General features: G+C 38.3%; 2 protein-coding genes across 5 annotated transcripts; one reads left to right on the top strand and one right to left on the bottom strand.

The window, feature by feature from the left end:
* Positions 1 to 8242: 8242 nt before the first annotated feature.
* On the top strand, positions 8243 to 11281 carry CCN2 (cellular communication network factor 2). Its single transcript, XM_082855404.1, has 5 exons — positions 8243 to 8358; positions 8467 to 8689; positions 8948 to 9199; positions 9331 to 9542; positions 9940 to 11281. The coding sequence occupies exons 1-5, from the start codon at positions 8293 to 8295 to the stop codon at positions 10234 to 10236; spliced, it is 1050 nt and encodes a 349-aa protein (XP_082711530.1). The 5' UTR covers positions 8243 to 8292; the 3' UTR covers positions 10237 to 11281.
* A 39450-nt stretch (positions 11282 to 50731) lies between these two features.
* ENPP1 (ectonucleotide pyrophosphatase/phosphodiesterase 1) lies at positions 50732 to 121622 on the bottom strand (the record flags this gene model as incomplete). Of its 4 annotated transcripts, none has more annotated exons than XM_082855896.1 (25): positions 50732 to 56373; positions 57963 to 58125; positions 59724 to 59856; positions 60692 to 60772; positions 61845 to 61974; positions 63518 to 63672; positions 65039 to 65090; positions 65922 to 66091; positions 67565 to 67652; positions 68532 to 68601; positions 69856 to 69983; positions 70739 to 70770; positions 72889 to 73020; positions 74000 to 74108; positions 75260 to 75332; positions 75640 to 75705; positions 77079 to 77188; positions 78738 to 78857; positions 79758 to 79837; positions 81913 to 82010; positions 83970 to 84030; positions 84935 to 85060; positions 85793 to 85909; positions 88137 to 88209; positions 121425 to 121622. In XM_082855896.1, the coding sequence occupies 25 exons, from the start codon at positions 121527 to 121529 to the stop codon at positions 56203 to 56205; spliced, it is 2643 nt and encodes an 880-aa protein (XP_082712022.1). In that variant the 3' UTR covers positions 50732 to 56202. The 4 variants fall into 4 exon arrangements, with proteins under 4 accessions (XP_082712022.1, XP_082712021.1, XP_082712023.1 ...); XM_082855895.1 differs by lacking the exon at positions 121425 to 121622 and adding an exon at positions 120905 to 121144; XM_082855897.1 differs by lacking the exons at positions 88137 to 88209; positions 121425 to 121622 and having other exon boundaries at positions 85719 to 85823.
* Between the last annotated feature and the right edge of the window lie 274 nt (positions 121623 to 121896).

A 121896-nucleotide genomic window follows, 5' to 3' on the forward strand; every position in this document is an offset into this window, starting at 1 on the left:
CCAGGAAGAAATAGAAAATATGAACAGACCAATCACAAACACTGAAATTGAAACTGTAATTTAAAATCTTGCAACAAACAAAAGCCCAGGACCAGATGGCTTCACAGGCGAATTCTATCAAACATTTAGAGAAGAGCTAACACCTATCCTTCTAAAACTCTTTCAAAATATAGCAGAGAGAGGAACACTCCCAAACTCATTCTACAAGGCCACCATCACCCTGATACCAAAACCGGACAAAGATTTCACAAAGAAAGAAAACTACAGGCCAATAACACTGATGAACATAGATGCAAAAATCCTCAACAAAATACAGCAAACAGAATCCAACAGCACATTAAAAGGATCATACACCATGATCAAGTGGGGTTTATTCCAGGAATGCAAGGATTCTTCAATATATTCAAATCAATCAATGTGATACACCATATAAACAGATTGAAGGAGAAAAACCATATGATCATCTCAATAGATGCAGAGAAAGCTTTTGACAAAATTCAACACCAATTTATGATAAAAACTCTGCAGAAAGTAGGCACAGAGGGAACTTTCCTCAATATAATAAAGGCCATATATGACAAACCCACAGCCAACATCATCCTCAATGGTGAAAAACTGAAACCATTTCCTCTAAGATCAGGAACAAGACAAGGTTTCCCACTCTCACCACTCTTATTCAACATAGATTTGGAAGTTCTAGCCACAGCAATCAGAGAAGAAAAAGAAATGAAAGGAATCCAAATCGGAAAAGAAGAAGTAAAGCTCTCACTGTTTGCAGATGACATGATACTATACATAGAGAATCCTAAACATGCTACCAGAAAACTACTAGAGCTAATCAATGAATTTGGTAGAGTAGCAGGATACAAAATTAATGCACAGAAATCTCTGGCATTCTTATATACATTAATGATGAAAAATCTGGAAGTGAAATTAAGAAAACACTCCCATTTACCACTGCAACAAAAAAAATAAAATATCTAGGAATAAACCTACCTAAGGAGACAAAAGACCTATATGCAGAAAATTATAAGACACTGATGAAAGAAATTAAAGATGATACAAATAGGTGGAGAGATAAACTATGTTCTTGGATTGGAAGAATCAACATTGTGAAAATGACTCTACTACCCAAAGCAATCTACAGATTCAATGCAATCCCTATCAAACTACCACTGGCATTTTTTACAGAACTAGAACAAAAGATTTCACAATTTATATGGAAACATAAAAGACCCTGAATAGCCAAAGCAATCTTGAGAACGAGAAATGGAGCTGGAGGAATCAGGCTCCCTGACTTCAATCTATACTACAAAGCTACAGTAATCAAGACAGTATGGTACTGGCACAAAAACAGAAATAAAGATCAAAGGAACAGGATAGAAAGCCCAGAGATAAACCCACGCACATATGGTCACCTTATCTTTGATAAAGGAGGCAAGAATATACAGTGGAGAAAAGACAGTCTCTTCAATAAGTGGTGCTGGGAAAACTAGACAGGTACATGTAAAAGTATGAACTTAGAACACTCCCTAACACCATACACAAAAATAAACTCAAAATGGATTAAAGACCTAAATTAAGGCCAGACACTATCAAACTCTTAGAGGAAAACATAGACAGAACACTCTATTACATAAATCACAGCAAGATCCTTTTTGACCCACCTCCTAGAGAAATGGAAATAAAAACAAAAATAAACAAATGGGACCTAATGAAACTTAAAAGCTTTTGCACAGCAAAGGAAACCATAAACAAGACCAAAAGACAACCCTCAGAATGGGAGAAAATATTTGCAAAGGAAGCAACTGACAAAGGATTAATTTCCAAAATTTACAAGCAGCTCATGCAGCTCAATAACAAAAAAACAAACAACCCAATCCAAAAATGGGCAGAAGACCTAAATAGACATTTCTCCAAAGAAGATATACAGATTGCCAACAAACACATGAAACGATGCTCAATATCACTAATCATTAGAGAAATGCAAATCAAAACTACAATGAGATATTATCTCACACCGGTCAGAATGGCCATCATCAAAAAGTCTAGAAACAATAAATGCTGGAGAGGGTGTGGAGAAAAGGGAACCCTCTTGCACTGTTGGTGGGAATGCAAATTGATACAGCCACTATGGAGAACAGTATGGAGGTTCCTTAAAAAACTACAAATAGGGCTTCCCTGGTGGCGCAGTGGTTGAGAGTCCGCCTGCCGATGCAGGAGACGCGGGTTCGTGCCCCGGTCCGGGAAGATCCCACATGCCGTGGAGCGGCTAGGCCCGTGAGCCATGGCCGCTGAGCCTGCGCTTCCGGAGCCTGTGCTTCGCAACGGGAGAGGCCACAACAGTGAGAGGCCCGTGTACCGCCAAAAAAAAACAAAAACTGCAAATAGAACTACCATACGACCCAGCAATCCCACTACTGGGCATATACCCTGAGAAAACCAGAATTCAAAAAGAGTCATGTACCACAATGTTCAGTGCAGCTCTATTTACAATAGCCAGAACGTGGAAGCAACCTAATTGTCCATCAACAGATGAATGGATAAAGAAGATGCGGCACATATATATAATGGAATATTACTCAGCCATAAAAAGAAACGAAATTGAGTTATTTGTAATGAGGTGGATAGATCTAGAGTCTGTCATACAGAGTGAAGTAAGCCAGAAAGAGAAAAACAAATACCGTATGCTAACACATACATATGGAATCTAAGAAGAAAAAAAAAAGGTCATGAAGAACCTAGGGGTAAGATGGGAATAAAGACACAGACCTACTAGAGCCTGGACTTGAGGATATGGGGAGTGGGAAGGGTAGGCTGTAACGAGGTGGGAGAGTGGCATGGACATATATACACTACGAAATGTAAAATAGATAGCTAGTGGGAAGCAGCCGCGTAGCACAGGGAGATTATCTCCGTGCTTTGTGACCACCTAGAGGGGTGGGATAGGGCTGGTGGGAGGGAGGGAGACGCAGGAGGGAAGAGATATGGGAACATGTGTATATGTATAACTGATTCACTGTGTTATAAAGCAGAAACTAACACACCATTGTAAAGCAATTATACTCCAATAAAGATGTCAAAAAAAAATCCTCATACATTATCTAAAAGTACTTTCATAAACATGGTCTCCTTGGGCTGGAAAATAACTATGAGCAGGTGGGAAATTGGGGGCTCAGGGAAGATTAGGTCTGACACTGAGCTCCCATGGCAGGTAAATGGCAGGTGTGGAACTCACACCTCCACCCTCCTAGCCGGTTCTCTGGGTCCTACCTAGTGATTTTCAAAAAGTATTCCAGGAAGCCCTGAAGTTGTGAGAAGGGGCTTTCAAAATATTTATCCTTTCATTTACTCCCATTCTTTGAAATAAATTCTCATCTCAATTCTGTCTTCCTCTTAAACCTTTTGATTTGCTTTCCCCAAATCACACATTTGAAAGAATGGTTACCTCCATTCTTTTCATTCCTACTCACTTATCTCCGTAAGTATCACCGAGGGGACTCTACCTGTTTAGGTAGAGAAAACAAGGGGTTGTAAATACTCCTGGTTGCTGTGGTAATACGTTTGAGTTGCTAATCTGTCAGGAAAAGTGTTAGAGAGATGCCTCCACATAGAAGCATCTGTATTCTCCAGCACCATCTCAGACTAATGCAAGCAGACTACAGGCAACACAGGATTCTAACTACACGAACAGGATAAGTGAGACAAGTAGCAAACTGAAGGAAATAGCATATTTTTAAAAATTCTTTTCCTTCCTCACTCGTCTAACCCTCAGTTCCATTTATCAGCAAGTAAATGAACAAGCAAACATGAAACAGACCACATGCAACAGTCTTGACTACCTTCTGACAAATAACTTTGCATCAGAAAATATCCTAAGAAAGTCAGAGAGCTAATTATAAGGAGGGAAAAACATGAAGGAAATGAATGTAATTTAGATAGTAAACACCCGTGCTTCTTTCCCACCTCTGAACTCCCAGGGAGTACGCCCTCTCTTTAACCTTCGTTTTAAGCAAATACAAGGAAATGTAAGCCAAGCCAGGGTCCCTGAAGATTTTAGGATAATATTTATGACTATTTTTCAAAAAGCCTTCTGGCACACCATGTTTTTTGCTGGAATTCATTTACATGATTGGATCTGAGGCATGTCAGAAATATCGGAAGCCCACTCCCAACTGACCATCACGACAAATCGTTCCCCGTCCAGATGTCCTTATACGGCCAGACTTCCTATAAATCTGATGGCTTAGTGTATGCATTGCGTATGGGTCTTGGCTCTGAGTCACATTCCCTGGGAGCTTTGATTTCCGCTTTGAGGGCTGGCACAGACTCCTGCTTGCTCTTATAAGAAAATGTCTACGACTGAAAGCTGAAATGTGCAAGATTCCTTCTTCAAGTACACAAACACTCCAAGTCTGGCCACTTTCCTGTAGTCCTGCCAGGTTTTCTCTCTGTCTGATACCTGATCAAGTAACCTTTTTTTCAGGGAAAAAAAAAAAACAACAAAAAACATAAGAGAAGGAATGTAGTACATCCGCAGCTGAACATCTTACAAGCCTTAAGCAAACGACCTGTACAAATGATGCCTGAGTAGACACACACGTACCTTATATAGCTCTGTAAATAGGACTCAGTGGCCAGCTCAGTGAATTCCTCATTCTACCAGGAAAAAGAGAAAATGCTCTCTAAAAAGCATTTGCTGGATAAACTCTTGCTTACAAGACAAAATTAGTGCATCTTAACCATTTTACACACAAATTCAAAGGCCTTTTTCTCCCAATTCTGACCTGCTGTCAATCAAAAGGGTTGGGGTAAGTCAGAGCTGGAAGAAGTTATAAGAAGCCACGATCTCCACTTTACTGCCCAGGCACACACAAACATTTGCTGAGTCATTTATAATAGTGCAAGAATTCAAACCCCATGGCATGAGTGAAGGACAGAGTGTCAGCCTTTCCCTTTGAATTTCCTGGCATTTGATGGTCCATATCACAATATAAACATACTTTTGAGTCTATGAATGTCTTGGGTGTATTCATTCTTTCTCTCCCGCCCTCTGTCTGTCACTGTCTTAATAATCTTTCATTTTAAACATTCCAAAAGAGTTTTGATCATAAAGTCCCAATCTAACCTTACATGCATGGCATATTTTTCTATTCTGAGATTCCATGTTCTGTATATTTCAATATGCTTATTTTCTCTTAGCCAATATTAAAACCATCCAACTGGAGCTAACTATGGACTTTTGAGACTTTGAGGGACCACGTGAATTTTATTAAAACCAAATTCTTTTTATAATACTTCCCGATATTTTTAACAACACAGCAGAATAGGAATACACTTGTTATGCTTGTGGAGAAAGAGAAAATCAAGAAAGATCAAAAAGATTAAATTAAATTAAATTTAAAAATAAACTCAAATAAAATAAAGCACCAGTTCTCTGAGAACTGTAGTCTAATTAACTATCATTAAACCATCATTTTATAAACGGAAACTCAGGAATATGACTCCTACTTGTGACTTCCCTAAGATTTGTGAATGGCAGCTCCAAGAATACAACCCAGGTCACCCAGCTGTAACCCAGTCCAGCAATTTAGCCCCTCCATGAATGAGAGTCTCCACTCTGCTGGGCATGAAGTGGTGGCTCTTAGACTCTCCAGAGTATTCAGAAATTCCCAACCAGTTCTCCCATCTACCTCACCCTGCAAGCCACAAGAGCTCATGGCCCAGGCCACATGTCACTTTGGGTGAGGTCCCAGTTTCACATCCCTCCCCTTCTCCATCCACCACACCTTTCCAACCATTAGTGGTAGATATAATTGGGGGTTTAGGTCTTGAAAGATTTCACTGTGGCTTCCCACATATTTTGGACTTTTAAAATCATCCACAGGGGAAGAAAAAGTTGGGGGCCAAGTTGCCTTTAATACACATGTAGCTATTAACATAACTCGGAATGTTCCTTCTTTAAATAGGAACTTTTAAGGCCTCTTCTCTTTGAGGAATGCTTGGAAAGAACATGAAATAACAATGATGAAAATTCTTCCTGAGCTTCAGAGACCCCCATCGTTGGCTGGCTAATCCCACTGTTGACATGCAACTATACTGTACAACATGTGGACTGCTTAACAAGGTAATTGTGCACAGATGATGTGGTCTGTGCTGAAGTTGGAGTAGTTTTTTTTTTCTTGGCTCTTTTTCAACAGAATGAAATGAAACTTGAAAAAATGTGGCCAGTTTAAACAGGCTATTTTCAAATTATAAATCTATAATGCTTCTGAAAGCTTGCCTTTGCATCTGAAACAGATAGGTTAATTTCAGCCTATACAAGGAAGCATCAGCAACTAAAATGAATCTACTCATGGGTAATACCAGCATCAAAGGATGTGGCATTACAATAGGAAAAAATGGCATAGCCCTGGAATCATTCTCTTTACATAAAGTGGAAACTGGAGTTATTAACAACAACAAAAAAAACTAAACTGGGCTTCCCTGGTGGTGCAGTGGTTGAGAGTCCGCCTGCCGATGCAGGGGACACGGGTTCGTGCCCCGGTCTGGGAAGATCCCGCATGCCGCGGAGCGGCTGGGCCCGTGAACCAAGGCCGCTGAGCCTGCGCGTGCGGAGCCTGTGCTCCGCAACGGGAGAGGCCACAAGAGTGAGAGGCCCGCATACCGCAAAAACAAACAAACAAACAAAAAACTAAACTATAGATTCTAGAGGGAAGCACAGTTAATTAACTGACTCCTTATTGAAGCTAAATAGCAATATTAGGAAAGGGACATATGTTTAGACTTTATTGGCCATATTTGACATCTGCACACAAGCAGAGGGAATAAAACCTATTCTTTCCTTGTCCTGATCTCCCTCCATTAGGCTACAGGCTCCTTGGGTAATAAGAAGTAACAATTACTATTCACAGATGTGTGGAGAGTCACTAAAATATATTACTTACTGACACTCTTAGTTTATAACCAAATATAATGGGGGTACAGTGTTCTCGTTATATAATCAGATTTTTTTTAACTGCAAGACAACTAAATCTTCACATTTGAAGATTATAGGTTTTAGCATAAGAAAAATCACTCATTTCTCAAAGACCCACCAATGTGTTTAAAACTCCCCGAGTGAACCCCAAGCTTCTTGCTGCTCCCCTCCCATATGGTTCCCCTGTCTTCCCACCCCTTTTTCCATCCCAACACCCAGGGCTTCTACCTACCCAACATTATTGCTCTGACATAACAATAGATGGATTTTTCTGGAAGTGTTGATGTCCACTCATCCCTTTTCCCTCTCTATAGCCCCAACGATAAAACTGCTACACATATTAAGAGAAAACAAAGCAAGAGTGGTGGAAATCCCTCCCAGAAAACTGCATCCATACTCAGACCCCTAGCTTTATTCTCCTTTTCGTCTGGCATGGGCATCCAAACCGTTATTCCAAGTGACAAATGATCAAGTTCCTGCATCTCCAATGTGGGATTCAGGAATTTGCAGGTATGCTTCTGCTTCTAGGGGATTTCAAGCAGTTAAAAGCAACGAACTCCTTTTCTGCTCTCTGAAGAGTTTCAAAGGCAGACAGCCTCTAAAACTAAAAATCATTACCAAACCAATAAAAAAGGAAACCCTTTCGAATTTTTTAGGAATCCCTGCTATTAGCCTCTTCAGCTACCTACCTCCTACAAAGGATTTATGTCAGTGTGCAGAACAGGCACAGCTATTAGAAACAGAAGTGAGTGGCATAAAAATAATGATAATCACTGCCGATGTGTTTTTTAAATGATATAAATCAGGAGTGATGCGAAGAGGCAAGAGAAAAAAAAATCCTATTTGGTGGCTGGAAATACTGAGCTTTTTTTTTTTTTTTTTTTTTTTTTTGGTGAGCTGGAGTGTGCCAGCTTTTTCAGACGGGAGGAATGCTGAGTGTCAAGGGGTCAGGATCAATCCGGTGTGAGTTGATGAGGCAGGAAGGTGGGGAGGAATGCGAGGAATGTCCCTGTTTGTGTAGGACTCCATTCAGCTCATTGGCGAGCCGGGGCCGCCCTGAGCGTATAAAAGCCTCGGGCCGCCCGTACTGGCCTCACACAACAACTCTTCCCCGCCGAGAGGAGGCAGCCAGTACGACTCCCACCGCCGGCGACCCACTGCCTTCAGCTCGACGGCAGCCGCCCAGGCCGACAGCTCCCGAGACAGCAGCCCGGCGCGTCCCGACCCCGCCTCCGGCCCGAACCCGAGCCGCCAGCCCGGCCCGCCGCGCCACGCCCGCCCCGCCGCCTCCCGCCGCCCATAGCGCCCCGACCATGTCCGCCGCTGGCCTGGGCCCCGTCCGCTGCGCCTTCGTGCTCCTGCTCGCCCTCTACAGCCGGGTAAGCACCGGAGACGCCCCGCGGCGGCCGGGGCCGGGCGGGAGACCGGGAGGGACCCCGGCGGCGCCGAGGGGCGTGCGTCCGGCTGACAGCCGCCTCCCTCCGCAGCCCATCTCCGGCCAGGACTGCGGCGGCCGGTGCCAGTGCGCTGCCGGCCCGGCGCCGCGCTGCCCCGCCGGCGTCAGCCTGGTACTGGACAGCTGCGGCTGCTGCCGCGTGTGCGCCAAGCAGCTGGGCGAACTGTGCACCGAGCGCGACCCCTGCGACCCGCACAAGGGCCTCTTCTGCGACTTCGGCTCCCCGGCCAACCGCAAGATTGGCGTGTGCACCGGTAAGACCTGCAGCCCCCGTCCCCGCCCCGCGCCACCGCCACCGCCACCGGGGCGCCGGGGGACACTCGATGTCCCACCACCTCTTCCCTCACGCTCACCGTCCCTCCGGAAAAGAAAGCCGCTCGAATTGCGTCCTTTCCTCAGGCTGTTTCCCTGGAGCCCTGCTCCCAGCTCGCATCCCCGACGCGCTTCCTGTTCAGGCTCGAGAACCGATGCTTGACCCCTGCACGTCCCCTTTTTCCCTTCCGCTCCTTCAGCCAAAGATGGTGCCCCCTGCGTCTTCGGAGGGTCGGTGTACCGGAGCGGAGAGTCCTTCCAGAGCAGCTGCAAATACCAGTGCACTTGCCTGGACGGAGCGGTGGGCTGCGTGCCCCTGTGCAGCATGGATGTCCGCCTGCCCAGCCCCGACTGCCCCTTCCCACGAAGGGTCAAGCTGCCCGGGAAATGCTGCGAAGAGTGGGTGTGTGACGAGCCCAAGGACCACACCGTGGTCGGCCCTGCCCTCGCTGGTGAGCTGAGTCTTCCTCTAAGCCAGCCTCGTGATTCTCCCCCCCAGGGCTGAGTCCTGACTTTGCCAAGGGCAGGGGGAAATGTCTTAGCCTGGGGTCTTACCTCGTGTTTGTGTTCCCTGCTCTCACAGCTTACCGACTGGAAGACACGTTTGGCCCAGACCCAACCATGATTCGAGCCAACTGCCTGGTCCAGACCACAGAGTGGAGTGCCTGTTCCAAGACCTGCGGGATGGGCATCTCCACCCGGGTTACCAATGACAACGCCTTCTGCAGGCTGGAGAAGCAGAGCCGCCTCTGCATGGTCAGGCCTTGTGAAGCTGACCTGGAAGAGAACATTAAGGTACGTTTTCTCCTCCAATTAACTCATAATCATGGAACAAGAGTGGACAGGACCAAAGTTAGGACAGGACCAAAGTTAGGTCTCTTACCACCCTTGTTATTATAGGCCTGTCATCTCCAAAAATATCCAACCATTGAACTGTTTTGATGGAATGAGATGTTATGTAATAGGAGCCACCAATTTTCCACTCGGAAATCCTCCACAGTGTTAGTTCATTCAAGACATCCCAGAAGAGGCCATGTCTATTTTTGGAAAACTGGCAAATGAGACTCAACCTTCCCATCCTCAAAATATAAACAGAAGTCAGACAGCCCTAAGGCGAGAACACACAGAGGTTGAAGAAAGCCACACCCCTTGCAGAGTCATTGATTTTTCTCTCCTCCCTTGTCTTCCTCAGAAGGGCAAAAAGTGCATCCGGACCCCCAAAATCTCCAAGCCTGTCAAGTTTGAGCTTTCTGGCTGCACCAGCGTAAAGACATTCCGGGCTAAATTCTGCGGCGTGTGCACCGATGGGCGGTGCTGCACCCCACACAGAACCGCAACCCTTCCCGTGGAGTTCAAGTGTCCTGATGGCGAGGTCATGAAGAAAAGCATGATGTTCATCAAGACCTGTGCCTGCCATTACAACTGCCCCGGAGACAATGACATCTTTGAGTCACTGTACTACAGGAAGATGTATGGAGACATGGCCTAAAGCCAGAGAGAGTGTGAGACATGAACTCTTTAGGCTGTCACTTGAACTGATTCACATCTCATTTTTGTGTAAACATGATTTCAGTAGCACAGGTTATTTAAATTTGTTTTTCTAACTGGGGAAAAGAAAAATTCCCACCAAATTCAAAATCTTGTGCCTTATGACATTCAAACAGTCTGTCAACCCCAGACTCTGGTTTGAAGGAAGTAAGACTTGACTGTGGGACTGCATTAGTGCATAGCACCAGCATGTATGCTAGGAGCAGTGGGAGGGGACCAATAGAAAGCCTTGTCATCTTACAGTAGTGATGTCCCTGCTATTTGGAGTGTCACTGGGAAGGAAGACTCACTGACCTGCCTGTAGCTCCAGTGACAGCTAGGATGTGCGTTCATGAGGATGAGTCAAGTTCTTCTCTAGGTCATAACAGCAGATTCAGCTCTGACCTTCTGATTCGGATGACAGTGTTCAGGAATCAGAATCCTGTCTATTAGACTGGACAGCTTGTGGCAAGCTAATTTGCCTGTAACAAGCCAGATTTTTTTTTTATTGATATTGTAAATACTGTGTGTATATATATATAAATATATATATATTTGTACAGTTATCTAAGTTAATTTAAAGTTGTTTGTGCCTTTTTGTTTATGTTTTTAATGCTTTGATATTTCAAATGTTAGCCTCAATTCTGAACACCATAGGTAGGACATAAAGCTTATCTGATAACTCAAAGCATGAAATGGATATTCAAATGGAAATTCTGCTCAGTTAGAGCAGGAGTCCATCAAAACGGGATTTTTGCTGAAGGTGAGGCAGCAATGTCCTTGGAAGTCTGATTTGTAGGTTGGAAATGTGGTAGGCTCACTTTTAATGTACAAATGACCTTTATTAAAAAATGAATGGCTCTGTATAGCTGATTGGTTTTTCCACCTGGAAGCATTTGTTTCTACTTTGACTATGACTGTTTTTTTGGACAGTTTATTTGTTGAGAGTGTGACCAAAAGTTACATGTTTGCACCTTTCTAGTTGAAAATAAAGTATATATTTTTTCTACAAAGGGCTTGGTTATTCATTTATTCTCTAAACATTTCTGAGTTTTCTTGAGTAAAAATGGAAAGCTTTTGTTTGTCTTAAAACAATTCACTTATAATTTTCTAGATATCTTTTATCATCTAATCAATTGGTTAATCCCTTCAATAGAACTTTTACATGAATACACATCACACTGAATCAGGTGTCACAAATTTGCAGGCATATACACTGTATTGAGTACACAGGCATTTTTTTGTTATCTTCACAGTATTTTATAAACACTTCAATTCTCTCTAGATTATTTCAGTCTCCACTAACCCCTGTTGTATTACGCTTGGTCCTGTTTACATTTAATACCTCTTTGGCCATTGTAGGCAACTAATTTCCAACCTGTCATCACACAATAGCCCATGTGCCTTGCACATAGAAAAATTTTTTGAATTTGTATGCTCTACTGTAGATCACACACTAGCCTATGTGCCTTGCACATAGAAAAATTTTAACTATTTTTTGAATTTGTATGCTCTACTGTAGATCTATTTCTGAACTTTAATATCTTACTGTTAAGTCTGGAAAAGTATAAAATCTCCACTAAAGTGGAACAACTTAGTAAGTCTTATTTTGCATAGTTCTGCTTTCAGTTACCAGAAAACAAATCACAAATACATGATGGCATAAGTAGAAAAAGAAGGATAAGCAAATCTTCCATTCATTTGTATCATAGAAATTTGCCTTAAATTAAAAGCAACTCCTCCATCTCCCCAAGCTTTTCACTTTATCAGATCTCAAAATCAATAATTTAGCAAATGGTTTGACAAAATGAAATTGTTCAAGAAGCCCTGTGTAGAAATGATATTGGACCTCACCAGGTCTCCACTGAAAAATCAACTGACATAAGTGGCAAACAAAAGAAACACTCCAGGGACAACTAAAAGCCCATTTTTTTTCTAGATCAGAATAGCTGTGGATTCTAGGGGAAAATAAATAGTTGCAGGCAGAAAAAGCCCTCACAGGGTAATTAGCAATGTTGTAGTGCCAGTGTCATTCTAAGAGACAAAAATACATCCGAAAATAAAGACTAGTTCTACAAACAGTACCCATGCCACAAACCAAAGGGAAAGCTTCCCATGTTCAAAATGTGAAAAGTATTTCTGGTCAAAACATTGGACTTTTAGGATACACCTACATACATATACAGCAATGCCATCAGTAGCTGCACTCCACTTCCCCAAATAAGCCCACATGCAAACACACACACACACAGAGCACACTGTTTGCTTTACATTTCCTTTCTGTCAGTTGACTCCTAGCTGCAAAGATGAAGGGCCATTGTAAATGAGCCTAACTGTTTAAAAAGGAATTTGAGAATTCTGGGAAGATAGTAGTAATAACAGAAGCATAGATTTTAGATTTTCCAAATCTCTACATAAAAACAGAGTAACTAGATTACAAAATCAAAACACCATGAGACATATTTACAACAAAATTAGATGACAAAGCATCCCTTGCCCCAAGATAAGAGAGGGGGAAAATCATCACCCACCACAAGACCCACACTATGTCAGCATAAATGTGAGAAAAAGCAAAGGCATGCAGCAGGGTATCTGCTGCTTCTGAGAAGGGGAGAGCTCCAAAATATCCAACAGTGAAATATAGGAGATCAATCTGAGGATAGCTTATGAAACTGGTAGGAGTTTTGCCCATTCCAACAAAACATAGAAACCAAGGCTCTCTCCCAAGGGACGACTCCACATTCTTGGGAGTAAAATAAAAATTAAGCAAGTCAGAGACAGCAAAAACATTGAGAGAGAGGGTCCAGGTAAAAATGAGAATAGAAACAGATTCAAAATCTCACGAAGCAAATGACCATATTTTTAATGCTGCATGAAAACAACAAAAGAGGGAGCTCTACAAAGTCAGAAAAGCTATTTAAACCAAGCCTCCTTCCTAAATAAAGTCCAGGAAAACTAACTTTACCTAAAAAATAGAAAAACAAAATTATCAAAGCCAAATCCATAATGATAAAAATCCTCCAGGAAGTAGGCATACAGAGCACTTACCTCAATATAATAAAGGCCATATATGACAAACCCACAGCCAACATCATTCTCAAAGGTGAAAAACTGACACCATTTCCTTTAAGATCAGGAACAAGAAAAGATTGCCCACTCTCACCACTATTATTCACCATAGTTTTGCAAGTTTTAGCCACAGCAATCAGAGAAGAAAAAGAAAGAAAAGGAATCCAAATCGGAAAAGAAGAAGTAAAGATGTCACGGTTTGCAGATGACATGATGCTATATATAGAGAATCCTAAAGATGCTACCAGAAAACTACTAGAGCTAATCAATGAATTTGGTAAAGTAGCAGGCTACAAAATTAATGCACAGAAATCTCTTGCATTCCTATACACTAATGATGAAAAATCTGAAAGAGAACTTAAGGAAACACTCCCATTTACCATTGCAACAAAAAAATAACATACCTAGGAATAAACCTACCTAAGGAGACAAAAGACCCGTATGCAGAAAATTACAAGATACTGACAAAAGAAATTAAAAATGACACAAACAGATGGAGAGATATACCATGTTCTCAGATTGGAAGAATCAACATTGTGAAAATGACTATACTACCCAAAGCAATCTACAGATTCAATGCAGTCCCTATCAAACTACCAATGGCATTTTTCACAGAACTAGAACAAAAAATTTCACAATTTGTATGGAAACACAAAAGACCCTGAACAGCAAAAGCAATCTTGAGAAAGAAAAACAGAGCTGGAAGAAACAGGCTCTCAGACTTCAGACTATACTACAAACCTACAGTAATCAAGATGGTATGGTACTGGCACAAAAACAGAAATAAAGATCAATGGAACAGGACAGAAAACCCAGATATAAACCCACGCACATATGGTTACCTTATTTTTGATAAAGGAGGCAAGAATATACAGTGGAGAAAAGACAGCCTCTTCAATAAGTGGTGCTGGGAAAACGGGACAGCTACATGTAAAAGAATGAAATTAGAACACTCCCTAACACCATACACAAAAATAAACTCAAAATGGATTAAAGACCTAAATGTAAGGCCAGACACTATCAGACTCTTAGAGGAAAACATAGGCAGGACACTCTATGACATAAATCACAGCAAGATCCTTTTTGACCCACCTCCTAGAGAAATGGAAATAAAAACAAAAATAAACAAATGGGACCTAATGAAACTTAAGAGCTTTTGCACAGCAAAGGAAACCATAAACAAGATGAAAAGACAAGCCTCAGAATGGGAGAAAATATTTGCAAAGGAAGCAACTGACAAAGGATTAATTTCCAAAATTTACAAGCAGCTCATGCAGCTCAATAACAAAAAAACAAACAACCGAATCCAAAAATGGGCAGAAGACCTAAATAGACATTTCTCCAAAGAAGATATACAGACTGCCAACAAACACATGAAAGAATGCTCAACATCACTAATCATTAGAGAAATGCAAATCAAAACTACAATGAGGTATCACCTCACACCAGTCAGAATGGCCGTCACCAAAAAATCTAGAAACAATAAATGCTGGAGAGGGTGTGGAGAAAAGGGAACCCTCTTGCACTGTTGGTGGAAATGCAAAGTGATACAGCCACTCTGGAGAACAGTATGGAGGTTCCTTAAAAAACTAAAAATAGAACTACCATATGACACAGCAATCCCACTACTGGGCATATACCCTGAGAAAACCATAATTCAAAAAGAGTCATGTAACACAATGTTCATTGCAGCTCTATTTACAATAGCCAGGACATGGAAGCAACCTAAGTGTCCATTGACAGATGAATGGATAAAGAAGATGTGGCACATATATACAATGGAATATTACTCAGCCATAAAAAGAAATGAAATTGAGTTATTTGTAGTGAGGTGGTTGGACCTAGAGTTTGTCATACAGAGTGAAGTGAGTCAGAAAGAGAAAAACAAACACCATATGCTAACACATATATATGGAATCTAAAAAAAAAAAAGGTTCTGAAGAACCTAGGGGTAGGACAGGAATAAAGACACATATGTAGAGAATGGACTTGAGGACACGGGGAGTGGGAAGGGTAAGGTGGGATGAAGTGAGAGAGTGGCATGAACATATATACACTACCAAATGTAAAATAGATAACTAGTGGGAAGCAGCCACATAGCACAGGGAGATCAGCTTGGTGCTTTGTGACCATCTAGAGGGGTGGGATAGGGAGGGTGTGAGGGAGATGCAAGAGGGAGGAGATATGGGAATATATGTGTAGCTAATTCACTTTGTTATACAGCAGAAAGTAACACACCATTGTAAAGCAATTATACTCCAATAAAGATGTTTAAAAAAAAAGCCAAATGCATACAATGCTTTATATGAAAAAAATAATAAAGGACAGAATAACATATCTACAGATAGTAAAAGCATGCCAGAAATACATGCCCAGAAAACATGTCAAAACTATAACCTACTATTTCAAAAGAACATTAAGAAAATAACACTGGACATAAATGATTAAAAGGTAATGACTAATGACATAAAATAACAACATAAATGAGTTAGTAAAACCTGGAAATATGATGATAAAAACTCAAGAAGGAATTAGAAATTAAAGAAATGTTAGAAAAATAGACGGAACACAAGAGTGAACAAAGACAACAGTTAATTCCTTAAGAAGAAGAGATAATGAGGAGAGAAATTTTTTTAAATAAAAAAAGAATTAAATGGTTTCAAGAAAAAGTGGTAAATATTACTGATAGGCAAAGAAGGTCCAACATATGAATAGTAGGAGTTCCTGAAGAAGAACAAACCCCAAAACTATAAATCAAGAAAACTGAAATAAAAAGTGATTTGAAAGTGATACTGAAAAAAAGAAAGAGAGAAAGAAAGAAAGAAAGAAAGAAAGAAAGAAAGAAAGAAAGAAAGAAAGAAAGAAAGAAAGAAAGAAAGTGATACTGAAAAAGCATGCCATATACCTAATAAAATCAGCCAACACTAAGACATATTCTAGTAAAATTGCTTCACTATAAAGAAAAAGGAGAAACTTTTGGGACATCTAGGCAAAAGGAACATGAACATTATAAGTAAAAGAAAATTAATTCATTATTCTGATAATGACAGCAACACTTCAAATCAGAACAATTACAATAACATGTTTAAGATACTGAAGGAAAGAAAATGTGAGCCAAAGAATTTTTACCCTTCAAAACTGATATTCAAGAATAAAGGACACAGACAAATCATCAAAACCATGTAAGACCTCAGGGCATATTGTTCCTATGAACACTTTCTGAGGAGCCTACCTGAGAAGAAGCTCAAAAAACAAAAATGTCTGAGAGATGTTAATGTAAGGACTGGTGGTGAGCATTAAATATAGCTTATCTTTAGAACTAAGACTAAATAAAGGCTAAAGAGGAAAAAGTATAGTATACAGTGGCTATATACTCTGATAGTGTGGAGTGCAACCATAAAATGTTTGCGGAGAGAATGAAAGTAGCATATGCCACACGCACACACATTTAACTCCTTTTATTGGTGGTGGTGATGGTGGTATTGTTATTCTTAGACTGTGGGGTGTGTAAGGTGAGATCAAGCAAATTAGCCATTATCGACATTCTAACACTATCCCAAGTGGTGGTGAGTTCCTAGGATTCTTAGTGAGGAAGTCAGAAAATACAGATGTAATATAAAAGTGATTAAGTTAGATTCTGTAGTCCTGACTTTGAATTAGAAATATCAGTGTAAACTTATGATGTATTTTATCTTTTAAAACACACACATGTATGTACATTTCTTCCTACGTCTGCTCACTGAAAAAGCTTAGCTACAATGACAACTAAAAAGCAATGAGCATCCCTAAGTCCAGATTGTGCTCTTGTTATTTTCCACTAAAAGAACCTAAGGCTTCTTGGAGAATGGCTGACTCCAGGACTGGGGCAGTAAATGTGTAAGATAAATACTTTTATGCAGGGAACACCTTTATATATTGGATAATAATGAAGCTAACAAGGACCATTAAGATCATACTGAAAGGATTCAGGAGGCAAATGGAAGAGACTCCTACTAAAGATGGGGCAATCTGAGCTTCTATGAGAATAAGAATTGCAGTGTATTAAGCCTATCAACTATCCTTAAATTGATTGGCTCATTATGATAGCTAAAGAAAAAGCCTAATTGACCACCTGAGAATATTAGGAAACCTATTCATTATACACTAAATGTAATACTTCCATGATGACTTTGGTTTCATATCTTTGTTCACATCTTTGTTATTCTACACAGCTCATGGTGCTTCAGAAGAGATTGGTTTAATCTGTACCAACTCCAGACATAATCCAGAGATGACTTTTAAGAGAAATAAATATCTTAGTAGTATTCATCTCATGATATTCAATTTAAAGTAATTTTATATTCTTTAAAAATAATTTTCTATAATTTTCCAAAATGAACATGCATTATTTTATAATCAGAAAAAGTTTTAAAAGACAAATCTTTTAACTCCTCATTAAAAAAATAGCAAGAATATGCCCAAAAGTGTTAGAGTTTTTCATGATTTCAGATTTAGATAAACAGCTCACGATACATAAACAGATGGCTAAGCCATTCAAGTCACTATTCCTTAATATGCCAGGTGCCCAGGAGCATGTGCAACACACATATAGCCTCTAGGCTACATGTATTCATGTATATTAAGTGTATTCTCTTACCTCATTTTCCAATTCCATAAATAAATTCATGGAAGATTTTCTTCTGTAAATTTACAATAACTATTCTTTATCTCATGAATCATACTGATTATATTTAGACTGTTGCTATGACTAAGAATAAAGTAAGCAATGTAAAATGTATTCTTAAAATACTGTCACATTCCAAATCTAAATATAGGATCCAAAACAGTAGACATGGAGACCCTCTTCCATATTAGATATTTAAAAGACAAAGAATAGTAATAAATGTAGAATGTCACTGATTAATTCAAATTTATATCTCAAGAATATAAAACATATGTAAGATTTGCATTAGGTCAACAAATTCTAATACAGTTTTTGTCAGCACAGTTAACACAATTGGGTTAATTCAAATTGGGAAACTGAGATCAAAATTTAAATTTATACTTCTACGTTAACTGCTAACAATGTTTATATTCTCCATTTTTCAATCCAATATATATTGATTTATTCTATGTTTGAGATTGAAGTCCTTTAAAATTGAAACCCTTAGCATTAAAAAAAAGACAAACTATTATTATTTTATTCTTTTTTCAAATGTTCTTTTATATCATTCCAGAGGAATTTTTTTTTTAACTAAGCATAGGCTCAACTCTTTATTTTTCTCCCCAATTCTTCCCTTCCTGGATTCTTTCTGATCTGTGGTCAGTATTTGTTGTATCCTCTCTAGTGAGTTATTATGAAATACTGAAAATGACATTAAATCCAAGGGCTTAGGAAATATTTTCTACATGACTTTTTTGTTTGTTTGTTTTTGCATTTTGCTTATTTGCTGGTTTTTAAACTTTACCTATAATTTGGGCTGATGAATCTCAATATGAAAACTATTTCATGTCACTGATAATTTGTAACTCTAGGCAAGTTTCCATGTTTATATTAAGGAGCTCTGAGAAGTCTGAGAAATTCCCAGAACTCCATTTGCATAAACACCTTGAAATAGGGATGTGGTGAGAGACGAGACGTGTGTGGGGCATGAGCCAAACACTAAAATTGCCTAGATTTGAGGAGGGAGTTATGGGATTTATAATGTGACCATTGGGAGATACATTTTAAGGAAGACGGGAGCTTGGCTGGAAGTCTGGGGAAGTCAGTTCATGTGTTCTGCCTTGGTGAACAGCAAAAGAAAGTGGGAAAGACAACTGAAAATGGTGTCCTGTATACAGAATAGTATACATATTCTCAGTTCTCTCATTTCTGGTTTCTGGTGGCTTTCATCCTTTTGGGATTGAGTCTTTGTCAATTTTCTAACTATCTTTTCCAGGTAGTCTTTCTGTTTCTCTGCTCCAAACATGATTGTCTAGTGACCTACACCCAGAGATTGCTCGGCTAATTGGAGTCCATAGAGGACCCCACAATGAGTAAACACCCATCAGTCCTTCAAGCCAGAAGCCCGGCATCTCTGTCTATGCGACTTTCCTACCAGGTATGTAGAGTAACCAATGGAGATATAAAGGACTTTGAAAGAACAGTGTGACATCTTAACTGCCCCTAAAGGGCTTAATAGAGAGCCTATTGAGATATGGGCTTCAGGAGTGATGCTGGAAGTCTAATGCTCCCATTAGTCACTGAGGGAAACCAGAAGACCTTTGAGAAGATGTATGGGATTGAGATCCTTTACAATTAAATCTTTTAGAATTTAATGGGCTTCCAAGAATAAGCTGTAAAACTGTTGGCAATCTCTTGGAGGAAGGAAGGAAGAAAGGAAGGAAGACCTGCTGGGATGTGTTGCTGCTGGTTAGCATCTGTGACCATATGGGTGGCCACTGGAAGCTGCTGCTATGGAAATTCTGGCTGACCACTGTTGGAAGTAGTGGCCAAGAAGTGGTCATTGCCAAGAGCAACAGCCAAGAGGCTCTCCTGGGAGATGTTGACTGGAAGCACCCTTGGGTGTTTTTAATAGAGAGCTGGGTCCAGGGATCATCTGCTTGAAGAGCTTTTTGAGGGAGGATGTTGTTCGTTTTGTGTAAATATGCTTAGGTGAATCATCCTTGATGTTAGGGAAAAAAGAGGAATACTATTGGTCTTATTATGCTCCCCACTAAGAGAACATCATAATTTCTCTCAAAATCAACTTCTCCATGTGACTCTGTGTTTCTATTAATAACACTATTACTCTACTTGTTACCCAGGTGGGAACACTCCATTATCATGGAATCCTCCACTTTCCTTTTACTCATACTCAAATATTTTAACTTCAATTTAGAAATTTATTTATAGAGAAAGTAGTCCCAGACCCAGTCATAAGGGCAGCCCCATGCTTTTGTGAATCTTACCTCCAGGAGCTCTATGAATATCGGAGGAAAATCCCCTCTTGCTTCATGCAGGGGAAAGGGAAAAGTAACCATTTAAAAATACACCAGAGCACTCTGTTCTTCTTAACAAGGCCAGGCCCAAGGAGAAATTATTTTACTAGAGCCTTATCTATTGGGATTTTGTTTGAGTCTAACCTACATGGAGGAAGGAAAATACTTAACTTCAGCTCCCTCTAGCTATGTGATCACACCAAAGACAGGGGGGGCTGAAAGTACTGTTGATGTTTACAGAGGCACAGTCTCACCAAAAGACTGAGGCCCAATCATAGGACTATAAAATGCTTCCCCTCCCCCAACACCTTAGTACTACATTACTAAAGGCCTATTTACTGAAGTTCCTTTCACTCAGTACATCATGTCTACCTTTCAATAAAAAATTACAAAACAGGGCTTCCCTGGTGGTGCAGTGGTTGAGAGTCCACCTGCCGATGCAGGGGACACGGGTTTGTGCCCCGGTCCGGGAAGATCCCACATGCTGCGGAGCGGCTGGGCCCGTGAGCCATGGCCACTGAGCCTGTGTGTCCAGAGCCTGTGCTCTGCAACGGAAGAGACCACAACAGTGAGAGGCCCGCGTAGCGCAAAAAAAAAAAAAAAAAAAAAAAAAAATTACAAAACATACTGAAAGACAAAAAAAAAAAAAAAATAACACAAACAAACAAGGAAAAACAGTTTGAAGAGACTGAACAAACATCAGAACCAGAGTCAGATATGGTAGAAATATTGGAATTATCAGACTAGGAAATGTTTTTAAACTATAATTAATATGCTGAAAAATTTAATGAAAAAAGTAGACAACATGCAAAAACAGATGGACAATGTAAGCAGAGAGATGGATATTCTAATAAAGAATCAAGATTAAATGTTAAAGATCAAAAAACACTGTAACAGAAATGAAGAATGCTCATCAGTAAACTTGACACAGCTGAGGAAAGAGTTTCTGAGCTTGATATGAAATAGATACATCCAAAACTGAAAGGCAAAGAGAAAAGAGACTGGAAAAAAGCCCAGAATATCCAAGGATTGTAGGACAACTACAAAAGATGTAGCATACACATAATGGGAATACCAAAGAGAATAAAGAGAGAAAGGGACAGAATTGATATTTGAAGCAATAATGACTGAGAATTTCCCATAAATTAATGTCAGACATTAAACCAGAGACCCAGGAAGCTCAGAAAATACCAAGCAGGATAAATACCAAAAGCAAGCAAACAAACAAACAAAAACCCAAAAACTATACTTAGGCATATAATCTTCAAACTTCAGACAATAAAAGATAAAGAAAAATTCTTGGGAGAAGCCAGAGGAAAAAAATACCTTACCTATAAAGGAGCAGGGTTAAGAATTACATCTGATTTCTCCCCAGAAACCATGCAAGCAAGAAGAGAGTAGAGTGAAACAATTGATGTGTTTCCAGCAAAAAGCCCACAAACCTAGACTTCTGTACTTTGTGAAGCTATCTATAAGAAAGAGCATCAAAGAAGAAGTAAGTAAAGTACAATTAAAACTTTTGCTTTTCTTTAGTTGATCTAAAAATAATAATTTGTCAACAATATACTTATGTATGCTTATGTTTATGAACTAAATAACATCAATGATACAAGAGACTGGAGGGAGGAGTTAGGATTATTTTATTATAAAGTACTACCCATGAAATAATATGGTGTTATTTGAAAATGCACTTGGATTATTTTAAATGTATAGTGTACTCTAGGGCAATTACGAAAAAAAGTTTAAAAAGAAGTATAACTGATGTGCTAAGAAAGGAGTGAAAATGGAATCATATAGATAATCACGTTAAAAGTCAGTGTTCCAACCTATTAAAAGACATAGATTATTAGAATGAATCAAAAAACAAGACCCAACTATAAGTTGTCTACAATTAACCTACTTTAACTGTAAACATATATGTAACTTAAAAGTAAAGAGGTGGAGAAAGATAAGCCATGCTAACACTAATCAAACAAAAGCAGGAGTAGGTATATTAATTTCAGACAGAGCAGACTTTAGAACTAGGAAAATAAGGAATACAGAGAGGCATTACGTAATGATAAAGAGGTCAGTAGTCCAAGAAGACATAAAAATCTTTAATGTGTATGCACCTAACAACAGAGCATTGATATATGTGAGGCAAAAACTTAATAGAACTATGAAAAGCAATAGATGAATCCACTATTATACTTGGAGACTTTGATACCTCTTTATCAGAAATGGACAGATCCAGCAAGCAGAAGATCAGTAAGGACATAGTTGAACTCCACAGCACCATCAATCAACTGGATATAATTGACATCTATAGGCTACTTCATCTAATGACAGTATATTACACATTCTTCTCAAGCTCACATGGAACATCCACCAGTATAGACCATATTCAGGGCCATAAAATATTCTTTAACAAGTTTAAAAGAATTGAAATCATATCATGTCTGCTCTCAGACTACAATGGAATTAAACTAGAAATCAAGAACAGAAAGATTTTCAATAACACATGGGTCAAAGAAGGACTCTCAAGAGAAATTTTAAAATATTTTGAATTAAATGATTCTCTCAGTAGGGCTTCCTAATGGGGCCCAAGCAGTCACTGGGTAGTTCTACTATTTCTTCCGCTTCTCTAACCTCTCAGATGCTTCAGTGAACAGTGGAAACTACTAAGTCCTCTTTTCCTTCTCTCTGAAATCTTCATAAAACTGTTAATTGGGTTGCAGTTCCCTCCGTCTTATTCCCAGGTGTCAAAATCCCTTCTCACCTTAATGGTGGCAGCTATTACTGCATGCCTACCTTCACAAATCTATAGACAAATGGTAGGTACCAATTTCTATTCACATGCCTCCAAACTCAGAAAATTCTAAACCATCTCCAGCTTTCCATTTCTGTCATTCTTATTACAGATTTCACTACTTTTGCCAGCAATATTTGTATGAGTCTGCTAACTAGTTTTCCTGTTCCTCCACAATTCTTAATTACTGCCATCAGATTATCATCTCTGGTCACATAAGTTTTGTGCTCTGAAAAAGATGCAAAAGTTATTATCAAGGTAAATACCATCTTTGCAGGATGGTATTCAAGATCTACAAAATAACATCAAAGCATCTACTCAGAATAAGTTCATATTACTTTGTTTTTTGCTTTTTTTTTTTTTTAATTGCATTGGGTCTTCCTTGCTGCATGAGGGCTTTCTCTAGTTGCAGCGAGCGTGGGCTACTCTTTGTTGTGGTACACAGGTTTCTCGTTGCGGTGGCTTCTCTTATTGCAGAGCACGGGCACTAGGCACGCGGGCTTCAGTAGTTGTGGCATGTGGGCTCAATAGTTGTGACTCACGGGCTGTAGAGCTCAGGCTTAGTAGTTGTGGCACATGGGCTTAGTTGCTCTGCGGCATGTGGGATCTTCCCAGACCTGGGCTCGAACCCGTGTCCCCTGCATTGGCAGGTGGATTCTTAACCACTGTGCCACCAGGGAAGTCCAAGTTCATATTACTCTTGTACATACTTTTTATGCCAAAACCAAACTGGGCTTACCATATTTTCCAAATAGTTTCCACATTTTGCCTTCATTCAGTCTAGTCCCTCTGCCTGGAAAATTCTTCCCCTGATTCTTCCATAATGTGTATGTGTGTAAATGCATAAATACATTTATATATGTCAACCCTACACATCTTTTAAAACCATTCCCAGAAGTCACTTGCACAAATCCTTTCCTGGTTCCCTTGACCTATCAGCAGCCATCTTTTCTTTAAAACTATCTAGCAAACATTCTGTTTATATCTGTACTATGTCACTTATGTCAATTTTACCCATATTCTAGTTCTTTGCTGTCCAATAGACAAATGTGGCTATTAAACGAATTAAAATTAAATAAAGTGTAAAATTCAGCTTCTCTCTCACATTAGCATTATTTCAAATGCTCAGAAGCCAGTGGCTTCCAGATCAGACAACACAGATATCGCAAACATCTTCATCATCACAGAAAGTTATACTTGAAAGCACCATTCTAGTTGTTCACAGATTTACTTTGTCTATCAACTCCAAAGTTCTTGAGCTCAGAAACTCAGCTTCGACATGGAAGATTCTCAATAAACATGGGTTAAATTAAATGGGTTATTTAATAATGCGAGTACATAAATATATGGGTCATATCTTTAAATTAATCAGGTCTCATGTTTATTTGTGAATAATTTTAAAAATTTACATATCTTTTTAAAGAGTTGATCATTTGCATTTAAATTCCAAAGCTAGAAATGCAAGACAAATCAGGCATAATATATGTAAATAGTTTATTGAATGGATTGAATTCAGTAGAGTACACTTAGGAAATAGTTTAATTTCTCACCCACCCCCTAACCCCTAGCCATTATACATTTTTTATAAGTATCCTGATCCTATTTCTTTATATTTTAGGTAGATCCCAGAGATTTCGTTTATTTTTAGCTATTATACAATTTTTATATTCAGGTATTTAAAAAAAATCTATTCCAATCTAAATCAAAACTATAATCTGCATCTAATTTAAATATCTTCTCCTTCCAAGTAGGGAGCAAAGTTTGCAGGGGTGGTGGGGAGGGAGGTGGCACTTGTTTTCTCTTTCACTCAACTTGTTCTACTTCATTTTGCCTCATCTTTAATTTGTAGCTTCAAATTAAACTGCTACCAAGGAGCACTCAGTGATTTGCTTACCATCTTTTAAGTCCTTACTATGGTAGTGCTATGCGTTGCGTTAGGTTCTAGGGGAGATACATAGGTGAGTAAGATGTGGTTTCTGCTCTCACAGACCTTAAAACCTATGTATAGAGTAGAAATATTTCTCAATTAATCACAAAGTAAGGTAGAACATGTTAAATTTCCCAAGTGTTGCACTGGAAAAAAATCCTATAGGAGAGGAAAGGAATGAAAATTCACTTTCTGCTGAGACGTTATGACAAAGGAACCATTTGAGTTGGGTTTTCTAGGAAAGATAAAATGTCTAAGGCATACATTTCTTAATGTCATCTCAATATCAGACAAATCACATATATTATGACCCAGCATGATAACCATTTACATCTATTAGGTTTCTTTCAGTGGCAAATGACCAAAAACTCAGTCTACCCTGGCTTAAGCAAAAAGGGGATTTATTGAAAAAAAGGGAGTTTAACAGAAAAGTCCTAGGTATACTGGTTTGAGACAGGACTGGATGAAAGAACTCAAAGTACATGACCAGGGTTTGGTTCTCTCTCCCTCTCTCTCTCTCCCCCCACCCCCCTCCTTCTGCACCCCCTCTTCCTCTCTCTCTCCATCTCTCTCTCCAGAACTCTTATTTTCCATCTCGTATTCTTTTGTCGCCAACAAAAGAGGTACCAGCACTTCTAGGCCTACAGCCTTCTGGATTCACAAAAAGCTGTAGTCTTTGACCCAGAATTCCAGGCAAAATTCTGAGTTCTCATAAATTAGACCAGCTGAGGTCAGCGCTCACTCCTGAACTGGTCACTCATGCCAGCGGAAGGGAATGTGGAGAGTGGTTTAACTCAGGCGGACCTTGGAGTCTATGAGTGGAATCAGCTTTACCCAAGGCACCTGGGTTGAAAGCTGGAGGATGATGATTCCACCAGTACAGGGATCAGTAAACTTTTTCTGTAAAAAGCCCCATAATAAACATTTTAGCCTTTGAGGAACATACAGTCTCTGTCTATTCAACTTTGTCATTTGTAGCTCAGAAGCAGCCATGGACATTATGTCAACAAATGGGGATGGCCTCATACCAATAAAACTTTATTTACAAAATCAGGAGGCAGGCCCTGTACTAGAGAGAAATTGAATACAATTATTAGGATAGAAGTCAGGCAACAAAAAAACAAACAGTAGGTATCTACGACACGCATAGTACAATATAGGTACACCTGCTTCTCTGAGTCTTCAGCCCTGCCCCCTCTTTATAATGAGAATCTTAACAGATGACTTTCAGGAGGCTGCTTTTCCTTTAAGTCCACCTGGCTTCATATTAAAATAGTCTACTGAGTGTCCAGGTGGCTCTTACAAATACTTGGAACCCAGGAAGAAAGGTGACAGCCTTCATGATAACAAGTACCAGTTCCAGCAACAGATAATATGCCTCTGGATACAACACTTTCATGTGCTAAGATATCTAATCTCTCCCCACTGCTCCACACCCAAATAATTTGCTTCTTCCCCAGTCTTTTCCATGCCAGGTAATGCTACTGCCTTTTAGCCAATCATCCAGACCTAAAGCTGAGGTGTCGTCCTTGAATATTTTTCTGCTCACACCCCACAGTCAGCCAGTCAGCAAGATCTACATCCAAAATACATTCTGAATCTGACTCCTTCTTCCTACTGTCACTGCCACAACTCCAGTCCATGTCACATCATCACAGTCCCTCTCCTGGATTTCTCTAACCACCTTCCCAGAGGTCTCCCTATGTTCTCTTGCCCTTCTACTCTCCTTTCTCTATTCAGCAGTGGGGTGATCTTTGGAAAATATAAATCCTCCCATGGCTTCCCATTATGCTTGGAAAAAAATCTGGATTTCTTAACATAGTTCACAAGGCTCCCATGATCTAGAGTTTGTCAACTTTCCCAGCCTCATCTCCTAACACTCTCCCCTTTTTAGCTCTATTTCAGCAACATTATCTTCTGGCTATGCCTTAAATGGTCTAAGCTCAACCATGCCTCACGGCTTTCTGACTTTCTATTCCCTCTACTGAGGCAGATCTTTTCCTACGAATTTTCTAACAATGTTAAGTCCAATGGAATAAGATATTTTTTCTCTTGTATATTGGTAGGGTATACAACAGTACTTGACATGTAGTCAATAAATATCTTCTGAATGAATGAATGAGGCGAATGTGGCGAGAAAAATAAGGGCAGACACAGAGACAATGGGATAATGCAGAAATGTTCAGATTAGTGCAAGAATTCCAAGGTTCCACAAGAAGACAGACCATCCCTCTGTATAAAGTTTTACTGTCTGGTCCGAGAGCTACACTAAGAAAAATTAAAAGTAGCATTCACTCAATAAATAAAAGTAAACCAGAAATAACAACCACAAAAAAATAATCTTAGTAGTTGCTACTTTAATTAATGAAAAGTTATGTTCTTCTGAGTCAAGGTACTTTATCTAGAGCTCAGAGAAGAAACAACAGATTCTCACCATAAAGAAATAAGTAGTGTGCTAAATTAAGCCTTTGGGAAATGAGTTGATTTAATTAATGCTGATTTTCTAAGTACAGAAAGAACCTTGCAAAGAATTCCTAACACTAGCAAAATTGGCAATAAAAACACTTCACACTTATAATTGAAAAACATAAAATGCCTACGTCAGTAAATCCCAGAAGATGTCATTAGGGACAAATAAGTAATTTTATTGGAGTTCAAATATCTCTATGACTCCATCCTGACATGGACCCTTGTGGCATGTGGCACAGGGATTATACCTTTAATGTTAATTTACTAATTCTGTTAAAGTGTTAATTACTATAAATTATGCACAACACTATTCTGGGGAGAGTGAAACATGCTGGTGTTCTTTACTGCTTATTAATGCAAAAATCGTGTTTTTCAAATTAGATCAATAAAAGAACAAGGCGAATAATCCTCTTACTTGGAAGTGTCTACCTCCTAAATGCCTATATTAATCAGCTTTCCTGTGGTGACAAACAAGTCCTAAATCTCAGTGACTTGTAACAACAAATGTTTATTTCTCGCACAGTTCCATGTTAGTAGCTTTGTCTTGGCTGCTGTGGCTTTGCTCCATGTGCCTTATCATGCCAGGAACAGGGCTAAAAGAGCAGCCCCTCTCTGGGACACTACATCATTATTGAGTCCAAGGGGAAAGGGCAAGACGCAGAGCCAAACCACCCAACTGCCCTTAAAGCTATTACTTGGATGTGGCATTTGCATTTCCATTGGCTGAAGCAAGCCACATGGCCAAGTTGACATGGTGGCCAAGTGTATTCAGCCCATAGGGTGGCTCTACAAGTCCTGTGGCAATGGGTGAGAATGCATAATTATCCTACAGGGAAGGGGACTGAGTCGTGGGTACAGTGATGCAACTACCGCGAGAGTCAATTAACGTAGGTATGTTAAGTGTATCTTTCTCGCAGTAAATGATGCTGAATTTTGTAAAGTTTGTGGTTCTGAAACCTCCTGCAGTTTTTAACTCCTTAGTTAAGTCCTTGATGACGAGTTCAGTTTTATTCCTCTGTTTCTGTTCTGCCATGGGATACAAGGATTTAACCTATCTTCTCTCTTTCTAGACTGTCCTACCAACCTGCTAGATACTGAACTCAATTGTCATCTTATGTAATCCTCCCAGGAATCTCTGAATATTCAAATAAATGAAAGGTCTGAGAGGCTTATGAAGTTGCCAGCTTTCTCACTGCTAGAAATTGATTTGTCCAGGATGTGAATTTCATGGACTTTCTAACACATCATGCTGTCTGCTATGTGGACTTGTCTTATCCAGGAACAGGAAAGGCCGGGTATGGGCTGGGTGGAGAGGGGTCTTCAGGGTCATTTTAAGGCCTTGGTAGGCCCTGAGTTCTTTTATTATGGAGGCTTCACACTGCATCACATAAAACATATCAAAACAAATCCGCATCCCACACTAAATATAATTTTCAGCTGTAATTTTTTTTAAAAGGATGCTTATAATTTTACCTTTGAAGTTATTTGGCTACAAATAGCATTTGATTGATGGTTGACTATGATTTGTCAGCTATCACCATGTATACTTAGGAAGTATTTCAAAGTAAGAAATTCCAAATACCAAAATTATATTCAAAGGCAATGAAATTGGTATAAATACTAAATTTGACAATTAATACAGTTGACATGGTGCTATATTTGTAGATTTTAGTTAAACACTTATTACTTTCAATTTTCCAGTCTTCTTATATTATTTGGAGCCATACGTGTTTTTTTCAGGACTCAAATATTTTGCGGGGGGTGGGGGAGAGGTCTCTAAAATGCTTATAGGCTCCAGGATTTGTGCATACACTGCCCAGTGGGTTAAATGCTTTATCCTAGAGCTATTCTGGGTGAGGAAAAACACATCCTCAAAACGTGGAGCCCAAAGACAGAGCTTCGAGAAGAAATTAAAAGTCAGATATCATCCAAAGATCAAAGCGTAGAATCTATGTGTGAGACAGCAGGACAAAAGTGAGAAGTTTGAGATTGAACCTGAGGAATATGAGTGAATGGGAGAAGCGTGGAAAGAGATGCTTATGCAGTGAGATGCTCCGTGGCCTCTGGGGAGGTGGGAGCTGCTGAAAAGCTGGCTTTTAAGTCCAGCACATTTTTGTGGTTGACCCAGGGCAAAAATGTGCCTTGAACTTTCTGGCCCCAAATGACTGCTCCCCCAGACTCCAGAACTCCTGCACTGACACCATGCTCACTCTCTCCATCTTTCCAAGAGATCTCTGTAGCTCCCCCTTCTGGGCTCCTCGCAGGAGGTACTTCTTTTCCTGAGTGGCCCCAAGGGTTTCTCCCTCGGGCATTTGGCTGTCCTGAACTTTCAATGAAGGGTCACTGACTCTTATCCCAGGAAAGCCTAGTTCCTCTTCCTGATTTAACTTGTCCAATGGCAACTGTTCAGTTGTTGAGGCAGATTCCTTCTGTAAGTAAAGCTGCATTTCTGCTCCCAAGATTCAAAGTGATTTCTACATCCTACTCTCACTTTATTACTCTACAGAACTAACTCTACTACTTTTAGAGTCATGGGACCTCAATAATTAATGGATTTCTCTTACTGTGATGGAGCATCTCAGCCCTCTAGTTTTTTCCATTTCCCGTTGAATTCACGTTTCCAGTCTGAAGAAGATACCACTAGGTTTCCTCTTGATTTTGAAGCAGAGGTGATTGATATACCATTAGTAAAACTGTTTCCATAGCTTCTCTTTAATGATAAAATCAGGTGACTCTTCACCTAACTCCAGCAAGAGAACTTCTGGAATCTAATTACTGTTTCACATTTTTAAAAAAATATTTTTTCACCTTCAGTACCTTGATTGATGAGGACCAAGATTATGAGTCTGACTCCCAGGTCTAATCTCATCCCTTCTTCATCATGGAACATAAGGACATTGTCTCAGTCAATTTCTAATCACAGAGCTATTATGGAGGTGTCCGTTCATGTTAAAGAGATCTTCAGAGGAGACGTGGCTGCCTGCCTGGATTCTGGGCAGACTTGGAGGAAAGTTGAGGAGCTGGAGCAGAACACATCACAAGAGAGATTTGATGGAGGGAAAACCTGGACCTGAGGGTGCTCTGGATGGCCCGCCCACCAGGACAGTCTTTAGGTGAGACTGACCTGCAGCAGCATCAAAGTCCACTAGCAGGGCACTACAGGGCGAGTGGTATCCCCTGGAATTATGCTGCATGCCACCTGTGTAACTGTATACTGTGGGCCTGACAAAGGGAACTGTGTCTGCTAAGAGAGAAATGGCATTGGGAGCAGGCCAAGCTGGCAGAGGGCAGAGCCTCAGCTGTCCTGGGCTTCAGAACAGGAAGACCATCCTCTGCGGTCTGGAAGTGATTATGCAGTCAGAGACTTCATGAAAATAATGTTATTACCGTACCATCCAGAAAGGCAGCCACTAGCCACATGTAGCCATTGAGCACTTGAAGTGTGTCTAGTGTAACTGAAGAACTAATTCTTAAATTTTAATTTTTTTTTTTTTCAGTACGCGGGTCTCTCACTGTTGTGGCCTCTCCCGTTGCGGAGCACAGGCTCCGGAGGCTCAGGCTCAGCGGCCATGGCTCACGGGCCCAGCCGCTCCGCGGCATGCGGAATCTTCCCGGACCGGGGCACGAACCCGTGTCCCCTGCATCGACAGGCGGACTCTCAACCACTGCGCCACCAGGGAAGCCCTAAAATTTAATTTTAATTAATTTAACTTTAAAATTGACATTCAATTCAGTTATTGGAAAACTTTTATGTATGACTTATGAAATGGAATAACTCAGTATATGAACCTATTTTTAGCTATAAATTTTATGAAATCTAAACACATCAAATTTAGTGTCCAAATTGAGATGGGTTGTAAATGTAAATATACACCCGATTTCAAAGACTAAGTATGAAAAAAATGTAAAGTATATCTATATATATATAATTTTATATTGATTTCACATATAAATAAAATCAGTCAATATATCATTAATAATTCTATTATATAAATTAATATATTGTTAAAATATATTATTAATAGAATAAATTAACATATTTAAATATAAATATAACATTTATATATTGTGTAAAATATATAATTACATAAATACATACATGTAAAATTAATATAGTTTAGAACATTTAATATATCATTCCGATTAATTTCACCTATTTCTTTTTGCTTTTTAAATGTGACTTCTAGAAACTTTAAAATTATATATGCGACTCATATTTCTATTGAACAGTGCTGCTATATTATGTATTCATGTATATCCTCTAGATTGTTAAATAAATATAATTTTTAATGGTCAAGTACTATGCAAACTTTTTAATAACTTTTTTCCACTTCTCGACGTTAAGAACATTTTGTCATATGAATAGATATTCATCTACAACCTCATCAGGACTAAAATAAATGAGATCCTTGTTTGCTGGGTGAGCTTGTTGAGGAGCAAATTATGAGTTGAATCTCCATTCCTTAATTAGACTTTTTCCTAAAATATTGATGGCAGAGAGCTAGTAGGTGGGGGAGTCCTGGACCATTCAGTGAGATGTGTTTTTAGGAAACAGAGTAGAGACTTGGATGAAAGGAGTGTTTGTAAGCTAAACCTTTCATATTACACTTGCCCTAGTTGCAGTAACAATAACAGACTATTGTCTGTCAGTAGTAGCTGTGGGCTATTCTCTCGTACAAGCTTATCATCAAGCAATAATACTATTTTTAGGAGATGACTCTGTAGAGTTGACAAAGCATAAAGTAGCTACAGACTGCCTCTAAGCAACCAGTATAAAACAGATTGATGGGACGTGCTGCATTTAAAGTCTTATAAGAGAATGGGGAATAATAAAGTCTCAAAATAGATTTTCCTATAAGAAACTTTCCCCTGAAATGTCAACTTTTGAAGTTCAACTCAAATATAGCAAATCTGGACTTCTCATACATAAAGAATAATTATTTTGTACATATGCCTACATATACTGGCATAGAAAGGCTTAGTTACTTCACAAGTTTCCAGATCCCAAAGCAATAGTAAATGGCAACAATATGCCTTGCACGGTAAAAACTGTCCAGAGACAACATTCACTGTTAATGCTACTTCTCAGAGAAGTAGCATGGTAGTGTGGAAAAATCATGAGTTTCTAGTGTCTAAGACATTTAACTCCTGGATCGACATTTATGGTTGTGTGGCCTTAGAATGTAATTTAACCTTTCTAAACTTCAGTTTTCCCATCCTTAAAAAGTAACAATAGTACATGCCTCCTTCGTCAATGTGAATATCAAATTTAGTATTGCATTCAATGAATTCTCTCAATCGTCTATTAGGTAGCAGGCACATAGTAGCTGATATAAGGTAAGCAATCAGTAAATATTCTTTCTTTTTCACCTTACGGTACTTAAACATCTAATGTCATTACATTAGAGAACGCACAGGAAAAAGAGCAGAGATAAGAAGAAAATAGAAATCAAGCATGATACTCTGTCAAAACAGACAAATAGGGCTATATAGTTTGGGTTTTTTTCTCGTTTCATTTGCCTGTAATTATTTAGTTTTGAAAGACATTTTAGTGGGAGGCTACTGCAGCATAGTCATTTGTTCTTTCCTTTAATTACACCAATATTTGTGGTCATCTGAACACATGTCTGGAAATTGACGATTGTCCGTCTGCATTTTTAACCTTCATCTTCAGGGATGCCATACGAGGAGTTGAGTCTCTATGTTCAAGAAGTAAATAACGAAACAAGACCAAAGTATACACTTATTTTGACGGTGCACATCATATCAAACGTATTAAAATGCACCACATTCCTAATTAAACATATAGATAATTATAAGAATTGAGGTTTGGTTGACTGACATATTGTTTTGTGTTGTAGATAGTGACCTATTTATGAATTTTGATTTACAGTTTGGCATTTTCTTTTTGTGACTTGTAGATGAAACTTTGTTTTTCAAATTACAAACGTTTTTGTAGGCCTTCACAATCTTATGTACCTAGGCAAGCACTGTATCAGAGTATCTAACAGATAAAAGACTGTATGTGTTGTGAGGCGGGGTTTCTCATAAGTTAGTGGAAACAAACTGTTGGTCCCCGCACCTAGAGTTTTTGACTCAGCCCGTCTGGGTAGAATATGAGAATTTGCACTTCCAACAAGTTTCCTGGTGATGTTGATACTATTAGTGTAGCGACCACGCTTTGAGAATCATTAGTGTTGTGTTTGTAACTACTACAATGGAGACAATCTAGAGCAGACCGTTAGTGAGGGGACTGCACTTAAATAAGCAAACGTGTGAAGATATACAGGAGACGTTTGATTTGTACTCAAACAGCTTACTGCGTGGCAAGAGTTAGTGTCTGAAAGACGTGACATTGGTGCAGAGAACAGTGGAGTTTCAGTTTTAACAGTAATTGGTAGAATTCTCTTGGGAAAGTCACTTCTTTCTGGGTCCCGGGGCTGCCGGCATAGAGTGGGTTTTGAGTATCAGTAAATTAGTAAATAGTAATCACTATATTTAAAAAGTTTTTTTTTCTTTTTTAGTATAAGTGAGAAGTGAAAAGAATGGGAGCTTAATATCCTTGAGAAAAATATACACAGTCTAAACACCACTGCAAAACAGGAGGGCAAGAATCTGAGTGAGCATAAGCCGGTTGGCACAGTGGTCGGCTGAGGCGAAAAGGCCCTAAGGACCTGCTACTCTGTCACAGCTTTAGAAAACAATTGCTGAAAATCTGAGAGTGAACTAAAAGAGCTGTAACCTTGCCGTCTAAATGAGGCTACCAGCAAGGAAGAAATTTGTAGCAGTAAACAACCGTCCCTGGACCCGGCGGGACTCACGCTCAACAGCGACACCATGTGGCAATGACTGACAATAGCTGTGTTGAGGTACGGGGCAGTTCTCTCTGCCTGGGGCTGGAAGAGGACTGACTCCCTTTGCATTAAATAATCCCTAGGAGTTCTTGAATAATTTGCTGAGAGGGTGAGGCCTCAGAAGAGAGACATTGGACTTTTTCAATAAAGGCAGTTGGATTTCAAGTGATTCCACGGAAAAATAAAGAAATGTGACTGTATTTGTACACTAAAAATTGGTGATTTGGTTCATGTCTGAACTATATTGTTTCTGCCATGAGGAGTAGAAGGCAGGACTCAGTCTTCTATACCTAAGCCTGTAGAGGTCCAAATAATCAGAGAGGAAGACATTGTCACAGGTCCCATTCTGTTTTCATGTATGTCTATGCATGCTAAGGACGGCTTGAATGGTGTTAGGTTTTAAGTGTTTGCCAGATGGATATCTGTTTCTGGGCAGTAGACAACTTGAACATTCTCCAACCATGTCTAAACCTAGAAATTCTGGGTAAAATACAGCCAACAATCTTTAAAATGCATGGTTGAGCTCTCAAGAAAAGAAGGAATTCTATAGGGCCTTCAAATAATAAGATATTAAAAACTAAAGCTATGAGTGCAAAATAACACTGAGGTTATCCTGGGAGGGAAGAGGGTTCCAGCCCCGGGAACCGTCAGTCTGGGGTCTTAGCACTCACATGAACACAGCATATGAAGCTCTGATGCCAGGAGGTGAGGATGAAAATAAGACCACCACCCCAAGCTCTTCTCCCAGTAAAGCCAGAACATGTGAAAGGGTGGTCTAGAAAAAAAAAAAGTCAGACTACTAGCACAAGAGAAACAGTTTTGTCTGACTGGATAGGAAAAAAAAGTCTCTTCTGGCATTAATAGTTGTGGGCTTTCCCATAAGTAGTTTGAGGTTTGAAGGAGCACTACTTATACAGTCTGGGAACCCTCAAGCTAGGAGATTAATATAAAGGTTAGTCCCAAAATGCTAATATCTTCAGTGTGCCTGACTAAAGCAAACTGGAAACCATTTTGGAGCGGCATATTCCCAAGTCAGGCTGTGGAGAATTTCCATGGAATATGTGTTCACAATTGAAAATTATAAAACCTTGATTAAATAATCTTTCATGAGGGAATGTTAGGGCACAAAAACAGGAATTTTAGACCCCTAAAAATTAATGTAATGGGGGAGTAGCATATCGGTTCGGGAGGGGTTCTGGGGTGAGAAATAGGTCTCTACTCTGTGCAAATGGCAATGGCTGTGAATGGCTCCCCTGAGCTCTTGAGTCGAGAGGATTCTGAGGCCGCGTCCAGGCTCAGTGGAAAAGCCTGATTGTCCTATGTAGTGTTCTCTTCTTATTGGAAAAGTTTGTTTGTCTCTTTTATCTCTCTGGATCGGGGATTCGAGGGCCTAACAAGTAGTTTGAGATAATAAAGTATGTAACTAAAAGAGACAAAAATAGCAGTGAAGCATTCTCAGTCCTCCATAATGCCTCCCTCAACTTACTCCCTCCTACAAGTCTCCATTGCACTTTGTACATCCATTAATTATAACTTATCAGGGACTAATATTAGAAGTGTATAGCTCTGCCTCCTGTACTAGGCAGTGAGCTCCTTAAAGGAAAAACAGATGATGTTTCATTCAAATGTGTATACCTAGGGCCTATCAAAGTACTTAGCACAGAGCATGGGTTTACTAAAAGTGTGCTGAATTGAACTGAGGGAGAGGAGTGAGCGATGGGGCATAAGCAACCACTTCATTCTTTATGCTGTCTTGCCAGACAAACGAAAACCATTCACTTTATCCAAAGCACCAAAGAGGAAAAAACAAACAAACAAAATTTGAATCACATATTGATTTTTGTATATCTCCCTCTAACAAACTCTTGATAAGTGATTGATAGATCAGCTTTTTCAAAACAGAGCTCTTTAACTCTTTGCTAATCTACCTGTCTTTCTGGAATCCCAGATTCTATGGCCATGGTAGTGACACCAAATGGTTAGATGCATCAAAGGCAGCAATGAGCCTTCAGAGGACAGTCCCCATGGGACACAGGAAGTCAGCTAATGGAAGGGTTAGCAGCCCAGCTGCCTCATGTGCCACCTAAAAGCTACTATTTTTATTCCTCATAAGATATTTTCCACATCAAAATTGTTGCCTTTTTCCCCTTGATATATCTCTTACTTCCCAATTAAGTTTCAGGCTTTCTTTTTCTTTTCCAGTTTCAACCCCAAATTCCCTCCCCAGAGATATCTCTCCATGGTTTTATGAGGAAGGCTAACAGTCCTGGCCTGGAGGGTGTTAACGGTACCTTTGATACGGGTGAGAGCACAAATGCCCCTCTCACCTCCAGGGAGGACTGCCAAACAGGCAACCAGTTTAAAGAGATAGAACTCAAGCCCTTCCCTCCTTCCCTTCATTATACCCCACATCCAAAATCTCTATCTATCACTCACACTCCTGTTTGGTCTGGACAAGGGAGTGACTTTGGCAAGGCTCTCAGAATATTCATGAACTCTGGCATTCCCCTTTGCGGTCCAGTCAACCACAGTGGATTAGTTCAGTTTCCCCTTTTCACGGAATTTTAGGAGTTAGTGGACAAATTTGAAGACGTGCTGTTGAGAGATCAGATTACTTAGAGTGGCAGAATCGGAAGAATAAGGAGAAAAAAAAAAGCTCCACAGAAGATAAGGCATTTGAGCAGGACCTTGAGGGAAATGGATAAAGATACTCCATGGGGACAGGGCAGAGCACACACAAAGATGGAGACGATCGGAGGTGGCCATGGGGTACATCAAGGGTCATGGTTTGAGTAAAATGTAACAAATATAACAGGATAAATGAAGATGAGAAGTAAAAAGTGATGTTAATAATCTGGTTGGGGTCAGATGGTCAACGTAAAAGAATTGCAAAGTTATTCTGTGGCAACAACCAAAACCACAACCATTTGAGTAGCTACTATGTGCCAAGTTCTACCATAGCCACTGAGGTTACCATGATGTCTCAGGCATGGGCTCAAAGTCCCCTCTAGGAACCCACAGTCTAGTATCTACTCACTAGACTTCTCAGAAACACACATCATAAAATAAGGGTATTTTACCCTGTGGCATAAACCAAGTGTCTTAGGAAGCCAGAGGCATGGGAGGAAGTGCAGGGGTCAGAGAAGCAAGTTCAGTATTACTGCAGGAGGAGGTGAATTCGTTTTTTCTGTTTTTAGCTTTTGACCCTGTTCGCCTATTTCCCCTAGTCTCCAACTCTGGCAACGACCTATCTGTTCTCTGTTTCTGTAAGTTCAGTTTTTTTAGATTCAACATATTAGTGAGAACATACAGTGTTTGTCTTTCTCTGACTTATTTCACTTAACAATATCCATCCATGTTGTTGTAAATGGTAAGATTTCCTTTTTTTTGGTCAAATAACATTCTACATTTACACCACAATTTCCTTCTTTATCCACTGGAACACTTAAGGTTGTTTCAGTGTTTTGACTATTATAGATAATGCCGCAATAAACATGAGGGTGCAGATATCTCTTCCAGATAGTGAATTCATTTCCTTTGCATATATACCCAGAAGTGGAATATCTGGATCATGTGGTAGCTTTATTTTTAATTTTTTGAGGAACCTCCATACTGTTTTCCACAGTGGCTGTACCTTGTTAATTTTCTGAGGAACCTCCATACCTTTTCCACAGTGGCTGTACTCTCATCAAAAAGTGGCCTTTTTGATGAGAGTCATTCTCATTGTGCCTTTGATTTGCGTTTCCCTGATGATTAGTGATTTTGAGCACCTTCTCATGTACCTGTTGGTCATTGGAAAATATCTATTCAGGTCCTTTGCCCACTTTAAAATTGGATTTACTATTATTATTATTCATTATTATTGCTATTGAGTTGTATGCTTTCCTTATATATTTTGAGTATTTACCTCTTATCATATATGTGGTTTGCAAATATTTTCTCCCATTCTGTAGGTTATCTTTTTATTTTGTTGATCATTTCTCTTGCTGTGCAGAAGCTTTTTAGTTTTATATAGTCCCACTTGCTTATTTTTGCTTTTGTTGCTTTGTGCTTTGCTTTAGGTATCATATCCAAAAAAAAAAATCATTGTGAAGACCAATGTCAAGAAGCTCTTTCCCTATATTTTCTTCTAGGAGTTTTATGGTTTCAGGCCTTATATTTAAGTCTTTAATCCATATCGAGTTAATTTTTGTGAGTGGTCTAAGATAGGGGCCCAGTTTCATTCTTTTGCGTGTGAATATCCAATTTTCCAAGCACCATATTGAAGAGACTGTCTTTTCGGCTCCCTTGTCAAATACTAGTTGACCATGGGAGGAAGGGAATTTAAATTGGGCTTTGGAGAGTGAGATAATCAGAGGTTTGGGGATTGATAGGATGTGTGAGCAAGACAAGAGGTCTTGTTAAGGGACAAAGCAAGTGTGTTTGGATCAGCAGAATATTGGTAAATATTTAACAACTAGCTGGAAGAGATGGAAGGTACTGGTTTGTAGCAACAGAAAATTTCTATTGTAAATGCTTCTGTGATAGACAATTTCAAGCTACCAATGTAAAGTCAACCCACTTGCAAAATCTCTGACAAATTATCAATCAGCTTTTATGAGCCTACTGAGGCTGGACACAACACAGAACAGCCTGGTTTGAACATGTTGAATTTGAGGTGACTGTCAGACATCTAGACGGAGGTTAGTCACCTAGTCGTAAGAATTACAGGTCAACTGTTCCAATGAGAAGCTAAGCCAACGCAGGGTCTTCAAAGTCCCACAGGTCTGCTGTATTGGGGGAGAGTGGCTTCATGCCCCTCTTCAACTAAAGTAGCTCAGCTCTAAATCTGTTTTATGCTTAAGCAGTAGGTACCACTTCACTAGAGGCACCAAATAAAACAGGGTTTCAGGTGATATTGAAGTTAAAAGATACTTTCAGATTAGCATTATGTCCCACAGGCCCTTAGAATTACCCTTTCTAAGCAGCCTAAGTAAACTCCTAGGTCCTTCACGCGGATGCTTGTTACAGTACTTCCCATAATCACTTATCGCCACCTGCTGGATGAAGAGAAGCAGCGCTCAAGGACAAATTGTATCTCAAGGACAAACTGAACTCTTAAGTAGCTATATCTTCTGGGCTGTTTGTCCTCTGTCACTGTTGTTGTTAAAGCAAAAGCCAGCTGAATAAAGATAGTACAGACAGTTCAGAGAAATGGCATCTTCCACGGACATCTGCAGCCATCGTTGGCTGTTCTGAGAGCTTCCACATGCCTGCTGAAGGTCTCTGCTGATTGGCCCAGACTTCAGTGACTTGTGAGATACAAGGGGAGGTACTTCTCCTATATGATACTCTCTTGCAAACAGTTCCTCTCAGTGGTCAGTGCTCTAACGGATACTCAAAATGATAGGCAGTGCTTCCCAAGGAATTCCCATGGCATCTGTATATTTAGTTCATGAGCACCATATGCCCTTAATATTTCCCAAACTGAAGGGATCCTATGGTGATATTTCACTGTGATCTAATAATATTTTAAAGGTTTTGATTATCCACTTTATCCTATCAACAAAATGAGAGTCACCTCAATTTTTTGGCAAAGTGATTTCGGCTTATCAATTCTACATAAACATAATGGCAAGGGCCAACTATAGTTGCTGACTTTTTCTTTTCTTACTTTAATCTAATTCATAATAATGAGGATTTTGTTATAAGAAGAAAAACAATAACCAAGAGAAAATACAAAAGATATCTTAAAGTAATTGGTCAGATAATTATTAATGTGATCACTGCTTTTCATATAATCACTGCAAGGTGAAAAATTCTACCAGGTGTATGAGTTTTCTTTGTATTGAAGGGGTTCAGAACAAGTCAAATGTGCCACTGTGGTATGTGGATTACTTTGCACTAAAGACAATGGAGAACTTGTAGATTCAAGAGAAACTTTTGCCCCTCCTGTGAGTACCTGGAAGAATTTAAATTAGGAGTTTTTCCCAGAATTAGAGTTATTGCCAGAGATCAGTTTTATTTGAGTGGCCCATCTGTGTGGCAGGGCAAACATCTCATTACCCAACATCTGCTTTTCTTCGTATTGTCCTGTGAATGACCCCCCTAACCTTGGAAGGCTGAGGCCCCTAAGCCGTTCCTTAGCTCAGAATGGCAGAGAGACTTCATTTTGCCTTTCTGTCTTTGAACCTCTCATGTATGTGGAGTCCTCATATGTTCAAAATTAAACTTTGTTTTTCTCCTGTTTATCTGTTTCACATCAATTTGATTATTAGATGAGCTGAAAGAAACTTTGAAGAGTAGAGGAAAATTCTTTCTCCACACAGTATTATTTATTATTTTTTCTAATTGTTTTATATAAACCTACTGTTTTTATAAACATAAAAAGTGGATGCTCATCAAAAACGTAGCAACTAACATTCAGATTTAATCTGATTGAGAAAAATTAAATAAAATGGCATTTCTATCAACCAACATTTGTCAAAAAACCTACAGTTAACATTATTGTTAAGGGTGAAAAATAATGTTTGCTTGCTAGGACTGGGAACAAGGTAAGGATGCCCATTCACCACCGCTATTCAACATAATACTGTATGTTCTAGCCAGTGATATAAAGCAAAAAAGGAAATAAAAGGAATACAGATTGGAAAGGAAGAAATATAACTGTCCTCATTTGCAGATGATATGATTATCTACATAAAAAATTCCAAGAAATCTATTCAAAAAAATCCTAGAGCTAGTAAAAGAGTTCAGCAAAATTGCATGATACAAGATCAATATACAAAAACTAATTGTATTTCTACACACTAACAATGAACACTTGGAGATCAAAATCTTAAATACAATACTATTTACAACTGCTGAAAAAAAGAAAAATGCTTAGGTGTAAATCTAATAAAAACATGATGAAAACTGTAAAATATAAATGAAAGAAATCAAAGATCTAAATAAATGAAAAGACATACTGCTGTCATGGACTGGAAAACTCAACATAGAAAAGATGTCAATTCTCTTCAAATTGATATACAGGTTTATTGCAATTTCTGTCAAAATTCCAGAAGATATTTTGTTGGCAAGGACAAGATTATTTTAAAATATATATGGAAAGGTAAAGTAACTAGAATAGTTAAAACAATTTTGAAGGAAAAAAAAAAAAGAATCACATGGGAAGACTCACTCTACCTGATTTCAACATTTACTATATAGGTTCAGTAAACAACATAGATCAATGGAAAAAAATAGAGAACCCAGAAATAGACCCACAAAAATATGCCTAATTAGTTTTTGACAAAGGTACAAAAGCAATGCAATGGAAGAAGGATAGATTTTTCAACATATAGTGTTAGAGAAATTGAATACTCACAGGCAAAAATATAAACTAAACACACATTTTGTACAAAAATTAATTCAAGGTTTTGGATCATAGATTTATATGTAAAACATAAAATGATAACGCTTTAGAAGAAATCACAGGAGAGAATCTTCAGGACCTAAGGCTTGGTGAAGTGTTCCTAGACCTGACACCAAAATCATGATTCATTTAAAAAAAAAAAAAAGGATAAATTAGACTTCATCAAAATTAAAAGCATTTTAATTTTGCTAAGTAAGTGCATCAAAAGTTCCTCACAAGGCCCGTTAAGAGGTTGAAAAGACGATCTACAGACCAAGAGGAAACTATTTCCAAGCCCTATATCTGATAAAGAATTCATATACAGACTTTTAAAAGAATTCTCAAAACACAACAGTAAAAAAATTAATTAAATAAACCATCCAATTAAAAAATGGGCAAAAGACAGGAAGAGATATTGCACTAGAGGATATACAGATGGCAAATAGGACATGAAAACATTCAACATCATTAGCAAATAAAGAAAAGCACATTAAGATCTCTATGAGATATTGCACACCTATCAAAATGGCAAAAATGAAATACTGACACCCAGATTGTTGGCAAGGATGAGGGAAAACTAGATCTTTCATACATGACACGTGGCGATGTAAAATGGTACAGTCGTTCTGGAAAATAGTTCGGCAGTTTCTCAGAAAAACTAAACATACACTCACTATACAACCCAGCAACTGTCCTGCTGGGCATCTACCCCAGAGAAATGAAGACTTATGTCTAAACAAAAACCTGCACGTGGTTGTTCATAGCAGTTTTACATGTAGTAGCTAAAAACTGGAAATAACCAAAATAGATGAATGTTTAAACAGACCATGTGCATCCATAAAAAGTATGCTACTCTGAAATTAAAAAAAAAAAAAAGAACAAACTAGTGATATATGTAATAACTAGGATGGATCTCAAGGACATTGTGCTGTGTAGAGATAAAAGCCAATATCAAAAAGCCACATACTATATGATTCCATTTATATAACATTCCTGAAATGACAAACTACCTTAATATATGTATATATCTCCTGAATTTGATTTACATGATCTACCTGTCTATATCCTTCTATTAGTTGTTATCTCTGGGGGCCAATGTCATCTTTTACAGATGAACTGTTGTTAGGAGTTAGGGATGACGGAGGGAGGAGGTGAGTGTGACTCTCCAGGGTTAGCTGTGGGAGGTCTGTGGTGATGGAATACTTCCGAATCTTGATTGCAGTGGCACTTACGAAATCTAAACATCTGATAAAATGACACAGAACTATGCACACACTTTATACCATTATCAACTTTCTGTTTTGAAGATGCAGTCTCTGGGAAAACAGGATGAGGTATACGTGGGACTATCTGTACTGCCTCTGCTACTTCCTGTGAATCTATAATTCTTTCAAAATAAAGAGCCGTTCTTGAAAAATCCAACTAGAGAAAAAAGAGGATGTATTAATGTACAATTAATATATTAATATTTGTATGATCAGATTACTTCTTCTTAGTGAATTCTAAGGGCAGGGATCCCATTTACTAATTATACTTCTGCTGAGTCGCTTTATGCCCCAATTTTTATTCTCTAGTACACAAATTCTATCACATTTATAACTCTTTACTGAATTTAATGATTTACGTGTCAATGTCACTCTGTTAGATGCCAAATTCAGTTCTACACCAGTGTCATCTTTGAAACCTGAGTATAGCACCTATTAGGGGTTAAATAAAGGTTGGTGAATGAGTAAGCTATATCCAAATGAACTGTACGTTCATTTTTAAAAAATGGAAGAATGAATGAGTGAATAATTGCAGATAACAGCTATGGGAGTTTAGAGTCTCTACAGGAAATATTCTGGTAAATGAAAGCACCTAATCTTACAGGGAACATGCTTATTCCATCAGTCCTGGTTATTTCCTAAAATGGAACAATTCCAAGATGGCCAGCAGGAGGCGAACTGCTCCTTAGTTTAGTGCTGAAATCTACCAAGTACCGTGGCTACAGGAGTTTCCTATATTCAGTTTTATCCCATGTTTACACTTACAGAGCTAACAATGTTTCTAAAATGACAATTTTTTTGTTATTTTTGCTCCTGCTATATTTATTTTTGCTGTGAAGCATAACTGTAAACTTGCAAATTCCCCATCTACAATCAGGATTTACCACCTATCTTGTCACCATGTCCTTCCCCACCCCTCGATTGAAAAAAAAAAAAAAAATGTGGTCAAACAAACAAAAACCACCTTACTTAAAATATACTGTGTTGGGCTACCCTGGTGGCGCAGTGGGTGAGAGTCCGCCTGCCGATGCAGGGGACACGGGTTCATGTCCCGGTCCGGGAAGATCCCACATGCCGCGGAGCGGCTGGACCCGTGAGCCATGGCCGCTGGGCCTGCGCGTTTGGAGCCTGTGCTCCGCAACGGGAGAGGCCACAACAGTGAGAGGCCCGCGTACCACAAAAAAAAAAGAAAAAATACCGTGTTAACCATTTTTAAGTGTACAGTTCAGTAGTGGTGAATATATTTGCACTGTTGTGCAACAGATCTCCAGAACTTTTTTGTCTTGCAAAACAGATGCCCATTTAACATTTCCCTATTTCCCCCACCTACACACCACTGGTAACCACCATTCCACTTTCTGTTTCTGTGAATTTGACACTTTAGAAGCCCCGTATAAGTGGAACCATACAATACTGTCTTTTGTTGACTGACTTAGTCGCCTATGTCCTCCAGGTTCATATATGTTGGAGCATGTAACAGATTTTCTTTCCTTTTAAGGCTGAGTAATATTTTATTGTATGTATCAACAACATTTTGCTTATCTATTCATCTGTCCATGGACATTGGGGCTGCTCTCAGCTATCGTGAATAATGCTTCAATGAACACTGATGTGCAGCAATGTGTCCTTTCAAATATGGAATCAACACTCGCACACAAATGCCTTATGTCTCAATTTTCAACTCAGCCTTGTCCCCTTCAGAGTGTTTCACAAACAACTGGAGACAGATTTTGAAGAACAGCAACATCGTATAACACAAGTAGTCCTTTCTTCTACCTTCAACAGTCTCTACCATTTCCAGCCTCTGCCCACTGCCTGGTTCCAAAGCCAATGTCACATGTCTCAAGTTGGCCTTATGATACCATCCATGTTCAGGTATCAATTATATATTTTTGCATAAAAACCTCCCTAAGACATAGTAGCTTAAAATAATGATTTAATATTTCTCATGATTCTGTGACTGTGATGGTTTCCTTTGGGGCCACTCATACAGCTGCAGTCATCTGGCAGCTCCATTGGGGCTAGAGGCCATCCTCTCATTTGGGCCCTTGGAACAGGCTGTGAGCTGAGTCTCTTTCCTACATAGTTACTCATCATTCAGTAGTTAAGCACTGACTTCCTTACATGGTAGTAGGAGCATTTTCAGAGCCAGAAGCATAAGTGGCAAGGTGACCTCATTGGTGGACAACCTCATCAGTGGAGAAGTGTCACTTCTGCCACATTCTGTTGGTCAAAGTAAGTCACAAGGCTAACCCACATTCAAGGGATGGAGCAGCAAAGTCACATAGCAAAGAGGCATTCGGAATGGAAAGAGCCAACCATCTATTATAATGGTTAAACAGGGACATAATGGGAGGAAAACCAGTGAAACAGAGAAAGAGAAAATACGGTTGACAGATATGTGAAATCTCTTTGGTATGCACTAAATTGGAGAAATAAGTCAAAGTCTAAAATTATCCAACATAGGATTTTTTAACCTAAGGCGAATTGTACCTTTCTCTGAGACACAATCTCTGAAGAAGGAAAGATCTCAAATATCCTAGAAAGTCTAAGACAACCTCAGTCCATCTTTCCTCCCATCCCTACACTCCCCTTGGACTTCAGAAAATTGGATAGGACATAAAATATTCCTCCCTGACACAGTTTAAAGGAAAACACAAACAATTCTCAGATACCACTGGAAGATGATTGCTTCATCTCAGAAAAAAATAGGATGAGTAATATGAAAAGAAATGGCATTAAGCTCAGCAAATTACTACAGGATATAAAAGGTGGAAGGCTGGAAGGAAGGGTGGGAGAGAGGAAGGAAAGAAGGAAGGGAGGGAGGAAGGAAGGAACAAAGGAAGGAAGGAGGGAAGAAAGGAAGAGCTCATTCCATCAATCCCATCTAGAAGAAAAACACATAGGTCAAAAGAAATGTTTCCCATTACAGAACAGGTTAACAGAAATGTGAATCCAAAAAATAAAAATAAACTTAAGGAAGGTATAATAAAACAATAGGAGGAGATTTTAAAAGAGGGGATAGTAGGCTCAAAGAAGTAATAATATAGAAATAATAAATTACAAATAAGAAAGAAGAAAATAAACATTACTGAAAAATGGAATCTGGGCCATGTAAGGAGGCTTAAGATAATCATAGTGTTTGAAAATATAAAACAAAAAGATTAATGCAATTATCAATAATAAACTAGAAAGGATGTTAACAGTGGGTGGCTGCATTAGATGATTGTTATTTTCCTCCTTATACTTTACAATATATTTTTTAAATTGCCAAAATAAAAATAAAATCTGTCAATTAGGAAATTGTTATTTTTTTTAAGAGAGGTTATAAGAAGTAGTGAAGTTTGGAGAGGTGGTCTGAAACCAATTTATTGGAGTTTCCAAAAAAGGGGAGAGGTTGGTGAAGAAATAACATCAGGAAATAAAAACCAATCACTTATCTGTTCTTTCCTACAGTGAGAGGAGAAGACTGAGGTAGCCAGAGGGAACAGATGCCACAGGGTAAATACTTTAGAAAAACAGAAGAAGGACACGTGCATAGTCAAAGCAGAGATGTGGAATCAGTTCAGAGGCAGGAATCACAGATGTGTGTGTGAGAAAGAAGAATTAATCATTAAGAAAACAAAGCCCTGGAGGAAGTGAGGAGTCAGGTCTGGGGAAAAAAAAAAAAAGAATCACACTTCTTCTATGATGGATTAGAAGGAAGTTGGACCAGGTGTGCACACAGAAAACAGGAAGGAAGATGATAAAAGACACATGTCTTGTGCAGTATGGCAGAATTCAAGTCAGAATGGGCCTTTTGGAATTGTGTTAGCATCGCCATGGCAGACAGCAATGTAATGAGGGAATGGCACATACACACTATTAATCTGTACCTAGTCAATATCCTTTGGTACTGGATCCTTTCTGCTGTTCAGACATTTATTACCACCTATATAGACATGGGTAAAGACACTTCAAATACTTTATGAATTTTCAAAATATTTTTTGCCTAAATGAATTTTACTGTTTTTTTCCAGATTATAAAATTAATGCATTATAGGGGAACAAGAAACTGATGATCACCCCAAATCTCACCACTCAGATACAAATATTGTTAATATTTTAGGGCATTAACTTCCAGAGGGAACAATGAGAGGGGTGACACTGAAGAGGAGAGAAGGAGAAGAAAAGGAAGAGAAGAAAGAAGGGGAAAGAGGAGGAAAAGGGATTTTATTTTTCCTTTCACCAGAATCGATAAATTATCATATGCTATTTTAGAAGCTGTCATTTTGAATTCCTATGGTGTGAAGTTTTCCACTTTAGTAAATTTAGATTAGCATCACTTTTTAAGAGTTTATTCTATTATATGAATATACTACACCATTACTGTTTCTCTAGTAATAGTCAACCGTTTAGACTGAGCATTACTTTGTATCTTCCAGCAGTTGAATCATGGCTTCTTCATAACAAATTTGAAGAACTAAAAGTTCTTCATACCGAAGACTGAAGTGTTTGTGGACAATTTTTAGACTTTCAGAACACAGTTATCAAATTGCCGTCAGAGATGTCATAGCATCTTATGTTGTGCTGCCCTCCTCAAGGTCTGACTGCCTATAACTTTGAAACACTGGAGATCTGCATCTTTTAAATCTTTTTCCCACGTGTTAAGCACAAAAATACATTAATTAATGAATTTATGTTTGCCCTTTTCATTTCTTTCCTGTGCATGTCTTAATCCAGACTTTTGCCCATTTTTCAATTGAGGGTTAACGTATCTTTGTTTTATTTTAAGTGCTTTTTTTTAAAATTGGTGATATGTCGTACTATTAATAAATTTATTTCAAGAACTGTTTCAGAGTTCAATTACTGATGGAGTACAACTTGATGAACTTGAACATTTTCATTGTGTTTATTAAGAAGGCAATATGACATACTCCTTAAATGTATGAACTTTGCCAGGACCTGGGTTCAAATCTCTGCCAGGGATAACACACTAGCTATGGTTAGATGAGTATTTTCACATTACAGGATTGTTGAGAATATATATGTCAATCATTTAGCACAATGTCTGGAACAAAGTAAGTACCCAGTAATGGGTATTTATTATAATTAACATCATATTTGATTGATCTCAAGATCTTTGTTATCGTAATAATATTACTGATTCATTGGTTATTTGAATTTAAATTAAACTTAAATTTAATCATTTGTCAACCTTCCATCAGAGATGGATGGGATGATTTCACCCGCTTCTAACACTTCTTGGTTCACTACTATCTTAGCCAATGCTAGATTCCATTGCCCTAAATTTCAAAGATAGGAGGAAGGTGTGGGAAAGAGGAAAATCTCTCCTCTTCGGTAAAGGGACGTTGCCTGAAGTCTGTCTGTTCCAGAAGCTCTCATGTGGTTGCTGCCACCTACCTATTTCTTCCAGGCTGATTTGCTTTCCCTCACAGCAGAAGGTGTTACCTGGAGTTGATGAACATGAGAACTAAGATATTCTCCTGTATGAGATGTGAGGCTCCCTCTTGGGGCCCTAGCTGAACCAAGCCCCCCCCCCCCCCGGACCGCCACCCCTGAGCTCGGTCAGGGGCTTCTTTCCCACTCAGGTTCGCGCTGCCAATAATGAAACTGAGTTTGGTGCAAGCAAGACAGGCTTTTATTCAATGGCCAGAGAATGGAGAAGGGGAGCTCATGCTCTAAAGGCACCAACTCCTCTAAGGGAGGGGAGTAAGGGAATTTTAAGGGTCAGACAGGTCATCAAGGCACTAGGAAAGGGGTGGAGATTTCCAGGGGAACCCCAGGCATGCGCGGTCTTCCACACTCCTTTGCACACGGCACCAATTGTGCAAGCAGAGTACAAATCCCCCCGTCGGGCGAAGATCTTAGCATGTGGATGAAGCAAAGGTAACTCTTAGACTCCTCCAGGTTTCATCTGCACAGGTGTGGTCCTGTGGTCAAGTCAGGGCCAGGTCTGGAGCAGCTGACTGCTGTGTATCTCTCAAAGCATGTATCTCTCTTAGTACAGCTGCAAAGCACCTCTGCCCAACACCAGGTACTTTTGAAACAAGCAGAGATGAGTCAGGGGAAGTGTCTTTCAGCTTTCAGGTGTTGGCATGGAAACACAGAGATAAATCAAGGCAAGGAAAGTGGTGACATTTAGCCTACTTTGTCCACCATCTTGGATCAAGCCAGTTCAGTCTGGTTTGCCCCAGGCCTTTGTGGCAGCCTGTTGATAAAACACAACTAGCCTGTATGGTTAAAAAAACAGTTTTTGCTCCTGGGGCCCGGGCTACATAGCATCGATGACACTCCCGTGCACCTTCACCTTTGCCATTGAATGTTTATGACAGCAGCTTGTTACTGGAGAAACGCTGTGTGCTTTATGGAGAGCTTTTTCGTTTGACATGTCAAAACTCTGAAGAGCTCCTTGTTTTGTTTTCAGTTCACCAGACATCATACTTTCCACAGGATGTAGTCAATGAAACAACTGTGAACGACCCTTGAAAGGCATTCTTGATCTTTTATTATTTTTTTAAAAAATCTGCATTGTGCACTAGAAACGTTATCTATAGATGAACTCTTTTTAAAAAATATCCCATTGAAAATTCCATCTGGTGCTTAAAAACTAGGGATGCAAAGAATAATTAATTTCAGTGTGATTGTCCTCCAGCTGCATTTCTGTAACCTGTGATTCCTTGGCTATCTTAAATGGATATTTTGCTAGGGTCATCTCATTGGTTTTTATTCACCTGGGCATTTTTTAAATTGAGCAACTACTATGTGCCAGGCATTGTGCTAGAAACAGAGGATATAAAGATTATTTCTGCTCTCAGTGACAGATGACTTTGCAGACAAGACAATAAATACATGAAAGGAATATATCAATTTAAGAAACATGCTAAATACCAAATGAGAGTTATGTGAAATAAAATTCATATTTATGGCAAGACAGGAAAAATTTAAACATAAAAATTCTTTTCTGCCCTTTGTCCTCCCCTCTCCCCCTACTGTGCATTGTGTATCAGCATTATGCATTTACCAAACCTTCCCCTTCAGCAGGAATACCTGCTCAATCATAAACAGCAACATTCTCCTAGCATCAACAAGACAAGTCCTCAGAAGATAACATTCCTTCTTAATCTTGTAAAGGATCACATGACCCACCATCATGGCACTTAAATCTGGATTATGTAAACTGTCAATAATACATCATTTAATGTACAGCCATCTGTCTCAAAAAACTCATATAAACTGTGTCTTGACTTTTAACAGGCAGAAGAGTTCTCATAGCTTTCTGAGATGCTCTTCCCAGGTTATAATCCTCAAATTTGGCTCCAATAAAATTTTCCATTCTTTCTTAGATTGACTGATTAATTTTCTTTGACGGTTACAACCACTGAGAGGAAAGAAATCTCACAGTATAGAGTTGCACTCCTGGCGAAAGAGCACATTCAACATCACTCAACATATATCTCATCAAAGTTATAGCTTTTGGAGATAAGCTCAAAGGATACAGTCTTAGCAAATTTAACAGAAGATCACAGGCTGGGAAAAGTATAGATGATGCAGCTTCTTGGGACTTCTCATTTTCCTTGTATGGTTTGTGGTAATGTGTTCTCTTTAGGAGACAATCCTGCCAGGTCCCTCCCTGGAAGCCCCAAGTAGAAGCCAACAATCCTCTTACACCTATAACCACATCACCTTAAAATCATTTTATTTCCTTTTATGGTTGCAGGTTGCCTTTAGCAAGCCATGTATTTAGACCTAGCATGGGGTGGGGGGGGGGGCAGGGCGGTGGGGGAAGAGAGGGGCTGGGGACAATCTCTTAGTAGGTCTCAATGCCATCTAGCAACACTGTGCCCAGGTTATGGAACATGGGCAGTTGGGTGCAACTACCTAAGAATGTCTAGCCTTGAGGGCATGTGCTATTTATAATCTCCAAAGTCTAGGAGGCTATGATCCCACGATCGATCCCTTAGCGGGATAGAGACGAGGTTTCAAAAGGACATGTGCATTGGGCTAGAACTTAAGAGGTTGATAAGTAAGTACCAGGGGTGCAGGCATCCCATCTGTCCTATTCCCCAATTTATCTCTAATGCCTAATTCCTTGACACAGAGTAAGCACAGCTTTGAAATTTATTGTCAATCTTGATCTAATTGAATCTAATCTAGTTGCAGTGTCTTAAAGTGTGCTATTAAGTTAAAAAGTGGCGTTATCTTAAAAACAAACAAGTCCACAAATAAAAGCCCCATAGATCTACCAGCCTGTTTCTGTTTTGACCTTAATAAAAGTGAGTAACTCTTCAAAAGAGTGAAATTGTGTCAAGGTATAGAATAGTTTATGATTGAGAATTTTGAGATTTTTTAAATTGTGAAAATTTGAGCAATGAGATCTACTCATTGGACTGAGAAAATTTTGTTCTCTTTTATTTAAAATTGTTTCAAGTTTTTATTAGCTTATAAACGTTCAGTTCTGAGACCTGTTTGGCTTCCTTTATTTAAACCCAGCGCAACGCCATCTAAGTGTAGGCATAAATGATTTTTGATAGTGAAAAATACCTGGACATCATGGGACAAAATTATCAAGAGATGTAAAAATCTCATTTCCTGGACGTTTATTGAATTGTTTTGTATCTCTATTCTGTGAAAGCCAAAGTCGATTCTGAGTTCTGAATTTCTGATATATAATGAAATTGGATATGAGTTTTTAAAGTAATGTGTTAGATATCTTTATTAAAATCCTCAAATAGTCCCTTGAATTGAGGATTTGAGTGAAAGTATGAAGTTAAATTTAAAACAACCACGTTGGGGTAGGATTACATTGCTTCCTTTTGCCATCCCATGGGTATAATACCTATTCCAGAGATTCTTTCATTTCTAGTACACTAAAACGTATTTCATACCTCTACGGTTTCTGGTACAGATATGATTTCTAGCAAATATCTTTTCTTTCACTCATTATTTATCTATCACAGAAAGGATAAATGCAAAAATTTTATGTTGAAAAAAAATCTATGGAAGTTACAAGTTGGAGACTTTCCTCCTGGTTTCAGACCATTTGAAATACTGGAAAGATATTTATATATGCCTGTCACTCGCTGTTACCTAGAAGTACGACTAAATGTAATTAAAATAACACAAACAAGGATATAGGTCACAAATCAGAAATGGTTAACTCTGTGAACCTGAAATGAACTTCAGATCTTTTTTCCTCCTCCTGACAACACAGCTGGAGTTATTTGTCTACAACCCTTGTACTGAGCACCAATCCCTGGAGAAACACCACCACCCGCCCTTCCTGACCCCACCCTCCAAACACACACCCACGTCCAGGCAGGAAAGCAGCCAAGATTCTGTATATACAACTTTTATTTGTAAATTCACATTTCTTAGCTTAGAGACACTTATTCTATAGAAGTTTTTGGTTTTTGGTTTTTTTTCCCTACCTTACAATATTTAGACTGGCCAAAAAATCAGGGAAAATGCCCTTGGACTACAGCCATGATAAAATTTAACTTGGTGCTTATGAAAGCACCCACACACCAAATTCCTGTGACAGGCTTCAGCGTGAAGTATAATCACATTTAGTTTCGAAGTTCAAACAACAGTTTCAATTACAGATAAACACGTACCCACAGATCCGGGCTGGACAGTTATTGCAGCTAGTGGCAGAAAACAGTCAAGGGGGGGTGGCCGTAGCCTATCCTGGAGGACTCAGTGGTTCAGCTCTATCCCGGTGGGTCTTATCTCCTTAAACAGGACCAACCAGGCCAACTGGCCTAACCATGCTTTGCATACATCCTTACCCTGCTAGAACCTGAACATTCGCCTTCTTCCCCCTAAGGTTTGCCCTCTTTTCTCTGATTCTTGGAAATATCTTTAGGTTTCGCCTGATTTTTTGCTCTGCCATGAATAAACTAACCAGCTAGAAAATTATGCATGAGAGTTACTTACCTCATTTAAGAAGTACTGACTGGAGGCATGGCAGCAAAATTAGGGATAAATAAAGGTTTTGCTGTGCATTTGAAAAGGAAAGAATAGCCTTTATTGAAAACAGTAGGATACATACATTTCCATATATGATCATGTGAATTTACCATTCAAACTGGGGACTAGTCACATGTCTTAAGTAGATGAAAGAGTGCAAGAAAGGGTCTCTTTCAAGACAAGAGGGAAAAAAAAGCATATTGTATAAGAGCAACTGAAAGCTAAGCAGGAACAGATGTGGATGCCTTTTCCTTTAAAGAATCAGCACAGAATTTATAGTCTGACATTTCCTTTAAGAACGGGAGATTAACAAAGTAAGAAAAATGAAATAGTTGTATATTGTAAGTTGGTCACAGTGACACTTCTAGAAAGTATCGGAAGTAGCAGTCAAGAGAAAAATGCCCCAAATGTATCCACCCAAGGGAGGCTAGAATGCCGTTTTTTCACCTATTCACCTGCAGAGCTCCAATTCATCTTTCACGTCCTAGCCCAATCATTACCACCTCTGGGAAGCCACTGCTGATACTGCCAAGCAGCACCCAGTGCCTGCTCTGTACTCCCTGGCACCCTGCCCATGGCTCCATTGTAACATTCACCATCTTTTAGGGATCACTTACACTTCTGCTGCCTCCTCTCTCTCACCAAGACTAGAAGGATTGTAACTCGCTTTTCTCTGTATTCTTGCTGTCTGGCAAAGGAGAAAGGCGTCTATCCACTTGATTAAGATCTGCTAAGATGCTCTACGTAGAGGCAACTGTGTCTGCATGTGTTTTGAAAAATATATAAAAATCAATGAGACACTTCTATAAAGAAGTAGATATCCTTCTGCTAAGTGCAGATAAAACTCTTCGTTATTATATATAAAACAAACATAGGAAGATTCTGAAAGGTGGAGAGGAGAAGGCAGACAGGCTAGGGATCTCGGGACCCAAGGAACAACACTGTAATGAGTTCTGCTGGGTTTTCTTTTAGTTCATATATGCCAGACTTGTTGCTGAAGAAGTCAGCAACCTGGAAATGTCAACGAGTACAGACAAAAAGAAGTCCCAAGAAAGGCCTGCTACCTCACCAGCCAAAGGACCAGAAGAGGAATGGCCTAGCAAGGGAGAAAACAATAACTGCTCCACTCCAACTACACACCACATAAAAGACCATGATCCCACCCATGCCAGCAAAGACAGTGGTTTGCCAGGTTGTGAAAAGGTGCCCCAAGTCCTCTGCCAGGATAGCATCAGAGAAGACTGAGTAGGAAACTGGTAATTTCATTCCAACTTAGTGATAATAAAGTTTTCCCTGCCACCCCTGTCCACAACATCAGTGGAGACCACATGGGGGCAGTAACAAGGTGCCCTGCACATCTCAGCCAGGGAAGCATCAATGGAGACCCAGTGGGAAGCTGAATTCTCACCCTGCCTAGTAACAAGGGTCCCCTCTTACCCCATGTCAATAGAGGCTGAGTAAGGAACCTGGCAATAATGAAACAGTGCCTCCAATTCCCCTGCTAGGGTGATGACAGAGAAAGTCAGCTAAAACAGAAGGTTTAAATAAGATCCCTAGTTTCATACATAATCCCTAAAATATCCAGGTTTCAGCTGAAAATCATTCACTACAACAAGAACCAGAAAAATCTTTTTGAATGAAAAAAGACAATAGATGCGAACACAAAGATGACACACGTAGAAATTATCTGACAAGGATTTTACAACAGCCATCATAAAAATCTTCAGGAAGCAATTATGAACATGTTTGAAACAAATGCAAAAATGGAAAGTCTCAGCAAAGAGATAAAATTTCTCAGCAAAGAAATAAAAGCTACAAAGAAGAATCAAATGGAAATTTTAGAAATAAAAAAACACAATAGCTGAAATATAAAAATCAGTGGGTGGGCTCAACAGCAGAATGGATTAGACAGAGGAGAGAATCCGTGAACTTGTAGACAGAAAAACAGAAATTACCCAATCTGAACAACAAAGAAAAAAACAGACTGGGGAAAAAAAATGTACAGAACCTCAGGGATCTGTGGGACTAAAACAAAACCAATGAGACTTTCTAAATTAGTAAATAATTTTCAGATGCAAATTGTATTATCTAAATTAGGTCTTTGTGGCCCCTATGCTTTTGAAGAACAAGTATCATATGAAGGACAAATACAGATCTTTGTTGAATTAATATAGCACTTATATCAGACCCAAGTAGCCTAAAAGTGAATGTAGCTTTTGAAAGTCCACAGGTTGGTACTAAAGGGTATAGTCTATGAAGCAGAGAAATCAAGTTCATTTATCATGACTACCGAGAAAATATAAAATGATGGTAACACATTCTCTTCAAATCAATGGAACTTCAAAATGAACAGCTCAGAACAGTATAGCTCTGCTGCTGGTAGCATCGTTTTTTGTGCACAGAGGAAAACATTCCTACTATCTGGATGAAAAATGCCACCTTGCATGAGTTGACAAGCTCTGTGAAACTTCACTAAGACAAGACACACTTTTAACAGTCTAAAACCACCATTTGGGGAGTTATTTTCAACCTATGTTAAATACCAGTGAGAAGGATGGGAATATTTTTCTTCTTTGGTACACATGTTGAGTAAAATTTTATAAAAAAGATGTACTCAATACAGGTCTTCCCTCAAAGTTTAACTTGAAAGAATCATTAAATCTGAAGAAGCCCAGTCACAGTTAAAAAACAACACAGGATTACATACTTTGGCTTTTGAGGGGCTGTACAGAAAAGACAGAAATAGGGCCTCAAATATTGTTGCTTCCATTAACTTTTATGATTAAAATTAAAATAAACTCCAAGTTAAAAAGGATCCAGAATCACTTTTCAATTCTTATGAAGAAACGAATGAAACATGGCCTATTCCAATCCTACTCATTAGTGTAGTGTTTGCCAGCAACATAGAAGTTTATTAATGATAGTAAGATTCAAACATCTGGTGTCCAGAGAATGTTCACAGCTACTTCTGCCCTTAAGAGAAGTAGAAGAGCAGTTTTAGGTATGGTCTGTCTTTATTCCCAAATCTGAACAATTCTTACACATTCAGACACGTGCGTGACTCAATAGGAACACTTTCCTACTGTTATGCGGAGGCCACAAGTTTCCCTGAGATGGTTGTGTATCACAAGAGGATTCCCAGTTCTAACTCTGGTCAACAGTCTCCAAACAATGCAATAGTGTAAATAGAGGATGTATAAAATAGAAGGTTCTTTCAAAAAGATTTACGGCGTGGTTTTGGAATAAAAAACATCAGCCTTCTTGGTCAAAGGTTGGCAAATGTGTTTTCAACTTTAAAATGTCTGAAATTGGCTCTTTTCTTTCTTGATAGAAGCTGAGTCCAGTGATGTGTTCAACATCTGTGATTCGAGCTCTGTGTCGCCTCAACAACTCTTCAACCCATGAGGATTCATGCTTCCCATGCTATGAGCGTGGGAAAGGAAGAAAAGTCACTGGAGAGCAGTCAATTAACCTTCCCTATGAACTTTCCATCTCCCCCATTTTAATCAGCCATGACACCTTGGCTTTTAAATGGCATATACCACGAGAGCTGTTAGGCATAATCCCTGCTCTTGAGTAGCTCGCTATCTAATATGTACCATGCATGCTTGTTTAATAGATGTATCAAATCTGGTAAAGTATATGTGGAACAGATGTTCCTCTATTACTTTGGTGCAAGAAACGTCAACAGTATGGGGTTAAAAAATGTTAGAAAACAGAAGCAACATACCATGTAGAAAGAATATGGAAATTAGCATAAAGAAACTTGGATTCAAGTCCTGTTTCTACCATTATCCTACCAGGTAAACTGAGGCAAGTTATTTAACATCTGAATCCTAATTCTCTTACCTGCACCCTCCTTACTGGGTTACTCTGAAGATCAAATGTAACGATGTGTGCAAATGCACTGTACAAATGCTAGTTCTTATCCGAATCAGTTATCTATGTGGTTGCGATGAAGAAAGGATTAGGGGAAGTGGTAAAACGCACTTTCATTTCTGGTGAGGTAGTGAAGTTTTAGCTAATATGAGATCAAAAAAGAATTAAAGCCTTATGCTCTGGCACGTGGAAGCAGAGATGGTAGCTAAGGCAGGTAATAGGGATGGAAATCATACATCCATGTGTTGGTATACATTTTTCTGAAAATGGCTACTGGAGAAAGTCAGATGAAGAATATATCCACTGGTTGGTGTGCTATGATTATACTTTAAAGGCATACTTCAATAAAGGTTCATGTACCCTTAAGATATTGTTAGTTGGAAATGGCAAATATAGACGTTTCACATACAAAGGAACAGACCAATAATTTCCACTTTCCCATTAGCCTCCAATCATCCACTACCCAAAACTGCTGCTCCACTCGGTCTCCTCCTCTGCAGCAGTCCTCACTCTCTGACTCAATAGACTACTTGGCCAGTAGATATCTGCCATCTGTTCCAATATTTACAGGAATAAATAAAAAGTACACACAAGGGATCTGTTCTCTCAGGCCAATATCCAGCTAATCCTTAGTCACCATTTCTGTAAGTATGTGTGATACACCTTCAAATAATCCTCCTTCTGGATCACGTTCAATATTTAGTGTCTTCTAATTACACTGCCATTATAGAATTTGTTAAACGCTTGTATTTAAGATATCGGTACCATAGCTTTTGGAATGTACAGATGGAAAAGAAACTCAGTGCCTAATTCATGGCACTTAACATCACTGTGGTCAGTGAAATGTAAGCATAAGTCTATTGCTGCCTTTTTTTGCAGGGAAGGGCCCAGAATTCATACATGGATTTAATGGCTAAGCCATACGAAGTCACTAAGTTTTGACATTTTGATCTTACTGTTAGTGCTTTTAAGAGACAAGAATGATCTTCTCTGAAGATATGTCATCTTAGAGGGTCAAATTTAAAACCACCCTATAATTTCGAAGTACATGTATGTACCAGTTATGTTAGATATGACACACACAAACATATTTATGTATCAATGTTTAAGGTAAATTAAAAAAGGTTACTTACAGCACAGCTCTCACTGTTATCAGTCCTGTGAGGCAAAATGAAAGCCAAGGTATCTAGATTTTCACACTGTGAGGGAGTCTGAGATGTATCTTTACAACTTGTGAGCACAATGAAGAAGTGAGTTGGAATCAGAATTTCTTGATTACGGATGATTCTGCTGTTTCTGTAAAATATGGTAATATTCACTTTAAGAAAGAAATAACTATCTTCCTCTTATTGAATATTTCACTCAAGTATATTGTTAATACAATACATCCCAAAATAAAATTCAGTCAAATAATTAAACATACTGTAAGAAGCTAGTTATCATAATACCTCAACGTCTTCTGCCAGATGGAGAAAGAATAAGAATTAGAAGACAGCTAAACACAATCCAAATAATGTGATTTTCTATAGAAATTTATTAAACTTTGGATTTTTGGGGGGGTAATTCTACATTAACAAACTGAAATTGAGACACTAAAGAGAAAAATATCAATTTTGAATTTGTACAACCAAGACTCTAAAGCATTACTGATAGTCTTTTATATTCTAGGCAGTTATGAACAGAGAGTGAAAGAGAACTGGTCTGGGACTTTTTTATTCTAGATCCTTCAGAGAACCTATGAACTCTCCTATGTTTTACCTGGATCTTCTTTCCTATCCCACAACTTTTTGTTTTTTAATTGAAGCATATTCTCAAAGGTGTCCCAAGTGACACTTTTACCTCATTTTAATTCTGCCATTTCCTTTGGTCTCAAAACTAGATTTGTTTGAAATTTTTAAAAAAGACAACCTAGATTTGTTTGGGTGGTATTTTAGCATCTTTCAAAATTTAAGGTAGTGGTATCATTGTTTTTAAACGTAATCGTATATGGAACCATGATACATAAAATAGATGGAAACAGCGCGCTGGTTGAAGCTGTGAATGGGAAAGGTGTAAGTTCTCTTCTTTACCCGTTCTCCTGCTGTCATCTCTGAGGCATTTACACGGGACCTTTATGCCTCAAGGGATATAGTAAAAACAACAAAAAGAAAAATGTAATTTTACAAACTAAAGTGGTCACAGGTGTATGTGTGTAAACAGTAATCTCTAAATCTGCCTGAGTGAGTGGTTCTCAGAAAGGGGCTGAATCTCAGTGGATGTTTCACTCTCTTTTTCTTACAGTCTGAATAGCAACAAAATTGCTCCCCAAAATATTGTTAATTATTGTTTTAATAAAGATACTAGTCTCTAAAATGTTCTTCCCCTCTCCTTTATAAAAACAGCACCACTGATGGCTTCTCAAGAAGGTCACTGTATCATCCCCTCCCGGCAGAGTTGGGTAAAAGCTGTGACATTAGACCAGGGGCAACCCTGGGGCACTACCGCTTTATAAGCCTTCTGCTTCCTTGACTCGGGGTGCCTCCAGCCACACTATATCATTCTTCATCTTCTAATTGGCAGTATGCAAGTTGAGACAGTATCTTAACAACAGCCCCACAGAGAGATTTTCAACACTGATGTTATCTTCTTAACAAAGGCAGAGTTCAGTATTTAATAGGAACTACAGAATTATTCATCTGAGCTGAGTGGGCGATAAACACTACTTTCATCTAAAAAATATTTAACACTGAGCAAAACATCAAAATTAATCAGATATTTCAAGGGGCTTCCAGCGTAATCAGAAATGTCATGTACATAAATATGAACAGTATCAGATAGAAAAGGTTCTGCTGACTCAGCTGGATGGTAATCTCACTTGAGAGCTGTTTTTAAGAGGAAATGAAATACGTTCTTACTGTTTCAGAGTCTCCAGGGAATCATAATGTCCGTCATAATCAAAATCAAAGACGGGACCACTGACAACATTGAGACCATTTCTTTCTTCAGCATACCTTTGCAGTAGGGTGCCATGAAAGTAGTGCCATGTAACTGAAACAAGGAGGAGGACAGTATAGTTTCAAAAGAACAAGGCGCCATGTTGTCATGTGAAATAAATCAACACCATGATTCCAAATTAGCGTCTGTCATAATTAGGGATAAAGTCAAGTTTGGCCAAAAAATACACTGTTCAGCTTTGGCCCTTGGAAGGACTAACCAGCAAATGCTGAATTCAACTCTATTTCAGCCATCCTTAAACATGGGCATTATCATGAAGCTGTGATCACACATCATCATTAAGCATAAAAAAAAAATCATGAACACAAGGCAGGTTATTCAAATTTATTGTTAATATCTGAATTTTTCTGAAATATTCAAAAGCATTCTAGATGTAAATTAGAGTAAAAATTTCCTTGTATGCTCTATATTTTGAAATTCTATATGTCACAAAGTATAAATGTGTACTTATTCTTATAAGAGTCAAGTATTGCAATAATTAATAATGATGTAAAATCTATTCATTTTAAAATAAAAAACAATTATCAAGAACTTTCAAATAGTTAAATAGTACAATAGACTGAAATTTAATATATGCTAGTAGACCGTATTAGCTACATAACTTAGGAAGAACATTACATACTTTTTCCACCAGAAATGCTTGTAAACATTTAAGTACAAAGCATAATAATAACTATAGGAATATACCATAATTCTAATACTTGTAGAATTTTTTATGTACTGGTATTCTCAAAGTTAAACAAACCTATAAGAACATATCTGATGTTTAGTCATTTAATTTAGAGCATCAGTCTTAGTACATATAAATCATACCTATAATTTAGGGAAATTCATTGAAATTATGAGATATAAGATTAAAATTTTTTACCTTGAAAACTCTGGTACATGGGCACTATATTAGTAGTAAGCAATGCTTCAGAATATACTTGACTTGAACCTTTATTTAATTCTACAAAGAAAATAACAAGGTCAACTATTTCATTCTTCACAAATAACACCAGGAATTATACTTTCTCATGGGAGGCATTTAAAAACATCAGCTGAGTATCATCTTAAACTTGTAAAACTTTCCCAGGTACTGGGTCAAGGGGAAATGCAATGTGTTTGGTCAAGTTCCTTAAAAACAACAAAATATTTGGATCTTTTCTTCTTCAAGATGAATTTATCAATGAAACAGAATCTTTAACATGAAGCTCCCAAATTAAACATATTCAAACTTTACCTCATTTGCCTTATTTCGACTAAAGTATATAGTGTTAACAATCTTCTTTCCTCAAACTCTCTCAGAGTGAAAAGAAAAAAAGAGAATATCTGGCTTCAGAACAACACCTACTAACTAGAAAAAACATCACAGGATGTCTGCCCCAAAATGCCGTACAAGGCTTCTTTGTATGGACTTCTGGCTTAGACCTGTCTATTTTTATAATGCAATAGCCAAGTTCTGACTTCAGAAGCTCGCTCTGGGGACTCGATTGGATATTGAGTGTATTTGAGCACCTGGAGGCTTCTGAGTTTTGCCTTTTTAGGACAGATTCAAATTGTCTTCTCATTCACATACAAGTCTGCCACTTGAAAACACAGAACACTTAACTTCCAAAAAAGCCATTCCCTGGGGGCCTTGTATCAGTGAAAGAACAAGCACACTTAGGCTCTCCCTTTACCTAATTCTTTGACAAGTCACATTCTTCTTTTCAAACAACAAAATGATATCTCCTTCCTAAGAACCCTGATGCATCCTTCTGACCTGAGTTTTCCCAAATTCTGTTGAAAAGAAATGCAGAAAAGTGAAGAATGTTCTACCTACAGTGCCTGCACTAAATCCATCACCCTCCAAACAAAAGTAAAAAGGTTTCCAAAACTCAAGTTTTAGACACTTGACAATTTTCCCTAATAGTTCTATCTCCCATTCACAGTTTTCACCAATAAATAAACAAGATGTACACTGCCCCATAAGAAAGAAAAGGAAATGCAAGAGAGAGAGAAGATAAGGGAAAGGGAAGGCCAAAGAGGAAGAGACTTACGTGGTGGGGAAAGGAACCCATAACTCAGTTTAGTGTTATTTTTATAAAACGAACATTTATGGACAGGTCTAAGAGGAATTCGGAGATCCTGGTAAAGACAATTGGAAAAGTCTTCTGTAGAGAAACTATCCTGAAGAACAAAATGAAAAGGACCATCAGGGATCAGGCATATGGAAGAAAAAGAGAGAGTTTTATAAATAGTTAAAGGTGAACCACAACATAAAATCATGGAGTTCTGGCTGTCGGTTCATGTCCTTCACCATTTTCCATTTTTCTGCGAGAGTATTCATCTTGCTTCTAACCGAAGTGTAAGAACTCTTTAAAATATTAGGGTATTAATCATATATGTGCAAATATTTTCCTACTATGTTGTGCTAATTTTGTTTATAATGTTTTTGTCTACTCAGTTTCAAACTTTTGTGTAGTGAATTGCTGATTTTTAGAGATCAGACTCTTTCATATCCAACACAGCCACAACAACAAAAGTAGTGGGGCTTAGGGGGTGGAGAAAGGCCACTGAACAGCAATTCGATATGAAAATCTCAGGAGTAGTGATGACTCTGAATTTTTGCAGCTTTCATTATATAAGAAGACTGAAAATTCAGAGTCCAAGAACACCATAATTAAGGTATTAAACAACAATAAATAGGATGGGGACCTACAAAACACTGGGTAAACTGCTATATACTACAAAGTCAAGTAAAATGTGTTTAAAGTGTTTGAAGATGCTCTTTAAAAATTAAAAATCAAATTAAGGTAAAAACATGTTAATATGTGAAATGTCTGTGTGTATTCAATATACCGAAATTACATATATATACACGTCTCCCTATCTTTTTATTTAGCAGTCTTAGTGAGTAGTAACAAAAGCTCTGTTTTTAAAATCTAACTGCTACAGTCAACTAAGCTCTCTCAAATCCCCTTTCCATCCCTTAAGGGCATCCTATAGCTTGCCAGACATTTTCAGTTTTTGAAAATCTGGTCAGCCTAGTTTAAAACTTCACTTCCGGATAAGATCTAAATCTCATCTCCTCCCCCCATTCTCTTTCTCAAGGCCTATTTCCTTCATCATTTATCTTTCTACCACTGCACCCAAGGGATGACAGTGAGGGGGAATGGTGGTCTTATTCTGGGATATTTTCCCCTACTTCTTTCAAAGCCAAACTCTTCTAGTCTGGGTGGTAGACAGGATCCCTGACCTTTCCCTGGTTTGGTGTGGGTGTCTTCCTATAGGTGGTATACACAGTGAGGTAAGTGAACTTTAATGGCCTTCTCCATCACTGAGGACCCCCTACGATTTGGGCAGCCAAGGGAGATCCTTGTACTTACACAGCTATGTATTTTGAGATAAACTGATTGTAAAACTGAGTTCATTAAATTAGAAATTAGAATCATCAAATATTAAAACTGAGAAAAAACAAAAGCAAGGGAGAAATCTTCACTGCACACCCTCATTTCACAAAAGAAGTTCGCTCTGAGTGTCAAAGTCACGTAGCTAGTTAGCAGCAGAGCTAGAACCAGAATCTAATTTTTCTGACTCTCAGTTCAGTGATCTTCTAATTTGGGAACTGATTACAGAGCCAAGATTGACAGTGAGAAACTATGCTTTCAATGTTTTGCTTAATGATAATACAAAATAACCACACAGAGATAAAGAGGTGACAAATACTTGCATTTCTGTCGACGGTGTAGGCTGTCCAAAGGGGCATCAGGATGTCATGGCTGTAACCACTCACAAACTGGTGCTGGTAAAGCAGACAGACAGTGCTGTTCTTCCAGAGAACTCTGGGTCTTCCATAAGGTAGAGTGCCACGCTTAATGGCCTTCTCTTGGGTCACAGGGGGAAAATGAAACCACCATTCAAATATACTTAGTGTGCCTGATATGATAATACATAATGATACACTGATCTAATTCTTTCCTCTACTTAACCCTATTGAAAAATTATTTGTAACTATAAAATTAAACTAATTACAAAGAGCAGAACTATAAACAATTTACAATAAAAGGAGTTCACTGCAGTTTTTGCCTATGAAGATTCTGAAAGATCAATGTAATACTAAGATATCACAAGACACTACATGAAATTGCTAGGAATTTCAGCAATTAGGACTTAAATTATATTACTAAAATACTTTAACATTGTCTTTATTACTTATTTTCCAGGATACACTACAGAAGGAAAATTTTCTGGATGATGTGTGTACCTGGAAAGCAAAAGTTCAAAACTGAAATGATGAGACTACACTGAATGAAACAACAGTAGTATGTATACCGTTTACTGCCCCTTTTTCCAAGCATCAGATGCTTTTTTAGTTCTTTGTATACATCATTGAATTTAATTCTTATAGAGCCCTAAGAATTAAGGTTATATGCCCATTTTATAGATGAGAAAACAGCAATTTATAGGGAGTAAATGCTTTTTCAATGGACATACGGTTCCTAAGCTCATATTCAAACCCATATCTGCTCAGTTCCAAGGTGTCACTTTTCACCACAAAACTTTGCCACCATGGGGCCATCAGAGATTTCTCTAATCTGAACATTTACAGAGATTTTATATAGAGAAGTTCTATATGAACAGAACTTCATTCATATAAATGAATGCAGAACTTCATTGATTCTGCATATATGAATGCATAATTCACCTTTTTATTCCAGCAAGAAAAAGCTGTGAGCCAAGTAACTTAAGGGTCAGAGACTGTGTCAAAGTGATACTTAATATCCACATTTCATCAGCTGCCTGCATATTCTTAACTTTCATTCAAAAGTTATGAAGAAATAACTTTAGATAAATAAATCAATTTATACTCCCTTATAATTAACTAAGAATTAGGTAAGATAGAAAGCTAATGGGTATTTTAAATGGAAATCTGAGGATCTATTATTATAATAGTGTATAAACCTATAAATATCTTCAAAATCTCAAAACACTCCACTAAGTTCATAAAGAGTGATTCAGCTTCCACTAATTATATTACATGCTGTTTCCACTGTAAACACGCCTTCTTTCCTTATGACTAATAGTCTAGACTATCAAGCAAAGAAATCTCTCCGGTTCATCAGGTGGTCCTCCATTACCACCTTATTTTGTTGGTTATTCCCAAACAATGACCCAAAACTAATTCTGTGGTTCACATTGTTGAGAAAAAGCTTGCTTCCACATCCCAGGCTCAAGACTAAGCATGCCTTACCTTCTGCCATTGTCAGATTCAACTGTGTCTGAAAATCCACAATTGGCAAAATCTAAAAAATTAATGATACAATTTTTAAGGACTGAGAAACATGCTTCCATTTTGTAATAAATGAATTTTACAGTATTCTGCCATAGAACAAAGATAAATTTAAAATCATTTTGTGCAGGTGAAAGTTATTTTTTTTGAAGAAGAGATAAAAGAATAGGGATAACAGTTGCAAAAAGACAAAATTGTTAGCATAGCATAACACAAGTCATCGAAAACAAGAATGTACTTGCTGCTTTATAATTCTTATCTCTACTCTAACAGTCTTTATACAAGTCTAAATTAAACCTAAAACAAAATGGAAAGCATAAGATGAACTACTCAAATGTCTATTTTTATGGACACTATCAATTTTGTTCATAACTTGTCATATATTTTCATCTCCTTACAACTGTATATTATGATAGGAGCAAAAAAGGAAAAGTGTCATAAATCCATTTCATGCCAAAAACTGATATTTTCCCTCTAAATTTAAAATAGGTTGGGATGTATTTTAGAAAAGGAATATTGTGATTGGTTCATAAAAGACCTCACTGCTAGGATATCAGCACGGATTCTGGGATTCAGGACATTTCAGGACTCGGCTAGACCTCTCCCAGCCTGCAGCCGATTCAAGTCTCGACACGGGGATAAAAATAGAGCGAGAGTGCAAACACCCGGAGCAGGAAAAATAAACAATAAGAAGGTCGGCACGTGTCACTGGAATTGAAAATAAATATATGTTTACTCCCACTCATACATTTTAATTTAATCATTACGTATTCCTACAACATATGCTATGCAGAGGGTGTTAAAAAATCATACCCACTGGGCTAAACTTCTTGGGACTACTTACCGAGGGATCACACGAGCAATCAAGGCTCTCCCTGGGGGCTCTTGTGAAGGGGCACTGGACCAAGGAGCGGAATTCTTTGGGATGCTTTGGGGTATAAACAGGATTCTTTAGAAGGTGGTTAAGGCTTCCATGAGTTCCATTATTAGGAGCTGGTGTCAAATTCAGTAAATCTGCATAATTTCAAGAATGGTAAATAAAGATTTACTTAGAAATTTCAAAACGAAATAAATAGTAGACTTGCACTATGAATTTTATCTTTTAAAGCCAAATCTATTTAAGAGTCCTTAACTCTTTACCTAAAATAAAACTATAACTCTCTCTCTCCCTTAGGTTGTAGAGTATTTATGACCATGCTATTCTCAATGGAAATACTGATACACATGCTGTACTTCTCTATAAAAATTTCTAAATTTTAATGTATACAATAAATATGGTTATCTCCTGTTGAATGCTTATTATATGCCGATCAGTATGCTAATATATTTTTCTTACTTAATCCTCAAAACAATTTAATAAGTGATTGTCAACACCTGGTAGATGAGTACAGGCAGACCTCATTTCACTGTACTTCATTTTACTGCACTTCAGAGACACTGCATTTTTTACAAATTGGTTTGTGGCAACCCCACGTTGCCAGATGATGGTCAGCATGTTTTAAAAATAAAGTACTTTTTAATTAAGGTACGTACATTGTTTCTTTAGACAGAAGCTATTGCACACTTAATAGACTACAGTATAATATAAATGTAACTTTTATAAGCACTGGGAAGCCAAAAAAATCATGTGACTTGCTTTATTACAGTATTCACTTTATTGCAGTGGTGTAGAACTGAACCTGCGATTTCTCTAAGGTGTGCCTGTAACCAGAGTGCTTAGCTCAAGATTTCAAGCTACTAATGTAGTAGACCTAGGATTCAAAACCAGCTCTGTCCAAGTCTAAGACTAACGCTCTTGAAAATAATGATGGCAAACACTTATACACTAAAGCGCTTATTATATGCCAGGCACTGTTTAAGTGCTTTAGGATATACTAACTCATTTAAGTATACAGGCTCTCACTAAAATAATTATACTTAGAACATATTTAAGGTTTTACAAATGCCCAGTATTGTTATCAGAAAAAGGAAGTAATATTTAAAATGCAATACTCAACCATAAAAGTACTAATTTGGAAGGTACAGAGTCAACTAAGAACATATTCAATATGTCCTCCTCCATTTCTATAACCTTGACATTGCCATCCATTCAACTATTATTGCTACCAGAGGATCCACCTGTTTTTGTCTACCTTTCACAACCCCAAACTCTTTTCTCTGGCTTCCACCCTGATCTGGTTCAACTGTCTTTTAATGAAGTCCAGGGCCTGGCAAAGTACTGGGCGCTTGGGATGTACAGACCTCCCTACTCTGAGTGTTGTACTTTACCACTGTGCAGTCTAGTGGAAGGAACAGGTCAGTCATCAGATGATTATGTTCTGCACATTTTTTCAATGACTCTAGGTCAGGAAGAAGAAAGGTGGAAATAGAAGGGTCTGTCTTGCCGTATCATCACTTCCAGAAAGGTGCCCAACATGTGACCTACTTTTGATAATCCTATTCCAGCTCTGTGTTCAGAAGGGAGAAAAGATGCCTGTTCACACTTACCACACATTAAGTTATAGACTTCAATATTTTCAAAGGAGTCAACTTCAATGCCATGCTTGAATCCAGGTCCGTAGCCAATAAAGAGGGCCTACGTTGGCCAGAAAAGAAACAGTTTATCTACTCATTTCAGTTATGTATGGAGTTGGTCACCAAAGAGGTATTTTATATCTTCCCCATTGTACATATATAAACTGGTTATATTAAGGTAAGTGGAAAAATACTGTGCCCAGTGGACTTTCTAGGATATTATTTTAACCCCTGTTGCACTTTTAATCCAAGGTCATCTAGGTTATTTTTCTTAACTGCATTATAATTCCTAACGTGACAATCAGAACAGAATGATGATGAAATCTTTTTTCAACTGTGAAATGGGATCTAAATCTCATTCTTCCCACCACACACAGTGCCGAGGGATCACAGCACTGTGATAAATCAGAAAATTATTATGAGTATATTTTGAAATTTTTAAAGTGCCAGGTAAATGGAGGGCATTATTATTTTGGGGGCGGCCGCGCTGCGTAGCTTGTGGGATTTTACTTCCCTGACCAGAGATTGAACCCAGGCCCTCAACAGTGAGAGCACGGAGTCCTAACCACTGGACCACCAGGGAATTCCCGGCATTATCTTTATTTAAAACATAACTATGATATCTTTTCACCTATTGAATTACTGGCTTTCATTTACTGTGGAACAACATTCTTAATGAAGCACAAATACATACAAAATAATTACTAGAAATTTAGTATAAGGTATAAGTCACATTCATAAAACATGGATATAAATATTTAACAAAATTCTATTAATTTATTTAATGTCCAAAGTAAAACAGCTACATGAAATTATAAGCTTCATTAATTCTCATTCAAGACATATAATGACAGTCTATGATTTTAAGTCTAAAACTTTATATATCAGTTTTTTCTTCAGATATAAACTATAATTTTTACTGTATAATAGGTTTACTCACTTGCATATTTGAAAATGCATTGTCAGAGCCGTGAAATCCACCTCCACAATATTTCCTTTCTGAAGGATTCCTAATTTTCACATAATATAAATTAACAATGTAAAGTCCATTCATAAAGCAAAACTGACAATCATGACATTATTTCCATTCATAAAGAGTAACTATTCTTTAATATATTTCTTTAATATTTTTGTACATTTTTTAATATTCTTTGATAAAAAATAAGTAACTATTGTTAAGCAAATCAAAAAATAAGTAAGTAAAACCACTTGTCTTTGAAAAGCATTAAGGGACAGCCACCTTTATCTTTCATTTTATAGACGAATCAATTATAAGCAATATGGGATAAAGGAGAAAACCATTAGCATGGTTTTGAACCCTAACCATACTATTTACTCAGCTGTGACTTTGGCAATTTAATTATCTTCTCATGGTTTCAATTTGTCATGCTGGGTTTATAAAAATTAAATGGTTTGTACTAAAGAAGTGCTTAGAACACAGTAGATGCTCACTAATATTAGTTCTCCCATGAAGGTGAGGACCTCCTCTTCTTTCATATTCTTTTTCTAAACACTGAAAGCACAGCTCTCTAATAAAGCAGAGACAGTACAATTCTGTTGACTGAATTCTGGTTCCCTGCTTAGGTTTTGCTGGACCGGGGTATTTATCATCCCTGGCTTCCTGGCAACCATACAGAGTTAATGATCAAGTTTTGAGATATTAACAATACGAACCATCCAAATAATTTGCTGAACACACCAATAAACTGAGGTTTATTAATGGACTAGTATAACAAGAATGAAAAAACAGCTTTGTCTCATGAAGAAGGTAATGGCTCATTATTATAAAGAGTTTTGCCAATTATTTGTTAGACTCTGAAGGTATTATTAGGCACAACTGTAACATGCAGAAGAGATACAATGGCAAGTGGTTACACAAATGTGGAGCATAAGAAATAATCAAGACGGATGTGAGGGGACAGAGCAGTGGTTCTCAGCTGGAGGTGACTCCCCTCCCCAGGGGACTTCAGGCAATGTCTGCAGATATTTTTGGTTGTCACAACTACAGAAAAGGTGTTTTTTCATCTAGTGAGTAGAAGCCAGGGATGTTTTCAAATATCCCACAACAGACAGGACAACTCCCCAACCACAAAGAATTATCTGATCCAAAATGTCAATAGGCCAACGTTGAGAGACCCTGGGACAGAGTGAAGAGAATCATATTTGTAGTTTTCGTATAACGACATCATTGGAAAGGGCCCAATGGTTACCTTGAATTACTACAAGATCAAGCTAAGTTTACCTGGGAGATTGTCAGAACTTACAATGCAAGTTGCCACTGAGGGTCCAAATAGAATGTCAAGGGCTCAATCCTGTCACTTTTGGCAAAGTGCAAACGCTTGGGTAAGAAATGTTTCAGGTAAGGTTTGAAGTGCTGGTTTGGTTCCTGGCACTGAAATTGTAGAAGGCAAAAAAAACCCATTATTTCCATATTTTCTTAAGTGTAAACTTCCCTTGAAATTGCTTCCTAACTCCATATGAATTTTTTCTCACAAACATTTAATCAGTATGCCCAACAAGTCAGATGCAAATAACCTGAGTTCTTACTACCTATATAAAGTACAAGTTGAATATTCCCAACTATTGAATATTCTTATTTTTCTAGAAAAATCATAACTATTACATAAGAGTCCCAGGATGCTTAGATTGAGTCACTCGTTTACCTTTGTGTTATTACTGATGATCATATTTTCAAACACACTTATAACAATTTTAAGAATTTTCTTTAAAATTGTAAGAATTTTCTATCAAGTAAAAACATGTAGTATAGATAAATCAGCACTAGGACAAAAGCTTATTTTAAAAAATAGGCATAAGAAAGACTGGTAGAAAATACATCATAATGCTAACAGTGTTTATGGTAGTACAGCTCTAGGGCTTTCGCTTCTATTGTTTTCAGTTATTTCTTGTACTGTCATATAAATTTAAAAATGTCAATAAATAAATTCTTAAAATTTTAGAAACCTACATTATTGGGGTATGTCCTTAAAGATCTTTAAAAACTACAGAGCATTTAAATGTTGGCCCAGATACTCAAAAAATTAGATTAAATTCTACAATCCCAAGAACAAATACTGAAACTTTCTTCTAAATACATTTTATACAAAACTAGTAATAACAAAGTAATGGGGGAAAAAAGATACTCACAGAAAGGTTTTTGGCAATGCCTTCATAATTAACTGAAGGGGGGCAAAGATAAGAATTAATAGTTGAATGGTATGCTACCATTAGAAATAAAAATAATACAAAAAATATATAATGTCAGACTCAAACCCTATATTTAAATACCAAAGCTGGTTTCAAACAGATCATTTAAATTAGGGGTCCCCAACCCCCAGGCCACGTACCGGTACCGGTCTGTGGCCTGTTAGGAACTGGGCCACATAGCAAGAGGTGAGCAGCAGGCTAGTGAACAAAGCTTCATCTGCCGCTCCCCATCGCTCCCCACTGCTCGCATCACTGCCTGAACTATCCCCCCTCCCCATCCATGGAAAAATTGTCTTCCACGAAACCAGTCCCTGGTGCTGAAAAGGTTGGGGACCACTGATTTCAATTATTATATATTAGCCATTGACAGGAATAAGACAGATCTTTAGGAACCACCCAACCTCCACTACCACCATGCCTGTGAAATTATGTCCTATTGTTAAGTGAAAAGGCAAGTTATAGAACATCAGTTCACCCATCTGTCATTCATATGTGTGTCCATTCATCCATCTGCCTATCCATCCATCCATCTATCTATCTGTCCATGCATCCAAATATCTAGCCATCCTTCCATCCACCCGTCTAGATCCTGTATAATGTCACTTTGTAAAAATAAAAATGAATGTGTTTTACATATACATAGCAAATACCTGGGAAGACACATCCCAAATCTAAGTATTTATCTCTAGAGAGAGGAACTGAGCTGTGAATTAGGGGGATTTAGGGTGGAAAACTGTTACTTTTTACATACTTTGATATTCAAGGATAATTCCAGAATTTCCAAATAAGGACATAGGGGGATTTAGAAGTGAGGGCAGGTAGAAGAGTTCTGAAACTGAATTTTCACAGCAAGCCCACAGTGTACTTACTTAGTGTACTCTGTGATGTAAACAGTAACTGCCCAGCTCCCTACGATTCTTTTAGCTATACTTTACATAAGTTTGAGAAAATTATCCAGATAAAAGAATATGTACTGTATATACATTTTAATGTGTGAATGTAGATACAGAGATATGTAATTTTTACTTGAAATTGGGAAACTTAGGGGCCTAATTGAGATAAGGGTGTGGCTAAGCTTAGCCATTCTATCCTAAACATCTCTGGGGACTGCCATTGCCTGTATAGTTTTATAACAGGTTTTATAACAATCATGTACTACTTTAATAAATTTTTTGAAACACGAATTAAAACTTGTTATTGTACAAGTTAGTGTCTGTGCTTTGGGTTACTATGTTAATATATTTGCATAACTATTTTCCTGCAGGGAAATCTACTTCTTCTCATGAATATTCAACAGTATCTACTGAAACATATAGCACTGCATATACCCAAACCTAATCCAATGCTGACGACTGCCAGAAAAGCTCTTTTCTCTTTCCATTTCGAAGGTAATTGTAACAAAAAGATAAACAAAACTGCCCTTAGTATTTGCGAATTACCAAGGATGGTAATCAAAAAGAGGGGTATAATAGACGTGCAATCAGTTCTGAAATAGGCTTGACTTTCAAAAGAATGAATATTTAAAATTTCTTGGTAGTTCAGTTTGAGTACAACATGGGGTCAAGAGAGAAGGTGAAATTTCTTCTTCTCTATTCAAAAAACACATTCTCATTGTTTTTTGGAATACTTTAAGAAAGTCATTTCTGAGAATAGAAATTAGTTGCTTACAGAATTAATCATCTCTGCCAGCATTCCTCCTCATAATGGAATATTACCCTATAACATCTGTAAATTATTTTAATGAAATGACATTAATTAAAGTTGAATAAATGTAGTTGAACTTTTCTCTTAAGTTTTTATTTTTCTAGTACAAGTAATCTTGAACCCAACACAAGCAAAAGACACAACGATAACATAAAATTGTACCAAGTTCATCAAATAATATTCTTAGCCATGAATAACAGATAAGCGGTTAGACTTGTGCCCTCACATCTAGTTCCATAAAATCCCTTTGGGTGCAGAAGATCAGCCCTGGAGATTTAATCATGAAAAGGAAATTAACTGATCCTCTTTAATTTAGAGACATAATGATTCTGAGGAATGTATTGTGAATATAATCATATTCAAAATTAGCATAGAGACATACTTACATGAATAGTATTTATCTGGTACATCAGAGGGTCTCAATCGAGCTGCAGGTCCATATATAACTTTAACATTTTTAATATCCCCCAGATATTTACTCAGATACACATATTTCTTACAACTGCCTTGTTCCATGCCTAGGAGAAAAAAAATCCCCAAGCACGTTACAACTTTAATAAAAAACATTTAACATGTAGGACAGAATTTCTTTCCCTTCCAGAATTTAAATCAATAAACATGAGGTCAGCACTCATGACAGCTGAACATCTAATAGGTAAGACACAGAATTTCATGTATATCTACCACGTCACTTAAAAAAAAAATTTTCCCTTTCCTTCATCCAAAATTAGTGTTTCTTCTTATTTATATATTGCAGTATCTTTATGTGAGTGATGAGGAATATCACAGTTTTAGACTGAATATGAAAGCGTAGTTACTTTCTCAGAATCACCTAGCATATTAACTATGAGTATAAAACTCTCAACCTCATTCCAGGACTGGGGGCTTCTTTAGGATACAGCTTCTTAGGACTGTTTCTAGAAATAGTTTTCAGTAATTATTTCTGAAGCAAACAATAATAACAACAACAAAAAACAAACAAAAAGAACCTGTTTCCTATTTTCTTGTACATACATTGCTTTTACAGTCCCAAGGCTATACACATACATGTTCTAAAGGTCACAGTAAGTAAAAGTTAACTTAAAATATTGCCAAAATTAATACATACTGCTTTTAAAAGTCAGCTTTATCATGCTAGAGAAAACAGAAGCAGCACATAATAATCTATTCAAATTACACCTAAAATTTTTAGAGTAGATTTACCAAAATTTAATATTAAAAAAATTGTTTTAACTCTCCAAGTTCCTGGTGTAAGCCCACCCCAAATCAGGAGATGAGTGCATTGTGGTTAATAGGCTCTTAGGTTTCTGTGAGTTCTACGTTTCACTTGTGATTTATATTTAATGTAGTATTTTCTAAAGCCTTTCTACAAGAAATTACATTTAAAAGAAAGAATTAACTACAGAAGTCAGAGGAAATAATAAAACAATAATCAATCAAGTAAACTTCTGGGGGCACCATTTAACCTGAAGGAAAAATGATGCAAATTCAGGTTACCGTGATCTGAGATAAGGATGAGGTTCAAACATCTATGCAAGTTCAACTCTTTTAGACCATCCATCAGCATGCCAACCATGTTGTCAACCCTCTGCAAAGCTCTGATGACCTGAGAAAGGGAAACAACCTCATGTCATGCAGTTAAAAGTATTCATGAAATGCTTCTTATAGTTCTATGTACTTAATTTTTTAAAATTAAAATTAAAATTCTAGGAATACAGCCCATTGTTTCCATACAAACTGTATTATTTTGCATATGAATATCACAAGGACACAGAATGGTGTATGATTTTGGCAAATTACCTCTGGCTCTTCTCTCCTCCTCTCTCCGGGCAAAACCACGGGAGGCAAATTCTTGTGCAGTTTTGCCTGTGTCTTCGGTACTGTATCAAAACAGTCTAACCTTTATCTATAGTCTGTGTATTTCACTGTATTATGAAACAACCTCTTTCAACATGGTCTTTCTTTCACTCAAAGATATCCAAGCAACATGGATTAGAATTTTTAAGTATGAAGATAAAGTGGGTTGCGATGAGCCAATAATACTAGCGTTTAACTGAGTTTATAAATTGATGAATATGATTTGAAAAGCGATGGGCTCGACCTTGAATGAAGATGAAACAGAAAAGCAGGTACTTTGGGAAATCTTTAGTGAACAGAAAAAATAGCACTGGTCTTAAAACTTATGTGATCTGATAATCAATTACAAAATGATCCTTAGACTTCTTGTAGCCAAACTGACCTAGACACGGGTCTTAATAGTGAAAGAATAAAAATTATACTAGCATCTGGCCAATTGTTCGAACCAAGATAAGAACTACAGGAAACTTCCATTTGTCTAATTATGACATGGCCGCATTGACGGCCACACATCTCCCACCCCTAAGAAGGAGCATTTCTACTTAGCTGAAGGACAGAATCAAAGCAAGGGCATGTGGGTTGTTAACTACAATGAAGTTACTGGAGATAGGTTTTGATGGAAAGAGTACAAAGGGTGGAGTGTGACAAGTCTCATTTGAAATTGAAAATATAGAATTTAACTCATCACTGGTTCAATTTAGCACTGTAGATAGCGTAAAACAATGCTCCCAACTCTTTTCGATTAAAGTGCATCTTTTGGTTTAATAAAAATGTGCTTAATACTCACTCTTTCCAGAAATCATGGATTCTTATAGAATGGTCTAGAAACCTGCTTCAAAGCAAGGTTCAGTTAGATATTACCAGGTTTAATGAAGTAATCACTGATAAAAATGTACTTACTTCACTGCTGACTGGTCCATAAGAGTGACCTGAAGAATCTGGTTCTTCTAAATACAGAGTGTAAAAGTGTGGTCTAAATCAAACAGTATCAAAATGTAATATTTTACGAACACATTGTAAAACAGAATAGAAAGAATAATTCAACAACTGATAGTGAATAAAAGTTAATACAACACTGGGGTAACATTTCTAAAATTGCTGAGAAATGATTTACATGTTTAGAGTTCTTCAAAATGTGGCTGTAATAGGACACTAAAGAGTTCATTTGGATATAAAACATCATAGCCAATAGCAAAGTTTTCCTGTCATCTATTTAAAATATTCTGACGTTTTTATAAAACAAAGGAGTATTTTATGACAGAAATTAATCGTCTACATACCTTTCATCTTTAGGAAGCTGCAGCCACTTAAGAACAGCTAAAATTCTTTCTTCAAATGGTACTGAACTAATATGAAAGATAAACAAAATGAAAACAAATCTGTGACAACTGTTTGGGTTTAAGATATAAATGTGTGTCTCACTGAAAATTGCAGAGAGACTAAAACAATTCAAGGCATCAAATGTGTTCCAAGCAATTAAGAGTTTCATCTGAAAACTTAAAATTGTTTTCTCGACAAAGAAACGAACATTAAATTTTACACATATGGAAGTTGTAGCCAGGTTTAAAAGATTTGCTTCCTATACTCTACCTGAGGATCTTACTCCTGGACCTGAGAATAGCAATTGCTATGGCATGAATAACCCATGTGTCAATACACTCTTCAAAGAGGACCTCACGAAGAACTCACTCATTGATGACTCTTAGTAAAATTGGGAAGTGGACACCTAATGAGCAGACAGTTCTCCAGGCAACAATTTCTGGGCAGAATTAACGACACCTTCCTGTGGGCACAGGATTTTGCTTACACGTCTCCATCAGAGTGCTTGCCCAACCTCAAGTACACTTAGTTGTACCTTGAGAAGGTCTCTATCAGACCTTGAGAAGCCAGAGAACATATATCACTACTCTTCAAATCCCCCAGGCCTAGGACAGTGCCTGTCACATAGAATCTCAATAACCATCTATGGAATGAAACTAACGGCAAATAACAAGGTGCCCGTGTGTACCCTAAGGAATAAACAACAGCATAAGGTCATCATAGAAAATCATTATGCATTTCTTGTTTGGAATTTATGAACTTTTCCTTTCGTCCCTCAAATACATTATCGTATTGATTTTATGACATAAATTTCCCAAGTGAGAGACGAAACTATTTTGCTAGTCTCCCTAAAATGATCCAAAGAGAGTTTTCCAGAAAAGAAGTTTCTGTTTTTTTCGTGGTACCTCATGGATTTTGAATATCACAGGGAGGTTACTTCAATCACTTCTCACATTAAATGGAACATTTAACAAAGTAATTTGAAAATGCAAATCCAGGGGTACCATTAATATCTTCTTTTAAATAATATTTCCAGATACCAGAGAGTCACTCCTACCTGTGTCCCTTTAATACTTTCACCTCCTTCTCCTCGTTCTTTCTCCCTAGAGTGAAAATGTGCAGGACCTCTACTTTCACCAGGACTTATCTTATTCCTGCCCAAAGATCTGAATGCAAACTCTAACATGTTACCAGTGCTTTCTAGAAAACCTCCAGGAAAAAACTCGTCATAGTTTTACTGTCTATCTATCATCCATCTAAAACTCTTTGAGACAGAGTTCTTATTCTGACAGGTCTCATTTTTCAAACAACATATCATTCAAATGCGAGAACTCAGGCTATGATAAGAAAATAAAAAATTCTATGTTATAGGTCCTAGAAAAAGTACAGCTATACATACCCATTATACACCTTATAGATGTCTGGGAAAATTCCATTAATTTTCACATCTGATCCTGGCCAAAAAAATGTGCCCGTCTTCAGGCCTTGATATTTAGCTGTAAGCCAAATCTGGGGAAGCCAGTGAAGGAAAGTTAGGAAATTATGCAAGCATTCATTTCTTAGGAAAACATCTGTTCACGCAACCCCAATGCTTTCCTCCCAAATGCTAGAGTGTTTTTGACGTTAATAAGCTCCAGCAGTTAGACTACAAAATAACAATGTAATATGACTGTGAACAGCAGCAAAGAGAAATTAAATAATCAGAAATTAACCTAAAAAATATGAACAGTTGATAACTCCTGCAACTTTTATAGTCATACTTCTACTTAATAGGTTCCTTCTTTTTTTTTTTTTTTTTTTTTTTGGTACGCGGGCCGCTCACTGCTGTGGCCCCTCCCGTTGCGGAGCACAGGCTCCGGACGCGCAGGCTCAGCGGCCACGGCTCACGGGCCCAGCCGCTCCGCGGCACGCGGGATCTTCCCGGACCGGGGCACGAACCCGTGTCCCCTGCATCAGCAGGCGGACTCTCAACCACTGCGCCACCAGGGAAGCCCCCTTTTTTTTTTTTAGCATCTTTATTGGGGTATAATTGCTTTACAATGGTGTGTGAGTTTCTGCTTTATAACAAAGTGAATCAGTTAAACATATACATATGTTCCCATATCTCTTCCCTCTTGCATTTCCCTCCCTCCCACCCTCCCTAGTCCACCCCTCCAGGTGGTCACAAAGCACCGAGCTGATATCCCTGTGCTATGCGGCTGCTTCCCACTAGAATAGGTTCCTTCTTAAAAGAAGAAAAATTCATGAAAGGAAAAAGAAAAGAAAAATTTACAAATATACATATCTTTAACTTATTGACATTTTCGCTTATGTAACTAACATTTATTAAGCACTTATTATTGCCAATTACAGTTCTAAATAGTATTCTAGATTATTAATTCAACTAATCAATGAATTAATTCAACTAATAGCATCCTAGATTATCAATTCAACTAATCATCACAATAACTCTATGAGGTAGTTAACGGTATTTACAGTATTATTTACAGTACAGATATGAGAAAATTGAGGCACAGGAAGAATAATTTACCCACAGTCACACAGCTTTAAATGTCAGAGCTAAAATCTGAATTTATAACTTGCAAATGCTCTTCTCCTTCCAAGAGGAATAGCAACACTATCCAAATAGACCTTATAGAATTGTCATGGCAATTTATAAAAACTCAAAAGGAGAGCACATCTAAATCACAATCAGAGAGAATCTTCTAAGTTAGCAAATGCAAACAAAGTCAAAGTTTACACCTGTAGAAACAGTTAGCTTTGTGTAGATCAAAATATTACCCCCAGACTACTGCTCTTCGCTACTAGGACAAAAAGGTAAGATCAAGCAGAAAAGAGAACTGGCTCAGCATAACCCAAACCCCACTCTGGAATAAACTACATAATGATACAAGCTATATTTAGAGTTACCTGAATTCATCTCTGTTTGCATAAGGATGGCAAAAAACATAGTAAATGAAATGAGTTATTAAAAGCTCCAGGGAATCTGGGATTTTACTCTGATAGAAACAGATGAGAATAATAAAAATCATTTTAATAGATAAAACAAACAACTCACTGGTTCTCCTTTGTACCACTCAGGATTAAATTTCTCTTTACTTTTAAGTGCAAAGTAAGCATTCCTTTGGGGATCATACATTTTATTGTCAATGAGGCCATGGGATTCTGGATAAAGTCCCTAAAAAATATAAAATAGAAGTTTTATGCAAGTTTTAAGATTTTAAAGTTACAGAACAAAATCATCAAAGAGAAATAGACAACTTTAGCTACACAGAACTTAATCCAGCTTAAGGAGAGAAGAACAAAACAATGGGTATTGTTAAAACACAACCAACCACTCGAGATTTTATGGAGTATTTGTGTTTTAATTTATGTAATAGGAGAAAATAAATTAGGAATGGTATGGATGAAGCTCTATATAAAGAAGCAGCCTAATTTTGAAAAACGTACTGTGTTGTCCTTTTGCATTGCTCAGTGAAACATTTCTTCAGAACAAACTCCTTTTTGGTTGGGTCCAAGAATAGCTTGTACCAACACAAGCTAAAGTATTAATTCTCTGGCTTCAACCCTAAGGCCTAATGAATTCTACTTTTTTTTTCTGGATTCAAATTAAATCTCCAAACTTTGAGTGAAACAAAAATAGAGCTGTAATCCTACCTAAAGTCAGGCAAAGTGGCTTGCTTAGAACTCATACATCAAGATGACTGGAAAGACAGCTGAGAACATGTGAGTGCAGACAGTCTGGGGCTCAAATAAAGTAAGATAAAAACTAATCAGAAAAAACAGGACCCAAGAATCAGAGACTCTTAAATTGAAAGGGAACCAAGAAATCATTTCTTGGAGTCTTTAGTCACCTCTTTTCACAGATGGGAAATGGAGACCCAGAAAGTAAAGTGACCTGCCCAAGGCCACAACTAGTTAGTAGACAAGCTAAGACCAGATCCTAGGTTTCCTTGCTTAACTACACAATGAAAAAGAAGTTATTTTTTTCCGATCTGAAATCTACTTATTCTCTTGAAAAATATTACATTTACATCTCACTTCTGTGAACATATAACAGTTGAAATGCAGAGCTTACTGTGACAATGCTGTAGTGATTGGGGAAAGTTTTTGTTGGATATACTGGTCTCAGGTTTTTAGCATATGTTCCACAGGTTTCTACAAGGGAAAAAAATTAAATATTGTTATTAAATACAACTAACAATCTGCTTCCCTCATTTAGCTTTGGTACCACAGACTTCTAAATAGTACTAAAAAGTGAACCTAGAAGGGATTTACAACCATATAAAAATTCAGGGTGAATTACAGAGCAACATTTTGGATTCGAATTCAATGTTAAGAATTAGTTTTTCTGGGCTTCCCTGGTGGCGCAGTGGTTGAGAGTCCGCCTGACGATGCAGGGGACACGGGTTCATGCCCCGATCTGGGAAGATCCTACATGCCACGGAGTGGCTGGGCCCGTGAGCCATGGTCGCTGAGCCTGCGCGTCCGGAGCCTGTGCTCCGCAACGGGAGAGGCCCGCATACAACAACAACAAAAAAAAAGAATTAGTTTTTCTCTTACTTAGAAAATCATTAAACAAAATAGTTAAGCCAATGAAATAATTATCCCATACTTATCAATAACATTAAGTTCCAGATGGACCATAATGATTCTTGCTAGATCTTTGTCTGCTACTACTTGGTGGTAACATACTAAATTATAGGAAGTAGTTATATTTTAACAACAAAAAACTGCACTAGTAGCTAAATCTGCAAAATTAGAACAAGAATGAAGCAGTAGCTGGGATGACAGTGTCCCACCCCAAAAATCCAATCTAGCTAACTCTAGACAAGTTCAACACTGCTCTAAAGATGAAAAGCATCTTCTGGCTTCAAGTACAAGAAAGGACAGAAGTCAAACTGTTGCTGATTTAGCCCTAGTGTCACATTCGTCTTCTGCCTCTACCACTGAAGAGGGAATACATGATTCTAGCATATCAATACCCCATTGCCTGAAAATATTCCTCAGATTGGCATGTGTCTATCTATCTCACTGCCTTCCAAATAGTTCAGAATTACAAGCTACATTCCCCAACTACCCAAAGAGAGGACTTAGTCTAACTGTGTATTGATTTCCTTTCAACTTCATGTATAGGTACCTACAGCTCCTTAATTCTGAACTCAGGTTCTGAACTCATATTTGGTGCTATGGAAACAAACTTTCCTCCTGATGATAACAAAGGGCCATATTCAAACCTCAAAGCTCATGAGCCTGGCTGGTAAGAACAGAGCCTTCCTTGCCCATGCAAGCTCTCTGCTAAAGACTTTTTTATGTCAAATGATTATTTATAAAAACTATTTTCTTCCCAGGAGAAATTAGAAACTGAAGTTTTCAAAAGTTCTCCGAATATTATTTTGGTTTGTCACAAAAGAAGTACAATAAACGTACCTATGTATTTACTGAGAGTGACTTTGATGTTTAAACCAACCTCATATACTCAAGTCTAGTAAATAATGTTTCAGAACTCCAGAAGAACACCAAAACAGTGTATTTACTTACTTCTAGTTCAGTCCGGCATTACACTGTGGCTACTTAAATACTGATCACTGATAAGCAATGTTCTACAGTTTTTATACCCATATTTAATTTTTTCTTTTTTCAGTAACCATGATGATACAAGTGATGCTCATATTACTGGTGGTTAATGTGATTTAAAACTTTGGCATTAATACTAAGAAAAGACAATTTTACTATTGCATTAGTAACTTATACAATAATCATTCAATTAAGGCTTTATTGAGATAAAGAAGTTGGAAGGATGCTACATGATACTATAAGATAAATAACAAATATTCTATATCTACCCTACTAGAAACATAACAGAAATATCTTCAGTTTTTGAAATGCTATTTTAAGATGTAATACATATTAGATAAATATATAAATAATTTGTCCATAAAAGGAATCCAAGTCTAAAAAAAAAAGTGTATCTTATCTCATCCTTATATCTACATCTATCACCAAGGCATAAAAATCCTAAAATAACTACTATTATCTCAGAATTATTTAAAAGGCAGTTTCAGAACAATTACAATATTAAGCACTAGTTCCTTATCATTAGGTTTAACTCTTTTTCAATAGAGGAGTTTAGTAAAACAGATTCTGCCAGTATTTTTCGAAAAAAAGACTCTTTCCTTAGTCTATCTCACTGAAACTGTGGCACTCCAATAGTAAACTCTGAAGTTACTCACTCAGCTTGCTAATAACAGGAAGAAGTCCACCCCAAGTGTGTAAATATTCTGCCCTGAAACCATCCAAAGAAAATAAGAGGGTAGGAGGCATTTCAAACCTGGATAATGAGAAAGAAAGAAAAAAAATTGTTTAAAGAAGAAGAAAGAAGACACAGATCCAGTGAAGATTTTCCACTGAGGTTGGTATGTAATCTTAGGTAAACTAACCATACAGAATTTCCCAACTTGCAAGAGAATAAATGTTAACAAATAGCATGTTCTAAATTATGTTTCTTGTTTCCACTATTTTTTTTCTGTAAAAGCATTTTCTGATATTGTCTCTACTTGAAACTAGTAGATAGTATCTCATATCACATAAATTATATACAATATTTAGCTTTTAAGTTTACCATATTTAGAAGATATTAATATTTAAGAGAAGTTGGTGAGGTATTTACTACATTTAAATATATAAACAACAAAGAAATGATCCAAAGCTAGAAATGAACAAACAATGAAGGTACACACACACACACACACACACACACACACACACACACACACACACAGATTTACATGTGTGGTATGGAAATCCAAAGAGGGAAGCAAAAAAAAAATGTATAATGATATTCCCAACAAAAGAGAATAACTATGGACAACCATTCCATGGCTACACCAAAACAGGCATGGTTCAGAAATTTTGCAGCTTCTAATGACATCTGATAGATAGACAGTAGGAAAGTCGTATATCATTGGATAACCATGAAAAAACTTTCTACTGAAAGTTTATTCAGTAATTTAAAAATCTGAGCACAAAGATTTACCTTACCTTGCCTTTTCCAACTCTACTGCCTCCCCAGCTTACTCTCATACCCAAACACAAATGGAAAAAGGAGGAAATTTGTGTATAATTTCCACTAACTAGTATTTGTACCAGAGTTCTGTTGGGAGACTCTGCAGAATCAGCTGCATATAGTCTCAATGGTCCATGTCTGTATAAAATTATTTCTATTCAATCAACAGAAAACATAAAAACAGTTTGCTGGGCCTCCAGGTAAATATACGGGTATAATAATTTCCCGTATAATAAAATGTGTCCTAAATTATGGTCTTCTTGTAAAGAAAGAAGGACTTATATTTTCCACTAACAGAGTCAACATTACAATTGGAAAATAATAGTCAATGTTTAGAAGGAAAAGGAAGATTCAAAATTCAAAATAAGTGTAAAATTTCCAATATACCTTGGACTTAACAGACATCTTAGGATATATGAGAAGTCCTCTTTGAAAAAAGTCTCTTCTGTTGGAATTTTTTGGGTTTAGTTTTTGCTGCTATCACTGTTGTTTTAAACAGAAAAGAACTCTTCCATCCAACAGAAAACAAAAATACATATTTAAAAAACAAAAATAAATTATATACATAAGTAAGCTAAAATACAGCTTTAAAATGCTTAACAGTCTGGAAAAATCATTATTTTAAAGACATAAAAATATATTTCTGAAGATTAATAATTCAAATTATATGAATTTGAATTCATATATCTTTGTTCAAGTGGAGCAAAGATGATTATGTTTAATACTGTCACCAAGTGTCCACCTTCTGAATTCCACACAAATTTTTTTTGATGACCTTGTAAACATAAGGTATTACAAAAATACTCTAAATACAAAAATAACAAGTACAAATTATAAAAATTATGTAACATCTTCTCACAGACATGTTATCCCAAAAATATATAAATGAACCAAAACACACAAAAAAAATAAGAAGAAGCTGTAATTTGCTGTAAGTTCAACTTGAAAAACTTCAAATGAATGTAAAGATCCTTCCTTCCTAAGAAGGAAAACACAAATACTTTCACCCAACACTCATGAATACTAAATATTTATGACCTCTCTTTCTTCCACTAGCTTCCACAGTGGGGAGTCATGCCATAATCATCTCTATACCACCAGTGCCAAAAGAAGGCTTAACTAAAAATAATATTTACTGAACCAATGAATAATTATTATTTTTATTTGGAAAGAGAAAAAAATGGTACTCCTAAAAAAAATTAGTATCTCAGAAGATAATCTTACCCTGCTGGACACTGTGGACCATTAATGCTCTCACATGTTTCTTCTGCCCAACTTTTCTCACCTAAAACATTTTCAGGAAGTACAATGAGTTAAACACACTCAATAGAAACAATGATTGTGATGCCTGTGAGACACATTAGGACAGATTCCAAAAACAAAATATGTTAACAGATACATAGATAATATGGGATGTGATTCTAGGGAAACAAAACAAATAAAGGGAGTTATTCTGTTTCAAAATAAAAGTTAGCTGATATCAGGAATTAAAAAATGAATGTATAATTGCAAGACTAAAACATACTACTGTATTTGGGAGAACTTGAAGGCACCTTTTCCATTTTCAAATTGTTAACACTTTCAGCCAAAATTTACAACCCTCCTTCTATCCACCCAACAAAATCTTCTGGTATTAAGTCCTTGATGTCTTAGTTCCTCTCATACAGAGCCAGGTTCTGTCAAAGAATTTCAAGGAACCCTGTAACACCTAGACAAGACATCATCATAACATCAGTTTACACAGAATCTTATGCCCTAACTTCACGTCCACTCTCTCAATGCACAGCAGACATCGTCCTCACTTACTGTAAAGGAACCTGTTATATAGTCAGCCAGGACCGCAAAAGTGATCTTTCCACAAGTACAGCGTTAAATATGCAGCTAATATCAAAATAACATGAGGGGGTTGTAGCAGAAGAGTGAGTGACTACAGATAAAACAACACTGGCCATGTTAGATAATGGTAATTATTAAGCTGGGTGATGCAAGCTTCATCACATATTCTCTCTATTCAGGTATATATGTTTGAAATTTTCCTTAATACAATGTTTTTTAAATATTTTTTCAGCTAATATGGTGCATCAATAACTATGACTTCTAATGTAAAAAATACATCTGTGCTAAACCCCGCTAGGACCTAGGAAGATGTAAGCCTGCCCCTAAACCCGGCGAGGGCATGACCTCCTGACCTCGGCACACGGAGCCATGGTTGATGCAGCAGTCGCCCTTGTCCTTGCAGTCATCCGAACAGGAGCAGAGGCTTCGGGACAACCTTTTCTCACCACACCTGAATTTGCTGCAAGTCCATATCCGTTCTAGAAACAAATATCAACATAATACATTTCATGGTCCAAATTCAACATGTCCAAAGTGAATACAGAAATGTCTCTGGAACATGATCCATGAAGAGACAATGGACCATTTTCTAACCCTTAGTCAGTCACAGAACCTGCCACCACAGTGGTCAATCTGAACTGAGAGAAAATATTCAGGTAGTAATTATTATTCCCTAAAAAGCCAGAATCTCATCATTTTAAAATGTAAACAAACATAATTCTTATTACACAACTCCCATGTCCATCTTGGCTTCTTCCACCAGTCACTGTCAGAGTTCTCAAAATTTAATCTAAACCTGGCTCGCTCTCATTTAAATGTTATTCCATGTCATACGTAGAGAAGACCAAATCAAACAGAAAATTTCCATAGTCTGATGGTTTTACTTTGAAGTTTAAGTGGACATCTTAAGAACTCTTGCTTTAATAAGCCCATAGAAATATTCATACATTTTAAGCAGCCTTTTTGAACTTAGGTGAAATGCAAATTAGACTACATAGGCTGTCAGCATACATTAAAAACAGGCAGTTTTGCTATCCATAAAACTTTTAACAAGGCAAAATATGTAAATTTTTTTCTCTCAGAAAATATAAAGGCCAAATTTTTAAAAATCTCAAATGGGTTAGGTAAATCACATACCTAAAAGATGCAGAACTTTTCTTTGCTCTTTTACCAAGGCCCATGACTCCATCTTTTCCCCTGCATATTTTTACCTGGTTCTATACACGTCTCCTGGTAATCTAGACAGCAGTTTCCAAGGTCAACGCAGGCGACATCACAGCGACAGTTCCCAAATGTTCTCTCAAAACAGCGACCTTTGCAACTTTTAACTGAAAATATTGAAGGAGTTAGGTGTTTCTAATCATTATATAATTACAAAGCAAACATCAATTAATACACCTAAGTTAGTTATAGTCAGGTTCAAATATCGTTTTAGAAAACACAGATGGGGTGGGCAATAAAGTTAACCAAGAATCTTTTCACAAATACATGTAGAAAGTGACACAAACAGAAGGCAGTAACCTTACAGAGTTTGCAAGTTTATCTCTTGCCATAGGAAAAAAAGATGATTTTTTTCTTTTATATGTTATAAACCCTACTGGGGGTAATAAAACTTAAATACTTTTGAATAATAAAGAAAAGAAAAATAAGAAGAGCTTGTTCTGAGGATTTTATGCAGAGTTCTCTAAAAAGTGATAATCTATGAATATTTCAGAAAGACAGAGAATACCTGACTTACATCACTCTCAGTCTGGTGTAAAGGAGAAGTAATGTGTTTGTACAGAACATGTTCTGCGGGACCCATCTCCCACCATCACCTAAAACATCCATTGCACCTTCAGATCCAGCCTGCTCCCTTTGAGAAACTTTCCCAAACTCCCAGTCTAGGTCCTTTTTCCTTTTCTTAAGTTTGTATAAAACCTTACCCTTCATCTCAGTCACTTACTTCCATTTGTAACTAGATCATTTGGTTAATATCCCAGTCTCACCCTAGAGCACAAACTTCTTAAGAACAAAGACCACATCTGGAAGTTACCCAGTACACTGTATCCCTGGTGCCTAGCAAGAGCCTTGACTATAGCTGGTACTAATAAGTTTTTGTTAAATGGATAAATGGCAGATATGGAAGGAAAATACTTTTCATTAAAAACAATTTTACATTGTAACTCTTTACTAGTTACCTAGAATAAGCTAGGTTTTTATTGGATTACTAAAAAATCAGGGTGGTAAGAAAAAAAATCCACTTATAAAATAATGGAAGTCCAAAAGAAAAAAATGAATAATCCTAGCTCTTGACTGCAATGGTCTCGTGACCCAAGAAGTCACTGCCACAGAGTTTAACTCTCATTTAACACCGGGAAACTAGGCAATTTTAAGGACAGGAAATGACAATAATAATTTCTAGGGTCAAAAATATTAACTTTCCTGACCCAAGGGGAAAAAGCTATTATAATAATAGCTATTACTTGGAGCTCACTAATATGTTCCTAGTCATTTAAAAAATAATATGCATTCCATGTTGAGGTTAGGTTAAAATTACTGTTTTCAATCATTCAGTTTTATTTTTACATGCCAAACTGAACTCAAGGGGAATTACTTTGTGTCTAAAGCCTACACAGGTGAACACTAAAGTCTATAGCTTTTTAATTTTATTAAACATTGACAGTTTGCTCTGAATAGTTGCTGACTAAATATATAAAATTACAATTCATTCATTTCAACAATAAATGACAGCTTAACAATCACTAAAATTTTTTAAATGACTAATATTACAGTTACAGAATAGTTGAACAGAAGGATTTGTTCAATTTTCAAAACCAAATTCCCTAGGAAGACCATCAGTGATTTTAACGGGGAAAAAATAAAAACTACCTCAGAGCCAAAATAATGACTGCTACAGTGTACTGTGATTCATAGTTTTATTATTCGTAGTAATCTTGTCAGTGTTGGCTAGATTTCTGCACTCAATAAAAATATATATATATATATATATATATATATATATTAGCTTAAAAATATCACTGTTGCTTTGAAATGTCTGCAATTTTAAAAGACTTAAAAGCATGTAAGGATAAGTTTCTGGTTGCCCAGGGATGCTAACTGGTTACCTAGTAACCTCCAGGGCTAACTCCTTAGGGAGAAAAAGTGTTTGGGAGTCAGTCACTGGAGGAAGTCAGGGAGACAGGCTCCAGGAGCACAGCACTAGAACCTGTCAGCCAGCTGCTTGTTTGTGTCTTTGTTCTTTATTTTTTGCTGTTTTGAGGTTTTTCTGTTTGTTTGATTGGTTGTTGGTTTTTTTGGTCATAGCCCCTCTTCATCATTATGGGATGAAGTTCTGCAAGTAAATAAAATAGTATATGGCTAAAATAATAAAAGAGCTTCAAGAAAAAGGCTCAAACCAGCATCAAATTTGCACTATCTATGGAGTACTCAAGGGATTAGGACATAACGCTTATCTCAATCATATTCTGAAAAAGGCTGACTAGTTCCCCTACACCCACCCACACACACACACACACACACACACACACACACACAAATTACTGTACTAATTACCTTCTTTGGCACAGCTTGGTTTCAACCCAAATATACAACCAAGGATTGTCGTTAACACACAGACTGACAATACCTGTGGAGGGAAAAAAAAAAAAGATGTAGTTTCTAAGCCCTTTTATTTCTTCAAATGTTTTATTTCTTTAAATACTTCTAAACTTGTTGGTGCTGCTCCGTTTCCTGATCTGGTGCTGGTCACATGATGTGTGTACCTTGGAAAAATTCAAACCACATTTTTGCTTCAGGTACTTTTCTGTATGTACGTCATACTTCAACAAAGTTTACTTAAATATTAGCAAACAAATCTATGCCTTCCTAGGTTAATGTTGCCAGAAATTTCCCAGTTGATGTAAATGAATCCAGTCCAAAAACTTATAATAATTAAGGTAGGGAGAAAAGAAAACCTAACAATTTTCTACTTGTTAATCCATAAAAGGCAATATGAGAATATCAGATGCCTCTTTTAACAGTTTAATTACACAAACCTAAACACTATTCTCATATTCACTGTGACAGCTTGTGGGAATGAGCAACAGACAGGGCTGGACGACTACATCCCGGACCCAAATGTTACCACAAACTGGTTGTGTAGAGATTTGGAGCAGGTCACTTTAACATTCCAGACATCAGTTGACTCACTTATAAAATTAAAGGGCTGGACTCCTTGGATCCCTAAAAATCTTTCCAGCTCTAACATTTTGCAACTTTCTCATTCTCCACTATTCTGGACTTTGACATTTGACTTTAACTAGATCATTTGGTGAATATGGTGTAAGCGATTACACCTTATAACTCCCAAGAACAGTGACAAAAGTTTATTTATGAGTTAGAAGAAAAAAAAGCAGAATAATCTACAAAATAGTCCTCAATATTTTTCAGTGGAATGGAGTTCCCTTGGCGGCTCTCTGGAATGTCACATTTCAGGACAATTCAATAAAATATTCATTGAGCACCAACTATGTGTAAAGACTATATTATGCATTGAAGGAAAGAATGAGAGATCCCCCAGGAAGCTTCTACTTTTCGGGAAAAGGCAAAAGCAACAGCACAAATGGTTCATATTTGGTAGACTCTAGTTGCAGAGTTCTATAGCTGTTTAAAGAAGAAAGGCTGGGGTGGCCGGTGAGAAAGAGATCAGAAAAGACTTCACAGAGGAAGCCTCTGGGCTGGACTCTGAAGAGGGGAAATGATGGCATGATATTGCCAGGCAGAGCTGATGGAAGGGAAGAGAGGGCAGAGCAGAGAAAAGCCAGTATAAGGAAAGGCTTGCAGGAAGGAAGGCATACGGGAGGTGGCAGATGAATGATGAGCAGCCTACTTTGGCTGGAACCCAGAATATGACAAAGGGGAATGGACACAGTATGGAAAGGTGGCGTGGCATTTCCCCAAAGCCAAGATGAAGAGATACTAAAGACAGGAGGGATGGGTGAATGGCACAGCGCGGGTGGTGGGTAGAGGCGTTTTTATGTTTTCTGAACTCACTCCCTCCAATAAAACATACTGAGTATTGACTATATGCTGATCTGTAGTTTAGGTACTGGGTACTCAGTAATAAAAGAGACATGACCTCTGTCTTCAGCATGCCTACTGTCAAGGGACTGCAGAACTAAAGAGGAATTGAATGGCAAATAAACTGAGGAAGCAGGTCTAACTCATTTCAAAAGAAAACGAAGGTAAAGGAAAAAAGAGTGAAAGTACAGGGGGTCTAAAATACAACAGGGTCTAGGTCAGGTTCTTTTTTTAGGAAATGAAAAACCTAAATGTATATATGTCCATTAAAATAAAGAGGCATCAGAAGAAGAGCTTGAACAAATAAGTAAAGAATGGCAAATAGAACAATGTCGTAAGAGTACTAATGGATTCTCCTAAGCCTTTAATGGTGGTGTAAACTAACACAAACTTATGGAAGAGTAATTCTAAAGAATCTATCAAAAACAATAAAAACTCTCTTACTGTCAATTATAAATATATAGGGAAATGAAAAAATAGTAAAACTAATCTGTATTTAGTATCCTGTAATTTAAACCATGAAAAATTAAAGTTTTATTTCTTTGTAATAAACCTATCAAGAATAGTTTGAACAGTGTTTTATCCACTTCTCACAATACAGAGTGAGAATCTTTTATATGCCTTGGCAAATTGTCACATTCCTTTCTAAGTTTAGATAAGTTTCCAACGTTTTAACCTTTGTACTTTTAATATCATGAAATATCTCCAAAAATTCCATTAATAAGAATCTTTGTATCACTGTCGCTTCCTCTGGGACATCTTCATCCTTTCCATCACAACCATGTTTCTCATGTCAATAAATTCGCTGTCACTAAGTTCCTTTGGCTACGTATGTAGAGTCTGTTGAACAGCGGCAGTGTTAGCCTACCCACAGTCAGCTATCTCTTCCATAACCCCATCTACATTTGATCTGAATTTCATTTCCAGCATTATCACTTTTCTTTTTTTTCTTTTCTTTTCTTTTCTTTTTTTGTGGTGTGTGGGCCTCTCTGTTGTGGCCTCTACCGTTGCGGAGCACAGGCTCCGGACGCGCAGGCTCAGCGGCCATGGCTCACGGGCCCAGCCGCTCCGCGGCATGTGGGATCTTCCCGGACCGAGGCACGAACCCGTGTCCCCCGCATCGGCAGGCAGACTCTCAACCACTGCGCCACCAGGGAAGCCCATCACTTTTCTTTTTTTAACTGCACTTTATCAGCCAATTCCCTCTTTCAATTACTCATTTCTATAAAATGTGATGTAGGTCTACCACTGGCAGATAAAAAAGCAACACGAGTGCTTGTTTTTCTGTCTGTGCTGAACTGACCAACAGATGCATAGTAACCAATCACTGACACACTTTACAAGAAGTGACATTGGTCACTGACCATGATATGCATCTGCTATTTGCATAGTGTTTTGTGGACTGAAAAAGCTAGTAGCAAAGATTGTACTTTGCAATTACTCATGGTCAATAAATCTTAGTTACTGAAATTTGAACCATGTTGTTGGGAGACTGGTGTTATTTAATTAAACTGTGGGAACTGAAATTGTACATGTCAGAGAACCATGCAAAGCTAGCACTGCCTGTACTCTCATAAGTGGGCAGTAATATAGTATATAACATAATAATATATATATCCAAGGATGTTTAATTCAGGATGTTTGGATGTTTGTATTTGAAAAAAAAAAACCAGAAACAACCTAAGTTCATTATAAGAAACTGGTTTAAACAGTCAGGTTAATCATACAATAAAATACTCTCAGGGGATTAGCCTCAGAGATAGGTGAGTGAGAAGAAGGCTTAAAGATACAAAAACCAAAAAAAGCTGAGGGGTAGCCACAGGAAGTTGGAAGCAGCCCTTCAATCCTTCTCTGTAAGTAAGAAGCATCTGTGGGGAGTGAGGAAGCCAAGGTGGGGCTCTGAAGTGATGAAGGGGGCTTAGGAGACCCCACGTGAAGGATGGCAGCAAATCAGTAGGGACAACAGAGATGGAGTCAATAATGGAAGAGTGAACAGACCCTCCAGCTCTGGGGGCCCAGCTTAACTGAGATCATGAATTGTTTGTAATAAGACCCAGAGGCCTGGAATTCCAGGAGTGGGAGTGGGGGAGTGGGGTAAAAAGATAACATGGCATGGGGAGATAGGAAGGGAGGGGGAACAGAAAAGGGAACAAGAGAGTCAAGGTGTGACTGCAACAGCTGAACAGGGAGGGTTAGGACCACGTGAAAATGGGTATTTGGATGGAGAACTGTGAGAAGTGAAGGATCGAGCGAATGAAGGAGTGGGAATGAGGGAGGGAGTGAGGAAGGAAGAAGAACAGAAGTTATGGACTCTGAAGAGAATTTCAGAGTCTGAGTTCTCAGAAGTGGGACGGTTTGGAGTGGAGGTGAACCCAAAAGTAGAAACCTGAAATTGGCATAAGGTACTTGCTGGAAGTAAGAAGACGAAAAAGTTCTACTACTTTTACTAGTAATCGGAGTTAACCTTTTGGCAATGAATGAAAATCATGATAAGAGAAGTTATTTATATTCTCAAATTTATTGACTTACAATACATATTCCCTCACTGCTGAAGAAATTCAGTCATGAAGATGTATTACCAATAACCTTACTGTTCTAACTAAATATAAAACAAAACTTGTGAACAGTTCTGCTACAAATAAGTCTCATCTTGAAAAAAACTATGAAAAGATATAGCGGTAAGCAAGCATTTCAATTGCAACCATGAGTTTAAAGCATACATGATGTATGAAAATCTTTGCCCTCTTGTTAGGCTACAGAAGAGGCACGCTGATTTTTTTAATCACCTCTTTGTTACTAAAAGATATTATTTAGATTTACCTTTTAGATAATGCATAGCATGAAACTGAAACTAAAGTATGACCACAGAAACAATCATTTCACCTCTGTAAAAGATGAAATTTAAATTACCTACTACTTTGTTACACAACAGCCAATCAGAATAGTTTTTAGTAGGAAATTTCTCTCCAACGATTATCAGAGCTGTGAAATCTAATTCAATTTGAATTTTCTTCTCAAAGTAGTTTAATCCAACAATGTCAAAATCCACCATCCTTTCATACCTCTATAACAATTTAGGTAGTTTTCAAGTTTTGATATTTTCTTAGAAGCTATAGACAAAATATTTTATCTTAGAAAACATGAAGCTTGGAAACATATAAGCAAAAGTAAAGTTGTTGGAATGTTTTGCCTCTATGTTAGAACAATATTTATTCGGAGTTTCCTGCTTGTTTAGTTAGAGTCCCTGAATCATTTCTTGGACATTTAGTGAACCAAAACAGATACAAAGAAATCACTCAATTTTTTTTCTCACAAATTCCCTCAAACACAGTGGCATTAACATAATGAGTATTATTCTTTCTTTACCAAGTATTCACACAAATGTGTCTACTGGCCTTTGCTAAAGGCCAGAGATGCAAATGAAAGCAATTCCTCCCCTGACAGAGAAAGCATGTGGACATTAAAATGAATGATTACAATGGAACTGGAAAAGAGCTACAGTTGAAATATGTAAAAAATGTTAACATGCTACCAGCACAGTGGAGAGAAGAAAAGGAGAGAATGGTTACAAAAGGCTTCACAAAGAGAAAGGGGGGAAAAAAGGAATTTCCCCTTCAATCAATAAACAAATGTTGAAGTGCCTGCAATATGCACTGGACTTCGATTCTGTGGAGAAGCACAAAATTAAAACAAAAAGAATTTGTGGTGAAATCCCTAATCTGAGTTGATAATCTACTCAGGGCAACAACTCTAGAATTTGTTGATGATAAAGACAAGAGACAGAGAGAAGTAACCTAAGAATTAAACTACATAGTGACAATGTGTCATCCATGCACCCATGCATAGGTACAGAAACTATTTTTTAACTGCACAGGCTAGCTGTGTTTTATCAACAAGATGCCACAAAGGCCCGCGGCAAAACCAGACTGAACCAGCTAGATTCAAGATGGCAGACAAAGTAGGCTAATGGTCACCATTTTCCTTGAGTTGATTTATCTCTGTGTTTCCATATCAACCCCTGAGAGCTGAAGGACACTTGCCCTGATTTATCTCTGTGTTTGTTTCAAAAGTACCTGGTGTTGGGCCGATGGTTTGCAGCTCTACTGGGAGAGATACACGCTTTGAGAGATACACAGTGGTCAACCGCTCAGAACCCGGCCCTGACTTGACCACAGGACCGCATCTGTGCAGATGAAATCTGGAGGAGTCCAAGAGTTACCTTTGCTTCATCACCATGCTAAGATCTTTGCCCAATGGGGGGATTGGTACTCTGCTCGCACAACTGGTGCCGTGTGCAACGGAGTGTGGAAGACCGCGCATGCCCGGGCTGCCCCTGGAAATCTCCACCCCTTTCCTAGTGCCCTGATGACCTGTCTGCCTCCTGACCCTTAAGATTCCCTCACTTCCCTCCCTTAGAGGAGACGGTACCTTTAGAGCATGAGCTCTCCTTCTCCATTCTCTGGCCATTGAATAAAAGCCTGTCTTGCTTGCACCAAACTCAGTTTCGTTATTGGCAGTGTGAACCTGAGCGCGGGAAAGAACTCCCTGATCCAGCCAGGGGGCCTCAGTTCAGCTAGCGCCCCAAGAGAGGGGCCTGGTGTCTAATTCAGTAACAAATCTATGCAATGGTGCTTTGTGCAAAGCCAGGGAAGTATAGAAAATAACACCAGTCTGGGAAAGAGAGAATAACAGTGATTAGAGTAGTAGCCATCACTTCTACAGAACAACAGCAACCATCCCTTCTGTAGTACTTCCTATGTGCTGGGCACTTTTCTAAGAGTTTTCTATCAAATCATTTAATCCTCACAATAACACTGTGACACAGATTATTGTATTTACCCAGTTTAAGGAAACTTAGCCGCAGAGAGGTTAGCAACTTGCCAAGGATCACAGAGTTGATAAGCGACATGGGCAAGATTAGGACTTAAGCAGTCAGAAGCAGTCAGATTGTAAAGGGAGTGGGGCAGGAGGGTGGACACGGGAGTGGCTGAAAGGTGGCTGGGGCCTTCGGGGCAGTCAGTGTGGAGCTGCTGCAGATTTAAACATGAAAGTGACACGACTGGATTTATAAATTCTAGAAAGATCCTTTGGTGACACTGTGAAAGGCTGTGCCGTAAGCCACTCACCTGCCTGTCTTCTCTCAGGAGATGCTCTGTCCTCCTCTGGGTCTTTCCAATTACTGCAGCCCTGACCATGCTCTGGGAGATTTGTTTATCTGTCTGTCTTTGACTGGACTGTGAGCTCCAGGGGGGGCGTGGATGTATTGAGTCATCTCTGTATTTTCTAGGTCTAGCAGAGTGCCTAGCGCATAGACATTCAAAATAACTGTTGGCCTGAAAAATCAGTAAACTGATTTAATTAAACAACTTGGGGGAAAACTATAAATCTCCCCCTTTTCTTCATCTGAGTTGACAAAGTCAATCAGTTTGTTAAGTGCCTTTATATAAAGGGTGCCTATAATAAATATAGGGGAAAAGCATTTTTTTAGGAAATGGACAACTGCTGGATTTGGTATTCAAATGTGACAGATGCCTCTCCAATCTGAAGATGAATTAGCTGACCACATTGCCTATCAGTCAGTCCGCTGACCTTTTACTCAAGCAGCATGCTTTCTGGAAACGACTCTGTGGGAACTCAGACCTATGCGTTGCTGGAGTCTTCGGGGAATTTCCTTTCCTAGAGGATAAGGATTAGATCCTAATGCAACGAGCCCAGTGCCAAGAAACCCCCACCGGCGGCTCAGCGGGATGTCACGCTCAAAGATAATGTCTTGTTTTTGAAGAACTTTGAAGTGTTACAAAGTGCAGTGTAGAAGTTAGAACAACTGCTTGAGTGTATTGAGAAGTTTTCTAAAGACAAGGTTCTAACTTTTGCTTGGCCTCTTATATACTCAGTATCGTTTTAGTTACATTTGACTTAACTGAAGATTCTCCCAAACGGCAGTGAAATTTTATGTGAAGCAATTTATATAACTGGTCAAATGAAAAGGGGGAAGGAGATACTACGCACTGGACAAGCACATCACTTAGAGGCAAACCTCACGCTCAACCTCTCAGTGAAACCTGAACACGCTGAAGAAGTTGACATCTACCTGGCAGAAAGGGGTTCTGTTTCAAAATGGTGAGGGTTCAAATCCCACCTCTGTTCATTCCTTTTTTTCAGCATTCAACAAACATTTCCTGAGAGGCTACCACGTGTTAAGAAGAGTCTCGTGGGCTTCCCTGGTGGCGCAGTGGTTGGGAGTCTGCCTGCCGATGCAGGGGACGTGGGTTCGTGCCCCGGTCCGGGAGGATCCCACATGCCATGGAGCGGCTGGGCCCGTGAGCCATGGCCGCTGGGCCTGTGCGTCCGGAGCCTGTGCTCCGCGACGGGAGAGGCCACAGCAGTGAGAGGCCCACGTACCAAAAAAAAAAAAAAAAAAAAAGAAGAGTCTCGTGCTGGGTATACACCAGGAAATGGAAACATTTCAGTGTTTTCATGGAGCTTACCTTCTTGTGACTTACAGACAACCACCAACTATGTGACTTAGAAATGTTTCGTATCCTTGCTAAACATTATTTTTTATCTATGAAGTGGTGATAATACACACCTCAAAAAATTGGCACAAGCCTTGGACATAATTTACAGAAAGTACCCAGATTGGTGACTGGGGCACTGAGGTACTCCATAAATGACAGTTCCTACTAGGAATATCCAACTCACTTAGAGCACTGAGACATTACAGATTCTTCCACAGGAACAATATAACCTTATCAATGTTTAATCAAACTTCAGGGCATTCTTTCTCATTTGCTGTTAAAAGAAATGCCATAAACTAGTATACTAATATTTCCCTTTTTCTTGGGGGGGTGGTTAATTCTGCAGTAATCTGTTTAACAGTGGTTGAAGACCATGCACTGGTAAAGAAAATATGTCAAAAAGGTGTAATAGAGAAGAAAAGCAAATTATTATTTTGCAGGGAATGGCTGTACTGGTAACTTTAGTTGTACCTATACAGCAGCTCTCCAACCCCTGCCACTGAAAAAGGGATCCATGTAAACACCAATTTGTGTACTAGAGATTACTACAGATTGACATCTGCACACTTAACAAAGATTAGCTGTGGATTGATCCAAGCACTGTGCATATAAAAATCTCTAGAAAAAGTCTGAAACAAACACCTTAAAGTATACATACTTCTCAAAAACTACACTTCCTACACTTCATCCTAAGGCAAAAAAATTATGTACAAATATTTAGATACAAATATATACATGCAGTACTATTTATAACAAAAATAGACATATGTACAATGTCTAATAATAGGAAAATGGCTAAAGAAAATATGGACTATGTATATGAGTATTATACAGCCATTAACAGTTATGATTTAGAAGAATATTTAATGACCTGGGGAAAGACACCGTTGAGTATGAACTGCAAACTATAAAACAGAATAGGCAATATGGTGCTAATTTTATGTTATACATAATACACAGTTTACAAATAGTCTTATCTCTGGCTGATGGGCTCACAGTGATTCTTGGTACTTACCTTTATTTTCCAGTTTCCACAATGAACCCATATACTTTTAGAATCAGTATACTGGAGAACCCAGGGGGCTAGCATGGATACTAGTGACCCAGAGTAAAGTTTACCTCATTCTGGCATTTTAGTGATCTTCAGCATAACAAGAAGTCCTCCCTGCCCACTTCCTCTAAGCAAACTCTAATCAACAAATTCTGCCTCCATTTAACCTACCTAATCCCTCATTCTTAAATATCAATGAATCACCATGATTCACCAGTCATTTGAGGTAAGCCTACAATATGAGATCAACAAAAAGAAAAGGTCTAAGATCAACACAAAGGAAAAACAGGAAGGAGAAGAGAGAAAAACATTTAAAACAAACCCATCTAAATAGTATTCTCAATAGGATTCAAGAAGTTACATACAAATCTTGAAATCAAAAGGCTCATACTACTAATATCAAGTAACCAGAATAATAAGTCAAAGGCTCATACTTATTCACATCACTATAAAATACCAGAACACTAACAATAAAAAGATCTTCAAGTGAAAGGCTATGCCAACTTCACTTCACAATAAGCAGTAAAGAAGTATAAGATCAGAGTTAGTTTTTCCTTGAAGGATAGAACTAACTGTGGAAGCTCTCTGGGCCTAGAAAGGTCTGTGCAAGAAGTTTATTGACTTCTGGTTCAATCTCTTCATTGAGTATAGAATTACTTAGATTCTCTCATTTCTCTTGACTCAGTTTTTCTTGGAATTTTTCACTTCATCTGCATTTCCAACTACATTGGCATAAAGTGATTTACAATAATCACTTGTTATTTTTTCAGTGTCTGTGGCACTGAACTTGTGTTCCTTTTTTTCATTCCTGATGTAATTTGTGCCTTCTCTCTTTTTCGGGGTAATCAGGCTCACCATGGGGGATCACACCTTTTCAAAGAATCTGCTTTCTACTTTGTCAGTCTCTTTTTTATTTTACTGATTTCTGGTCTTATCTTTATTTTTTTTCTTTCCTTCCATATCCCAGGTCTAATCTTCTGGGTTTTCTTTTATTAAGTTGTTGATATGGACGCTTAGGTTTTAGCTTTTTCAGACTTTATTCTCTTTTAATATTACTTTTATTCTAACTTTTAAACCCCTAAGACATTGTTGTTTTATAAGTACATTTAGGTTTACCCAAATATTTACAAGTCTATGCATTTTAATGCATTTTTTCCTTTACACTTTTCATCTGGAAACATCTGGAATCAGTTTCCTTCTGCATAAAGAAATCTTTATAAATTTTCCTCATGGCAGATTCTGTCAGTGTTTGTTAGTATATACATGTCTTTATTTTACTCTTGTTCTTGAACGGTATTTCTGCAGGGGATACAATTCCAGTCCGGCAATTGTTTTCTTTCGGCACAGTGAAGATCTCATTATACTATGAGAATTCAGCTGTCAGTCCGTCACACTTGAAGAAAATTTGCCATTTTTCTCCTATGCCTCCAATGATTTTTATTTTTACCTTTGTATTCTGCAATGTTATTCTGTTGTTTTTTGACATATATTTCTTTTATTTATTCTGCTTACGATTCAATGAGCTACTTGAATCTAAGGACTGATGTCTTTCATCAGTTCTAGAAAATTGTCATCTCTTCAAATAGTGTCCAAAATAAAAGGTAAAAGGGATAATACTATCAGTAATCAGGAAACCTAGACAGTTTTTTAAAGAACCAAATAAAATTTTTAGAAATAAAATGAACAAAATTAATTAAGGGATTAGGCTTCACATCAGAAGAGATGTAGAGTAGTGGAAGACAGAATTTGTGAGCTGAAAAATAGATCGGAAGACATCACCTAGCATGTATCACAAAGAAAGGTCACAAGAAATTATCCTTCTAATTCAATTCACTATTATTTCTTCCATATTTTCTTTAAAAAGGACAAGAATTTTATAATCTGTGTCTGATAACGCTACCATCTGAAGCCACTGTTTGTTTGCTTCTGCTGTGTGATACTTCTGCTGGGTTTTGCTCATGTTGCCATTTTCCTTTGTGTGCTTAGTTGTTTTTAACTGTGTTCTGTTCATTGATGTTAAAAATTTTCAGGATTCTTTGAAGCTGAGGATGATGGTGTTTTCCTCCAAAAAGGATTTATGTTTTGCTTCTGCCAAAAACATTGGGGAAATTTCAAGTTTGAGACCACCTTCACAACTTGAGGTAGATAAAGTGAGATCAGCTTGCATATATCTTTATATATGGAGGATACGCCATAAATTACACAATACCTATGTCCTCCACAGGATGTTCCAACTTCATACAACATATTACATATATAAGATAATTCACTTATAATATAATACATAGCTTATAAGGTATATAAGCATGCGCAATTTCTTCATAAAATTAAATTATGACTTCAAAACCATATCTCAATTTCTGATTTCTGATAGTTTCCAAAAATATATCTTTTATATCTCTGTCTCTCTGGCCCATGCTCAACCTCTTCAATTTCAATTTAAGAAATATTGGTCCCTGCCAGTACCATTCCAGGAAACATCTCATACGACAACTGTATTAAGCTGAATGTCCTTTACCCTCACAATTACATCAGCATTGGCAATTAAGAAAATAATGATAATATTTATTCTCTTATTGACAGGTCTCAATTAGGAGTCACAGAAATCATTATCACAATACCAGCTTATGACTAGCATAGGTTGAAGATTACAATGACAGAGGGAAGAAGAGGTGCTAAAATAAAAGTGTAATGGGGGAGTCATTTTATGAAGTTTCAAGCAATAACTAGTAATTTCTTAAACTATAATACACACACACACACACACACACACACACACACACAAAGAATGACAACAAAACCCCAAAAATATCCAGGGTCTTGGTGATCAAGGCCATCTATCAAACCACTGCTTATAAGAGTAACTAGAAGGACCAGTCACAAGGCTAACGACAACATAACGGAGAGGAACACCACGGTGGGTTCCTTTGACTCTGGACAGATCCATACATGTGGGGAAGAACGTGTCACTACCTGCGCAAGCCCAGCTGCTAAAGCACTTCTAGGACCTCTGTATGAGTTATAAGCAAGCTAAGATCACAAGCCGTAGCACTCCCCCTCAGAGAGACTCTGACTTCTATGGATAGAAGGAACCTCTGCTCTGAGGATACTATATTTTCCACAAACTTTATAAAAGGGAAAATATTACCTTTAAAATGAGAGATGCTAAGACAGGAGTCCACAAAAACAAGCTTCAAAGACGTATCACAGAAATTTTGGTTGACTTTCTAAGAATTCATCATTGACACAATTTTTTACAATAATGATTAACAGAATTGCTGGATGTATACCATCATTTCCAACAGTACTTCTTCCAATTTATGTCAGAAATATTGCCATGAAATCTGGCACATTTCTTAAGATACAAACTACTTCTCATATTTAGTGAATGGGGGAAATCAGTAGCAGGCTGAGTTTAATAGACTTTACCAAAGTGAATTCTAGTCATGAGTAAAAAGAAATATATTCACATTGAGAAACTACACACTCTTCCTTGGTATTCTTTTTTCTCATATCCTTTTAAAAAAGAACAGAGGAGAAATAAACTTAGAAGGCAGTAGAGCAGTTTTATGAGGTACAAAATATCATTAAGTTAATATTTAAATATTTAATGTAATATTTATATTATTATTATTTTTAACACTGGCTCTTAAAGGCTCCCCCCATCTGTCACTCAGCGGCTCTGAGCTTTTAACCCTTTCCTAAGTGAGAAAGAAAGATAATGGCAGACATATTTTTTACCATTCAGATATGACACTATGTACATGAAAGATAGAGAAGATAATGCCCTCAATCAAATATAAATCTGTTAGGAGTCGCTGATAATAGAAAGTGCAGTTCAAAACAATTATCTTGAATAAGCACAGTGCTGTACACACTTGGTTGAACCAGTCTCCCGGGCAGATAAAACCATGAGGGTCTTGTCTAAACTCTAATAGTCCAGAGAAGGGTTTTGGCACTTCTAATATTCAAGCAAATAGTCATTTCATCATTTCCCTAATTTTCAATGAATTATCCTGGTAAAATAAGCATTTGAAGAAAAGTCTCAAAGAAAGCTCAAATTAGTGGCCCATGGGAGCTAGTAATGATAATTGGAAAATATTTTTTTAGGAGAACAGGTTAAAATGGAATAGCAAATTAAAACTCTAGCTTAAGAAAACAGAAACAATGTTAGAACTTTACCAGAAACTGTAAGTAAATTATTTAAATTCTATCCATTTTTGATTAAAAATATAAGTCTGGCAAAATTGTAGCCCTAATCTCAAAGAGACCAATAACTCTCATGCCTTTATATCCAAATTAAGATGTGAGTTACTTCTGGAGCTTTGTGATACTGAGAAAAGCACGTTATCTACAGCCCCTTTATTGGGTTGGACTGGGTATTCTCTCTTCTCCCTAATAAATCTAAAATATCTATGAATCTACTTTCCCCTGACATTTGGTCTTACCTTTATTTGGATCACCCCTAACCCCACATTCCTCTCTTAAGGAATATTACCCCAAATATATACATGTATTAAGATTTCTTGTTGAACACAGGCCATTGGAATAAACTATTAGGCCTGTCATGAGAAGTACCTGAAACACTAGCCTGCAAGCCTTACTTTCCCAGGTGAAGCAGAAAGGGGGTCAGAAACTTACCTGAGCCGTATCCTCCGTATCAGAACTTTTCCTGGGGACCCTGCAAGGCCTCCAGAGAACTGCTTTATCTAGGCCAGTAATTCTCCTTTCCTATAGTGTTCATTTTTTCCCCCAGCTTTATTAAGAAATAATTAACATATATCACTGTATAAGTTTCAGGCGTACAGTATGATGGTTTGATTTAAATATATAGTGAAATGATTACCAAAACAGGCTCAGCTAACATTCATCATCTCATACAGATACAATAAAAAGAAAAACATGATCATTTTTTTTTGTTTCCAAAAGTACCAAACATTTTCAAAGGAAAAAACATCCAGTACTTATAACTTCTGCTTGAGTGAGCAAATCACTTCTCCCAGATCGCAGTGACTGCTTTCACAGACATTTCCCACTGAAGACTTTCCTTCACAGACTTTTCCCTCTGTTTCCCTCTGAAGTTAAAGGTCAAAGGATAAAAGTCCATTTGGTAGTTTAAAGTAATGGTCTCAGCAGAGAGTCAGCTCTGATGGCAAGCTTCCTTCCATGACTCCCACACCCTCACTGAATCTTGAGATGCAAGCACCTAATCAACAAGATCAGTAACAGCAAACACCTCAACACAAAGCAGGATCCTCTTAAAAAGCTGGTGGGTAACTCCTCAGATATAGCCTCCTGCCCCTAGAATTTCTATTTACATCCACCGATGGGTAATGCCCACAAGGGCTCACAGAATTATTAAATATCAACACTGTTCTTAGTCTGATGGCTTATTTAACCGTCTTCTGTCTTCAACAGGACTGTTAGTATTGAAAAATACATTTTTGTGGCCTCTCTTTGTCTAATCTTCAGAATTACCTTAGCTTTTTAAGAAAAGCAATCTATTGAGAAAAGAGATCTTGAGGGAAGTATATAGTAAACTGGATTTCTATCTCTTGCCTTACAACAAAATAACATCTGAAATAAATATTTAAAGGTATAACATGAAATCACTAGAAGAAAATATAGGCAAATATTTTTATTTTTTAGGGTGATAAATACCTTTACAAGCATGGCACAAAATCCAAAAATTATAATGGAAAAGCTGATATATTTGATTTCATAAAAATTAGGAATTTCTGTAAAAATTCCAAAAAAAAAGAACCCCTAACACAAGAAAAATCAGGGTGGGAGAAACTAAGGTAAAACTTTCCAACATGTGACAAAAAGTTAATTTCCATGATAGATTATGAGTGTATAAAAGTTAAGTAGAAAAAGATAACTCACAATTTTAAAATACCAAAAGTAATAAACCAGATATTTCAGGAAATAAAACAGCTAATAAAAATATGTCATACGCCTTCATTAAAAATCAAAGAAGTATAAATCAAAGAGTCCCTTTTTTACCCAATGAAATTGACAAATGTTAAAAAGATTGATAATTACAAGTGCTGGCAAGGATATAAGGAGAGACAGGCACTTTCACACTGTCTTCATAGAAGCATAAGTGTCCTTCTCAAAGGTCATTTAGATGAATCTATCTAAATTCAAAATGTACATATCCTCCACTCTTGCAACTCCAAATCTCTTATCTGATAGAAAGGTTCACATAAGCAGATGAGGATATGCATAGAGATATTTATTTATTGCAGCATTATTTGTAATACCAAAGACACGCAAATAACCTAAATTTCTGTTAATAAACAACTGAGTTAATGTAATGCATTATGGTAAATGCAAACAATATAAAATACTATCCAATTACTTTAAAATTATGTAAATCCATACTGAAATACTTACTCTTAAAGCCTTCAGCCCCCTTGCTGACAGTCTACTCTGAGGCCATCACGTTGTGAGTAAGCCCAGACTATCCCAGGCACAGAGACCAGTGGGGAAGTCCTGAAACTACATGAAGTGGGAGAGAGATGACTGGCCAGCATCTAGATGCTCCATTCCCTGTTGCAACTCCAGCCACCATCTGACTGCAACTGCATGACAGACCCTGAGCCACACCTGCCCAGCCAAGCCTTTCCTGAATCCCTGACCCATCAAAAACCACTAGGGGCTTTTGAGTCTACAGAGCTGATGACCAGATGCTGAACAGAGATGAATTTATCAAGCTGGTAGTACTAACCAACATGGCTTCCTGACCGCATGAGAGAACATGCTTGCTTTTCTTTCTCCCAGACTTTATGCCTAAACCATTTCCACAGCAAAATGGTAAATGAAGGAATCTAATAGCTGATTCTGCTGAAAGTGCACAGCTGGCCAGCTTCATTCAGAGGTAACCACCTGGTTCTTCATCACTTCACAGAGAAGGGAAACGTCTGGAAACTATTCCACAGAGGGATAAAGGGATGTGAGTGGTGTGATGTGTACTTTTCTCCCTTTGGTAAATGCACAGAGTTTAGGCATATATGTTTACATAAGTCCACTTCTAATTTTCAGGTGGAGAAGTGGACTTTTGGTTACACTCACTAGCTTTATAGCAGCAAGAATGTTAGTAAACATTTAGGGGGAAAAAAATAGGACAAGAGGAGCCTAAAAATCCTATCCCAGAAAATAAGGGGAGGCACACATACACTCACACACAGACACACACACAGGCCCACACAATGATGGGGTATGTCAAAAGGTATAAACTCCCAGTTATATAATAAATAAGTGATAAAGTGCTGGAGATGTAATATACAGTATCGTGACTATAATTACTAATACTGTAGTGTATATTTGAAAGTTGCTAAGAGAGTAGAACTTAAAATTTTTCATCACAAGACAAAAAACTGTAACCATGCGTGATGACGTTTTAGACTTTCAGATTCATCTTCTAGCACCAGAAAGTAAGGGAGTACTAAACACATATACACAATGGTGGGGGTATGTCAAAGGGACACAGGAGCCAACTCCCAATGGCCAAAGCTGGAATAATTTTGAGCAAAAATATGAACAACATATTATTAGGTTATAATCCAAAGTGTAAAATAAATATCAATGAGTTAATACTGATATAAATAAATGATTGAATAAATTAATAGGAGTAGACAAATCTCCAGTACAGAAGAATTCCAAACAATCTATGTAGATACCCCACTCTCAAGGTGAAACAGAACTCTCTCCTCTTTAAGTGTGGGCTGAACACACTGACTTCCTGCCAAAGAGTACAGAATGGAAAGGCACAAAAGACAATATCCTTGAGGTGGAGAATCCTGATAAACACTACCTCAGCCAGGTAATTAAAGTTAACATCATCGATGATTAAGTCACATTAATAGCATAGACTCTTGATATGGTATGTTGAGAACGACACTTTACCTCTGTGGTCTGTCTCCCAAAAGCACATGATACCCGTCTCAGCATGAGGAAAACATCAGACATTCCACAAATATACATGACCAGGCCTCCTCAAAACTGTCCAGGTCACCAAAAACAAGGAAAGTCTGAGAATGTCTGAGAAAGTCAGCCAAGAGGAACCTAACGAGACGTGACATTGGAATGTAACATGGTATTCCTGGGTTGGATACCAGAACAACAAACAAAAAGGACCTCGGGAAAAAATTAAGGAAATATGAATGAAGTTTGGACGTTAGTTAATAAGGCTGCACCAGCATTGGTTCATTAGCTGTGACAAATGTACTATACTAATATAAGATGTTAGTGACAGGGAAACTGGGTGTGTGGTATGTGGTATATCGACACTCTCTGTACTAGCTTTGCAACTTTTCAGTAAATCTAAAACCATTCTATAAATAAAAAGTTTATTTAAAAAGGGAAGGAAAAAAAGAAATAGGCATGAATCCATATTATTCCACCACAAAATTTCCACTATTTAAAAACGTTGGCTACTTTTAATTTTTAAAAAAATGCATACATGTAAATGTACACAAGTTTTTCTAAATGCATTTTTAATCAAGAAATTATTCTATACATAATTTTGTTTCTTTTTTGCATGTAATACTATTTCATAAGCGTTTCTTATTTTATCAATAAATTCTTTAAAATATATATATATTATTAAATTTAGGTAGAGCCATAGGTTGGGATATGGACCCATTTAAACAATACATGGTATTGTTAAGTGAAAAAGCTGAACCTCCGCTTTATATATTTCAGTCCTTTATGATTTTTAAAACTAAACAATGTGCAGATGCTGCTTTCACATCTGCTGCCGTCAGTGATGGAGACTGTGATAAGCTGCCTGGATTTGCCTTCGGGAAGGAAGGAATTACTCCCCTGGCTGCTGGGGGTGCCAGCCGGCAGGGCCTGCCTCAAACTGAAGAGAGCACTTGCCCAATGCCACACCCCTTCCCAGGAAAGCCAGCTCCCTCATGCTAGGAGGAAGAGTTCACGGAGTCGGGGGGGGGGGGGAGGCCTCCACTGAGAGACTGCCTCACAGCTCACCTCACCCTCCCCGCAGTCCTTTTCCTTCCATAGGAGCTGATCTCAAGGGCACACCTGATAAAACCCCTGGGATGCCAGTCTCCATCTCAGAGTCAGTTTCCTGAGAAACCCAACACTGTCTTTCTCCTGAGCTTCTATCTCAGAGAAAGGACCTCTTAGTAAATATCAGTATATTGCCCAGGCTCCCTGGCTCCAGCGTCAGACCAGGATAAGCCAATGGGAAACACTGACAGAAGATCGGAGGGTGGGAGGGCGGGAGAAGTCAGAATACATCTTCCCTGTTCTAGCCTCAGACAGGACCCCTGGCAGGGGCTGCATCTCTCCAGAGTCCCAGCTCCTACAGGGAAGTCCTGGCTGCCAGCTCTGGGTTTCATCAGCTTTTCCCTTTGCCTTTCCTGCCCTCAAGGTAGTACAAGCTTCTTTCTGGTACTGTTCCCTGGGTTGCCACATTGCCATACCATCCCGTTTGGCTTTCGGCTCTTCCAATATTTGACTTTCAGCTCTTCCAACACCTTTGTAACTGGTTTCTTATATTAAATTCTCTTGATTAAATTACCAGGTATGGACTTTTCTTTTTCTAATTGGCCGTCCAGCAAACGATCAGACATCAGATATACACATACACATACCCCAAGGCATAACCGAAGCTAAATTAAATATAGGCAAAGAACTTTTCATTCTGAGAGTTTACTTGTTTTTAATTCTCAGTCTCCTAGATGCAAAACATATTTTAATTAGATCTTGCTTCAGTTGGATCTCAAGGGGAAACAACAAAAGCACTGCCAAAATAATCCTGAAAACAAGTTTGTTTCATTAGAAGCTACAATCAAGAAAGACATGACTCACTAAATAAAAGGAGTATTAAGTCATTTTAGGAAAAAATGTTTTAAGTTTTGTTTTAGCTCATAAGACAGGAAAGAGAGGAAACCAGTTTATTAATGGTACAGGACAGCCCTTGCCACCCTCACGCGGAGGATGAAACAGATGGACTAAGAGGTAAAGGGTTATGGGCTTTGTCTAAACGACATTGTTTTTCTTGCCTAGGCAGGTTTCCTGCCTATGCAGGTGGTACGTCAGAGACGAAGAAACACAAAAAGAGAAAGAACATCATATTCAGTTAAGTTTATGTGATTGATTTCTAGTTTTTTCTGAAACAATTTCTGGAACATAATGACTAGAGCACCTTGCATTTATTCTTGAAAAATGAGCTCAGTGGAAATAGACAACAAAAAGATAACTTCCAGGGGCTTCCCTGGTGGCGCAGTGGTTGAGAGTCCGCCTGCCGATGCAGGGGACACAGGTTCGAGCCCTGGTCTGGGAAGATCCCACATGCCGCGGAGCAACTGGGCCCGTGAGCCACAATTACTGAGCCTGTGCATCTGGAGCCTGTGCTCCGCAACAAGAGAGGCCACAATAGTGAGAGGCCCGCGCACAGCGATGAAGAGTGGCCCCCACTTGCCACAACTAGAGAAAGCCCTCGCACAGAAACGAAGACCCAACACAGCAAAAATACATAAACTCCTACCCCCAACATCTTCTTAAAAACAAACAAACAAAACCCTGCTGTGTCCATACAGCATGATTCACTTTAAAAAAAAAAAAAAACTTCCAGAGGATTTTTGGTATTCTCCCTGAGGACAGAATGGGATTAACAGGGAGATTAAAATGACCATTTACTTTCTTCAAAGATCCAGTGGTTAGGTACTCAATCACAATTACAGTCACAACTTAAAGACAGAACTTAAAATCTGGTAATGGATACAGAGGTTTATAATTTAGGAGGGAACCATAATTTGAGAAAAGTGTCACCATTTAATGTGTATATTTAGGCTTAAGTCAACAAAATTACATGCATTCATTTGGATAAGGAATCTTAAAATTATATTTGTGAAAGCATTCACAACTTAGCTCTCTTAAGCAACTCCTTTTCTTCTAACAAATGTTTCTTCAACAAACAACATTTGTTTTATGCACATTTTCATTATTACTTGCTGGAAAAAAACATAAAAGTAAAAAACCCTATGATATCACCATCTTTGGCATGATTCAATTCAAGTTTTTAAGATGATAAAATGTTCCCTCTGTCTGTGCTGCCCTACAGGGTGGTACCAGCACATCACTGCTGAGCACCTGAAAAGTGGCCAGCATGATGAGGAACTGAATTCCTTTTTACGCTTTTGAACTTTAATTCATGCAAAGTTTAATTTGCATAGTCACATGCGAAACTTAAAAATCTAGTAGAAAAGAGAAAGTAGTTATGAAATAGCCAAGTAAAAAAATAAGACGGTGCTCTTTCTACACCCAACATGCTCTCTTTAATTTGTTCTTGCCGCTAAAGCTAAAATGACCTTTCCAAAATGTAAATGAGACTTTGTCACTATGAACAAAAGTGGAAACAAAACCAAGCAAACAGAAAAATATGTCAGTGATTTTCAATGGCTCTTAAAACAAAACCCAAAAGCCCTAAGATGGTCTGCAAGGCCCTGCCTGGACCTGGCCCCTGACTACCTTTCCTGCCTCATCACCCATCACACATCTCTCTGCCTACCAGCTACCTGGTCATCTCCCAATTCTGGGTCACACCATGCTAACTGCTACCCCAGGCCCTTTGTATGTGCTGCTGCCTCCCTTCAGAATCCTCTTCTGCTCGCCTGTCACTTCCTCCTGGACACCTTCTTAGACCTCTCTGACTAAGCCAACTCCCCCTCACTACCCTCTCTCACAGCCCTGCGTATAATTTCTAGGCAACACCAATCACAGCTGCAGTGAGAGACACTCTTGCATGAGTTTTTGATAAACATCCAGTCCTGTGGGGATGGACCATGAGAACTTGGAGTAAGTCTTTCCTCTCCCCTCACCACCATTTAGCCCCCAGCCTCTTAACCATTACTGCCCACACAATAGGAACTCTAAATATTTGTTGAAAAAGTTACTAACCATAACCATAATAATAACAATAACCCCTAATCTAGCCTCTACTATCTTTCAGGCACTTTTCTAATTAGTTTACATAGATTAATTCATATAACCCTCAAAACAAACCTGTGAGGGCTTCCCTGGTGGCGCAGTGGTTGAGAGTCCGCCTGCTGATGCAGGGGACCCAGGTTCGTGCCCCAGTCCGGGAAGATCCCACATGCCGCGGAGCGGCTGGGCCCGTGAGCCATGGCCGCTGAGCCTGCGCGTCCGGAGCCTGTGCTCCGCAACGGGAGAGGCCACAACAGTGAGAGGCCCACGTACCACAAAAAAAAACCCCAAAAAAACCCACAAACCTGTGAGGTAGCTACTATTATTATCTCCATTTCATAGGTGAGGAGACTGAGGCATAGAGAAGTTAAGGGACTTGCGCAAGGACACACAACAGTTATGGGCAGAGACAGGATTCAACTCCAGCAGTCTGGCCCTTAACCTCTAAGCTCTACGGCCTTTATATGATTAAGTGGCAACTGCGGTTAAGTGATCCAGGGACAGGGGATACAAGCCAAAGAGCAGTAAAGGAGCGTTTCCTTTGGGAGGATAAATTCAGTTGGATTCCAGGGGGTACCTGGTGTTGGGTGAGAAAAAAGGAGGTGAAAGACCACTTCTGGGGTAGAGAAAAGAAATGGTCCCTGTAAAGTGTATCTGGGGAACAGTAAAAATCTGAGCTGTAATGGAAGGTGTGTTTCAACACAGCTGGAACTTTTGTGAGATAGGCATCTTGAGACCCTTTCTGACCCTCTAAATTGGAAAGTACCACCAGAGCAGAAGCTGAAAAATAACCTGAACCCTTTGAACTTCTAAATCCAAGTTATGCCTATAACACGTGTGAGTCCCCTATAACATATGGGACATAGAGTCCCCTGAGGTGTGGGCTCCATACCAGACTCGCTCACCAGCCAACACGTTTGCTCCCTTCTGCCTCACACAACTGTGCCAATTAAGCAGATAAAGGGCTTAACATAGGGTCTGACATATAGTAAACTCAACAGAGGCATATGGGAATTCAACAAACACACAGCACTTACTATGTGATGGGTCTGCTCTGAGTGCTTAACAAATATGGACTAATAAATGGCTACACATATATGTCCCAGGCCTGCAAGATTGCTAGGAATGGATGAAGCTGTAAGTGTTAAGCCCTCAGTGGTAACACTGTTACCTGAGTGACGAGAAACAAGGCTGAAAAGAAGAGTGCATTTAGGAGTACACAATTTCCCACGTGTGTTGTGGCAGTCTCTGAGAAATTCTGAGTGGAAACAAAGTGCAAGGAAGTAATTATTTTCAGAAAACTAATAATTGAACCATAAGAAGAGACATAGGCAATGGAGATGGAGTTGAGGGATGAATAAAACAAAAACTGTGTCCTAAAAAATATTTAAATTCTTGGGGAATGATTATGTCTGAGATATGAGTAGAGATGCTTTCAAAGATTACCCCATGAACTAAAGTTGATAAAAGTCTCAAAATCCCATTCATGAAAGGTGCATTAAAAAGCTGTCTAGCAGGACTTCCCTGGTGGTCCAGTGGTAAAGAATCCGCCTTCCAATGCAGGGGACGTGGGTTCAATCCCTGATCGGGGAACTAAGATCCCCCATGCCGCAGGACAACTAAGCCCGAGTGCCACAAATACTGAACCCATGTGCCTCAACTAGAGAACCTGCGTGCCACAAACTACAGAGCTCAGGCACTCTGGAGCCACGCGCCACGAATAGAGAAGAGAAAACCTGCACACCACAACTAGAGGAGCCTGCGCACCGCAAGGAAGAGCACGCACGCTGCAATGAAAGATCCCACGAGCATCAACGAAGATCCTGCGTGCCACAACTAAGATCCGACACAGCCAAAAATTAAAAAAAAAAAAAAGCCATCTAGCAATGGGAAAATCTCATAATGGAAATATAAGTTAAAAAAGAAAATAGAACAGTATATGCAGCATGATCCCATTTTTGTTAAAAAAAAAAAGTGATACATGCACATAGAAAAGTCCTGAGAGGAAAAACCAAAATATTAATAACAGATAATAACAAGTACACAATCTTTATTTTCTCCTTTATACTTTCTGAAATTTCTGCAATACGTAGTATCTTTATAACAAGGGGAAAATATTATGAGCTCTCTATACAAAGATTTAAAACCTAGAAGAAATCCACCTAATCCAAAACTCTCATATTATGGTCACAGAAAGTGAAACAACTGCTCAAAGGTCACACAGCAAATAATTCTTGTGACTCCAGGTTTAGGGCCCTTCACATGACCCGTCTCTCAAGATCTTTGAAGCTTCCCAGAAAAATCAATGTTCTCTTTTCCTTTGAAAGGTTCCAAGAAATGACAAAGGCACAAATACTTTCCTATGTCGACATTCTTCACATTTACTTCCTGTGAGCTGGTCAGTAAGGTATTTAATTAGTGTACAAGCAGAGCTGTTCTGTACTGTTTCTCTGGTTGGTTAATCCAAAAGGAGATAAGATCAACAGTCTATTCACAGCGCTCCTAACCTACACCCTTCCCACCTGATATACTGCATTCACCTATTTCTCCTGGTCTCGGAAGTTTCTAATCTAAATGGTGCGGGGTGGCACTTTACAGGAAGCCAGTGTGTTTGGAAGATGAAGTATTATGGAGTAAACTCTGTGCCAAACACATCAAACCTGACTCAATACATCAACACCACTTGAAAAAGCCCTGGTCTAAGACTCCTTTGTTTTGGTATTATGTCAAGCATACTGTAGATTGTTGAGAATGTACTGAAGTGGAAACTTTGAATTGAAGAGTTCTATTGATGGAGCAATGTAAAGTGAAGTCTACTTGATATTCTGATAGATGGATGGTTGAATTGGAAAGAACATTGGAGTGTTATCAGGTAACAGCAAAGGCAGAAGACTGGCACAGCGGACAGCAATAAAGAGCAATTAAAGGACAAGCCAAGGCAGGGTAAGGAAAGGCAATTAAAGAAACAGACAGACTGTGTATGAAATGCCCTGTAGACACAAAAGCGGTGGGGCTACTTTAATCAATGTGCCTCTGAAGTTCAAGGTAGGAAAGGGGCAAATGCAACCAGCCGCAGCACCACTTCCACACAACGCTAACACAGTTGAGGTCAATAAGGAACATTCAGTAATTTTTTTTTTAAATCATAGCAACATGTATGAAGTCAATGGCAGGATAAGGGTTGATTGGAACCCCCAGCTAAAGAAATCCAGGTTGGGGCGCCTTCTGTGCCTCCTCATAGCCCTATGGAGTGTGCTGTTCCTCAAAGTTCAATGTGCAGACACATCCCTGGGGATTGTGAAAATATAGATTCTGGTACGGTAGGTCTGGGGTGGGGCCCAAGAGTCTGCATTCTGTAAAAGTTCCAAGGAGATGATGCTGATATGCTAGTCTACAGACCACACTTTGGGTAGCAAAGATGTAAAGTGTCTTCTGAATAAGGAAAAATTTAAAAATTCAGTAACACTGAAGCTTATCAAAAATAACAAGAAAAATGCCCACTTATTCGGGGCACACTATGTGCCACTTTGTATACTTTATCTAATTTAATTCTCCTAACAACACCTAACAGGGTTTTATCGAGCCTATCTTATGGTTGTGGAAGCCGATATTCAGGAAATTTAAGTTATTTGCCTACCTTCAAAAAGAACAGTACCAGGATTTAAATCCAATTCTGTCTGACTTCATTTCTCAATAAGCTACGGCAATGAGATTAAGAGAATAACTATACTAGTCTTGTGATCTTGGAAAGCCCCCTTAATTTCTCTGAGCATGATTTCTTCATCTCTAACATGGAGATAATGGCAGAACTGTGGTTTGGACCAAACCAGGTGGTAGATGTAAAAGTATTTTGAAATCCATAAAGGACCTTACCTAAACAAAGATACAACTGTTGTAAATAGCTGATTCTTTGTATATGTCTTAATTTCCTTTCCCTCTCTCCCTAGTACTAAAAATAGTATTGAATGAACACACCTTTCCTTAAAGCAGATATTCTCAAAACTGTTGGTTTCAAAATCCCTTTATACTCCTAAAAATTACTGAGGACCCTAAGAAGCCTTTTCAGATAATTGTGTACATTCTTATTTAAAACTAGACTAAAATTCTTAGTTATAATTTCTTAAAGGTGAAATGCAACATGAAACTTGAAACAATATTAATGAACTTTTCATACCATTATATTAAAATTCATTAGTCTATCTTGCAGTTTGATTGGAACTTACACCCATGCATAGTTTTGTAAATCATCCATTGGTCCTTTGGAAAATATTGGTTCACTGAGCTACGCATTTCTTTCAAATGTTGACACATGTCATTGTACCAGATGAAAAAATCACATTCCTGACTATCTCCATCTATTTCGTCCGAAAAATCTTTAAGGATTGGGACGCTGTCAAGCTTACAGTGGCAGAAACAAGTTCTCCAAAATTTCAATTTTTACCTAAAAGATCGAATTTTATCACAGGCAGCAGGTACCTCATTTTGTTTTCCTGGAAGTGACAAGCTAATGCTTTTCATTTTTGCGAAAGTATGTGCCGAATACCCAAGTCTGAATCACTCGTTTGTCAGTTGCTCTTTCCAATAAAAATGGTGTTCCATGAAAAAGGCAGCTAGTTCAGGTCACAACTCAAACAGCAGCTCGACTGCTTTCCCTCCAGAAAACAACAGTACTTCAGGCTGCAGCAGACGTGCTAAAGGCAGACTTCCAATGTCGTCGCACAGAATATTAAAAAGGAAGGTAATTTAGGTTCAAGTTTAATAAAATCTGCTTCATTGAGGACATTTTTACTTCTTCATTAAGTGAAACTGGCTTTTTTGGTTTTAACTGCAGATGCATGAGGACCTGTACAATTGGTGCCACTGCCCTGATTCCTGCTGAGGGGCAAGCAGTTTTCCGGCAGTGTAAACGGCAGCACAGTGAGAAGGGTGAATAATGTCTATCAATGTTCAAATGGTTTAGACTTCACAGTCCCCTTGGAAGGCTCTTAGGGACCCCTCAGGGATTTACAGACCACACTTTGAGAACTGTTGCTTGAAATACTCTGGCTGAAGCTTTGTTCTACCTGTCTTGCCTTTTGCTTCTAAACATATTTATCCAAAATCACTTACAGGTACTCTGGAGTAATATGAAACTCTATTTGGAAAAAAAAAAAATCACATAATAATAGCTAAATTTATTTTATTGTATAATAGCATCATAAAAAAACTGTTGAGTTTTTCAGTTCTCTCTCTCCATGAGAGACCAAAGGCTCCAGATGCTTGCTAATGCCAAAAAACTTATCAAGGGAAAGAAGTCAGCTCTAGGAATAAACTATTGGGTTGGCCCAAAAGTTCCTTCGGTTTTAAGTAAACATAAAAGACATTTTTCATTTTCACCAAGAACTTTATTGAACAACATATTCATTAACCGAACAAACTTTTTGGCCAGCCCAATCCTTTCTCAGGACTATTCCCTGAAAACCAAGATAGAGTGATCTTTAAGGGTCTCAAACCACATCAGTGACGGGATATTTGCCACCTAAATCTGTGTAAAGTCCTAAGGTATGGTGAGAAAATGACTGACCCACAAATGAGATATGCTTGCGAAAATTCACTCACTCCAAAACGACTATCATGACTCTATTTTCCTGTTGTAGTACATCTAAAGATATATTAAGAAGGAAACTCAGATTAAGAAGGAAGTCACTTTTCCCCAAATCTGTATACTTTGGAAGCTCACGATAACATGATTATTGACTTCACACTGATAAAAGGGAAATAAATGGGGGAGGGGGGGTTAGCCATTAGTCCAGAATAAAAGTCTGTAGTTAAAAGTCCTTTCAGTTATCACAGTTCACTACTTACAAATGATGTGACTTATGCCTATAAATTTAACCCACTGTTTCTAGAAGTGGAATAACTGAACCAACTACATCTGAACAACTTGGGGTACTTGTTTAAAAAATACAGATTCTTTAGATCCATTCCTACCTTAGTCTGCTCAAGTTGCTATAACAAAACGCCATAGACTGGGTGGCTTAAATAACAGAAATGTATTTCTCACAGTTCTAGAGGCTCAGAAGTCCAAGATGAAGGAATTGACCAATTTGCTTCCTGGTGAGGGCTCTTTCCCTGGCTGGCAGATGGCTGCCTTCTCACTATGTCTTCACATGGTCTTTCCTCTATGGGTGGGTGTGTGTGCTCAGATCTCCTCTCTCTCTTCCCCTTTTTACAAGGCCACAAATCCCATCATGAGAGTTCCATCCTCATGACCTCATCTAAATCTAATTACCTCTGAAAGGCTCCACTGCCATATATCATCACATTGGTGGGTTGGGACTTCAACATATGAATTTGGGAGGGACACAAACCTCCAGTCCATAAGAATTTCAGATCTTCTAAATCACAATCTCTGGGATTGGAGACCTGGAATCTATGGTCTTTTAACAGTTCCCAGCTGGTTCCTATGCGCCCTAATGTTTAAGAAACACCTCTGCGAGCCTCAGTTTCCTTATCTGTAAACTAGGATTGACTGTCACCATACTTTCCTATTTCAGAGTTGCTGATATGCCAAGGATCAATTAAAAATATATGAGAAAATGCTTCTGAAAGTGCAAAGTGCTATGTAATAATCATCTGAACTTTCACCGCCTACTTTGCCACCAAACGTTATTCTAAAACCCAAAAGTGGGAGGATAAAATGAAAAATACTATCGATAATATATTTTTGTTTGTTTGTTTGTTTGTTAATGAAGACTCTCAGGGAGGTGGGAGGGGGCCCAGCACAAGACAGACTGACTTAGATGGAACTAGAAAGGATTTTCAGAACTGATTTCTACATCACTGACCTTATACTTGCTTAAAGATGAGAGGGTTACATCTTCCCAGGCTCCCCTACCTACAGATGCGCAGCTTGATAATATTTTTCTCATCTCTGAATTTGCTCAAGATCAAGGTAAAATTAGTATCTCACCTTATGAGATGAAATTTAAAAAAAGAGAAATGTTAGATTTTAATAGTGGTATTCTTTCACTAACTAGTAAGTTATTTCTTCTAGTATACTTCACAGTTTAGACAAATGTCACATTATTTGATTTCTATAATGATAGCGATAATATCTTAATTCTTGTAATCAAACCTCATACAATTAAAACACTCAGGAAACAGAATGTTCCAGTTAATATTTAGCTGAACATTCGGGTCATTCTTTTGAGAAGCCCTTTTAAATATATTATTATACTTTCTTTCCTTGGTAAATACATAACTTAGCTCTCGTTTGATGCCAAAGGGTTTTCATATTGGGTCAGCACTCTGAGTATCAGTTCTTGTTGCACACAACTTAGAAGAGTAACCTATGTTCTGCCTTGGGCTCATCTGCTAAAGGTTTCTTGTTTATTTTTGTTGTTTGGGGGATATTTCATGGTTGGTGGAGGCATGTTTATTTTAACCAGAGGCAGATCTCTAATTACAAGTTGTATTCCAAAAGGTTTTTGTTCCTATGTTGTTTGAAACTTGAAGTGGCTTTCCCCCTACCTACCCTCCCCAAAAGTTATGAATCATGATTAAGTTCTTTGGCTTGTCTAAAATGTCCATAATATAGATGAAATACATTTGCTATGTCTTAAGAGTAACACAGATATTTTGCAATGGAAATGATCAAAAACAAAACTGAATTTAAAACTATTTTCATTTGCCTTTAATGCTGATATCTGAGAAAAAGAGTTGCCTGGAGGAAGATAAGAAGCTGATAAAAAGATTTCTATAAATATTCTAAAAAGGCTAATGGTCCCAAGATCTTTATTATACAAAATGCATAAGGTCTCTCAACATGGCTCTAGCGAGAGTCATGAGTCACAGTCATGATTAGGATATGATGGGGCAGGAGACGGCAAAACTGAGTGCCCAGAGGTAACTGAAAAAGTGGAATAGAATGGAAAAAAAAAAAAGGGTTGAAAGGGTGCCTGTGTATTCCTAAGAGGCTGCATGAAGTAGAAACCGCTGAAATATAAATGGTGAGAGAGAGAAACACCAGAATATGACTCAAACCAGAAGAAAGGAAGTCACAGAAAGCAATGCTGAAGAAAACAGTTCCCTACAAGAGCCACAAGGACTGCATTTGGGGTGTGACAGCAAAGTCACCAAAACAGAAGATGCCTTGGTATAAGCAAGGGAGACCCATTTGTACCTGAAGGATGGCCTTATTTGTACCTGCCAAACGGCTGCACCTGCCTTGTTTCTTTCTGAGGGCGTGCCCAGTAGCTAGATCTTGATTCTGAATCCAAGTTATCGTGGAGGCCCTGCTGGCCTCTTCAGTATGCTGGCCTTAGTTGGGAACTTTTGTTTATCATTCATTCACTGCCTCTTCCGTCTCCCTATGTGCTAAACAAATGATATTTCAGGTTGATCTTATCCCTGAATTGATACCCAATGTCATCTCTATTAATGCATCTGTATTTGGATTCCTGACTTTCAACTGGCCATATGGGTATGTGGTTGTGTATTTAGTCTTCCCATCTTGTCCTTTTCCAAGTCAAAGTGTTACTCAGTCTAAGTAAAAGTGCACTTCATTCATTCGACCAAAAGCTGACACTGAGTGTGAGGGACCATCTTAGGCCCAGAAGTAAACACAACAGTCTTGCTGGGTTCCTAAAAACCTTGGGTACATTTTATTAGAACACGTGCAACAAACACCATAAGGGAAAACAGGAGATGTCTCTGGCCCCTAAGATGTTCTGGTCATTTTTGAAATAAAATGCTCAACTATAGCTGGACAGATATAAAATTTTACAAACCAAAAAGCAATGTCAATTCTGAGTCAGATTAAGAGCAGAGGACTGTCTTGAATATTCTCCATGCTGTATTCTAGAAATAAGATGATATGATGCAAGAGGGAGAGAAAAGCTAACAGAATTAATAACTTTCACACTCAAATTTCTAATAAACAAGGCAACTTCTGCCACTTACAAAGAACTCTTTCATCAAAAGGTGAAAGTTGTCTTCACTCACAGCCACCCACACACAAGGCCCCTTATGAACACACACACAGGTATATGTATTCATAAGGACAGCATAAGGTCACAAACACAAAATTATGCCGTGGAAGAGCTTACTGTACAGTGGAGAAGTGTACTGCAACGTGGTTGAAAATACCTGCCAGGGAACAGGAAAGTTATTTCAAATAAATGTCCGTGGCCAACCTCAGTGGAAGCTGACATTTCAGTTCAAAACTTAACTTGGAACCAGTAAAGGCATCCAGATCTAACGTATCTACTGAAGCATGTACTTATTTGCCCTTCTGGGGTTTTCCACAGTCTGGCTTAGTGCCTAGGCATGAGTACTTCCAGAGCCCAGGGCCAAAGCCTCCAGAGCAGAGCCTGTGGTCTTCCTAGGGATCAAATGGGGAGAAGCCAGCGTAGGGCGGGATCGTCCCTTCTGCATCTACTCTCACATACCTCCGGCATTTAAGTTTATCCGAAACACTTTCAGAAAAATGCAACAGTCATGTCACCACTGCCTATCTCTCCAGAAGGCAACTCTTGTGTTTATCCTACTAGATAACAACCGTGTGGCTGAGGACCACCTCAGTGGTTGGGCTCTTGTAATCCCAATCCCAGATGCAACTAGTCAACCCATTTCTTCAGGTTTATGAAAAGTGTGCTGATGTTTCACCTGAAAAAGGAATCCCATAATTACAGCTTCTCTCTAGAAGACATGTCCCAGAGCTCTTTGATGACAACTGTCAGGCTCCTCTTGGAGACTTTTCCCTTTAGAAATGCATCATTTGGGAAAGTCTAGAGGGAAGAAGGGTATTGAAGTAGGGAAGGGAAAGAAGAATGGGTAAGAGGTTTCACTTTCACCTGAAACCATTAATTAAGAGTTTCAAAAATACAGCAATGAGTTTTGGTGTACATTAATGGCCCACTGTATTTCATCAAAAGTCATGAAGTAAGAATTCTGTCCAACTCAACGTGTGTTACAGCAAGAGACCCCCTCCTAATGGCATAAAAAATATTCATGATTGTCCTACTTGTGAAAGTACTAAAGACACTTCCATGTCAAAGCCCAGAGTTGCATCATCAGAGCATAAAGAAATGCTTTTTGACCAGCTGACTGCAGGTGTCAAAGACTGAAATGCATGTTCCAAAGGCAGATCTCTGCTGATACCTATTGTGGATATATGGGTAAATGAATAGGAAAGATTTTAAAATGGAATTTAGCAACTGGCAATTTACCAAACTTTCAAGACTGTAGATTGGCACGTTGAAGTGATTTCACACGGGAGTTACAGATTCTACGTACAATTATTGAATGCCTGCCAAACACTGAAAAGTACTGATACTAAGTTAAGTGATAGTGTTGCAAAAGCTAAGGTCTTCCATTGACAAAAACAAAAAAGGTGACTCAAAAGACTAAAACTAAGTTCTCATCAATATCAGGTGTTCTTAAACAGTGATATATGATGCAGAAATGTATCTTGAGATACAAACAGTATGTGTTTTGGGACACTTACCCTTTGAATCTTAGGCTTATTTTTAAGTACTAATTATATGACACCATCTCTTTAGTCTAGGAATGTTGGTTCCTCAGAGCACCGTATCATCTCCACGATACCCAAGACGTAGTGAAAATGGAAATGCTTATGAAAGGAAAGATTTCAAAAATCAGAAAAGGTATCCTCTACACTGCATTGTTTAATCATAATATGTAAGTGATTATATGCTTTAAGGTACACTATACATAGAACTGTCACTTGCATATAATACAGTAAAATGATTGTATCTCCTTGTAGTTTTCGAATTTACTCCTCCACATGCAATGTTGCACAGTGACCCTCACAATAATCTTATCTGATGCACATAGAAGTGATGTTGTCCTCATTTTAACATAGAAGAAATTGAGGTTTGGGGAGAGTTATAGGAGGCCCCAGCAATTAATAGCGGCCATGAAAGCAAGAACCCAGGCTTCTGACTCTCAGCCCAGCACTTCCTACCATACATGTAGAATGAAAAGCCACCCCACACTTCATAAAATTGACTGTGGATCCTGCAACTGTCACGACAAAATAGCAGAGGGAGAGTGAGTACTTCTTTTAGCAACGAAAACCGTGTAACCTATGATTGAAAGAGTAGACGAAGAATCATTAACTTTTCTTCACATTCACATAACATGAATATTGACGGAATTTCTGAACAGCTGCATGGAAATTCCTACACAGAGCCAAGAGAAAAAGTATTTTCTAGAGTTCCTGATACAACTTAAAGAGCTCTGTTAAATCTTTTCAAGTGGAATCGGTTAAGTCATCAATACTGCACCCAGATTCCCCCAAAAGAGGTAAAAAATTAAATTAAAAAATAAAATTAAAAAAACAAAACGAAACAAAAACACCTTGTCCGTCCTTCCTAAAACCAACAATTTTCGGGCTAGTCAGTTTTCCCCACGAAAAACCTTGTGCTCTCTTGGGGCGGGGGAGAGATGGGATTTCTAAACATCTCGATTTTTAACAGCCTGGTTTCATAAACAGGCCCTTCTGAGCATCAGTAATACAAGTGAGAGTGAACTATTCCCCCGGGGGGAAGAGAAGGCTCGGCGGTGATGAGCACCGATAAAGCCGGTAGAGGAGAGCGAGAAGGCGAAGAGGAGCGGCACAAAAGCTGTCTCTCTCCGGGCCCCGGGTGCTGACCGCGCCCGCTCGGAGCGCAGGAGCGGGTGCCGCCCTCCCCGCCCTCCCGCGCGCCGGGCCGGCCGGGACCTACCAGCGAGAGCACTTTATAGGTGTTGGGGTCCTTGGCCGTGCGGACGCGCGCCGCCTTCTCCAGCGGCTCCTCCCCCAGGTCCATGGGGGCCAGCAGGGACGAGGCCGCCGGCGGCTCCCCGGGCGCCTCGGCTGTAGAGCCACGGCCCGGGTGGCGGCCGTTCCCCGCAGGGCCCTCCCGGGAGCCGCGCCCGCCCTCGCCGCCGCGGTTCCCAACCCCAACGCAGCCATCACGCTCCATCGTGGCGCTGGGCACTCGGCTCTCACTGCCCCGCCGCGCCTTTAATAGGCTCCGCACGAGCCCCGCCTCACCCCGCCCCGCCCCGACCGCCGCGCCCGCCCCTCGCCGCCAGACCCTTGGCTCGGCCCCCGCAGCCCGGCGCTGCGAATGAGGGGAAAGCAGCTCAACGCCCCGGATTATTTGGCTTCCTGTCTGATGGCGGTCGCTCTGCGTGTGGGTTATTTTGGGTCCTTTACGTGGGCGCGTCTTTAGCTCCCCACCTCCCACCCCCCAGCCTTACCCGCCTCGCGCCCCGGCCACCAGCCGAACACTTGGAGGAATCGCCCTGCAAGGTCTCGCGGCGCGGGCTGGACTGGAACTTCAGAGCGTGGTCTGCAGAGGGCATGAGATCATGGGGCCTCAAAATAGAGCGTAGGAGAGGAAGGATCCGGCCTCCGGGCCAGTGCAGCTTCTCAAAGGCGGGAGAGTGCAGTCAGGACAGACCTGTGTGTTTCTAGATGGACAAGCAGAGAGGCTATGGGGTCAAGCGTTGGGGGAAGCGACCTTTGTCTCCTACGTAGAAACAGACAAGAATTCGCTCAAAGCCCTGCTATCCACTACCTACCTACTCAGGATTATCCAACCTTAAAATACCTGAATTTACAAATGCACACATAGAAGAGATATAATTTTCTGTGGTTTTCTGTGGTTTCTGTGCTGGGGGCGAGGGCTGCTCTTGCTTTATTTGTTTATTAGTTCTTTAGACCTTATAC

This window comes from Leucopleurus acutus (genome assembly GCF_964270905.1).
Source record: "Leucopleurus acutus genome assembly, chromosome: 15".
Lineage (NCBI taxonomy): Eukaryota > Metazoa > Chordata > Mammalia > Artiodactyla > Delphinidae > Leucopleurus > Leucopleurus acutus.

Excerpts from the sequence above, each read along its gene's own strand:
- CCN2 (XM_082855404.1), top strand. The coding sequence starts at position 8,293 with ATGTCCGCCGCTGGCCTGGGCCCCGTCCGCTGCGCCTTCGTGCTCCTG. Across the intron at positions 8,359-8,466 it reads TGCTCGCCCTCTACAGCCGG|CCCATCTCCGGCCAGGACTG; the intron begins GTAAGCACCGGA and ends CTCCCTCCGCAG. Across the intron at positions 8,690-8,947 it reads CAAGATTGGCGTGTGCACCG|CCAAAGATGGTGCCCCCTGC; the intron begins GTAAGACCTGCA and ends CCGCTCCTTCAG.